The sequence below is a fragment of the Mytilus trossulus genome, chromosome 7, assembly GCF_036588685.1.
Source record: "Mytilus trossulus isolate FHL-02 chromosome 7, PNRI_Mtr1.1.1.hap1, whole genome shotgun sequence".
NCBI lineage: Eukaryota > Metazoa > Mollusca > Bivalvia > Mytilida > Mytilidae > Mytilus > Mytilus trossulus.
This window is the reverse complement of record NC_086379.1, coordinates 9,841,475-9,967,563: the sequence shown is the minus strand read 5'-3', so window position 1 is coordinate 9,967,563 and position 126,089 is coordinate 9,841,475. Positions and strand designations below refer to the sequence as shown.

The window sequence follows — 126,089 nt, the reverse complement described above, 5'->3', positions numbered from 1 at the left end:
ATAAAATATTGTTTGCTTTACGATTGATGGGCCATTGGCATTGGCAAATCTTATATTCATTTTTTTGTTCTCGTGCTTTGAGACACGATCGGCCACAGCAGAATCAGCAAATGCGTTGTTTTTTTGGTTTTTTTTTTGTTAGTTTCTTTTGCATTGTTTTAATTCTTATATGTTCATATACATATTTACATAATTTATCATAGCATGTCTTTTTCAGTTTAAAATGCTCAAGGTATCTGGTAGGGAGAGGCGACAATGTGTTCTACATAGGCTAAGAAAACTTTTTGTGTCAAACATTGATGGAGATTCGAGTGTTAACATATATATAGAGGGTCCAGTAGCAACAACTTTACACAGTTCAGAGGTTATGTCTATGACTTACTATGGCTCCGGTATTCACGACCGCTACTTCTAGTTCTGCTGATGATAATCAGGTAATTTTCCAGTTTTTCAAAATTCATATCTTTGTAGTATTAAGGACAATGATGAGCTTGCAAGAAATGTCGATAAGTTAAATCATTTCAGGCGAATATGTTGATCTGGCCTTACCATTAGCTTATTCAGAGGCCTCTTCTGTGGATAATTAGAAAGTCGTTATTTCACAGGACTTGTGATACTCCCCAAAAAAGGGGGGTCTTCCTTTATTTTTATATGTAAGAATGTGACACAGAAACAGGCCCCTTATTTTCATGTCTTGCTGATTAGAACAGGGTTGCTTTTTCTTGCACTGCTGTCGGGAACAGGTTTTATTTTTAGACAATTGAATTAAAAGAACAGATTGGATACTGGATATTGAAACACGTATGTTTTTTGCTTACATTGATAAACTGTTTGGTGACAGGATTTATATTTCTGAACTAGTCTAGAAAATAAAGGTATCTGGCCAGACTAATGTATACATTTTACAAGCATGTCTAGAACAGGGTATACATTTTCGCATTGTAAGCATGTCTAGAAGGTGATTTTTTTTTCTACAATATTTCTGTTTAGAACAGGGTATGTTTTGCAACGTTTTCTGGTTAGAACGGGTATGATTTAGAAAGTGCTGTCGGCACAGTTATACCTGAAAAGATAGTCAGTAACCCCCCTCCCCCGGAATACAACCAAGACAGAAACAACACAGAAATTTACACAATAGGTACATTGGGTAACTGGACAGATGCGTTTTTTAGTCTATATTAGTATATTTTGTACTACTGATCACTCGACTGTTTTTCAAGATTTACTCAAGTACATACATAGTATATGGCTAGGCGCTAAGTGGTGCGCACTAGGATGGAAGTCGTACGATGAAAAATTTCGTCTCAGAATGTCACAGGATCCAGCTGGTTCTTGGGCTGTTGTTGACCTTGACTTATGGCTACTCAATATGTATTCTCCGTCTAGTATTAGTAATGGCAATAAGAATGGGGTCCTTAAAATGTTTCGCATAAAATTACCAAGGTTTATGCGGGGTTCTTCATGTGCTTATACTCATTCTTGTTTAAGTTGCTTTGAGGAACACCCACTTATGATTCAGTGTCCCATACAAGACTGTTTTCCAGAAGGCAGGCAAAAATGTAAGATTTAAGCAAACTAGGCCTCTGTTTAGACCGAGATTTAAGGCACGTGTAAGCAACTCGTTGCAGTATCTCGTCAATACGAACTCGTATACTGGACAAAATATGAAGTGAAATTTTAGCAAATGCTATTACAATTGATCTTAAAGAGATATCAAATTGAGAATTTTTGTTATGTTAATCTTATGTTTAATTTTGTATAGAAGTTGGATTGCATTGATTTCGAATCCAAACTGATGTATCATCTACACAAATGTATTGGATAAAGGGTGGACTCCAATAAACACAACTGAATTTAACGTAAATTCGTATTACTATCATGTAAAATCAATCAAGAGCTATACTGGGATCAGATACTTTTAATCTTATTAAAATTTTTGTTAAAAGATAATTCTAACCTCTCAATTTAGCAACATTTTTTTTTTATCATTATTTATTAAGATTATATTAAAACAAAGCACTATATTTGATGATTAACAAGCAAATATCAAAGTTAGTAAGGATGTTGATTCGTACTCTAGTATTGTTATTAATGGTAATTAATTTCAGATTTGAGCGTTGTATATTCCAGGCTCAAGTAATACAGCTGCAGATTGTCTGTCTCGTTTTCGGGTGATCCGATCCCGTACATTGGGACCGGAAGCATTTATCATACCACACATAACTTTCATATGGTCATTTCGAAACTGGAATAGACTTTCAAATACACAATTCGGTAGTAGATAGTACGAAAAGTTTACACGGGCTTTACATTTGTTAAACAGTTTCGGGAAAGATTTTGGTCTTGCCAATGTATGGCTTATGTCCTTGCAGGACGTTGTGCTTTTACTGCATATATTTTAAATTAGGATTTGCTAATTGAACAATACGTACACATCGATCAGCTTGATCTGGCTTAAGCATTTACAATAAGCTAAATGTTTATGAAGACTTTACTAAAAATTTACAGTAAGCGTTGGTTTGGAGCGTTCAGGGTTGCTTCAGATGGACAGTAGGTTGACTTTTTAAGAGAGATATTGCATCGTAATTTGTCAATATTATCAGGTATATGAAGTTCTGCATACGAAAGCTATGATATTCCAGGCTGTTTTTACTGGGCTTGTCGTGGTCTTTTTATGTATGGTTGGGGAGTTGACAGTTCAAAATATGAGCAATACATGGGCTACAAATCATGCTTTAAACAAGACTGATGTCAAAATTTACAAGAAATATGTAGAAACTCATTTGGTTTCATCTAAGACCGATCAGTTTTGTAGAGGGTTAACTATAGAATAGAGTATCTTAATATTAAAGTGCAACCTGACTTATACCAAACAATTACATTCATATATACAAGTAATACAGCCAGCCAAATAAGCTTATGATGCACTGTACATTGTGTATCATTATTGAAAGTTGAATAATAAATATAGTTCAAATTTACACGCAAATTATAGCAAGGCACGTTATCAGTTGATCACAGATTGTCTGAAGGTAAAACAGTTCAAAATAATAAACAACTATACACATTCTTCCTGAGCAATTAGACAAATGTGTTTGTCCAGTGGCTTTTATTGCTTTGCTATTTGCAAGATAGACTTGTAGTAGGTGGACCGCTATTTTGTCTTTTGATGGTTAGCTAGTTTGACTAAATACCAATTTTCTACAATACTCAAAATATGATCTCTACATGTTTTAGGTATTAAACATTCTCGTTGTTCGTCGAACTCATTCAACATAGGTATGGACCTATAATGGTTTCTTCTATAAATTGTGACTTGGATGGATTTTTGTCTCATTGGCACTCATACCACATCTTCATATATCTATATATGGAGAGAACTTGTGTTGTGATGGATTATCCAATTAAATATTTAGGTCGTTTGAAAGCGGGTGCATATTTGCGTTACATATACGAATTCCCAGTTAATTGTGTGTATGTTGCCGATTCTCCTATAAGGGTTTGGATTGTTAGGTCGTCAATATTAAGAATGTGATTTTGGAAGCAAGACAACGACCGGGAGGAGGTAATTTGGCTTTGAAAGGTCGGAAGTGAAAATTTGATGGTAGATTTGTTTTTACCGATGGCTAACTATCTCTAAGGTGAAGAATATTCTAATGCGAAGATTGAAAGATCCTCACAGCTATATTACAGTGCACATTGGGAAATGATATGTTTAAAATATCAAACTACAAATGTAGGTTACTTTCATCATTAGCTAGTTCAATTTATATCAAGGTTATATATTGATTTGCCTGTTACAACTTGATTTGGTCTCGAGTTTTATTGCCAAGACTGCAATGACGGTCTTCAAACATTACATTATATATATATATATATAGATTAGACCGTTGGTTTTCCCGTTTGAATGGTTTTGCACTAGTAATTTTGGGGCAATTTATAGCTTGTTGTTCGGTGTGGGCCAGGGCCCCGTGTTGGGGGCCTACATTAACCTATAATGGTTTACGTTTTTTTTAAATTGTTGTTAGGATGGATAGTTGTCACATTGGCACTCACACCACATCTTCCTATATCTATTTGACAGTTTTTAGTTGCCTATATATGTGCTTAGTGAACAGTTAAACGAAATATCGACATTATTGGGCTGTTTTATAAATAATACAAATAGTTGCTTGTTAATTTACAATTTATATCATATAATGGCATATTCATTTATCAGAAAATTATTTTAATCAAATTTTGCTTGAAATGGCACAGCTATGCGCAGCTCCCCCCAATTTTATTGGCGGTTGACGGTTCTGTGAAAATTATAACTATAGGCTAAAATTGTCGCAGCACCGCCAATTTGGCAGATTTCGCTGCGCTTAGATAACATATTTGCAGTTTACAGACTTATTGTAATCGTATGATAGCATTAGCCTCTGATTTCCAGGGTTAATAGCTTATCTTGAACTTCCCCTTTTCATATATGGTCTGCCACCTCAAACATATTCGGCGATCATCATATAACATTTTCAAAGACACATATGCATTTTTATCAGTTAATTTTAGTTCATATATCTACATGTATCACAAATTGCATTTCATATAATAGTACATATATCATATCACAAATTGCATTTCATATAACAGTACATATATCATATCTGTTAATAAATGCTGTGGCCATTTCCTGCCAATACCAATCTTGTTATTTTTTATGAGCATCTAAGATAATAGGATTTAAAATCTAAAATTTAAATCAGTTATCGGTAGTGCTCATACCACTGTCCGTCGTTATACTACATCGTCAAGTAATAGTATTTGGTTTCTAGTTGGATTATCGATCTTTGCAAGTGATTGATTTACCCATAATCCTCCTTTTTGACGTCGACATTTAGGAAAAGCAGACGCATTTTTTAGCCATAGATTTATCTTCTAAAACCCGCCCACCCTCCCTTAAATTTATTAGTAGAATGCAATTCCTACGGAAGATACTGCTGTTTGGTTTTGTTTGTTTATTTCAGAATTGTATTGTCTAGACTACATCAATTATATCATCACTCTATGTGGAAAGATGTACAAAAGTTCTAATGACGGACGGTCTTTCAAGAAAAAAGATTAATCCTGGACGAGGAGTGGACGTGCATGCATATAGAAATTGAATGGATAACTTGGAAAGAAATTTATTAGTTTGGTTTTTTTTTTCTGATTTTTATTAAACTTTGCGTTGGTAGCGATAACATCTGATATCCAGGGTTAGTCGCTTGATTTATGGCAGATTTCGCTGCGCTTAGATAACATATTTGCAGTTTACAGACTTATTGTAATCGTATGATAGCATTAGCCTCTGATTTCCAGGGTTAATAGCTTATCTTGAACTTCCCCTTTTCATATATGGTCTGCCACCTCAAACATATTCGGCGATCATCATATAACATTTTCAAAGACACATATGCATTTTTATCAGTTAATTTTAGTTCATATATCTACATGTATCACAAATTGCATTTCATATAATAGTACATATATCATATCACAAATTGCATTTCATATAACAGTACATATATCATATCTGTTAATAAATGCTGTGGCCATTTCCTGCCAATACCAATCTTGTTATTTTTTATGAGCATCTAAGATAATTTTCATTATCACATGTACATACATTGCAAATGAAAGCTTTTTAAAATAGTGTATCTCATGTTGTTTTATTGATAAATTTTATTTCAAAGTCGTGTATCGTTTCTTTTGTTGACTAGTATACAATGTATATGAATCTGTCACACTGTGATTTTAATAGTTTGATTTTAATAGTTTGGAAGACTTTTTAAAAAAATAATACAAATGGAAAAAGCCCACTTGTAAGGGTGTATGAAACAAATTCATACGAAGCTGGCTTAACCTCTTTCCCATTACAGTCAGTTTACTGTTTATTGATTTTTTTATCAATGTTATTGCCTCCTGAATATGCTTGAAATATTTGTCACTGAACGTAAATCAAACAGGAAAATATCAATCTCATCATAATGTATAATATGTGAGGGTCTGTTGAATTTGAAAACTTTTTTGTTATCATGATACTTTGATATTGTATATCTGATGTAGAATGTTTGGTTAAACTAAATATAGTTAGCTGTATAATTTATGATGAGTTTAAAATTTTCTCGCTAATTACATTCTTTATCCATAATTTATACTTTTAATTTTTCAAAAAACTAAGGATTTTCTTATCCCAGGCATAGATTACCTTAGCCGCATTTGGCACAACTTTTTGGAATTTTGGATCTTCAATGAGTCAACTTTGTACTTGTTTGGCTTTATAAATATTTTGATATGAGCGTCACTGATGAGTCTTATGTAGACAAAACGCGCGTCTGGCGTACTAAATTACAATCCTGGTACCTTTAACTATTTACACCACTGGGTCGATGCCACTGCTGGTGGACGTTTCGTCCCCGAGGGTATCACAAGCCTGGTAGTCAACACTTCGGTGTTTACATGAATATCAATAATGTGGTCATTTTTATAAATTTCCTGTTAACAGTACTTTGATTTTTTTTAAATTTGAAGGTACCTTTGATAACTATTATAAGTAAAAAAACGTTGACCAGCACTGGGTTTTTTTCAGTAACAAATTGACATATGTACATGTGGGTTGAATTGGCAATGAGACAATTGTCCACCAGAGTCCAAATAATGCAGATTTATGCAACTTAAGGTTCCTTACTTTACGGCTATCAACAATGGGCCCAACCCTTACCATATAGTCTGCTTTACATCTACCTTGAAACTGTTTGTTTACTTTACTGTTGCAAATCTTTATAAACAATAGTTTGTATTTTGCAATTATTTAAAAATCAGTTGGCATTTGTTAAAGTTTAGTTCATTTACCAATTTCAAAAATTTCAAACTGAAATTTCATATCAATGATTAAACGCAGCATAATTTGGGATTATGTTGTTTTTACTTTCAGTATGTTTAAAACAGTTCTGTTTGAAGAGGAATGACAGTGTTGACTTGAGACTCCTCCTTGAAAAACGTTAATGGTATTGGAAACTTTAGCCTTTAAAGTCACAACATTTTAAAGACAATTGTTCTTTCAAAGGATGTAATTTGTAGTTTTATTGCCAAAGATGTATATGGTATGACTTGAATTTTCATATGAAGACGTATATGTAGCAAGGATGGATGAGACAAAAAATTGTATGCATTTAAAGACAGATGACTACTGTAGATTTCAGGAGTGAAGAAAGAGTGTAATATAAAAAAAATATTTTCTATCGTGAATTTATGAATACAATATTAAAGATAGACACATTTCTTTCTTTCGTTTTCACTCTTATTACAGAATTAATTCTTATAAACAAATGTACTACTTCTGGGTATAGCTGTGCTTGTAGACATTCCACAAAAGATGTCTTTTGCAAGTCTAGTCTGGCAGTGTAACTCAGTCAGTGGTTGTCAACACAGAAACTGCAGTTTATTGTCAGACATTTCAAGATAAGGAGATGTGGTAGGATTGTCAATGAGATGTGGTAGGATTGTCAATGAGATGTGGTAGGATTGTCAATGAGAAGACTACCCATAAAACCCCCAAAAAATGATTTTTTTTATAGTATTCTGCGTACTGAAGTTGTTTATCATCTTCATAACGCGTTATAGTATTCTTTTATTTGTCTTTATGAATATAACTGATCATTACTGTTTAGTCTGTTGTTTGTGATATCTATTTGGCGTGACTCTTATCTGTACTTCTGCATCCCCGCGTCATTGTGTTATTGTTCTGAATTGAATTGAATTGAATTGATTGTTCTATAATTTTTGTAATCTTATCTTTCATTTTTGCTAGTGTGCAATGCTTATATGACTTTGTGTTTCTTTTAATATGTATATGGCTTGGCTTTGTGATTGTGTTTCCCGCCGTTGTGTTATTGTTCTTTGATAAATTTGGTATTTTTGTCCTTCATATTTGTTAATGCTTTGTCTACTAGTATATGCCTTTTTATGTTTCTTCCATATGACGTGGCTCTTTTTTATGTGATTTTCACAAGAAGCATAAAGACGAGCGGCAAGTAGGACAAGGACATTTCTAATTTAGATTCTGTAGAGGATGTGCCTTAAAGAACTTTAGACTATATTCTGTTCGTATTTTGAATGACAAAATTATTAGCTCACCTGGCCCAAAGGGCCAAGTGAGCTTTTCTCATCACTTGGCGTCCGTCGTCCGTCGTCCGGCGTTAGCTTTTACAAAAATCTTCTCCTCTGATACTACTGGGCCAAATCAAACCAAACTTGGCCACAATCATCATTGGGGTATCTAGTTTAAAAAATGTGTGGCGTGACCCGGTCATCCAACCAAGATGGCCGCCACGGCTAAAAATAGAACATAGGGGTAAAATGCAGTTTTTGGCTTATAACTCAAAAACCAAAGCATTTAGAGGAAATCTGACATGGGGTAAAAATGTTTATCAGGTCAAGATCTATCTGCCCTGAAATTTTCAGATGAATCGGTTAACCTGTTGTTGGGTTGCTGCCCCTGAATTGGTAATTTTGAGGAAATTTTGCTGTTTTTGGTTATTATCTTGAATATTATTATAGATAGAGATAAACTGTAAACAGTAATAATGTTCAGCAAAGTTAGATTTACAAATAAGTCAACATGACCGAAATGGTCAGTTGACCCCTTTAGGAGTTATTGCCCTTTATAGTCAATTTTTAACCATTTTTCATAAATCTAAGTAATCTTTTACAAAAATCTTCTCCTCTGAAATTACTGAGCCAAATTAATCCAAACTTGGCCACAATCATCTTTGGGGTATCTAGTTTAAAAAATGTGTGGCGTGACCCGGTCAACCAACCAAGATGGCCGCCACGGCTAAAAATAGAACATAGGGGTAAAATGCAGTTTTTGGCTTATAACTCAAACACCAAAGCATTTTGAGGAAATTTGACATGGGATAAAAATGTTTATCAGGTCAATATCTATCTGCCCTGAAATTTTCAGATGAATTGGACAATCGGTTGTTGGCTTGCTGCCCTTCAATTGGTAATTTTTAAAGAAATTTTGCCGTTTTTGGTTATTATCTTGAATACTATTATAGATAGAGAGAAACTGTAAACAGCAATAATGTTCAGCAAAGTAAGTAAGTAAGTAAGTAATTTTTATTGGTTTAAAATCCAAAATTACAGGATTGATACCAAGACAATACAAATTTGTTATACACAAACATACAAACATATATATATATCATACCAAATTTATAAACATTTAAGAAAGTAAGATCTACAAATAAGTCAATATGACCTAAATGGTCAATTGACCCCTTAAGGAGTTATTGCCCTTTATAGTCAATTTTTAACAATTTTCATTAATTCGGTAAATTTATGTAAATTTTTACCAAATATTTTTCTCTGTTACTAATGGGCAAGGTTCATTATAGATATAATTGTAAGAAGCAAGAACGTTCAGTAAAGTAAGAACTTCAAACACATCACCATCACCAAAATACAATTTTGTCATGAATCCATTTGTGTCCTTTGTTTAATATGCACATAGACCAAGGTGAGCGACACAGGCTCTTTAGAGCCTCTAGTTTTATATCTAACTTACCTGTGTAACGTCAAACACGCGCGTGAATTCTACGTCAGAGCTAATGTTAATCTAACCGTGTGTCTGTCAGGGTAATGATTCGGTTCCAGTACTTTATCAATCCTTTATGGATGGATTTTACTTAGATAAATACAATCGTATAATAAAAAAACAATGAATGAGGTTGTTAAATTTTATAAATGCATTGTTGTGCTTCTTTCAGTGTTACATGTGTTTGTTTTTATAAGATGATAACACAATGTTGACTGTTGTACCCCTATTTTTGACATTTTTACCTATTGTGCATTTTTGTTTTGTTTTCAATATAATGGAATTTTATGCGACTGAGAGGTCAAGCTAGATATAAAACCATTTCTACATAAAAAATGCCTTTACCAAGTCAGGAATATGACAGTTGTTATCCATTTGTTTGATGTGTTAGAGCTTTTGATTTTGTCATTTGATAAGTAACTTTCCTTTTTAGCTCACCTGACCCGAAGGGCCAAGTGAGCTTTTCCAATCACTTTGCGTCCTTCGTCCGTCGTCCGTCGTCGTTAACTTTTACAAAAATCTTCTCCTCTGAAACTACTGGACCAAAGTAAACCAAACTTGGCCACAATCATCATTTTGGTATCTAGTTTAAAAAATGTGTCCGATGACGCGGCCAACCAACCAGGATGGCCACCGTGGCTAAAAATAAAACAATTGGGTAAAATACAGTTTTTTGCTTATACCTCAAAAACCAAAGCATTTAGAGCAATCTGACATGGGGTAAAATTGTTTATCAGGTCAAGTTCTATCTGCCTTTAAATTTTCAGATGAATCGGACAACCTTTTTAGGGTCGCTGCCCCTGAATTGGCAATTTTAAGAAAATTTTAGGTTATTATCTTGAATATCATTATAGATAGAGAGAAACTGTAAACAGCATTTATGTTCAGCAAAGTATGATGTACAAATAAGTCAACATGACCGCATGGTCAATTGACTCCTGAAGGAGTTATTGTCCTTTATAGTAAATTTTTAACAATTTTCTTAAAATTTGTAAATTTTTACTAACATTTCCCACTGAAACTACTGGGCCAAGTTCATTATAGATAGAGATAATTGTAAGCAGCAAGAATGTTCAGTTAAGTAGGATGTACAAACACATCACCATCACCAAAACACAATTTTGTCATGAATCCATCTGCTTCCTTTGTTTAATATTCACATAGACCCAGGTGAGCAACACAGGCTCTTTAGAGCCTCTAGCTGAATTTCCTCGGAGTTCAGTATTTTTGTGATTTTACTTTTAATAGCTCATCATGGATTGTTATACAAAAGAAAGATTTAAATATAACATTCATATACCGATTTACTAAGTAAATATAAACAAGAAGATGTGGTATGATTTGCAATGAGACCAACTCTCCACAAGAAACCAAATGACACAGAAATTATAACAACTATATGTCACCGAACAGCCTTCAAAAATGAGCAGCTATTAGCTATTAAAGTCCCCGAAATGACAAAGGCAAAACTTTTCAAGGGTAAGCTGATCCTTCTCCACATATGCATGGCACCCGTCATATTGCTCATGTTATTACAAACCCGGTAAATAGTTATATTTTATAAATTATTTCCAGTAACTGACAGTCACATTAAAAAACATAACATAACTTAGCATTGGATACTTGTATAAACGTATGGGAAATTATAAGTCGTTCTCTCAGTTTAGGGTTGATCTCCCTTATAGTTCAAACAGTTAAAGGTGTATGCAGAATTATATAAAAATATGTGAAATAGCCCATTTACTGTCACTTCAGTAGTGAAGGAGGTTCTTGGTATATTTAGATCTCAGCAGTCAAACTAGACTTTGAAATGGTTATCTGCTGCTTTTTTGCTAAGCGTACTACTCAGGAAGAACAAAAAGCAAAGGCTTTAAGCGGCATGGGAGTCGGAAATATGTGTGTGGGTAGGGTGACACATTTACCTTCGGACTGTGAACTAGCATCAAGCTCAGAGTGTTGGTCTAAAACAAAGCAGAGTATTAAGATAAACATAGAGAATTGTCAACAGTTCAAGAATACATGCAAAATGATCAGCAGTTCAAGAATACAAAATGATCAGCAGTTCAAGAATACAAAATGATCAGCAGTTCAAGAATACAAAATGATCAGCAGTTCAAGAATACAAAATGATCAGCAGTTCAAGAATACAAAATGATCAGAAAATACAAATAAATCAACAAAGACAAAATTGGAATTTCTCTTCTTATAGACGTAACTGAATGACAATTTGTAACAATTCAGGAGCGCCTGAGTTCAAATGTCCCTTTGGTATCTTTCACTCTCATTCACAAATAACTTCATATCATGTTTTTTGGTGCGAAAAACTACATTAGACAGAAAGAGACTTTAAGGCAATCATGAATGGATATTTTGTCTGCGCCGGCAAAATAATATAAATAAAATATACTTTTGTTTTGCGAGTTCTAGGTAAGCAGAAGTCGGTTTTTGTCAGTAATAACTATTTTGTTTAGATATCTATAGATCTATATATGCACTTGTAAGAAATTTCATTTCAAAAGCAAATTTAATTCAAAATGTTTTGATTTTGAAGCTATGCGATTGAATTTGGTAGAGTTGTGTAATGTTTTATTAAATGTATTCTCTATACTACATGCAGAAACCACCTAGGAACATATATATGTCATATATTGTCATATATTATTGTTAGAAGTACTGTTCCCAGAGATGACATACTAACAAATGATCTCTATTTATTGTCATTGACAGCACACCAACAACACCTACTTCGTACATGTACGGTACGTGATAGAAATTCAAAGAAAGGGACAAGTTTTCAGATGTGTAACTTAAAAATCTTAAAACCTTTCTCAGTGGAATTTAATAAGACTTAGTACACAGTTTTTACTAACATACGCAACACGACTGGTGCAACTGGTGTGTGGCCGACGGTAGGATCTGCTTACCCTTCCGAAGCACCTGCGATCGTCTCCAGTTTTTTTTTTTGTGTGCATGGGGTTCGTCAAGGTTACTTAGTCTTTATTTTTCTGTGTTTTGTTTTGTGTACTATTATTTGACTGTTTATCATTTTCTTTTTCAGCCATGGCGTTGTCACTTTATTTTCGATTATTGAGTTTGAATGTCCCTCTGTGATATCTTTCGCCCCTCTTTTTGGGTATCTGTTTCAGACTGAGACTATTACAGATCATTACAGTGGCCTCAGTTTAAGATAATCAATCACAGATAACATCCCAATTGCCGCAACGGCCACAAACATGTCCGGCTAGTCCTCAATATTGATATCACTTAAATGAGACTCATCATTGAATAAGTAATTTCGGAGCAACACTGACAAGGGGAGCTCTTGATGAGCTGAACCGCCCCGGCTTAAAGTAACCGGCCCCTTCGGAGCTACTTAGATCACCGTCCAGTTTTGTGTTGCCGGGATTGTCGCTTAATCTTTATTTTTCTCATGTTTTTTTTTTAACGAAACCCAAGTTCAAGACATAACATAAAAATCTGATACGACCGTTTAAAAACATGAGCATCGCGGGCCTTGCTGATCATAATGCTAAGAAAAAGACAGAAAAAAATTGTTTGCCTTAGTCGGTCTTTAAAATGGCCAAATAGCCTCGGCCTTTAAAAAAATATTTAATGGAGGAATATAGAAGAAACTGAACTGGATGAAGATAAAGCTTAATTTTATTTCAAGCTTAACAACAATTTGCTATTTTGTATACAACCAACTTGGTCATATGATTGATATTATTTAAGTATACTTAGGAAAATCTGTCTATTCTTAAAAAAAAAATATTCCGGAAAATCACGAAAAACCGTTTACGGTTCGGAGCCTCGAAGTGGCAATGACAACAGCAGAGATGCAATGGCAGATCACTTATCGTTGTGCTCGGATAACATGAAAGATTCCAGAAGTATTAACGAGTCTCCTACGGATATATGTGATGAAAACAATCAGGATATTAAAGATGAACTTGAACCTGGATTTATCGAGGAGAGATTTCGTGTTGACAGAAAGAAATTGGAGCAAATGCTCCAAGGTAGGTCGATCATTTGTCAATATTGAAAGTAAAAGTGCGAGGACTTCCGAATTGTAGCATATTTGTAAACAATTGAAAGTAGAGTAAACCCCCTACACACCGATCTGACTACTGTATTTACACAATTAGGAATATTTCTTTATAACAAATTTCTAACTAAAGGACTACAAATTAACCTGAAGTATGTTTTTTTATTTAACTTGTCAGATGCAAATTTATAAATGTACATGTGAACGTGTATAGCATAGTCAGATCATATGTTTTGGTACCTCATATGAACTCTACTTTGCATGGTTTTTTATGAACATTGTGATTTCACAATGCTTTCTTGACAGTACGAAACCCCATGAGAAGAGGATACAAATTAAACTCTTTAAGTCATTTAAGACTGCAGTATCAGCACCAACGTTAACTCATACCAAAATTATTGAAATCCATCAAATGGTATGAAGCTGTGTTAAATACATTGAAAATAATTTTTTTTTAAATAAAACAAATATAAAAAGAAATCTCGGGTGCACATGAATAAACATGCTGTTGAAATTAACTACACCAGTTGAAAATTTAATAATTGACTTGAAGGCCGTACGGTGTGGATACATTTGTGTAGTTGTCTCATTGGCAATCATACCACATCTTCTTTTTTTATATTTAGAAGGTTCATGATCATCGAATTAAAGCCATATAGTTTTCCTTGCATTACAAATGTAACAACATTTTTACATTTACATGTATAATAGGCCATCAACAAATCCTTCAGAGGGTTTTCCAAAGGTTCTTGAATGAACTGAGACTTTAGCACTTTCATTACATTGTACATGTACCATGTTCATGAGGCATTGTATTTAAGTCCTGCTTGGCTCCAACAGAAACTAATCTAAATGTAGCTGCATACAATGTACATGTATAATAACAGACAACCAAGGGGAAATATACATTGTATGTCTTCTGCATAGGTCTTATTACCAGATTCTAAAAGCCCATGAGGCCAGGAGGAATGAATAATAAATATAAATTTCTATATATTTGTTTACTTTAGTGAACCTACATGTACATGTAAAAAATGTACATTGTACATGTATACAGGGTTCTCAATGGGATATATTTAGGGTAACTCCAGAGACTCATCAATTTTGAAAAATTTTGATTTCAGCTTCTGATGAGTCATATACCATTTATCATAATACATACATGTGTAATCCCAGTTACTCAAATAGTTCACAACTGAATTAAAACAAAAATGTTTTATCAAAATGTACATGTATGATGTATGTACAATGTACACAAGGTATGATACAATGTAACTAAGTTGAGAAAAAATAAAGCTACACTGTACACTTATTATGTAAGTCAATTCTAATATTATCATGCTACTTTTTTTTAAATAAAAAAAATGAACTGGTTCTGAAGGCTTTCATAATATTAATTACAATGCAGTCAATTTGTTTTTGAGTCATCAAGATCTGTTCAATGAAAATTTGTTTACCATAAATATACTACATGTATGGTACATATTTGTACATATACATGATATATATACATGTATGTACATGTCAGGGGCGTAGTTAGGTATTCAGCCAACTGTAGGCACCAATCGGCAGGGGGTCTGGTGCCGCCCAAGGCCCCCAGTAGGTCCAGGGCAGAGCCCTGGTAGGGGGTTCAGGGGGGCGAAGCCCCCGACGGAAAACAGGTTTTCAGCATTTTAGCTGCATAATTTTATGTACAAAAATATTTAATTTAATGGTTAATTATTCATGATAATTATAATATACATGATGAAAAGTTCGAAGAATTATGAATGATTCACCATATGATAACATCTGACTAGTGAATTAGATAACGCAGTACAATCGGAAATATGAAAAAAAATTACAATATGCACTGCCCAGCGTAGATCAGCGTATCCCTTTAATTAAGCAGTACACCCTGTTTGGTATTTTCATATCTATTCCGTTCTGATTGATATACACATATAACTTAAATAATAGTCAATATTGTGACGATCCTCCATTAAAAAAAATATGTAAACACTGATATTACTATATAATAAAACTACCCTTTTGGCTAGACAAAAACCATCAATCTTTTTTTATTCTTTAACCTTCACCCTAGCCACACAAACACATACAAACAGTTCTGTTCTGTTCATACTATTGTAACAAAATTCAAGAAATTCGTATAACTTTATATCCTCTACTGTAAAATCCCTATACCTGCTTAGGAATTTGGACAAAAAAATAAATTTACAACAAATACAACAGGGAGCTACATGTAGGTCCTGTAATAGGTGTCGTGCAGGATGAAGGTCTGGAAATTTGAAAATGCCATGCATTGGAAAATGAGGGATTATTGGATAGGAGCAGACATTTTGCCTTTCAGTAGACCAACTACGAACTCCCCAAAGAGTGGCATTATCTCTACAACTAGGCATCAGATTTAATGTCCCCATTCTGACCTGACGTGACTGCGTATTTATACATCCTGCACAGCAAAACGGACAACCAACATTGGCAAGTCGGGTGAAGGCAAAGTGGAAAGCTAGTTGAAAACTAACAACAACTAATTAAAGTAAAACACTCATGTGTCTAAGTTGAGGTTCATTCAAGTTTTTGTTGATAGAAGTGAAATGATCTGAACCCACTAAAGCTCTAGTTTATAGATTCTATATAAGGTAAAATCATAATAACATTCATTTCTATCCAATATTCCATTCGCTAAGAATGAGAGACTAGTGTGCACATGACATTCGATAATAAAAGAGTTTTGACAACTTCACTGGCGTTCATCTACATATAACGTTGTTTATCATCTTTTTTTAATAAAAAAATATATTTGTGAAAAAATATGTGTAGGCACGTGCCTATAGTCATGATAGTGCCTAACGGCAGCTACGCCCCTGCATGTATAGTGCATTCTTAACTTCAAATGTGTAAACAATATGTATGTGTATATTTGCATTTGTCAATCTGTGGTCCTTTATACAAATGTAGGTGACTACATGTACAATGTACATGTATGATATGGGTTTTAATTTACTCATCACTGAAGGCTGTGCAGTGACTTATAGTTATACACGTAGTTGTTAATTTCTGTGTCATTTGGTCTCTTGAGGAGAGTTGTAGTGTTTCCCCTATAACACAAAATGACATCTAGAGTGTGCTAAAATCTTTTAAAATGGCACCTACAGATATAATGTATGGACAATTTCAAAAAAGAGCACCTACATGTATTTGTATGCTGCAGAAAAAAGAACAAAAATCATGTATTACACATGTTTTACAAGTTCAATAATCACTTTATCATGTTTACAATGGTTTATGGAACAGAAGTTGTATTTTATTCATATTTAGAAATTAGTGTGCATGTTCTTGATGTTGGTTGGAAGTTATTTATTGGTAATCATACAACATCTTTTTATTTTAAAATGTTTATCCTTGCACTGACACTTTTTCACTTAGCTAATTGGCTGTACATGTACATGTATGTGTACTTCATTGTACTTGTATCTCATGTATCTGTTCTCAAAAACAACTTGCCCATTGATCGATCTGCTAATTATTTTTGCAGGCAAAGCAAACACATAATACATAAAGTCGTTTTTTACAGAAGAGTTTTGTTAAAAAGTATGTTCACATAAATTGAGTATTTTATAAGTGTGTAAAATGTTTCTGATGTCAGACATAGATAGTGAGATATTATCACACCTGCTGATTCATATTATATTATAGTACGTAGAAAATCCAACTTTAATGTAGAAATCACATGTATTGTACAACACTTGCCTTGGTACTGCTAATACATGATAAATAATAATAAACAAGCATGTCATGGGATACATGTGTACAATGTAACAGTATATACATGTACATCAATAAGATACACATGTAGCAATCTCATGAAACCAAACAGTTGAAACACCATTTGACAGCTAGCTCTGGTAATACATTGTATGTTCTAGTATTTTCTATAGGTTTCTATATATTTACCTATATATATATCAACATATTAATCAGTACCAATTTTCATTAATTGATAATATAAATGTCAGAGGTGTTAAATAAAAACTTAAATTCCTCATTGCACATTTTATGATGATTTATGAGTGCATTTTCCTGTCAATGTTGTTCAAGCATATATATATATGACAGGTTTTTCTTTAAAAAATGTTCAATTTCTAAAACGCTTTTTTTTTTAAATTGTAGTGTATATATGTTATCCTTCAGATGAAGAAAATTATGTTAACGTTGATTCAAATTTTGGCATTATAGGATTAACTTGACATGCATGCCAGCATTTGAAAGTCCAATTTTACTAGTTGGTGATATAAATAACTGAACATTTGAATGTTTAGGATCGATAGTGTAAAATGCTACATTTTAAAGAATGAAAGAGCACTTTCAACCATGACACATTGTTTTTGACTATTTGTATGAAGGAAAGTATTGAATTATTAGTGTTTAAATATAAATGTATGTCACTTTGATATTTAAGGGTGGAATCAAATTTCATACGTACAGTATCTTATATCAAAGCAAAAATAATTGTACTTGTAAAGATCAGGTGAATGAGTGCATTTTCTTTCTTTCAGTCTGTCTGTTTTATTATTCTATATTGTAGTACTGATATATATGATATATATTGACATTGTACACTACAAAATATATATATATGTGGCACAACATCCTGTCCACAAGTTAACAATTATTTTTTTTTCTGTGACGTATTAAATTTATATAAGGATCCATTTTGTTACATCTTGTGATCAATTTTATTTGGCAATCGTCAATGGCAGTCAGCAGGGTTAAAGAACATCAGTTGTTCGACCTGTTAGTCAAATGCGTTTTGTTTAAATATACTTTTTCACTCTTTTGGTCTTTTGGAAAATGTTGTTTGTGCTGTTTTTAGACCCTTCTACAACGAAATTTGTTTGACATGCACACGTATAAAAACTGCGGTTTTTATCCAACGCAGTCATAGGTTTGAACGTAGTTTTCAATTTAGACTCGTTTATATATATATATATATGGAAAAGTTTGGAATGTATGAGTGAATCAAACAAGCTTAAGAGAAAAAGAAATAACAGGATTTCAGTAAATGAGTTATTGATAAAGCTGTTTTTCTTTCAAAAAAAAATAAATATGGAAGATTAAACAATTTAGACATTGCTCATACATGTACAAATGTATATAAATTGTACAAAAATTAAGATCACTCAACATATGCAAACAAATTTAGATTAGAATTCTTTGAACATGTTGAATGAATAAGAAGTAAACCAAAAACTAAAGTAGATTTATATAGCTTTTTTTTTTAATTCATATTAAAAAAGTCCAGATCCAATGACTGTACATGTTGATAGACAAATTCAGGGTAAAAATGTCAGTTGACTCCATTTAATATTAAGAGGTTTCATACACTTAGATTTAATTTTTACTTTTTATACATGAAGATATGAGTTTATACCTTTATGAATGAAAGAAATAAACTAAACAGGAAAAACTAAAGTTTACTTGCACAAAGAAAATAAGCTTAATTGAAATAGCTCCACATGAATAAGAACATGTATTCTATCTTTAAATGTTTACTTTAAAAACTCGATTATTATAATTGTTTTGTTTAGTTTAAAGTTCTAGGTTAGTACATCTAATAAGACTGACCTAATATTAACTGAATTTACTTAAAGATTTCAAAATATTTTTATTTTAGAAATTTAACTATTAATTTTAAGCACAACTTAAAATTAATGATAAATATACAATTTAAATGAACAGTTTATGGTGTATTTGTATGCCTGCTGCAGAATATACATTTGTACATATACATTTGTAATAATAAGAATATATGTGGTATGATTGCCCTTGAGACAAGTCTTCACAAGAGACCAAATGACACAGAAATTAACAACTATAGATATAGGTCACATAGGCCTTCAACAATAAGTAAAAGCCATACTGCAGAAGTCAGGTATGAAAGGCCTAGGGCCGGACATGTTATTAAAATGTGAAACAATTCAGTGGAGAAACTAAGGGTCTGATTGATGTACAAAATAATTGATATACACATGTATAATTTATGTATGCTGCATGTGTAAGTTTGTACAAATTATGATTTGTACAGGGATTTTGTACAAGTTTAATTTAGTTAAAAGTTTTTTGACACCTACATAATGTAACTTCTTGCAACCAGTTATAAAAGTGTATCTCCTAAAATGTATCTGTTTAATGTCTTAAATTCAAATTCATATACCTCAAAGTAACATTTAGTGCTATGCTCATTGTCCTAAAACCTAAAACTGGAAATGAGGATAACTGAATGGTTTAAATTTAAATTTTATTTTTCTCTGTATACCAAAATTATATCCATAAAAAGTCTTTTTGTGTTCTTGTAATGTTTTTGTCGAGCCTTCGACTTTAGTCGAAAAAGCAAGACATAGCGATCCTACATTAGGTGTCGGCGTTGTCAGCGGCGGCATCCACAAATATTCACTCTCTGGTTAAAGAAATTTTAATAACTTTCTTGAAATATCCATTTTTTCCATATTTTACTTATAAATGGACTTAGTTTTTCTGCCAGGACCCATTACATTCACTCTGTGGTTAAAGTTTATAAAATTTTAATAACTTTCTTAAGCTGTCCTGGAATAGTACGAAACTTGGACAGAAGTTTGTTTATGATCAGAAGATCTGCAGTTTAAGTTTTAAAACAGTTTAAAGATTCTTAAACTAGCCTGGATTTTAACTTGGACAGAAGCTTCTGACAATCAAAAGGTAAGTATCAAGAGGAATAATTTTATGATTTTTTTCATCATTTTTGTTGAGTGTGTTCATGTGATTAACAGCAAAAGTAGGCGAGAAACTGGGTTCCTCGGAACCCTTACAATTTTTTGTATCAATGTTCAGTTTTAGAGTGTATCATGTAGTTGTGGAAATAAGACAGAAATATGTGAAATAAAATTAAAGACTGTGTGCTTGCATCATCCATTTATGTTAAGCGGTTTATAAAATACTAATGACTTGTACAAAAAAATTCATTTGTACAACATTACAACTTGTACACAACATATATAATTAAAGGAACGACATTACATGTACAAAGTTCACCTTATACTTTAATTAATTGATAAATGTACCACAAATTTTTCATGGTTTACCAGCTTGGTACACCTAACTTATTACAAAATGTACAGTCATTTTTACTAGTCTACATTTTGTACATGTACATTTTATACATGTATCTTCGTGCAAAAAATTAGCAGCGACATCCAAATACATGTACATGTACAAACATTACAATGGAAAAGAAAAGATGTGGTGCATAATATACTGGTAACTCATGATTCATAAATATCTCTGCAAAACTACATGGACATGTAAAAAATAAGTTTTTGAGCAATTACTTTTAGATTTTGGATTGCTTGATTTTATGAACAGATTACTTATTTGAAAGACTAAGAGCAAAAAACATCAGTTGGGTGATACAGTCGTTACATGTATATTCCAAATATATCTCATGCAGAAAAAAGTTTGCTCACATCAACTTCAGCATGTCATAAAATGTTTTTATGGATTTGATTCCCATTCAAACTAAATATAAAGTACTATGCCAGGAGGCAGAATATTTGAACTGGAGTTGTCTTGGTATCTACAAGAGGAAGTGTAATTTTTTATATTTATTCAAGATTTAAGGTTCATCCTTTAGGATTTACTGATTTAATTTATCTGAGATACTATACAGATCCAATATAGACCTATCCCGATCAGGTAACATATAAGGTCACCTGCTTGAAATGTTTACGTCACAGACAATGTCTTTCTTATAATTTACACAATCCTGATTGATCTTCTGAGTTCCTTGGTATCAAGCGCTGAAGTGCTGTTCAAACAATTCAATAGCTTAACATAAAGACGCAAGTGTATGCCACAATTATATTTCAAAAGGATATCATCAGTGCACTTTTTGTAATAAAATAAATCATTAAATGTTTTTTTCTGATATTTGAAAAGATATGTTTCATTTTAAGATTTAATATGACAAATTTTCATACCCTTATAAAAATTCAGAATTATTTGAATGGACATAAAGATTGAAGATTCCTATCAACGTAACAGGATTGAAAGATGATATATGATCTGCATACTATCATGTCAAGATATCTTAAACATTAAATATATTGCTTTATGTACATTTATCTAATAATCTTATATTTGGAAAATATTAAAGTTGAATTCGTCCAATAAAGTTATATAGGTTATGTTTTTATAACCATTGAACAGACATGACAGATGTTATAAAAATAGTTCATTCTAGAATATTAATATACTGTACTTAAGCTTAAGTATAGTTAACATGTTTAAAGCCATTTTAATTTCAACAATTGCATTATACTATCAAAATTACATAAAGGCAAGACATATCTCATTCTTTGCGTCAACACTTTTAAGGGTAAAAATTATACTAGATTATTTATTTTATAAACAGAAACACAAAATAATTAGATTGTCCAATTGTAAAAATCGCACTCATATTTTTTTCTTGCATTGCAACAAAATAGAAAAAAAGAACCTTTGAAGTACAAAAAAATGTATTACGTTTAAAACAAGATACATGTATATCTTTTATAACCTACATATATAACTGACCTACAATGTGAATTGTTATGCTGAAATTTTGTCAACCCTTCACTTTCTTTTGACCTTGACCTTATTTACCCGTACATGCATATAAACATTTGTATAAGTACATATATAATGATGAGACAACGTTTATTGGTACTACTTAACATGCTTTGTCAAACAACAATTGATAAGAAGAAGTGGTTCTGCTTATATTTTTACCATACATGTATATATATACAATGTATGTATTCCTACATTTGTATGTATTTGACTGGCACAATTTTTGTTTTTGTAAAATTGGTTTTTAAATATCTTGCTGATTTTCTTGTTTTGTGTGGTTTCAAGTACATGTAAGTTATAATCGACTGACATATTGTGCATGCTAGCTATAGGGCCTCTGTAGCCTGAATCAACACTGAGGTTGTGAGTTGAACCCCGCTGGTGCAGGTGCACTAAGTAATGGACTCCAATCTTAATTGACTAGGATTGTTAATTTTCCTATGTAGATGGTTTTCTCCAGGCACTTCGGCTTCTTCAGGGAGTCTTCAATAAAAAAATGGTCGCCACAAATTGGCCAAAAGTAGTGTTTAAACACCCACTTTCAATATTGTACATGCTACATGTAGTAGTTTAGGGGCCAGCTGAAGGACGCCTCCGGGTGTGGTAATTTCTCGCTGCATTGAGGACCTATTGGTGACCTTCCGCTGTTGTTTGTTCTATGGTCGGGTTGTTGTCTCTTTGACACATTTCCCATTTTCATTCTCAATTTTATAGACCAATGACAAAGTATTTACCATGTATACTTGAGCGTTTGAGGAATTCATGTCTTTCTAAAACACTTTTTATTAAACTGTCCTGCAGAACTATATTTTCAGTGTTTAACACCTCAACTATGTTTTTGATTTGACTTTCAAACTTATTGCAGTCTGATGTTCATGTGACAAATCATACATCTATATAGCTTAGTATACCATATGACAAGCTGAGTTTTTTATGGTCAGGTTTCTTTTATTATGTTAGGTTTGTTACAATACAGTATAAAACTGTGTTTATTGTATTCCAAGTACTTTTCTTAGTGAGAAGTATCATTTTGTTTTATGGTGAACATCATTTATATCCATTGGTTTTGTTTTTTGAGGATTTCTTTAAGCAGTCCAGATTATCTTTACACATGTTAGCACTTCCTCCTCTTATAGAATGTTTTTTTAAAGTTCACTTTTTTGTAGGTTTTATAAAATAGAAACATGGGTCAATTCAAATATGCAGGAGAAGAATAAATTTTGCAGTCACCAATTTTCAAGTGAATCATTCTATAATTAGTTTATCAGACCATGGAATTAATATTGAATATAAATATTACTTCCATGATCAGACTGATCAGACATGTCAGAGGTACATTCTCAAAGATGTAAAGAGGTAAAATCAATTTCATTGGCACCTACAAATATATACAACTGATATAGTCAAGGTCTATAGAAATCTTGGTTTTTAGCAAGTATATATCTATATGGGTGTACATGTATATAAATACAAAGTATATTCAAGATTGATTTGAATTTAAGTAGAATCACAGTAGGAAATTAGTTTATGACGTCATTTACTAGCTGTATATTATCTTACAGTATTGTTGTTAGGTTTTACAACATATTGATGAAGTGTTATTAGATTTGGTAATTTTTTTTCTATAAATTTTAAGAAGAATTATTTATCAATGTTTACAAATTGTTTTTTTTTTTATAATTCAAATATATATGCTAATAGAGTACCTGTATTACACTTATTTGAGTAAAGTTGGCATTGATAATGTGGATGCATGTTTATATATTCCAAGTACATGTACATGTATAATATTATATACTTCATGATTTGTAAGTCAAATTAAAATTAAGAGATAAAATTGAGAATGGAAATGGGGAATATGTCAGAGAATTACAACAACCCCATCAAAGAGCAGAAAACAGCCGAAGGCCACCAATGGGTCTTCAATGCAGTGAGCAAATCCCACACCAGGAGGTGGGCCTCAGCTGGCCCCTAAATAAAAATGTACATGTATACTAGTTCAGTGAAAATGGACATCATTATAATATACCAAAAAATATATATATAATACTTTAAATACAATGTTATATTGTCAATTGATTATTGGTGCTTCACACAGTATTTTACTGTAGTAGAGCAAAAGGCCGTATTGTCAACCTTATTATTGTGACCATTATCATAATAATAACCTACTAAAACCTTTATTTTGGCATTGTCAGCAATCATGAGGATAAAAATATTAATGCCATTATCAGAATAAGCCTGACATCACATTAAGTCAATAAAAGGTATTGTTGCATGATTTTAATTATTTTGCTGATCTCCATGACTCGTGTACATGTAAACTAACTTTTTTGCAAAAACCAAAAATCACTGTCACATGTAGAAAACATAACTTTTATGACCTAATAATCTAACTTGGTCAAAAGGGCAATTAGTTTGGCTTCTGGGGTCAGTTAATTACATGTATCAAGGGCCTTATAAGCAATTGGTGGCTGAGTGTTCAAAGTTACTGAAGCTCATCCACTATTATACATTGTACTTGCTTGTAAACATTTAGGTCCGATATTGTCAATCGTGCTAAAAGTGATGTCAAAGACCAACAAATTAATCAATCAGTTAATCATCATCTGTCACTTTAATATTGTAGATTTTTTGCCTGAACTTTAAAAAAAAATTGTTTGAAATTATTGGAACAATTCAGTACAGGTACTTAATTTTATGGCCATAACATTTATTATACTACATTTTGTAATTGACCTACTATCATATACAATGTAACTTGGTGCAAAAAAAGAGATAGAAGATTCAAAATCATAAGTCGGATTAAAACGTTACCTTGCTCTACAGCTGAAGAAATGAAAAGACAAACAAATCCTCAAAACACTATTGCTGCAAAAATAAAAACTAAGGTGCTCTGGGAGGGTAGGTTGTTCCTGCTTTACATTTGCCACATATGCAATGGTTGCATAAGGTGCTCTGGGAGGGTAGGTTGGTCCTGCTTTACATTTGCCACATGTGCAATGGTTGCATAAGGTGCTCTGGGAGGGTAGGTTGTTCCTGCTTTACATTTGCCACATGTGCAATTGTTGCATAAGGTGCTCTGGGAGGGTAGGTTGTTCCTGCTTTACATTTGCCACATATGCAATGGTTGCATAAGGTGCTCTGGGAGGGTAGGTTGTTCCTCACTCAGCTTTACATTTGCCTCAGTTGCAATGGTTGCATAAGGCAGCAACATTTTCATTTTCTTGGGGGGGCTATGGTTTTTTTTGGAAAAAAAAGTTTGTTTCCAGGTTTTGGAGAAATAAATAATTTGTTTTTGATTCTGAGAAAAAAAAAATGTTTTGTTTCACCCTCAGCTGCCACTATATGTAATGCTAAAATTGAAAAACAAAAATTGTTTTCGACTTGTCGCGAAAAAAATAAGATTGTTTTTCGCTGCAGGCAAAAAAAAAAAGTTTGTACAGAAAAAAAACCATAGCCCCCCCCCCCCCAGAAAATCAAAAGGTTGCTGCCTAAGGTGCTCTGGGAGGGTAGGTTGTTCCTGCTTCACATTTGTCACATGTGCAATGGATGCATAAGGGAGTTACCAGGTGCTCTGGGAGGGTAGGTGGTTTCTGCTTCACATTTGTCACATGTGCAATGGTTGCATAATTAAGGGAGTTATCAGGTGCTCTGGGAGGGTAGGTTGTTCCTGCTTCACATTTGTCACATGTGCAATGGTTGCATAAGGGAGTTACCAGGTGCTCTGGGAGGGTAGGTTGTTCCTGCTTCACATTTGTCACATGTGCAATGGTTGCATAAGGGAATTACCAGGTGCTCTGGGAGGGTAGGTTGTTCCTGCTTCACATTTGTCACATGTGCAATGGTTGCATAAGGGAGTTACCAGGTGCTCTGGGAGGGTAGGTTGTTCCTGCTTCACATTTGTCACATGTGCAATGGTTGCATAAGGGAATTACCAGGTGCTCTGCGAGGGTAGGTTGTTCCTGCTTCACATTTGTCACATGTGCAATGGTTGCATAAGGGAGTTACCAGGTGCTCTGGGAGGGTAGGTTGTTCCTGCTTCACATTTGTTACATGTGCAATGGTTGCATAAGGGAGTTACCAACAAACCATGGTACGGTTATTCTTTAGCAGATATTCATGTTACTTATTGAACTGATTTGACCGTTTAACTGCTTAGTAGATCTAGATCTGTGTATCATTTTATTGGCAATAAGCGTATTTTCAGTCTGATTTAAACACCTATTATCGTGGTTAAGTTATCTATGAAGAAACCACAACTGTATGATGACTAATTCAAAAACAAGAAAAAAACCTTCCTTTATTTGAATAATGGGATATTTTTTGCAGTTGGCATGTGCATTGTGTGATGCAAAAAATTACTGTTCCTTAATTACCGCTGATGAAGTGTGCAATTTCTCAAGAAAATTTAATATGCAGGTGTTCAGGTTTAGGTACTTGAAACAACTTTTATTTTCCTCTTATCATTTATATGGCAGAAGCTTTTCATTGTATGTAAACTAGTGTATCTCTGTTGATTTTTTTATGGGTTAGAAAAAAATTAAAGAGTAGATTTGGTCTAGTTTTACATGTGCTGTGTATTTGTTTGCTCTTTGATGACTATTTCAGTCACATGAAGACTTTAGCAACTTAAACGCGACAACTATTGGGAAAACATAGTACTACTTCAGACACGTGTCTGTAGATTTTTTTTGTAATGTTGGTCATTAAGGAATATCAAGAAAATGCAGGAGGATGGGGCTAAAATTGTCAGTTAAAAAATATAGTTATATGATACATGTAAGTGTTAAGACATTTTGTGCTCTTTTCATTACTAGAGCTCTCTCAACTCCAGCTCAATGTGAACTAGATTCTGTGGAAACATAATTAACAGAATAAATATTATACTGCAATTGTTGTTTTGAGGAATGTAAAAAAAAATGGAAATGAATAATGATCACAAGCATGTAGCATGAAGACATGGTTCTTATTTCAGCTGACAGAAAGATATGGCATTTATTACTTGCAAGCTTCCTAATTTGCAAGTTATCTACATGGCCATTAAGTTTAAAGTACTTGAGACAATTTAAGAGATGCACTTTAGATGAGGGTTTATTACCTCAGTTCATGGTATCTGTTTGACCTCTAGATTTAAGATGTTTATCAATCTATATGAAAATGGGTATGATGCATGTATTGTATTTTTATTTAAACTTGTGTGCATGAGCATTAAGAATTCAATTATGATTTGGTATATATATTTTACCTACGTTTTGCAATAGTTGTGGAAGTGATAACTTTTGGGAGCTCTCTTCTTTTTTATATATTCGAATGTATTTTGAAAATTGGCATGCAGAAAGGTGACACCTGTAAGATTCAGTTTATACCTAGTTTCTATGAAGTTAAAATTAAGGTAAAATATTTAGAAAGCTGTGAAAATTCCAAAATTTGGTTGAACAGATAGGGACTTTTTGTGTGACACCAATACATAACTTGTTGCCATAGATAAATTTGTAATCTTGACAAAAAATATACATGATGTAGCTTACTTTCATGGCTTATTTGAGCAATTGCATACTGAAAATCCTTTCAAACTATTATATAGACATTGACTCTTTATACCTTGTCAAATAATCTTGCTGAAAATTGTTATGTTTCAGTGGAATTATTTATTGCTAGAATTTTGTTTTGTCTAAAACTAAAAGACTGCAATTGAACTCATTAATTCTCAAGATTGGGAAAAATAGTGCTTTCTGAAGTTATGAACATAAACTACATTGGACATGTTGGATTAAGTTTTTAAGACTGAATAAAAAGGAGAACTATTAATATTTATTGAATGTCACAGTTACTGGCACAGAGTGACACAGTAATCGTTTAAGCTTACATTTATTTATTGTTTTAGTGTAATGGTATTTCAATCAATCAATTGATTGTACTAACATTTTCTATGTTGTCAGGACTTTTTATCATTTTATCAATATACCATCATAATTCAGATATACATGTATATGTAATACTATATTATGGCTGATAAAGCTATGCTTGAAAAGAAGTCAAGAACTTTATATCCCAGTTTGGTACCTGTGAGACATGCATTAAACTTAAAATCTGTATTCTAAATAGAATATCATTGAAATTGGTCTCTACTCTGCATGACACTAAACATTATCATACTTTCAATTTTGCAAGCTATCCTCTAGATCTATCAACTAGGTTTTTGAGGAGAAACCACTTGACTTCTTGTCAGTATCAAATTACACTGCTCCTATGTGTGAAGGACTTCTTATACATGCATGTATCATCAGTCTGGAGAAAAGAAACTGCTGTTGAAAAACTTATATCATCAGTCTGAAGAAAAGAAACTGCTGTTGAAAAAGTACATGTAGCTAGCAAGTCATCTTGTAACTATGTGTTTTTGTGTTTTTATGCCAGAGTTGGTTATAAAATATGTACATTTGATATAATTACTGAAGACTTTTAGTATAAACCATCTACTTCACAATAAGTTTGTGTAAAATTCATATTTTGCAATGCTAAGGCTTTGAATAGCCTACTTTACTGCTTGAGTTTTGTTGAAGGTCATACATGAGGGGCGAATCCAACCATTTTCAGAAGGAGGGGTTCCAACCTTATGTCACCATTCAAATGTATTGATCATCTGGAACCCTCCCTAGATCGGCCACTGTACACTGACCTTTAGTTTCTTTCATCTATATATATATATATAATATATGTATCAATTGGACTCCAGCAGATAGATTGCTTATCATGGCGAAACATACCATATTTCATTGTATTTTGTAACTTCTACTTATATCCTGCAGGTAAACATGAATTATGTAGGCTTATGTGTTCGTCAGCTGGTAATACTTGTTTCTGAATATTTGTTTTAAAATTGTTAGAAATAAGCTGTTTATACTTTTCTTCTTTTCTTTTTTTTTCATGTCTGGGCCCTTCATAGCTACATACATCATAACATGTATGCAGTACAGGTTTTTTTTCTCATTGTTAAAGTAGGTACATTGTATGATGAACTCTAATTGCTTAAATCCACTTGTTTGACCTGTGGTGTACAATTTTCTCATTGGTAGTCATACCACATCTCCTTACTTTATATACCTGTATAAATACTACTACAGGATCATTTAACCTGTTGTGGATTATTCTTTCATCAGGCTTCTGTTATCAACTTTTTGATTCTAGATAGAAACTAAACTGACTTCAAATCTATTCTTTGAAGATTGTGCATAGCAGTTAAAGTACATTGAAGAGATAAATGAGAAATGAAAGTCGTTTGTTTATGTTTGGTAACAGGTGGCAAACAGACAATTTATGTAATTTTACACCTGTAGATTTCATTAATATCAATCGATTCATTGAATATGTGATGTACAAAAACAGGCTTACTAGTCTTACTCAGACACTAGAAATACCTCTCATGTCAGACTCTTACTTGGTAACAGACATCAAAAAAGATATCTTCTCTCTTATGGATTGACACAATTGTTTTGGATTGGGGTCTACAGTAAAACATGGAATAGATATTTATGAGAATAATAAATAAAGCTTAATGATCCAGAATTTTTATTACACAATTTCAGTCATTTTGTAATGACATGAAAAATGGACCCCTCTTTTCAAATTCTTGAAAATGTTTTGACTGCTTTCATCTGACAATGAGTCCTAAGAAAATTGAATATGTAAAACATATGCATACTGTATACAGAAGAATAATTAGATGTGTGCCTTTGTGTGGCCAGATGCATAAGGTTTATTCCTTGAATGCCAACATCCTTTGATCTACCTACAATTTACCTGTAAAATTATGTTGGCATTCGAGGAATAGGTGCAAGAAGTTATCACAACAAAAGTGCATACTTTTCAAAACAATCATTCTAATTAAACAGAAAGGTATATTCCAGGTAGCTAAATCACATTCGTGTTTGTGAAGTTTTTTTTTTGGCGTAACTGCTTGAACCAATATGTTCTTCTTTAAAAATAAAACTTTGAAATTGTTGCGTCACTAAGTCTTTGGACTTGAATGCTTTTCAATATTTCCATAGGTTTGTGTGCTGTAATATCCTCCAATTTAACTTGATGGAATTTCTCGAAACTTTGTATATTCTCATACCTTTTTCATGCATTAAAAGTAGAAAATTTTGAATAATATCTTATTTGTTTGCAGACAGAGAACATAGAAAAACAATACATATATTTTGTGGATAGTCAACATATATGGTTTGTTGAGAAATAAAGATATATAACATATAAGCAGATTGACAAAAAGCACTATGAATCTTCATATGTCTCGAAATATTGTTGAATATTTTATACAAGAAATTTTCATTTACAAGTGTAAAATTTAATAAATTGTTCAATTAAAAAGTTAATATAGTAGTATATTTACTAATAAAATATTCAATATGATATGGATTTAAATAAATCTCTATAAATATCCTTTTTTTTTGTTTGAAATAATTGTTTTTGACTAGAATTTCTTTATTTTTTTTTTAAGGTATGTCATATAAACATTTCCATTCCCAAAATATTTATTTTTAACAAAAAGTAAAAAAAATATTTTTATTTTCTTTATTTCTTTTGAATTCGTGATAATTTTTACCCCAAAATCTACTATATATTTATTATAAAAAGTGATAAAATGTTGCAATTTTATCAAGTTCTCTAATTAATTTTTACATTTAAATACTCATAAAATCATTTCAATAGTTATAAAAACACCTATTGTTCTTATAAACACATCTATTGAAATATTTTTGTTGGCATTCAAGGAATAGGTAACATATAAAATGTTGGCATTCGAGGAAGACACCATGCATAGATGTCTGGAAAAAATGTTGTCCACAAGTTCAAATTCAATACTAGTCTCAAAATACTTCCCTGTTATACTATATCTCAGTGATTTTATATACATGTATAATATGCTGAAAAAAGATAAATCATTTTAATAGTAGACAATTGCAATTTTTAATTATTTTCCAAAATAGTTTTGTACTTGAGATAATAAACATGTAAAATATCAGGATAAGAAACCTTATTTATATTCCAGTCCATTCATAACCATATTTTGGGTATGACATATAATTAGGATTGACAAATCTTACATTGTACAGCTGAAATCAATGATTTTGGTATGAGTGCTGTGCTACAGAAGTATTTTCATATTAACATAAGAAAGGCAATAATTGATTGTTGACAGATTGCAATGAAGAAAGATTTGTTGTGAAGTGGTAATATATGTCAAGAAGTAACCTTTTTCAACACCGATTTGGCTTAATTCTTTTTAAAGATTTCCAAAAGTTTGGAAACATCTTAGAGCTTAAAAGGCGGATCCAGAAATTTTCATAAGTAGAGGGCCCACTGACTAACCTAAGCTTCAGTGATTCCCTATATAAGCAACCAAATTTTTTCCCAAAAAGGGGGGGGGCTCCCTGCACCCCTCCCCACCCCCTTAATCTGCCTCTGAGAAATAGGGTTCAAATTTAAAGCTATAATTCTTTATTTTGTCGTTTGGATTGCAAGATTTGCATGATTTCAATAATATCAACGCATTGGGCACTATTAAGAAAAAGTATTAACATTTGCTGAAAATCTGAAGACTTTTTAACAGGCATGTTCTGTCACATATATTTTAATTCTAATCTAAGGTTATACTGACTGTCAGACATAACTTAATGCATTATTTGAGTTATACCGTCAGTTGTTCTCTGAATGTATCCATAAGTTAAAGCAGTTTTGATTGGCATAATTTACCACTAGATCCAGAAATGTTTGTCTATAGGGATTCAATATAATCATTGGAGCCCAAATTAATTTGGTAACAAAACATTTGGATCATAGTTTGTGGCCAGGGATTTCCTGTAATGTCCAAAAATGCACTGAATGATCGTTTTAGGAATATCTATCCAAAATATACAATGTATTATATTTATATAGATTATTGTTGATCATCTCAACAAGATTGATTTTCTCACTTGAGCCGGGACTGCGAAAGTGAGTAAAGCAATTGAATTGAGATGACCAATGCACTATTTTACCTATGAAGAAGTTGTCAATTTCATTAGCAACGCCACATGCACTTGCCTCCTATGTTTCTAGTGATAATGTTCCATCTCAAGCGAGTAGCATAATATAAAAAATTATCACAAAAAAACATCAAAGGAAAAATGCACAAAATAGCGATAATATATAATGTACTGTATGAAGAAATTTGTTTAACTTAGCTTAAATTCAATTTTGAAAGTAACCCATTCAAGAATTCAATTATGGCCTGTCTGATATTTAATGATAAAGATGAAATTAAGGACCATATTTGACCTAAACTAAACTGTGTGTCCTTTCACAACAAATTAAAAAATAATTATATATTTTTTTAATTTATTATTATTCCTTTATTAACAGATAATAAATAAACATTTTTCTTTTTCAGGTTTTTAAAAGTTTTTTTTGGAAATATCTTTAAGCAAATTAATATTTTAATAAGTAAACATGTCACTTGTATTTTCAAGGATATAGGTGTAGTATTAGAAAGACAAGTTTGGGCATGCAATCTTAAGAAAGACCAGAGATGTTTATTTAGTTATAGAAAATTATATTAAAGTCTTTTTGATATTTACATCAAGAGAATGGAGAAGCCAATTTTTTATTTGTATTGGTTATTTAAAAGGTATTTTTATTTCTCTGGAACGGAAATACTCTAGATTTTTGCCATATTTAATTGATGACACATTTATAAAGAACAGACTTTTCAAATGCATTTTGTAGCAAAACTATACCTTTTTATATCTTTAATCACATTTATTGATTAGCAAATTGTTTGTACAATAAAGTAGCTGACTTGTAAATTATAAGTAAACATTAGACTTACAGATCTACAAGTTTTTGATAACAATTTAAAAAGGTTTGATTATTAAGCAATTTTATTATGGCCCACTTGGTGGAATGTTTGTTGTAGAATTGATCCTATTGTATAGCTTGCATGTCTACCAGTCACTTCAAAAAGTAAAAGTATATAAATAAAACCTCATTGAACCAAGTGGAAAAGACCAATAAATCAGCAAGATAGAAAACAAACAATAGGAAAGTCATTGATTTGTGTGGCAATTGTTTGTATTTTAGTATTAAAACTAATACTACTTTGGAGAAGTGTAAATCTTTGACATTTGCTGTGCCTTATTAAAAATACTTTTATAAAATTATTCATAATTCATAATGATTATCATTTAATTTATATGAATTAATTACTCTTTTTAAATATATAAACTCCAGTCTCAACTCCACAGGTATATGGTTTAAACAGCAACATTGTGAAAACCTAATATATAGTCATAAGTTTTCTATAAATCTGGTTTTTATGTCAGCTTTGCACACTGAGAAACGGATGCATTATTCAGAGCTGTTGCTGTTTACATAAAATAAATCAGAATTTTATAGATAAATCCTTTGAATTCTGTACAATAAATCACAGTTGAACCATGATAATACATGATCTTATAAAAAAAACTACAATGTATTTTTTGCACTTGCTAAAGATGTTAGATACTGCTAAAACAATAGGCAGGTCAATGTACTGAACAAAAAGGATGGAACTTTTAAGGGATACTGTGATAACTTATCTTTTGAATTACCCTCTTTTTATTCCAGGTAACGACCATGAAGAAGAAAATGCAGAAGATTTCTTCCAACGGGTAAGGTTTAAAATTGTGCTCTTATATATTCATGATAGAACTACTTGCAGTTTAAACCAGTTTATGATATTCTATTAACAGATGCATATCTGCTGAACTAATCCAGTATCTTGATTGCTGTACAGAAATTAAAGTATTGGATACATAAATTCACATATTAAACTTATCAAAAATCATTGAAGCATGAAAAATAGGTCAGATTTAAAATTTTATTTGAAGGTTGATAATCAACTATAGATGTAACAGTCTATTATTTGAACTTGGAATTATTTATAATTATGGAATTTGCATAATTTCTTGTGTTTGAAATTTTTAATAAATTCCATGTTTATGTGGTATTATGATCATTTGAGCGGTTCATAACATTTTCCATACAATGTATTTTGGTTAGATAGTGTTGTGCACGGCACAGTACATTCTATTGAAAATATAATATTTTCTTTGTAATAGAAAGTGTTGTGCGCAGCACAGAACATTTCATTACAGAATAAACATGTAACTTATAAAAAATTTCAAAAACAAGAAATCAGGAAAATTCCATAATTTAAAATAATTCCAAGTTTAAATAATAGCCTGTTATGTACACTTATATTATATTGAATTATGTTATTGAGCCAGAGGATCTTTGAAATCAACCTTTGATACTTAAGGAATGCATGACTGTAATATTTTTTCTTTCAATAAGAAATAACATAAAAAATGTGGTGTACACTATAAGTATAACATGTGTACATGTAGCTGGTTTACATATTTAAAAGGGTTATTTCAAATTGACAGAAAAATATTACAGCCATTCCTGATAATTTAATTCTAAATTCTATTTTAAGAAGGAAATCATTTATTTGTTCAGCAATTGTACAAGTAGTTATTATTTGGTAAGATCTTTGTTATGAAGTTGCATATTTGATTTAAAAAATCTTCATAGATCTAGATCTATGCTACATCAATTCGTTGCTCTACTATAGCTACTAGTTAGATTTGTAAGTACATGATTTGTGACAAAGCTTTAACAAGAGATAATTGAGGTTTATTTTCACTTCTCAGTCCATTGTTTGGCAGCATTCCTACTACTAGTTGTAAACTGTATATTGTTTCTGTTGAACCTGTAATTAGATAGCCATTGAGTATATATATCTTTATTGTCGTAAACCAAAGTACAATGATATAGAGAGAGGGCTTAAATGAACATTTCATTGATTAGACCTTTTGTTGACATTCTTCAATAATAAATCAGATTTGAAAAACCAAATCTTTTAAAAGTATGGGGTAAGCTCTGCTATCAGTTGGTACGTTTAAGTGCCATTCAGTACTTGTATCGGAAGTCTTTAAATAGACTAATACCCCCATGTACGTTGTGACAGGCTTCTGTTTAGTCATGTATTTTGATTGTTTGTATACATATTAGTAGTAAAAGTACTATATGATTGGTAAATTTATTGCTGTGTATTGTACAGTCAAACATGTAACAGAAAATAGAATACACTTCACAGTAACAGTAAATAAAATACACTTCACAGTAACAGTAAATAGAATACACTTCACAGTAACAGTAAATGGAATACACTTCACAGTAACAGAAAATAGAATACACTCCACAATAACAGTAAATAGAATACACTTCACAGTAACAGTAAATAGAATACACTTCACAGTAACAGTAAATAGAATACACTTCACAGTAACAGAAAATAGAATACACTTCACAGTAACAGAAAATAGATTCACAGTAACAGAAAATAGAATACACTTCACAGTAACAGTAAATCAAATTACATGATTAAGAAACAAAAAACGAAATTATGATATTTTATTAGTTAACTTTACATACATTTGCTCATATATATTACAACTACAAATTTTCTGTCGTATATAACTTTAATTGTTAACAATGATAAAAAAAGAAATGATGGCAATCTAGCTTTTATTTCAATTACTTGTTCAGGAAGGTATTTTCTCTACCAATAAAAGTGTTATTCAGTAATCAAACTTTTGGCAAAATCTTTGAATTTTTTTATCTGATAAACATTTAAAATCTCTGATAAAAAGTGATTGTGTATTTTCAGATCATGGAAGAATCGAATACTAGAATTACATGGCCTTCAAAGTTAAAAATAGGTGCAAAGTCCAAAAAGGGTAAGTTACTGTGACGATTTGCAACAAAAGATACAGACATATTTTCATTCCAGATAGCTCATTTTCCATGTCCATTTCATTTAAACACAAAACATACATTAGAAATCTATGCAGTGTTGGTACCAATGCAACAAAGTTTTTATGAAAATATCAATTAATACATAGGTGATGCTCCTTTGAGGTATGTTTTCATTGGGGTGACTTGGGATCAAATACAGAGATGCTGGAATTTTAGATAAGCCTGTATGAAAAAATAGGGTTATCTTCCCTAGCCAAGGGTTACGATCAAGTCCCCTCCTCTCCACCCAAGCCAACATTTATAAATACAATGCCGTGTCATCTTATGATCCAACGGTAGATAAAAGTCACACTATTCAGACTACATAATTTTTACCAATAGCAGCACTTTAACTTTCTTTAATGGGGAGGTGTTTACAAATTTGGTGAAACAGAAACCATAAAATATATGTTAACATACCCAGGAACTTTAATTAGTTGATTAAGAACTTTAGAATTGTCACTGAATATTGTTCTATGATTTGTGGGTGAAGACCTGTTATTAAATCAGAATGTTGAGATTGTTTATTTACATTTTCTACATAAATTTACATATGATCATCACAAAGTTGCCAAATTCTATATTTATCAGCCATGGGTGCACAAATTAAGTAAACAGAATCCACTAATATGTATGTCACAATATTTGAAAGACGAAAGAGGAAGACAATAGAATGACCAAAATATCATTCACATTTAAATAACTGCAGGCATCTTTTTTAATTAAGAAATTGCTTTGAAGACATGTGTGGTGGGTTTGAAATTATTATAAGTTATATATTGCTTTATAACAGCTGCAGGTCACTGCAGGAAAACTTGTTGTTTGGACTTGGTACTGTGTGGAAAGATAGTTCAGGGACGCCATGTAGCTCAGTCTAAAGATATAACTGTCTTTTTGTACCATTGTTGTGAGGGCTGTTTAATAGTTCTATGTAGAGAGATAGTTCATGGACGCCATGTAGCTAACTTTAAAGATATAACTGTCTTTTTGTACCATTGTTGTGAGGGCTGTTTAATAGTTCTATGTAGAGAGATAGTTCATGGACGCCATGTAGCTAACTTTAAAGATATAACTGTCTTTTTGTACCATTGTTAATTATGAGGGCTGTTTAATAGTTCTGTGTGGAAAGATAGTTCAGGGACGCCATGTAGCTAACTTAAAAGATATAACTGTCTTTTTGTACCGTTGTTGTGAGGGCTGTTTAATAGTTCTATGTAGAGAGATAGTTCAGGGACGCCATGTAGCTAACTTTAAAGATATAACTGTCTTTTTGTACCATTGTTGTGAGGGCTGTTTAATAGTTCTGTGTAGAGAGAGTTCATGGACGCCATGTTTCTCAGTCTAAAGATACAACAGTCTATTTGTACCATTGTTGTGAGGGCTGTTTAATAGTTCTGTGTAGAGAGAGTTCATGGACGCCATGTTTCTCAGTCTAAAGATACAACAGTCTATTTGTACCATTGTTGTGAGGGCTGTTTAATAGTTCTGTGTAGAGAGAGTTCATGGACGCCATGTAGCTCAGTCTAAAGATACAACAGTCTATTTGTACCATTGTTGTGAGGGCTGTTTAATAGTTCTGTGTAGAGAGAGTTCATGGACGAAGGAGGAAGACAATAGAATAACCAAAATATCATTCACATTTAAATAACTGCAGGCATCTTTTTTAATTAAGAAATTGCTTTGAAGACATGTGTGGTGGGTTTGAAATTATTATAAGTTATATATTGCTTTATAACAGCTGCAGGTCACTGCAGGAAAACTTGTTGTTTGGACTTGGTACTGTGTGGAAAGATAGTTCATGGACGCCATGTAGCTCAGTCTAAAGATACAACAGTCTATTTGTACCATTGTTGTGAGGGCTGTTTAATAGTTCTGTGTAGAGAGAGTTCATGGACGCCATGTAGCTCAGTCTAAAGATACAACAGTCTATTTGTACCATTGTTGTGAGGGCTGTTTAATAGTTCTGTGTAGAGAGAGTTCATGGACGAAGGAGGAAGACAATAGAATGACCAAAATATCATTCACATTTAAATAACTGCAGGCATCTTTTTTAATTAAGAAATTGCTTTGAAGACATGTGTGGTGGGTTTGAAATTATTATAAGTTATATATTGCTTTATAACAGCTGCAGGTCACTGCAGGAAAACTTGTTGTTTGGACTTGGTACTGTGTGGAAAGATAGTTCAGGGACGCCATGTAGCTCAGTCTAAAGATATAACAGTCTATTTGTACCATTGTTAATCTATCATATGTTAAACTTACAACAAAATTGATAAAACAAAGGCAATTTATAGCAATTACATATGTAATGATAACACAAATTAATAGATCAAGAACATTTTATTTAGAGGCATTGAATTCATTTGATCTTACAGCTTCTACCTGGTTTTCAAGCATGGTCAATGAGGATTCAAATGAAGACTTTATGGTTGTTCTTTTACATTTTTCTTTTATACAGTCCAACATCCATGCACAAGAAAGTGAAAATTTCATATCTTCTCTCAATTATAAAATGGTTAAGTAGGACTATAAATCTGTCATTTCATTCTGATAAGGCGACTGATATTATTACAACAAACAGATGTTTAAAACACAAAATTGTTAAACTTTAAAAGCTTTAGGAAAATGCACAGACCCATGTGGGGTTGACCCTCCCCTTCAAAGAGGATACAAACTTTTAAAAAGAAATAGCTAACAACACTTAGTCAAGACCTGTTTTGGATAACTACAATATGAACCAAGTCTTCTTTAAAATAGTAGCTTAGTATGGGTGCTTTAATTTTAGTAACACTGTTCAGCTTTGTACAAAAAGCCATGTTATTACCATTGTCCTATCTGCAAGGTCAATTTCTGTGCAGGTCATATTTGTGTACTGAAACATCTTATATCAATGTCATACTTCATACAGTTATTATCCATTACCAGGAGATATGAAATCTGTTAACCAAATGGCATTCACAAATCTAAAAGTATAATTATTAATTTCTTTACTTTTCTTTTAAAAGTTTAGACTTTGAAGTTTTCTTCTTGAATAATTGGGAAGAAAGTGAAATGTTTTGTTGCGAAAATAATATCTATAAAACAGGATATTTTCTTCCTTTTGTCAGGAGATTTTAAGACGACATCTATCAATCAATGGTTGTACATGTTTTCATCAGAACCAGAAAGTAAAATTACAAAAAAATGACATAAAATAACATAGCTCCCTGACACTGGTATTTAAACAAGTGCATGTTATAATGAACCACTTCATGATAAGTCGGCTGTTTGTCTTCATCATTGTAGAAGGTTATCTTATCCCTGACATAACCAATACACATCACTATCATATCATATATATTTTAGGGGCATACTGTAAAATGTGAACTTCGTAGCTAGATTTGTTACCACTGTTTTTTTCTGTCAATTGTTTTCTGTTCAACAGAAGTTGAGTCTGCATAGAAATGAAAATGTCTCTTTTAAGTCATTAGCATTAGATTAAGAAGGATAGCTTGTTCAAACTGTATCAGTGATGAGTTTATAAATAATTTATTGTAAAGTTTTAAAAAAGCTGACATTACTGTAATCACATGCACCTTCAATCATAGAAATCATGATACACTTCACTCTGTTGGATGTTTTAAATTATTTCTTTAAATTTTTAAGTGTTTTTAAAAGTAACACTATGAAATAAATACACCTCCTTACATCATCAGCTTCAATAAATGTTATTTTTTGTGATATATTATTGGGTATGTCATGTGGTGTGGAGTCTTGGTAGCTAGGATATAGTCTTTGAAGTTAGGTAACATTGTTATTTAATATTTACCTTATTTATCATCAATACATTTATACGTTTCAGAATGAATTTTGTTTAAGCATTACAGCTATTAAAAATAACTGAAAATACTATCTGTTTCTCCATTTTCTATTTGAATATCATGTACTACATATGAGTGAGTTATTTCTTGTCTAGATCTCAAGAAAAAAGAAAAAAAATGCTATGGTTGTGAACAATTTGCTAACCCCATCCGGATTTTGGAGTATACCCTTTATAACTAAGCTAATAAAGAATCAATTGTTACTGATAAGTTTTGATAGCTTTTACTTGCTTACATTAAACATTCAGTTATCTTGACATCTTTACACTTCAAGATTGCAGCATAATTAGCCTTGAGAATTTTGGCTTCTGTTTGGAATGAGAAATCAAGATATATATTTAGGCAACATGCAGTTCAATGCGTAAGAGGATGTTTCTAAGCTATTTTTTTTAAGTTGAATACTTTAACCCCCTCCCATCTTCTGAAATACATTTTTGATTTGTTTATCATATGTATGTCACTTTTGGGCCTTTTATAGCTGGCTATAAGATACAAACATGTATATGGTTTTGCTCATTGTTGACGGCCATATAGTGACCAATAGCAGCAACATTTGGTCTCTGGTGGAGAAATGTCTCATTAGCAATTGTATGTCATCTGCTTATTTTAGTTCCCCATTTATGAGCCTTATGTTTTCTGATGTGTGCGTCCCTTTGACTTTGAAGTTTCATCAACTTGAAACTTAGTACTCATGTTCCCTCTCTAACTTATCTGTTATACTGGTATCTCATTGTCAAACTTAGTACTCATGTTCCTTCTCTAACTTATCTGTTATACTGGTATCTCACTGTCAAACTTAGTACTCATGTTCCCTCTCTAACATTATCTGTTATACTGGTATCTCACTGTCAAACTTAGTACTCATGTTCCCTTTCTAACTTATCTGTTATACTGGTATCTCATTGTCAAACTTAGTACTCATGTTCCCTCTCTAACATTATCTGTTATACTGGTATCTCACTGTCAAACTTAGTACTCATGTTCCCTTTCTAACATTATCTGTTATACTGGTATCTCATTGTCAAACTTAGTACTCATGTTCCCACTCTAACTTATCTGTTATACTGGTATCTCATTGTCAAACTTAGTACTCATGTTCCCTCTCTAACTTATCTGTTATACTGGTATCTCATTGTCAAACTTAGTACTCATGTTCCCTCTCTAACTTATCTGTTATACTGGTATCTCACTGTCAAACTTAGTACTCATGTTCCCTCTCTAACATTATCTGTTATACTGGTATCTCACTGTCAAACTTAGTACTCATGTTCCCTCTCTAACTTATCTGTTATACTGGTATCTCACTGTCAAACTTAGTACTCATGTTCCCTCTCTAACATTATCTGTTATACTGGTATCTCACTGTCAAACTTAGTACTCATGTTCCCTCTCTAACTTATCTGTTATACTGGTATCTCATTGTCAAACTTAGTACTCATGTTCCCTCTCTAACTTATCTGTTATACTGGTATCTCATTGTCAAACTTAGTACTCATGTTCCCTCTCTAACTTATCTGTTATACTGGTATCTCATTGTCAAACTTAGTACTCATGTTCCCTCTCTAACTTATCTGTTATACTGGTATCTCACTGTCATTTCATACTAAATGTTACCATTTCCATTTGTCTATTTTCCCATTACACTTTTCCATTACATTTTCACAAAAATTACTTCTGACAAAACATGTCTTTTTCATTGGATGAGAACAATGCCAACGCATAAGAAGGAAATTTTGTATTACATTATACTGAACATCTCTATATCCCCAAATCTTACTTATATTTGGTAAGGTGATTTAGCTTCACATAAGCATAACCATAGTACATTTTCTATGGGATGAATTCTGAAATATTTTTTGCATTTAATTTGAGTGTGATGAATTAACTGTTTGGTAAGGTGGAGTATTGTTCAAGCAGAACATAACTGTTTTTTATAACATTGTTTGAAAGTATTGATTGCTTGGTCTTTTAGTTGGTTATTTAAGATTTATTTATTCAGAGTAGATATTTAATGTGGTTGACAATACAATTGTTCAGAGCTGTATGAATATAGATCACATGAGAATATTGTAATCACAGTTGTAAGAAAATCAAATGGACAAAGAAGAAAGCATCAACAACTTGTTTGACATTCCAATTTTAGAAATATTAAATTCTTCTTTGTAGATTTAACCTCAGTGACCTGAAATGTCAACTTGACCTGAAAATATATGTATTGTTGAATATTTAAGATTTAAAACTTGAAGAGGAATTTATATACATAATGCCAAGTATATCTGATTGAAAATTTGAAAAAGAAACCTTGCAGTATTTATTCAGAAGGGACATTATTATTGTTCAGTATATATATATCAGGTTTTTAGATTAGTAATTCACATCTTTTACTGGGGATCCCCTTGGGTATAAGAAGTCAAAATTTAGGAATTATTTGAATGTAAACAAATCTAAAAATTCAAGTTATTTTGTACCAGTGTATATACATTATATTTGCTTGAGGATGTTGAGAAATTTTCTGATAATCACATGTTGGTTCTACCAAAATTTATATTTTCTTATATATACAGATAATATTTGGGGAGAAAGACACCATATATAAGGTTATTATGTAACTTATTACAGAAATGAAATTAGGAAATAAGTAATAAGTTTTACGCTGTGGCTGTTATAAAGTGGTTTGTAAAGACTAATGATCCTCGTGACATAATGGAAAGATAAAACCTATATTTAAGGACTTAACCCAGTAGAACACTCCATTTAATTGTATTGAATGTTGAATGTTTGTAAACAGTTTGTATAATACTTGTTGTGACTTATTCAGACCATAGTATGATCATACTTACATGGGATGTATTTACTGTTCATACTTTTGTAACAGTGTTCTGAATCAATATAGTAAACAACTTAAAAAAGGCATATATAAGTTATGACTAAAATCTGTAAATGTTAGAAACCATTCCTTGCTGGATATAATTCCACCTATTAAATGTTACCGTAAAGAAGAAACAGTTATTATGCATCATGCAATTTATGATAGGGTTTTATATTGCTCTTATAAAAAATCTGAAAAAAACCCAATTACACCCGATTGCTGTGAGTGTGTAGGCAAAGGTATTATCTTTGATTAGCTTGCTTGCTAGCTGAACCGTGAAGTCATTATTAGGTTAGGTAAGTAAGGCCATTAGTTTTCTCATTTGAATTGAATTACATTGTCATATCAGGGCCAGAGGGCCTTTTAAAGCTAACTATGGGGTATGGTCTTTGCTCATTGTTGAAGGCTGTATGGTGACTTATAGTTTTAATTATGTGTCATTTTAGTCTCTTGTGGAAAGTTGACGCATTTGCAATCATACCACATCTTTTTTTATACCCTCCTTTAAGGGTAGACTAGTCCGACAGATACCCAATATATCTGTCTGTAGGACTAGGCTACTTCAAAAAGAGGGTAGTATATCTTACCTAATAATAGCTTCACGGTTTAGCTAGGAAGCAAGCTTACCAAAGATATTACCTTATCTTCGTTGAGGACTCTTAATATTACATGTATCTTTTCAACTTCTTTTAACATTCACCTGAATCATGAAAAATGGCAGTTGTAGGTTTAGTGTTAATCATATACTGATATTTAGGAGCATTTCCATGTCAGATCAGCTGATTAGTCTTCTGAAGAGTGTTAAGATAACTTGCAGTTATTTATGAAACCCAAAACATGTTTTTGCAGTTTATCTGAATTAGAAAATTCAATTATTGTCTTTTCTTTGAGAATTAAAAGCTGGAAAATTTCGTTAACTCCCAACTTAAGATGTTTATCATTCAATAAAACAATTTATCAATAAGTTTAATAAAGAAAGCTCAATTTAGGAAATAAGCAGATAAAAAAGAATGAATCAGTTTATAATAATTTAATTCTAAGCTTTTGTATAAAATTCAAATTAATGTCACAACCAGTTAACAATGGTTAAGGTTATCAACAAGGGTGTACCATTTCACTAACATCAATCTTTGTGAAATTTGAGTAATTCTATTATTGTATATATATATATATATAAGGTTCCCAAGTTGTGCTCAAATGTTTTTTAATTGTATATAAGTTGAGACACTTTAATAACAGAGATATATTGATGTATTGTTACAATGAATTATTGATATCCATTTTCATAGGATAGAGAATAGTAAATATTGATATATTCATTCAACAGAAGAATAATGTTTACTGAAGAAGTATATGTTATATTTATATGCACATAAAGAAGAGGAACTACTGGGATGAAAAAGAACACAACACTTGAACTGAAAATTACTAGGGATTCACTTATTTTCCATCTTCACTATTCACTTCCCTAAGAGAAGTGGATCATAACCCTTGGCTAGCAAAGATGCTTATTTTCATAGAAAATTTGTATTTTCATGGATTTATTATTACATTGTTTTGTATGAGTGCATACAAGTACAAGCCTTTGTACTTATTGAACATTTGTGAATTCATCAAACTTTCGAGTCAGTTTTTTTTACTCATCATTGCTCATACTCCAAAATCAAGCAATCAAAATGTTGGATGTATGTGCTCCAAGCACTGATATGAGCACATTTTTATGACTTCACCGTAATCCAAGAAAACTGTTAGCAAACAATTAATAATGAATCCACTAAGTACCATTACTTTAACATCATTTTGTAAAAAAACCCTGCTGTGCAATCTATATTTATTCAACTATGCATACTATTTATTGTGTTGAAAAATTCATTTTAACCTGAAATAGGGTGAGAAATTGGGACGAAATTCAACAATTTCAATGTTGGAATTTTGTAAACATATGACACTTTAATATGTTTGTGAAGTGTACAACATCTCAGCTGACTCAGTCAGTATGTTCAATCTGGATTCCATATTTTTACAGACATGCACCACTTGCTAATCTTACACAATCTAACTTCACACTCCTCATAATGACAGAGATTTACTTGACAGTTCTTAATGACTACAACACTAGAAATACTGTTTATTTCCAAACTTCCATGTAATATGACCTGTTCTGTTGTTGATATTAATGTGGTACCTATCACTTTCACTAAAATTAATGTGGCTCGTTTAATTTTCATAAAATTTTGACAAAGTATTTACTTTGTTCATTTAACAAAAATGTAAAAAAAAATCGAAAATTTTGAACTAACCTTTATGTCAGAAAAATTACACTGGTTATATAGCAGTTTGACAAACACCAATTTTGATCATTGAGAAGCTTAATGTTCCCTTTCCAACACAACATAATTAAAACGTCTTGCTGACTTTACAGAGTTACCTCCCTGTAGTGTTAGGTACCACCTTAAAATGTAAAACAAATTAAGAATAGGCTTTATAGTTAAGATTAATGATTGAAAAACTCAGATTTTTTGAAGGTTTTTTTTTAAGTCCCTTTTTAGCTCACCTGGCCCGAAGGGCCAAGTGAGCTTTTCCCATCACTTGGCGTCCGGCGTCCGTCGTCGTCGTCCGTCGTCGTCGTCCGTCGTCCGTCGTCGTCGTCCGTCGTCGTTAGCTTTTAGAAAAATCTTCTCCTCTGAAACTACTGGGCCAAATCAAACCAAACTTGGCCACAATCATCATTGGGGTATCTAGTTTAAAAAATGTGTGGCGTGACCCGGTCAACCAACCAAGATGGCCGCCACGGCTAAAAATAGAACATAGGGGTAAAATGCAGTTTTTGGCTTATAACTCAAAAACCAAAGCATTTAGAGCAAATCTGACATGGGGTATAAATGTTTATCAGGTCAAGATCTATCTGCCCTGAAATTTTCAGATGAATCGGTCTATCGGTTGTTGGGTTGCTGCCCCTGAATTGGTAATTTTGAAGAAATTTTGCTGTTTTTGGTTATTATCTTGAATATTATTAAAGTTAGAGATAAACTGTAAACAGCAATAATGTTCAGCAAAGTAAGATCTACAAATAAGTCAACATGACCAAAATGGTCAGTTGACCCGTTTAGGAGTTATTGCCCTTTAAAGTCAATTTTTAACCATTTTTCGTTAATTAAAGTAATCTTTTACAAAAATCTTCTCCTCTGAAACTACTTGGCCAAATTAATCCAAACTTGGCCACAATCATCTTTGGGGTATCTAGTTTAAAAAATGTGTGGCGTGACCTGGTCAACCAACTAAGATGGCCGCCACGGCTAAAAATAGAACAGAGTGGTAAAATGCAGTTTTTGGCTTATAACTCAAAAACCAAAGCATTTTGAGGAAATCTGACATGATATAAAAATGTTTATCAGGTCAAGATTTATCTGCCCTGAAATTTTCAGATGAATCGGTCAATCGGTTGTTGGGTTGCTGCCCCTGAATTGGTAATTTTGAGGAAATTTTGCTGTTTTTGGTTATTATCTTGAATATTATTATAGATAAAGATAAATTATAAACAGCAATAATGTTCAGCAAAGAAAGATCTACAAATAAGTCAATATGACCAAAATGGTCAGTTGACCCCTTTAGGAGTTATTGCCCTTTATAGTCAATCTTTAACCATTTTTCATAAATCTAAGTAATCTTTTACAAAATCTCCACTGAAACTACTAGGCCACAATCATCTTTGGGGTATCTAGTTTGAAAAATGTGTCCGATGACCTGGCCATTCAACCAAGATGGCCGCCACGGCTAAAAATAGAACATAGGGGTAAAATGCAGTTTTTTGCTTATAACTATGAAACCAAAGCATCTAGAGCAAATCTGACATGAAGTTAAATTGTTAATCAAGTCAATATCTATCTGCCCTGAATTTTTCAGATGAATTGGACAACTGGTTGTTGGGTTGCTGCCCTCCAATTGGTAATTTTTAAAGAAATTTTGCCGTTTTTGGTTATCTTGAATACTATTATAGATAGCGATAGACTGTAAACAGCAATAATGTTCAGCAAAGTAAGATCTACAAATAAGTCAACATGACCTAAATGGTCAATTGACCCCTTAAGGAGTTATTGCCCTTTATAGTCAATTTTTAACAATTTTCATTAATTTGGTAAATTTATGTAAATTTTTACCAAATATAGTTCTCTGTTACTAATGGTCAAAGTTCATGATAGATATAATTGTAAGAAGCAAAATCGTTCAGTAAAGTAAGAACTTCAAACACATCACCATCACCAAAATACAATTTTGTCATGAATCCATTTGTGTCCTTTGTTTAATATGCACATAGACCAAGGTGAGCGACACAGGCTCTTAAGAGCCTCTAGTTTGAAGTCTCCAAAACTATTCTGATGTTTTGTTTGCTTTTGAAAATAAACCAGTACTTCACCATACATATTTTTGTATACTAATTGATGAGCATACACAAATTTCATAAAATTGCCAGTGTTGAAGTTTTGATGTATAGAAATTGGTTTAGATATATCAGACTTTTGGTAGTATTTGTAACAATAAACAATTAAATACTTGGAATCTTTTATTGTATTGGTGAGATTAGATTTCTTTTGTTTCCTTTAAATTTGTAAGGTTTGGTTAAGAATTTTGCATATAGCTGTAAGCATAAACTGACAAGATCTAGAAAATTCTTATATATTCATGATAATAGACCAACCTCAAGTAGCAGCTTTTTATCAAACCAGACAATCTCGAAGCATATTGTATGATGTTAGAGACAGGGCCTGGGTGAAATGTTGCTTCTAAGGAGAGTTCACAATTTATATTGCCTCAGTTCACTGTTTCAGAATCTAATGCATTCTGGGTAGTATTTTCAAAGGATACATTGTACACCAACACATTGTGATTGCTTAAATGTTATGTCTCAACTATAGACATCCAACAAATGGGTTGGAGTTATGGGGTACAATCATTATTATGCGATTATCAGTATTCAAAATAAATGTACTTAGAAGACTTCAAATTTTAACAGGTTTTTTTTTTGACACAGAAAAATACTGAACTCTGGTCAATCAGAAAGGGGGAGTCCATAAAAACTGACAGAGGTCATACATCACAAATACTACTGATGTCAAATAGAGGTTATAGATCACAAATACTACTGATGTCAAATAGAGGTTATAGATCACAAATACTACTGATGTCAAATAGAGGTTATAGATCACAAATACTACTGATGTCAAATAGAGGTTATAGATCACAAATACTACTGATGTCAAATAGAAGTATTGGTTTTCGGTTAATCCTTATCTAGTATGCTGAGATTCTATGCTAAGTGATATTTCTCAACAATAATGTATGAAAGTTGAACAGACATCAGAAGTATTTTAATGTATTATTTAATTTTCTGCCAAGAAATACAGTTTATTTGATATTTTGATTCAGCCAATTATTTCTATGTTCTAATTAACTTTATTCTATATACAACTCAACTGTCAGTAAGATATGATACAGACCGACTCAGAATGATTACACTGCTAAAAACTCTAAATATTTTGACATGGATAAACTGAACTATTTTTAATGTGCATGTATTTTTGAATTGGTGTTAAAGGGGGTTCTATAAAGTTTATAAACCTGGAGTATGTTGGGTACAATGATGCAGCTACTGCAGTACTGATAGACATTTCCATCTCGAAAAAGTTCTAGAAATCATAACATATTGATAGGTATTGTCCTCAGTTTGCTGCTTTCTTGTGTCTTGGCTCATGTGCTATAAGTGTGGACTAATGTTCCACTTCTATACACTGTAAATTCAGAAATTATTGCGTGCATTTATTATTGCGATTTTAGACATTTAGGAACAGATTTAAAAATTGAAATTATATGGTTCCTCTTAAATGTTGTGACAGTATTTTTTTCTTGAAATGAACATTGCTTTTATAGTCACTTTAAATGTCTTGATATGTGTATTGTTCTTGATTTTGTAACTTGTATACAGTTTAGTATCTTCTTTATTTATACATTGAACTAAATATTTATATATAGAAAATCCAATACATTGAAAAAGAACAAACAGATTAAGTTCTGGTATGATACTAAACACAAATATATATTAGTAAGAGACATTTAAGGCTATCTTACCAGGAGAGAAAATCTTTGCAAATTTAGATATACACTAAACTCAAAAATATTAAAATATTCTCCTGTACTTTACAAATTTTGTTTTCTGATAAAAAGTATAGTAATTAATTTAACTGCACAAATAATGAAAAGGAATGACTTTTTGTCTAGATGGTAAAATGTATTTGATGTGGTAATATAACTGTAGTGTTTATTTCTTCGTAAGATACATGTATTAAGTTTTCCTTAGATATAGGGATGTTAATTTCACATAAAAATATGTTTTATGGCCTTTAATCTGAGGAAATCTCAACTCTGTAAATCACTTATCTTGGAATTAAGATACAGAGGCTGAACCTTTGAAATTTGGCATTAAAAAACTTATCTGGCAGCAGACAGGTAAATGTTTCTCAGTTAGAGTGGTTAGGATTGAAACCTTTAATGAATAAAGCAGCTTAACAAAGTCTGCATTATTTTGTCTGATTGCTAAAATTGTTGTCCTTTTCATATATGCTGACATCACTTGATATGCTTGCATCTGACTTTGTAAATAGGATTTGATTAAGAGCCAGTGAAATTTTTACCAACTCATTCTTTCAATTTAAAAAAGATTGTGAAATTGAGAAAATTGGAACTCAGGTATAACATTGACATCTCTTTATATATTTCATTGTTTTATTTTGGGTGGTGCAGTTTTATACATTTTCTATTGCTCAGTATCTTCTTAATTTATAAGTTCCACAGTGTAAGAGTAGCAAAATTATAAATAACTAAAAGGTTTAAACTATTTTAAAAACTTGCTGTTTGAATGAACACTATGTATCCCAGGTAGTTATTTGCTAAGGTTGTTATTTGCCTCAAGTTCTATATTACTTTCCTATTAAATAAAATATGTCATTTTGAATGTTTTGAATTTGTATCAGTATGGAATGATTTAAAATTTTTTTCAATAAGTAATGATACGCTGTCATCAAAAAGTAATCATTCATTCAACAAATTGACAGTTAGTATTATTTGCTAGTTATGATTAGGAGAAGTAGGTACTTATTCCTTATCTCAGTCAAAATTTGTCAATTATACCACACACAAAGGCATCTATAACTAGCTCTAGTGGAGTTCTCTATGGGTATCTCCCTGGGACTTCCTATCTTACAGGCATTTTTATACAACATGTATAATTTTATTAAATAAATGAAAATTTTGCTGTTTGTTTGAAGCTCAGTGAGATAAGTTATAATGACATCCTATGATTTCTGTGTTGGTGAAATTTTTCAGCTTGATATTTTATCTCACAAGTAACATTTAAAAGATAGAGTATAATTTGAATGCTGATGTACATGACATAATTGGTGTTCTGTCCAGATTGAAAATTTCACAAAAACTGCAGTTGGTGATAACAGTTACAAAACTTTTGTTTCAAGAAGTGATGAAGTTTTAAAGGTGCACACACATATGTCATGTAGGATGAAACAAAAGTTAACTTTGTGATGAGATGGTAGTCACGATGCAGATGTTGAAAACTTTAATGCACTCACCTCTGCAAATTTTCATTTTCTCAGCTTTTCCAAATCTCTCTAAATTGCTATATACTTTATCAGAAATTCCAGTGATGTAGACTTTTTTAATGGTCCTATTAGAATCGAATGTGCATGAACACAGCTATTTAGATTAGATCTGAGAAATTTAGTTGAAAGTACACATTTGCCCAGTACATAAGATTTTAGATTCTTTTTCTTTTTTTTTAAAAATGCATCCAAAGGACATGAGAGTACAGTAATAAGCAAAAGGGTAGTGTATCCCTGAGTTGACATTGCTTAGAAGTTAATATAAAGATGACTTTATTGTATATGTTTTTCTCTTGTAGATCCTCACATTAAAGTGGTTGGTTATCCTGAGGATGTCAAATCTGCCAAAGAACATATTATGTCCATATTGGACACGAAAGTAAGTTTGATGCTCAGATGTCTTAAGCTTCCATAACAAAGGTTCTCTTGGAGTGGTGTATTCCTTAATTAAACCAACTTCATTTTACATTTGAGCAGTAATTTCATTTTGGAATTTAAATCATTCATATGTGTCTATCTCTTTTTTTAAGTCTCATTTTTCGGCTCCTAGTTTCCATGAGCAAGACCCTCATTGGTAGTTAAGGATGTTATTAGTCCCCTTAGTTGTAGCTTATGGGAACTGTATACGTAGGGAACAGTAAATCACAACTTATGCTTAAATGTGCTATTTTTTTCTTAACTTATGTTAACTATCCAAAAGCATAGAGAGGAATATACATGATTGTTAAAGAGATGTCGTTCAAATTTTATGCTTTAACCACACAGATTTTTAAAGGGTTATGAAATATATCTTTACTTCTCTTTTATGTAATATGTGTATTAACAGAAAAAAAAAGAATTCTGTCAAAAGAAAGAGAAATGCCTACATTCTTGGCCTAAAGTACCATATATCTGTATTTTGTAAATCTAATTTTAAAACAGTTGCTAAAAGGACATCTGATTAAACTCTACATTTTGAGAGTGTTTACACTTTTATAAATTAAACATGCATGTAAAATGTTATAATCGTGTAACAAATCTCTCTTGTGATGACAGGTTAAGATATTTAGGTCAATTTAGAGTTAAATTTGTCTTACAACTAACCTTGTAAATATATGTGTTCTTATTATGTCAAGATCTTCCAAAAGATGAGTAAATCTTATAGTGCTATTGAACTCAAGAGATTTTTATAGTAACAAATCATTTAAATAAATGGAAAATCTCAGAAATAAACTTAAAGTAGTAGGGATGATATGATTATAGACATTGAGAGAATTGATAGTTAAGCAATTAAACAACCTAATTTCCTTACATTTACATGCAGTATAAGCAATAGGTCAACTATATTTGTTGTAAGGAAAAAATTGTAAGGTGTATATGTCTATCTTGCAGATAACATCTGACCTTTGCCTCGTTTTTTTATGGTTCATTGGTCAATGTTCAGTTTTCATGGTTAATATAAAAAAGAAGATGTGGTATGATTGCCAATGAGACAACTCTTCACAAGAGACCAAAATGACACAGAAATTAACAATTATAGGTCACTGTATGGCCTTCAACAATGAGCAAAGCCCAAATTGCATATTCGGCTATTAAAGGCCCCAAAATGGTAAGTTTGTTTTTTAGATACTATAAGCAATTGATCACCTATATGTAATGCACAGATTGATTGTAAAGTGTACATGTCTGTTTGCATAGTTATTTGACTTGGACTTCAATTTCATGGTTCATTGGGTAATGTTTTTTTTTTTGTTAATGTCTGTTTCTTAGAAATTATAAGCAATAGGTCAATTAAATTTGCTGTATTGAATGATTGTAAGGTGTATGATGTATTTCTCATTTGGTTTATCTGACCTTGACCTCATTTTCTTAGATCATAAATGTTAAGGTGATACTTGCAGTAAGTTAAAAGTTGTATATTAAGGACTATCAACATGAAATCAATGGTTAGTAAAGAAGGCTTGACATTTAAGTGTGTGCACTGTCGTTTTTATCTAGCAATGGCTAATAGGATTGTATAAATATTAGTTTTTCTGTGCAGGACCACATGGGAAATAAATAGGAAAAAAATCTCCTTTGAAACTTTTCTCAAATCAAAAAATAATTGACCTGAATGATCCTAGGTTATTTTGAGAATCGTTGTACTTAAAGCACACGAACAGTTCAAACTCGATCCTTTGAACTTCAAAGTTAAGTTTTCAACCTTTATAAATTACTTTTGTCATGGGCAAAACATCTTCAAAAATTAATTACAACCTATGCTAATGCTAGAATTTAAAAAAATACTTAACATTTGACATGGAAAACAGACTGCAATGATGGATCATAGTTACATGTCCTTTTACAGAAGATATGTATTTGTATTAGTTTTCATAAATAATATCTGTTTCTGATTCACCGAAAAAAAATTGTTTCTGATTGACCGAAAAATGTTTTGATGACATTATTAACAAAAGAGCACAAACATTAGTTTTATGGGAAATATTGTCACTGATAATTAAATGACAAGAATCTTTTGAAAGCTGTTTATGCAATTCAAATACCATTTCATATTGAGAAAAAACGTAATTGAGTTGTAATGCATGATTATAACCTTCAAACATGAAGACATTTTGTGAGAATTTTTCATTTACATTTTAAGTGTTAAAAAATTATGTAATTTATTTTTCATTTGAAGTTTTAAGTTTATACAGTTCAGTATTTAAATTGATTAAACATGTGGAAGGCAGTTCAATTATTGATTCATAGTTAATTGTAGATTAACTGAGAAGACCTTGTGTTTTGAATTTTATGACCGCATGAAAATACTGTGGCGACAAAATTTAAAGTTTATCACTGAAATCTTCCTGAACAGCATTGATATATATAAGTATAGTTCCAATCAAGGTCATTTGTAAGCAATCAAGGTCATTTGTAAGCTGTAGATCAAGGTCATTTGTAAGCTGTAGATCAAGATTGTATCTTCTCTCCTATTAAACTAAATATTATTATGAACAGTATCGAAATTTACCAATTATAATTGGATAAGATGAATCTAAAAGATTTTAGAATTCTTCCCAATTGTGGTTGCTGTTTAGTCTTTGATTTGTAAATATATTTTCCCTATTTTATCCAATATGTATTTTTTTTTCATAAATTTTCTTAGCCTCCATCTAGAACATTATGAATATTTTGCTTTCTGAAAAGCATCTGTTTGTTTTAAATGTCAAACAATTGCTGTTAGCCTGTACTTAGAGTACTGTAACATGATTCAGAACTTTTAACCCACATTCTCAATATTAAATGAGCAATGATTATTCTAGTGAATGAAAATTTTAAAATTCTGTGCATGCCATGCATTCATTATGATCATTATATTAAATTTTGTTTGCATTCTAAACCAGTCATTAAACAATTCTCTCTGGAGAAATAAAGTTAAAATGTATTTATCATTATTCATATTTGTATCCAATTAAAACTTGAATATTGGCCAGATAGATCAATATCATAGATATGTTATTTTTTTTCAGAGTAATAGAGTTACTTTGAAAATGGATGTCTCCCATACAGACCACTCCCATGTGATTGGAAAGGGAGGTAACAACATAAAACGGGTAATGCAGGAAACAGGATGTCATATCCACTTCCCAGACTCCAATCGGGGCAATCATGTTCAAGAAAAAAGTAATCAGGTACATTGTGATTGTAGATTGGAAGTTCCCTTTGTTTTAATTATAATGCCTGGTTTACGTCAGGTACAGTGTGATAGGAAGTACCCTTTGTTTTAATTATAATGCCTGGTTTACGTCAGGTACAGTGTGATAGGAAGTACCCTTTGTTTTAATTATAATGACTGGTTTACGTCAGGTACAGTGTGATAGGAAGTACCCTTTGTTTTAATTATAATGCCTGGTTTACGTCAGGTACAGTGTGATAGGAAGTACCCTTTGTTTTAATTATAATGACTGGTTTACGTCAGGTACAGTGTGATAGGAAGTACCCTTTGTTTTAATTATAATGCCTGGTTTACGTCAGGTACAGTGTGATAGGAAGTACCCTTTGTTTTAATTATAATGACTGGTTTACGTCAGGTACAGTGTGATAGGAAGTACCCTTTGTTTTAATTATAATGCCTGGTTTACGTCAGGTACAGTGTGATAGGAAGTACCCTTTGTTTTAATTATAATGCCTGGTTTACGTCAGGTACAGTGTGATAGGAAGTACCCTTTGTTTTAATTATAATGACTGGTTTACGTTCCTTTGTGACTATAATCAGGTACAGTGTGATAGGAAGTACCCTTTGTTTTAATTATAATGACTGGTTTACGTTCCTTTGTGACTATAATCAGGTACAGTGTGATAGGAAGTACCCTTTGTTTTAATTATAATGACTGGTTTACGTTCCTTTGTGACTATAATCAGGTACAGTGTGATAGGAAGTACCCTTTGTTTTAATTATAATGCCTGGTTTACGTTCCTTTGTGACTATAATCAGGTACATTGTGATAGGAAGTACCCTTTGTTTTGATTATAATGACTGGTTTCCTTTCCTTTGTGACTATAACACAATTGGGAATAGAACATTGGTACAAACATGTTAAAGTACTTAGAATCTGTCTGGAAACAATGTTCCAAAAGTTCACACTAATCTGACTAATTTTCATACTTGAATATTGTTTTGTTGTTATAATAAGGTAATAAAAGATAGAATCTGAGTTTATTTTTGCGCTCATTACTTGTATATTGTGGACTCAATCCTTACAATTTTGTGTTAGGTCTGTCAACCATATAATGCTTTATATAGTTCACATGTGTGTATTTGTATAATGCTTTTTTTATACATAATAAGTAGTAAACTTGTGAATCTTACGATATATGTGTAGTAACTGATGATGAGCATAAACCAAACAATACATCTAAAGATTACCTAGTACATGTATGTGTACATATTTTTGTTAATTTATGATTTCAAGAAATGAATAAAATGTCCTTGATAATGATATGAAACCTGATAAGAATAAAAAAAAAGATGAGAAAGTACCAAAACATTAAAATCAAAAAGACACAATGAGATAAACATAAGATGCTGTCTTTATCAAACATTGTTTCCTTTTCTAATTATTTGTATGTGTAAATAGAAGCCTATCTGCAGCTTTGAGTCATATGAATTGGTAACATTTCTCCTTTTAGGTATCAATTGCTGGACAACCTGCAGGAGTAGAAACTGCTAGGGCTCAAATTAGAGTAAGTACTACTAAAACTACAGTATCATTACATTTGTTCAAGTTCAATAACTATAGAAACAGTGCTGAACCATCAAAGCAAAATTAGGGGGGAATTTCCCAGTGTCTAACCAGAACCATACATGACTTGGTCCAAGATGATAAACAAACTTACTGGTCAAAGCTAACCAGAACAAGACATGTCTTGGTCCAAGATGATAAACAAACTTACTGGTCAAAGCTTACCAGAACCAGACATGTCTTGGTCCAAGATGACAAACAAAGTTACTGGTCAAAGCTAACCAGAACCAGACATGTCTTGGTCCAAGATGACAAACAAACTTACTGGTCAAATCTTACCAGAACCAGACATGTCTTGGTCCAAGATGACAAACAAACTTACTGGTCAAAGCTAACCATAACCAGACATGTTTTGGTCCAAGATGATAAACAAACTTACTGGTCAAATCTTACCAGAACCAGACATGTCTTGGTCCAAGATGACAAACAAACTTACTGGTCAAATCTTACCAGAACCAGACATGTCTTGGTCCAAGATGACAAACAAACTTACTGGTCAAAGCTAACCAGAACCAGACATGTCTTGGTCCAAGATGACAAACAAACTTACTGGTCAAATCTTACCAGAACCAGACATGTCTTGGTCCAAGATGAAAAACAAACTTACTGGTCAAATCTTACCAGAACCAGACATGTCTTGGTCCAAGATGACAAACAAACTTACTGGTCAAATCTTACCAGAACCAGACATGTCTTGGTCCAAGATGACAAACAAACTTACTGGTAAAATCTTATCAGAACCAGACATGTCTTTGTCCAAGATGACAAACAAACTTACTGGTCAAAGCTAACCAGAACCAGACATGACTTGGTCCAAGATGATAAACAAACTTACTGGTCAAATCTTACCAGAACCAGACATGTCTTGGTCCAAGATGACAAACAAACTTACTGGTCAAAGCTAACCAGAACCAGACATGTCTTGGTCCAAGATGACAAACAAACTTACTGGTCAAAGCTAACCAGAACCAGACATGTCTTGGTCCAAGATGACAAACAAACTTACTGGTCAAATCTTACCAGAACCAGACATGTCTTGGTCCAAGATGACAAACAAACTTACTAGTCAAAGCTAACCAGAACCAGACATGTCTTGGTCCAAGATGACAAACAAACTTACTGGTCAAAGCTAACCAGAACCAGACATGTCTTGGTCCAAGATGACAAACAAACTTACAAGTCAAAGCAAACCAGAACCAGACATGTCTTGGTCCAAGATGACAAACAAACTTACTGGTCAAAGCTAACCAGAACCAGACATGTCTTGGTCCAAGATGACAAACAAACTTACAAGTCAAAGCAAACCAGAACCAGACATGTCTTGGTCCAAGATGACAAACAAACTTACTGGTCAAAGCTAACCAGAACCAGACATGTCTTGGTCCAAGATGACAAACAAACTTACTGGTCAAAGCTAACAAGAACCAGACATGTCTTGGTCCAAGATGACAAACAAACTTACTGGTCAAAGCTAACAAGAACCAGACATGTCTTGGTCCAAGATGACAAACAAACTTACTGGTCAAATCTTACCAGAACCAGACATGTCTTGGTCCAAGATGACAAACAAACTTACTGGTCAAAGCTAACCAGAACCAGACATGTCTTGGTCCAAGATGACAAACAAACTTACTGGTCAAATCTTACCAGAACCAGACATGTCTTGGTCCAAGATGACAAACAAACTTACTGGTCAAAGCTAACCAGAACCAGACATGTCTTGGTCCAAGATGACAAACACACTTACTGTTCAAAGCTTGTTTGAGTTTGAGGATCATCAGTATAATGTAAGGAATGCACATGAGATCACACTTACTGGTCAAAGCTTGTTTGAGTTTGAGGATCATCAGTATAATGTAAGGAATGCACATGAGATCACACTTGCTGGTCAAAGCTTGTTTGAGTTTGAGGATCATCAGTATAATGTAAGGAATGCACATGAGATCACACTTACTGGTCAAAGCTTGTTTGAGTTTCAGGATCATCAGTATAATGTAAGGAATGCACATGAGATCACACTTACTGGTCAAAGCTTGTTTGAGTTTGAGGATCATCAGTATAATGTAAGGAATGCACATGAGATCACACTTACTGGTCAAAGCTTGTTTGAGTTTGAGGATCATCAGTATAATGTAAGGAATGCACATGAGATCACACTTACTGGTCAAAGCTTGTTTGAGTTTGAGGATCATCAGTATAATGTAAGGAATGCACATGAGATCACACTTACTGGTGAAAGCTTGTTTGAGTTTTAGGATGATCAGTATAATGAAAGGAATGTACATGAGATCACACTTACTGGTCAAAGCTTGTTTGAGTTTTAGGATCATCAGTATAATGTTAGGAATGCACATGAGTTTAACAGGGGTAAAAGTATTTAAAAATAAAATCAGTGAAGGTATGTGATATTGAGTTTATCATATATAAAGATACAGTTAACACTATACTAAATGTTTTAAAATTGATGAAAAAGTGTTGCAAAGGCTGCTTCACCTTATAAGGTATATCTCAATCCATAGCATCTTTGCCATAGTTTACTATGTAAGTAAAAAAGTTAATATCAAAAACAAGCATAGATGTACTTCTCCATCACTTCACAGATGGCAAACCTCATCAATTTGTTAAGTAAAAAAAAAATATTGAAGGAAAAGGATATTTTGTTCAAGAATCTAATCTGAGCATAATGTTATGGTAGTAAGAAAGCCCATCTACTCAGGACAGTCATGGGACTAAAATGAGTTCTTACTAAAAAAATGTCCTATCATTTCAACTAAAATCGATTGTGTTCAAAAAAACATTACCGAGTAACTGTATGAGTGATTTTTATAAAACAGATACCAAAAGATGTAAAAATCTCTGGAGTTTTATTGGTTATCTAGTCATAATATTCTGGAGTTTCGTTTTCATTATCTGATCAGTTAAACACAAATTATGCAAATTTTTATGATTTTAATTTGGTTAGAATAAAAGCAAACTTTTCAAGAAAAATTTTTCTTTGTGTTCATCTTGTCAGAAAATTAAAATGAGAATGAATAATACTATAACCAAATAAACAATAAAACTTCAGACATTTTACATCTTTTGGTATCTATATTATGAAAATTGCTCATACAGTTACTTCGTAATAATTTTTTGAAAAACATTGATTTTAGTTTAAATGATAAGACATTTTTTGACTGGGAACTCACTTTTGTCCAATGGCTGTATATCATAATTAAGTAAAGTTAAGTGTCTGTGTTTTATATAGACGAGGAAAAAGCATCTTTTAAATCTTTGTCGAAGTTCAGATGAACCATAAAATGTACCTATGAAAACAAAGAAAATTGGTGTCTCAGGACTTAATATTTATACACTTTCCCCTAAAAACATGTTCAACTATGTTTCAAATAAGAAATGTCATTCTGAAAACTGTTTTGAATAATCATTTTCAGATTTGAAATAATTTTGCTATGAAAAGTGGCAACATGTTGTTTTAAAATTAAAGGTTTGAAGTGTTGAATTCTAAAGATGGTATCAATGTGACAAGGAGTCTATTTAGATTATAAAAGCTATTGTATTTCTGCATTTTGTGCATTTCAACTATTTCATGTTGATATCCCCACAACATATTGAGGGTACAATTGTCAATTTCATGGCTGTGAAAATGTGGTAATAAACAGTAAGTCATCTGTTTTACTAGAGATAACTCTCATTCTTTCCCATCAAGTTGTAACTGAAAAGTCGTAAAATAATTATAAACAGCTTCTTATTACTCATGTTGTGTAACATTGAACAGATGATTATTTACTTAGTAAATAGAAGGTGGTTTTGTTTTGTAAAAATCAGCTATAAATCAGTGATGGTTGGCAGTAGGATTGTGGATCTATACTTAGAATAAAAAATGTGTTGATTTTAATCACTTAGATGTACCTCATTAATACTAGTCCAGTGAGCTCAAAAATCAATTTAAACACCTAAAAAAAAACACTGTAATACAGAAATAGCATTCAGTGTTGGTTCAAGTACACATAATTGTTTTTGTCTCTGATTAGGTGCATTTACACCTCTTCTTTAACAATTCATTAGTACTAATATAGCACATATGTCTTTGGTGAAAGTGTTAACAAAAGTTAAAGTGTTGAAGCTAGATTTAAAATCTGTCATGGTTTGATACATTGTAAAATATTTTGTTTCTGTCATGGTTAAAATAATTCTAAAAAACTATTTTGGTTGTCATGGTTGAATTCATTCTAAACTATTTTGGTTGTTATGGTTGAATTCATTCTGTAAACTATTTTAGTTGTCATGGTTGAAATCATTCTAAATAATTTTGGTTGTCATAGTTGAATTCATTCTAAACTATTTTGGTTGTCATGGTTGGATTCATTCTAAACTGTTTTGGTTGTCATGGTTGGATTCATTCTAAACTGTTTTGGTTGTCATGGTTGGATTCATTGTAAACTGTTTTGGTTGTCATGGATGGATTAATTCTAAACTGTTTTGGTTGTCATGGTTGGATTAATTCTAAACTGTTTTGGTTGTCATGGTTGGATTCATTGTAAACTGTTTTGGTTGTCATGGATGGATTAATTCTAAACTGTTTTGGTTGTCATGGTTGGATTAATTCTAAACTGTTTTGGTTGTCATGGTTGGATTCATTGTAAACTGTTTTGGTTGTCATAGTTGAAATTGAATGCATTATAAACTTACAATTAGAGTAATTCTTTAGTGGGTTGAATGACCTTCATGGATCAACCATGAACTTGTATTTTTTATATGGATATAAGGAGATTATTTAGTAGACAAGGTTAATAGGAGATGTTCTGTATACCTCAAAAAGTTGGAACTAAACTACAGAATAGTATTCAATTTTATTGACATTTTGTTCTAATAATTATTTCATATTCCTATTTCAGGAACTACTGCCATTAGTGTTCATGTTTGAACTTCCTGTGACAGGTCTAACACCTGATTCCTCTTCACCATTGGTACAACAACTTCAGCAACAATATACAATATCTGTCACGTTCCGTCAGAGACCCAGAGCATACACAACAACGGTGGTTGTACGAGGCACAGTCTGTAATGCTAAGTCTGTAAAGGAAGGAACATTAAGACTGATGGAACAACTAACAGCAACCTCTGGGGTAGCTACAGATAGTATATTTATACATTTGAGAGTCATATTTAACTAAACTTTCTTTTTAACTCTAATATATATATATAGAGCTGAAGCTCAGGATAAAATTTGAATATCATGGCCCGGGTCATGTCCAAGCTATTTGGCTTCCAGGAATTATTTCTTAAACATTTTTCATTCCACCATACTAGAAATCTGTTCCTTTATTGATTTTACAATGACACTAATACATGTACCGGTAAGATGAACACTGTTTTCTTCTTATCTGCCTAGATGTATATTCTGTGTTTGTTCATGTTGTTTTCAGATTTTAATCTAAAATAATTTATAACAGGTAACTTTTTTTATGTAAGGAAACAGAAAAAGTATACAAACAGACCAAGGATCCGGAAATTTTTTCACCTAATTTCGGTCATTTTCATACAACTTAAAAATTGATGCCCCTTTTCAAAAAATGATTGTCAAAATCACATTACTGCATGAGACTCATTATGAGTATGCTCATACTCGATCGTCATGTTCGTAGCATCAACAACTTGTTTCACTGTTGCATCGCATTTACTTCATGATTTGTCCTACCATGTTCCAAAAATCATTTAAGAGCAATCAAGGGAAGGCAACAATTTAAAAATAAAATGATTTTAATGACTCAAAACGATAATATTCTCAGTTATCGCTTACGTTTCCTTTGATTCTGAAGTCAAAATTCAAACCTGGATGTACTGCGACAATAGTAAAACGAACAATTCCGGACTCATTTCCGGGATTAGTTTTGTTTATCCAAATTACAGGAAATCATCGGCTTTTTAATATTTTACCTTTAATAGTGTAAGAATATTAATTAAAATAGTTGTACTAGCTTTATTTAGGATGAAATTTTTTTAAATTTACAATTAATTGTCTAAATCTGTGGAAGAGAATTTCAAGCATGCATATTACATAGTAAACAAAGCACGTGTGTTAGAAGTAAAAAAATATTTTTTTCTACGTAAATTAAACCAAGTTTTAATTTAATTTTAAATCATAATTCACAATTGTCTGACCTGTTGAATAATTAAATAATGAAGCCAGTTGGTATGGACTTTTTATTTCTTTATAATAATAGTTTGGAGCTTGTGATTAATTGCCAGGTGTGAATTAAAAACACAGGTAAAGAGATTAATAGCAATCATTAGCCAATAGCTCCCTGAGGCATTAATATAGTTACATGTATTAGGAGGGCCCTCAGGTTTATAACACTTTATTGAAGTGGCAGTTTAATTACAGGAAATAGATAACAAAACAAAAATATGTTCAAAATGGCGATTTTGAAAGTAGATCTCAACGAAATGACCGAAATTATTTCGGTTGAAAAATAAAATTTGACCTAAATCCAAATTAAAAGTTTAGGACATCATAGTTTCAGTTTAGGACATGACTGGCAAATATGACCGTTTCCGGACCCTTGAAACAGACACTTGTACCTACTCACACAAACAACTAAAAGAGAAACCAATCATCTGTTGTTTAAAGCATACTCATATGCCTGTACTTAAGATTATATTACCATTCAATAATCTTAAACAATTCATATGTTATTTTGTCTACCTTAAGGTGTTATGTAAATAGTCTGCAAGAAATTGTTGCAGGAAGAAGAAAGTGGTTAAAAGAAAGATATGCTTACAGATAATTGACATGCTTATTTCAGATGCATTAAATACATATTGAAGCAATTTCCACCTATCTTTAATATTCAATCAATAGGCTAGACATCTGGAGAAACTTTTCTTAATGAAATCAATTAGTACATGTGTGTGTTTGAGGATAAGATACTTTATAAGTAATGAGCTTAATGGTTTCAAAATTTCGAAGATTTGGTCAATTTAAATTTTTAGACTTCCTGCTATAATTAATAGGTATCAGCCAAAAAAGGGACTTTGAGAATATTATGCTTAGTTTTATGTTTTGCCATTTTGATCAGACAGATTAAAAAAAAATGCTGTTTTTAATTTCAAAATTTATGCATAAAACTTTGAATCTGAACTAAAAGTTTCTTTAACTATAACAATTTGAAGGCGACTAAGTCCATCCATGTGTTATTATGTAAAACTTAGTAGTTTCCCTGAATCCTTCTTTGCTTTTTTAAAAATTTTGATAACAGAAAAACATGTTTCTCATTTCCCATTGAAAATTATAATGCCTACGGTACATTCCAATGTAAGAATTTGTTTCTGTTATATTTTTAGGTATCTTTACCAGTAAGCATGCAGCTTGAGATAGCCCCACAACACCATCTGTTTATTATAGGTAGAGGGGGTATGAATATCAAACAGATTATGCAACAAACTGGAGCCAGTATACATTTCCCTGACCCTAACACAGTGACACCACCCAGAAAGGGTACAGTTTATGTTACAGGCAGCATTGAAAGTGTATTCATGGCAAGACAACATTTAATTGTAAGTCAAAGTGTATTCATGGCAAGACAACATTTAATTGTAAGTCAAAGTGTATTCATGGCAAGACAACATTTAATTGTAAGTCAAAGTGTATTCATGGCAAGACAACATTTAATTGTAAGTCAAAGTGTATTCATGGCAAGACAACATTTAATTGTAAGTCAAAGTGTATTCATGGCAAGACAACATTTAATTGTAAGTCAAAGTGTATTCATGGCAAGACAACATTTAATTGTAAGTCAAAGTGTATTCATGGCAAGACAACATTTAATTGTAAGTCAAAGTGTATTCATGGCAAGACAACATTTAATTGTAAGTCAAAGTGTATTCATGGCAAGACAACATTTAATTGTAAGTCAAAGTGTATTCATGGCAAGACAGCATTTAATTGTAAGTCACAAAAATTAATAAATAGTTTATCAAGTAAAAGTGTATTCATGGCAAGACAACATTTAATTGTAAGTCACAAAAATTAATAAATAGTTTATCAAGTAAAAACTGACAATCACAGAGTCATTCAAAAATAAGATAAACTCCTAATTGGAACCTTAGTGAAATGGAAAATAGGAACCTATAAGACAGACATATGGACACACAATTAATGATAAACAAACAGACTCCTATTCATCTCATAGTACTTAAAGCTTGTTTTCTAAAATTTAAAGAGGAAAATTTCATTCCAATTGGCCAATGGATTTTTTTTTTGCTGTGCTTTTGATCATTTTATTACTTTGTCGGCTGACATTATGTTTTATGTTGATAAATTGGAGACTGGTATGTTTATGCAGTAAAATAGCTTCTTGTAGGATTAAACTTAAAATTAATTGGACAAATCATAAATTAATTAAAAAGGGTTCTGTTTAGCAGAAATATCATTTCACAAATCTGATAGCTGATAATCATGATAATTGAAATTAAAGATTTGATTTTATTTTGAAATTTTATATGAAATGAAAAAGACAAAATTCATTATGAAATACTAATTTTTCTTTACAAAGAAATATTATTAACTACATTGTACATAGATTAATGTTTGTTTAAGCATCACTGAAGAGGGGGCATTAAGTTTTACCCATGTCTGTCAAGTCCCAAACTGGGTTTCTGTTCTCTAACTTAAGTTTGCCTCAACCAAATGTTATGAAACTTATACAAAATGCTTATTACCACAAAACACAGATCAAGTTTGAATTTTGGTGGCACCACTTTTATTGTTGTTGAGTTATTCACCTTTACAAATGGAGAAATTGCTGAATTTTTATTTGGGTGCCTCAACCAAATGTTATGAAACTTAGAATACATTATTTCTTACCACAAAACGTGGATCAAGTAAAAGTTTGGGTAGCATCCCTTTTACCGTTCTTCAGTTATGTACCTTTGTAACTTTAAATGATATGCAAGCATCTTATGTGTCTCATTGAGTCATTCCCCTTTTATATGTACCTATTTTACAATCAAAATGGACATAAAGTTTTGTTGAACACCTATATTTCAATAGTTCCTAGTAAAACAACTTCTTTTACCTAGTAATTTTACTTAGTTAAGAATCGTACTTGATAAAGGAAATCTATGTGGTATGTACCACTGATCCTCATAATATCTTTGGAACTCAGTTTGATTAATACAACTGTTTAAAAGTTATTCTTTTACAAAAAGAATTCTTTTAAGTGGAATGAAATAAGGTTGATACATGTAATGTTAAATTGAAATGGTTAACTTATACTGTTCAATTAAAAAGCTTTAAACCTTCAGCTTCAACACAATTGTAAGGGTTAAAGTAATGTATGCCCACCATTCCTTTGTAATACCTTTTTTAAAAATTTAAGATTGTTTCATAATTTGACATATTACATCAAATCTTGATGTTAGGAATTGGTATAACATTTCTATTCAGTGTCCAAGCAATTTTAAAAGAAGAAAAGAATTTTGATTGCTCTTTTAAGTGAAAAGTTTATTTGGAAAAAACACTAATATGGGATTCATCAGGAATTATGTATCTACTAATTATATTACAGGGTTGCCTCCCTTTGGTTCTGATGTTTGATGTTAAAGATGAAATTGAGATTGACCAAGGTATGTTGGCTTAAATCTTGAAACAAAAGAAATGAAAAATGAAAGCAAAGTTGTCCTGAATGAATTCCATGACTACTGGTATATATGATTCGAAAACCACATCACATTCTGATCAAAACTTGTGGATTTTAAAAACACAATAACTTTTGATCCTTTAGGTTTCAGTCATTGTTATTGGATATACCAGTAGTGGAATTAATCTAAAGCAACAGGCTTGTCATATTGAACAAAAGCGTACATCTCTCATACAGAAGTTCCCTTAGCACCTGAGTTAAATTTAAGCACACATATGTGGAATCAACAAATCAGGCCAATAGATATAAAAAAAATGTCATTTTCCTGACAAAGTAGTCGTAGGATATAGAAACAATGGAATATTGAAATAAACGCTGAGCATTTTAAATGCTTTATGCCCCACCTACGATAGGAGAGGGGCATTATGTTTTCTGGTCTGTTCGTTCGTCCGTCGGTTCGTTCGTCCGTCTATTCTTTGGTCTGTCCCGCTTCATGTTAAAGTTTTTGGTTGAGGTAGTTTTTGATGAAGTTGAAGTCCAATCAACTTGAAACGTAGTACACATGTTCCTTATGATATCATCTTTCTAATTTTAATGCCTAATTATATTTTTTATCCAATTTCATGGTCCATTGAACATGGAAAATAATAGTGCGAGTGGGGCATCCGTGTACTTTGGACATATTCTTGTTGTTAGGAAATTTGCAAGGAAATAATGTGGGAATTTGGTTTATTATTCAGATTGACGGCATAACAACTTGGCTATAAACAATGACCAAACTATATCATAGACTGAAAGGAAAAAGTTTAGTAGTACACTATAAAGAGAAGTCACCTGATGAATGAATATGTTAACTGTTTAAAAAAACAAAAAGGATTGTGCTTGAACATGTATTGAATGCTGTCTCATTGATTGTTGAGACAGAATCTCATTATTTCATAATTATAAATTGACTTATTTAGATGTATTGTAATTTCAGGAAAGATAACCCAGTTGATGGAACATTTAGATGTATTTATTAGTGTTAAACCTAAACCAAAACAACCAAGCAAGGTATAAATGTTAAGTCAATTTTCATATTAATTAGAATTTTAAAATCATTTAAAGTAGCACATCATAATAAACATACTGCACTCTGAGATCAGTAAAAATGAAAGAATTGGGTTACAAAAAGACTGGAGATAGAAGAAGATCTAGAGGTATCTTCTATAAATAGCTAGTCTACATATGAAACAAAATTGTTAGGAAATATTCAATATGTCTAACACAACATTTTTCATGTTATATCTTTACATATGTTGGAACATCTTCAATAATGAATAAAAAAAAAAGCTCTTATTGCATTGTTCCTTATTTTACAAGAGTCTCTCTCTGACATCCACTTCACGTTTTAGTGAAGGAAAACATACTGCTTACCTCAGCTTATCATCAATGATGTAATAGCCATTTACAGATTTAAACTAACTGATAATGATATGGATTTTGAGTTGAATTTTGTTCACTGAATTGTTTTTTGTTTTTTTCTAACAATAGATCATTGTTTATCAATATAATTTATGATGGAATCACTATTGAAATCGATAACTTTTCTTATTATTATATCATTGCACAATAATTGTTTTGTGTTATGTTTCTGACTTAAGTTAGTTGTTATATTTTTCAGTCTGTGATTGTTAATGTTTCTTACTTAAGTTAGTTGTTATATTTTTCAGTCCGTGATTGTTAAAAGTATTGAGAGAAATGCACCAAATATGTACTTAGCAAGACTGACTCTTCTGGGTCTAAAGAAAGATGAGAAAAATTATCCTCCGTCCTGTTCTACAAATAGTCCTTTCCCAAACCTGTCTCCAAACAATGGCCTGGGCCTGTCGGCATTAGGTATGTTTACTGTCCAATAGGTACACACCTACTGATATTGAATCATACTTATTTACAAAATACTTTGTGTCTTATTTTATTGCTTCTTAAAAAAATTTCCGACATATAACATGTATAACAGTTTGTCTTATCAGAAAGGGTGATCAATAATTCAAATAGTTGTAAGCTTTTATAGGAAAAGATCTCTAAGAAATGTTCAACATATCATCAAATGTTAAACAAAATGTTTGTTTTACTTAAGGTTTGTTTGGTCCAGGGTTGATATCTGTAAATACAACGAATTCACTGCTGATGTTAAATGGACATAGTCCAAACACCTTAGGAAGTCAACAAAGTAGTCCCAATGGACAAAGTCCACAAGTCAACTGGGTTACTGCAGCTCCATGTAAGTACAATAACTGTTGTTGAGAGCTTCTAATTTGTTTTAAGAGCTAATTGTTGTTCTTTTCTGGTTAATCTGTATTTTGTGTTACTCTTCCTTATATTAACTAACAACTACCATGATCAGTAATTTTTGGTTGGAAATGTTTCTTATTTTTTATATGACAGTATATAAAAGAGTGCGTACAGGCTTATTTTTAACCTGTTATTCTGAAGTTCAGTTAAACAAACAAATTCTTTTTTCTATTACATCTTAATTGCAGAATAAAACAATACACAAAACAATTATTATTTCATAAAATAAAGAGGTGTTAAAATTAGCTGTTTACACTATTTTAGTTATGGAATCAGTTTTACAGACATTGTATTAATATTATTGGTGTATTTTATATATAATTAAAAACTGATACTTTCAGGTTTATATCCCCCAATGATGGTGTTAAACACCCCGGTAGTACCTACATCCGTCCAGTCACAGTTAGAACTCCTGTCTCAGTGTAATGCTGAATTACAGAAAGAATTAAGTCAAAATGGAGGCATTAAACAGGCCTCTGTCTCAGTTAATCAAGGTAAGTGGTAATTGTTTCTTTTCAGTTATTTGAACATAGTCTTTCATTTTCATCAAGAGCAGTTATTAAAAAACAAGTTTTTATATAGATAAAGGAAGATGTGGTTTGAGTGCTAATGAGACAACTCTCCATCCAAATAACAATTTAAAAAAAAGTAAACCATTATAGGTCAATGTACGGCCTTCAACATGGAGCCTTGGCTCACACCGAACAACAAGCTATAAAGGGCCCCAAAATTACTAGTGTAAAACCATTGAAACGGGAAAACCAACAGTCTAATTTAAACCATTATTGCTATAACAGGCTTTTTCAACTGACCAAAATTAATTTCAGTAACTAACAACAGATTTAATTGCTTCACAGTTCAAATTGTAATGAAAAACTGAAAAACAAATGTAGGATTTGATATATTTGTACAAGTTGTGTGTCCAGAATTTTGAAAAAGGGGATCTCACCAAGGCAATGTTAAAAGTGGTAAAAATTCTATACATTAACCACCTACTTGCCAACCTCTGACAATAGGAAATTATGTCATGACATGACATGACATGTCAAAAAGCGTTTGAAGATGCGGACTATTTAATATGAATGTGGTAATGTACATAATTTCAAAATTTCACATACAAATTTGTTAATATAAAAAAAAGAAAATTTATTCTACTGTAAACTTTTATTGTATTAAAAAGTGGTCTGTTATGTTGCTTTTAAAGGCACATATTTAAAACAACTGCCAGGGTCAAGTTTAGTTACATTAATTTACAGCACAGCATATAAATGTAACATAGTCAAGTTCTCATCAGAATTCAGTGTCAATTTCTTTATAATTGAAAATGCTGTCCCACATAAGAATTAATATTAGACTGAATTATCTTTATCAAGATTTGAAAGAATGTCATAGTGTTTTTGGTTTTTTTTGGCAATGTAAAATGTCGTCTATTACTGCCATTGTTCCCATTGCCTGGTCAAAACTGGGTAGTTCATCAGAAGATAGCTGGTACTGTGAGAGCTGATCCAACAGTTCTGTGGTATTTTCATCCCCATGGCCTGTTGAAATCTGTTGGCTAGATTTGAAACTGAAATTGAAATAGAAAAATGTTTTATAAATTTGATTTCCATTTTATAAACATGTTTACTGCTTATTCAAATAGCTACATTGTATTTCTCCTCTCACATATATTGTTTTTTATCATTGCAATATAGAATGCACAATGCATTTCTTGTCACTCAATCATTTAAACTCGAACTCCAAAATATAATTTATAAATCTGTAATCTTGTTACGTAAGTTACACATCATTTTGGCCTAACAATTGGTGCTTTAGACAACGGTACAGGCCCTGAAAAAGACCTCTTTCTGTGCACATTTCCCCTATAAAGTGAATTTGTCACAAAATCATTAAAACTATTCACAAACTACTTACCTTTTACTGTTTGTCGATATAGAAATAAAATAATATGGCAGCCAAAGAATAACTTTCGAATTTTTCGGTATTTATTTGCCAAATAAGGAAAAAAACAGAACAGCGATATCACTAACAACCAAAAAATGGAAAGAACGAAAAAGCGTGCAATTGTGTGTAAAGTTTTTAAAAGTGTGTACACGCCATGTGACAAATCCTTGCGTGTAATCCATTGAAAAAGCGTGTTTAACATGCAAATATCATGTCACTTGGCATGTATGATTAACCATATATATATATAGTTTTATAAGAGGACCCCAGCCCTAGATCCACGTCTGCTATAAATATGTTGTAGCAGAAATGGATGATCTATTGAGCCAGAAGGCTATCATTACCCAGTTTTTTTTATTATTTGTTTCTTACTTCTTGTTATTTAATTTATGTTGTCTTCCCTTCATTATGGCAGTCTTCAAACATAATTTTACAGTCATATTTAAAATTTATATTAAACATAAAACTTGAAAGATTTACCAGTTTACTTTTTCTCTGTGAAGTCTTTAGGTTTAATTAGTTTTAAATAGTATTGATGTTTTTTTTTTATTACAGTGCCAAGTAACAATCAAAGTGAATCAAATAGTCCCTCCAGTAGTCCCCATGAGAAAGCCAGTCAGATGGGCAGAAGTCAGTCTGCTGGTCAGTAGTCAAGTCTGTAGAAGTTATTTAAGTTTCTACTCAGGGCTCCTTCAAATTATACTGAACTTACTGGTTTTAGAATAGCTATGTGTAATCGTGTAGCCAAATGTTTACTGGACTCACCCAAAAGAAACTGTAGTTAGTTATATATAAAATACATGTAGTTGGTCAGTAGAGTATTTGTCAAAAGTGAAAAAAGATATATGGTATTTGCCAATAAGATAGCAACCTTAATACAAACCTAATTCAATGGATGTCTTATTCAAAAAGTGCTTGATTGCTTTCAGTCAAAAACAATATAAGGAGAAGGCCTTATTTTGCTCTTATTACTGTGGATTCATTTATTTTCGTGGATACCAATGTTCGTGGATTGAGGAAAACTTTTTTGTTCGTGGATATTTAATTTCGTGGTTTTGAAGAAATCTGCATACAAGCCTATATAAATTTGGTATTCGTTGAACATTTAATTTCGTGGTTCGTCTGTTCCCACGAAATCCACGAAAATTGATATCCAACGAATAATAAAGAACCCACAGTAATTACTCAAAAATGTTAAAGGGCTGTATTGAAGACCCATTGGTGGCCTTTGGCTGTTGTTTGCTCTTTGGTCAGATTGTTGTCTTTTTGAAACATTTCCATTCCCAATTTTATCCCGTTTTGCCTCAAACAGTTTTCTCAACAGATTAAACGCAAGCAATTAAAAAATGAAATCAAAGATTTTACAACAGAAGAAAAAACTGTTAAACAAAATTGCATGAAAAAAAATACACATATAAGATTAGGATGTTGATTTCAATATTATATGAAAAATAAATATCCATTTGTTTATTTCAGTGGATTTATCCAACTTTCAGAAGAGTCCGAATTCATTTAGTGGTATGATAACACGTGAAAATTATGAAACTGATCCTAACAGTAGTGCTCATACACATGATCTGTTAGGTTTAAGTAAAACTGTAGATAATCAGAAATCCTTACAACAGGAGAGTAGTCAAGGGAGACGATCCTTAGAAAGTAGTCTCTCTCATGAACAATTAAGGACCAGTCTCTCGTGTGGACATTTAGAAAATAGCATGAACAGAGCACGTCATGAAAGTAACATTACACAGCATAACTTGGAAAGTAGTTTAAACAGAGCGCGTCATGAAAGTAATATTACTCAGCATAACTTGGAAAGTAGTTTGAATAGGAACAATCTTGCAAACAGTTTGAATCAAAGAACTCTTGACAGCAGTCAAAACCATTCTGGGTTTGAAAGCAGTATTAGTCGACAGACACTTGAAGATAATTTAACTCAAACTGCGCTGGCAAACAGTTTGGGAAGACAAGCTCTGCAGGACAGTATTAGTGCATCATTGTTAGCAAACACTTTGAATAAACAAATGTTAGATGGAAGTTTGAATCGTAATAGATTAGATACCAGTCGTAATAGACAGTTATTAGAAGGCAATTTGAACAGGGCTGTTTTAGAAAACAGTCTTGGAAGACAACCTCTTGAAGGAAGTTTGAATCGAAATATTCTAGAAAATAGTTTGGGAAGACCAAATTTAGATGGACCTTTTCACCGAGCTGGTCTCATGTAAGTAAGATTAGCTAATATAAAGATCATGTAATGGAGTTCTATACAGGGCTTCCAAAATTTTTCTGAGCCAGCCGGACATTTTATATCTGATCCAAAATTTTAATTCCTAAGACAAGATCACAAGAGGCAATTATGGTAATCAGATGGCCATCCCAATGATTGACATTAAATTAAAATCGATATTAAACTTTACTTTGATATGAATTTGATGTTCTGACATAAACTGTTAAAATTGGCGTTGCATCATTCAAAGTGTGCACATCAGCGTGCTCATATCTGCATTAGACTCTTTATTTGTGCAAAATGAAGTTGTCTAGAACTTTATTTTCGTGTTGAAAGTCACATTTTTCAAAACCGGATATTGACTTGACAATGGTAAAACATGGACCATAAACGGATACGTAAAATCCGTGTACGTTAACATAGAACTACTGAGCGAAGAAGCTCTTTCCACGTTATTTCTTCAACAAAATACTTGAAATGAACGATCAATGATACTTTTAGCATTTTTGAAGAAATGTAGGATGCATAATTGAATTTCCTACCTGTGCACATGCGCACACATGTTCTTGTTCATACAACGTAGTGCTGACGATTTTTCATTTAAAACGTTTTTAAATGATTTATCAAATCATGTTTATAAATGTATTTATTATATATTTTAAATCAGTTAGATACAAATGCAAGCTGCTGAAATGTACGAAAATAATTGGGAATGGACCGATTAATTTATTCGATGTCCGGTACTAACTGAAAATAGTTTACCTGTCACCTGAACAGGTAGTTTTCAGCTGTCCAACAACAATGAACAACTAATTAGCCTTGATTATAATTAGAAAGTATTGAAGTAGGGGTTGTTTTGATAGTAATTAATCATCATGTCACTTTTATGACCGGAAATGTATGGCTGTTAAAGGCAAAATGTTGGGTCAAAAAGATCGTGAATTTATATTTTAAAATGACAGAAAAAGCCTTTGAAACTAAAAAGTATATGACCGTTTCATGCTTTGCCCAGCCGGTCTTTTACCGGACATTATAAAAATGACCGGCATATATGACCGTTTTGGAAGCCTTGGTTCTATAGTAATAATATTTTCACCATTAAATATCAGATTTTTTTCTTTGTGCACTTTGACAAAGCCTTGCATTCTATCTACTTGTAAGCCTTGTACAAATAAATTTCATATTTTTATATAATTGCTAAGACAATTCTCCACCATAAACAAATGAACAAGCATGTTTTTCTATGTTGTAATGTTATACTATTGTCTCAGTAAAAGGAAGAAGGTTTGGTACCATTAAAACGTCCTAAGTCAGGAATCTGATGTACAGTAGTTGTCGTTTGTTTATGTAATTTATACATGTTTGTCGTTTGTTGTTTTTTATATAGAGTGGGGGCCCATATTCGCCAGGGACACAATTTCGCCGTTTTATGATTTTGAGGTGTAAACACTTTAAAGGATGGCTGAAATGGAAGAACTATGCCGATAAAATATAATTTTATAACAAATATGATTATTTTTTAAACTAAACAAAATAACGACACTTACTGCAAAAGATCGAAAAACAGACAAGGATTTTCGGTCAATTTCCTGAATAAAAAACAGGCTTTTCAAAGATTTTTTTCTTAGTAATTTTTTGACTGATTGGCCAAAATTTCTGTTTTTTACACCTTTGAAATGTCTGCTGTTCATCTATAATGAAATTTATTTGATTTATATTATATAAAGCTGCATTTATTTGGTTTTGAATAGATGTGTAAAAACGGCGAATATGTGTCCCCCATTGACAAAACTTCAGGAAATTTCAAACACCCTTTATTCTAACTTTACAGATGATTATTTTCAAACAAACATGTTTTCAAGCTTAGGAATGTTTTGCATTTGAAGTTATCTTCATATAGAAATATCAGTAAACATATAGACCTGAACATAAACTGTAGAAAACATGGAAAGATATGGTGAAAATGAGCACCCCACTCTACATTAGGCCGTTTTGAATAGTTTTACACTTGTAATTTTGGGGCCCTTTATAGCTTGTTGTTCCATGTGAGCCAATGCTCTGTATTGAAGGCTGTACCTTGACCTATAATTGTTTACTTTTATAAATTGTTATTTGGATGGAGAGTTGTCTCATTGGCACCCATATCATATCTGCCTATACCTAAGTATGCATAATCATTGTATTTTGTTTAATTACAGGAATCGCGATCATGTACCTGATGCTGAAGCATTGGGACTTCTAGAGAATCATCTCCATAGTTTGGATCACAAAGATTCCACATTGTTTATTGTATTTTGTTTAATTACAGGAATCCCGATCATGTACCTGATGCTGAAGCATTGGGACTTCTAGAGAATCATCTCCATAGTTTGGATCACAAAGATTCCACATTGTTTATTGTATTTTGTTTAATTACAGGAATCCCGATCATGTACCTGATGCTGAAGCATTGGGACTTCTAGAGAATCATCTCCAATGTTTGGATCACAAAGATTCCACATTGTTTATTGTATTTTGTTTAATTACAGGAATCCCGATCATGTACCTGATGCTGAAGCATTGGGACTTCTAGAGAATCATCTCCAATGTTTGGATCACAAAGATTCCACATTGTTTATTGTATTTTGTTTAATTCTAGGAATCCAGATCATGTACCTGATGCTGAAGCATTGGGACTTCTAGAGAATCATCTCCATAGTTTGGATCACAAAGATTCCACATTGTTTATTGTATTTTGTTTAATTCTAGGAATCCAGATCATGTACCTGATGCTGAAGCATTGGGACTTCTAGAGAATCATCTCCATAGTTTGGATCACAAAGATTCCACATTGTTTATTGTATTTTGTTTAATTACAGGAATACAGATCATGTACCTGATGCTGAAGCATTGGGACTTCTAGAGAATCTCCTCCACTGTTAGGATCACAAAGATTCCACATTGTTTATTGTATTTTGTTTAATTACAGGAATCCAGATCATGTACCTGATGCTGAAGCATTGGGACTTCTAGAGAATCTCCTCCACTGTTAGGATCACAAAGATTCCACATTGTTTATTGTATTTTGTTTAATTACAGGAATCCCGATCATGTACCTGATGCTGAAGCATTGGGACTTCTAGAGAATCATCTCCATAGTTTGGATCACAAAGATTCCACATTGTTTATTGTATTTTGCTTAATTGCAGGAATCACGATCATGTACCTGATGCTGAAGCATTGGGACTTCTAGAGAATCATCTCCACTGTTAGGATCACAAAGATTCCACATTGTTTATTGTATTTTGTTTAATTACAGGAATCCAGATCATGTACCTGATGCTGAAGCATTGGGACTTCTAGAGAATCATCTCCATAGTTTGGATCACAAAGATTCCACATTGTTTATTGTATTTTGTTTAATTACAGGAATCCAGATCATGTACCTGATGCTGAAGCATTGGGACTTCTAGAGAATCTCCTCCACTGTTAGGATCACAAAGATTCCACATTGTTTATTGTATTTTGTTTAATTACAGGAATCCCGATCATGTACCTGATGCTGAAGCATTGGGACTTCTAGAGAATCATCTCCAATGTTTGGATCACAAAGATTCCACATTGTTTATTGTATTTTGTTTAATTACAGGAATCCCGATCATGTACCTGATGCTGAAGCATTGGGACTTCTAGAGAATCATCTCCATAGTTTGGATCACAAAGATTCCACATTGTTTATTGTATTTTGTTTAATTACAGGAATCCAGATCATGTACCTGATGCTGAAGCATTGGGACTTCTAGAGAATCTCCTCCACTGTTAGGATCACAAAGATTCCACATTGTTTATTGTATTTTGTTTAATTACAGGAATCCCGATCATGTACCTGATGCTGAAGCATTGGGACTTCTAGAGAATCATCTCCAATGTTTGGATCACAAAGATTCCACATTGTTTATTGTATTTTGTTTAATTACAGGAATCCCGATCATGTACCTGATGCTGAAGCATTGGGACTTCTAGAGAATCTCCTCCATAGTTTGGATCACAAAGATTCCACATTGTTTATTGTATTTTGTTTAATTACAGGAATCCAGATCATGTACCTGATGCTGAAGCATTGGGACTTCTAGAGAATCATCTCCATAGTTTGGATCACAAAGATTCCACATTGTTTATTGTATTTTGTTTAATTACAGGAATCCCGATCATGTACCTCATGCTGAAGCATTGGGACTTCTAGAGAATCATCTCCAATGTTTGGATCACAAAGATTCCACATTGTTTATTGTATTTTGTTTAATTCTAGGAATCCAGATCATGTACCTGATGCTGAAGCATTGGGACTTCTAGAGAATCATCTCCATAGTTTGGATCACAAAGATTCCACATTGTTTATTGTATTTTGTTTAATTACAGGAATCCAGATCATGTACCTGATGCTGAAGCATTGGGACTTCTAGAGAATCTCCTCCACTGTTAGGATCACAAAGATTCCACATTGTTTATTGTATTTTGTTTAATTACAGGAATCCCGATCATGTACCTGATGCTGAAGCATTGGGACTTCTAGAGAATCATCTCCATAGTTTGGATCACAAAGATTCCACATTGTTTATTGTATTTTGTTTAATTACAGGAATCCAGATCATGTACCTGATGCTGAAGCATTGGGACTTCTAGAGAATCATCTCCATAGTTTGGATCACAAAGATTCCACATTGTTTATTGTATTTTGTTTAATTACAGGAATCCCGATCATGTACCTGATGCTGAAGCATTGGGACTTCTAGAGAATCATCTTCATAGTTTGGATCACAAAGATTCCACATTGTTTATTGTATTTTGTTTAATTACAGGAATACAGATCATGTACCTGATGCTGAAGCATTGGGACTTCTAGAGAATCATCTCCATAGTTTGGATCACAAAGATTCCACATTGTTTATTGTATTTTGTTTAATTACAGGAATCCCGATCATGTACCTGATGCTGAAGCATTGGGACTTCTAGAGAATCATCTCCATAGTTTGGATCACAAAGATTCCACATTGTTTATTGTATTTTGTTTAATTCTAGGAATCCAGATCATGTACCTGATGCTGAAGCATTGGGACTTCTAGAGAATCTCCTCCACTATTAGGATCACAAAGATTCCACATTGTTTATTGTATTTTGTTTAATTACAGGAATCCCGATCATGTACCTGATGCTGAAGCATTGGGACTTCTAGAGAATCATCTCCATAGTTTGGATCACAAAGATTCCACATTGTTTATTGTATTTTGTTTAATTACAGGAATCCAGATCATGTACCTGATGCTGAAGCATTGGGACTTCTAGAGAATCTCCTCCACTGTTAGGATCACAAAGATTCCACATTGTTTATTGTATTTTGTTTAATTACAGGAATCCCGATCATGTACCTGATGCTGAAGCATTGGGACTTCTAGAGAATCATCTCCATAGTTTGGATCACAAAGATTCCACATTGTTTATTGTATTTTGTTTAATTACAGGAATCCAGATCATGTACCTGATGCTGAAGCATTGGGACTTCTAGAGAATCATCTCCATAGTTTGGATCACAAAGATTCCACATTGTTTATTGTATTTTGTTTAATTACAGGAATCCCGATCATGTACCTCATGCTGAAGCATTGGGACTTCTAGAGAATCATCTCCAATGTTTGGATCACAAAGATTCCACATTGTTTATTGTATTTTGTTTAATTCTAGGAATCCAGATCATGTACCTGATGCTGAAGCATTGGGACTTCTAGAGAATCATCTCCATAGTTTGGATCACAAAGATTCCACATTGTTTATTGTATTTTGTTTAATTACAGGAATCCAGATCATGTACCTGATGCTGAAGCATTGGGACTTCTAGAGAATCATCTTCATAGTTTGGATCACAAAGATTCCACATTGTTTATTGTATTTTGTTTAATTACAGGAATCCAGATCATGTACCTGATGCTGAAGCATTGGGACTTCTAGAGAATCTCCTCCACTGTTAGGATCACAAAGATTCCACATTGTTTATTGTATTTTGTTTAATTACAGGAATCCCGATCATGTACCTGATGCTGAAGCATTGGGACTTCTAGAGAATCATCTCCATAGTTTGGATCACAAAGATTCCACATTGTTTATTGTATTTTGTTTAATTACAGGAATCCCGATCATGTACCTGATGCTGAAGCATTGGGACTTCTAGAGAATCATCTTCATAGTTTGGATCACAAAGATTCCACATTGTTTATTGTATTTTGTTTAATTACAGGAATACAGATCATGTACCTGATGCTGAAGCATTGGGACTTCTAGAGAATCATCTCCATAGTTTGGATCACAAAGATTCCACATTGTTTATTGTATTTTGTTTAATTACAGGAATCCAGATCATGTACCTGATGCTGAAGCATTGGGACTTCTAGAGAATCATCTCCATAGTTTGGATCACAAAGATTCCACATTGTTTATTGTATTTTGTTTAATTCTAGGAATCCAGATCATGTACCTGATGCTGAAGCATTGGGACTTCTAGAGAATCATCTCCATAGTTTGGATCACAAAGATTCCACATTGTTTATTGTATTTTGTTTAATTACAGGAATCCCGATCATGTACCTCATGCTGAAGCATTGGGACTTCTAGAGAATCATCTCCAATGTTTGGATCACAAAGATTCCACATTGTTTATTGTATTTTGTTTAATTCTAGGAATCCAGATCATGTACCTGATGCTGAAGCATTGGGACTTCTAGAGAATCATCTCCATAGTTTGGATCACAAAGATTCCACATTGTTTATTGTATTTTGTTTAATTACAGGAATCCAGATCATGTACCTGATGCTGAAGCATTGGGACTTCTAGAGAATCTCCTCCACTGTTAGGATCACAAAGATTCCACATTGTTTATTGTATTTTGTTTAATTACAGGAATCCAGATCATGTACCTGATGCTGAAGCATTGGGACTTCTAGAGAATCTCCTCCACTGTTAGGATCACAAAGATTCCACATTGTTTATTGTATTTTGTTTAATTACAGGAATCCCGATCATGTACCTGATGCTGAAGCATTGGGACTTCTAGAGAATCATCTCCATAGTTTGGATCACAAAGATTCCACATTGTTTATTGTATTTTGTTTAATTCTAGGAATCCAGATCATGTACCTGATGCTGAAGCATTGGGACTTCTAGAGAATCTCCTCCACTGTTAGGATCACAAAGATTCCACATTGTTTATTGTATTTTGTTTAATTACAGGAATCCCGATCATGTACCTGATGCTGAAGCATTGGGACTTCTAGAGAATCATCTCCATAGTTTGGATCACAAAGATTCCACATTGTTTATTGTATTTTGTTTAATTACAGGAATCCCGATCATGTACCTGATGCTGAAGCATTGGGACTTCTAGAGAATCATCTCCATAGTTTGGATCACAAAGATTCCACATTGTTTATTGTATTTTGTTTAATTACAGGAATCCCGATCATGTACCTGATGCTGAAGCATTGGGACTTCTAGAGAATCATCTCCATAGTTTGGATCACAAAGATTCCACATTGTTTATTGTATTTTGTTTAATTACAGGAATCCCGATCATGTACCTGATGCTGAAGCATTGGGACTTCTAGAGAATCATCTCCATAGTTTGGATCACAAAGATTCCACATTGTTTATTGTATTTTGTTTAATTACAGGAATCCAGATCATGTACCTGATGCTGAAGCATTGGGACTTCTAGAGAATCTCCTCCACTGTTAGGATCACAAAGATTCCACATTGTTTATTGTATTTTGTTTAATTACAGGAATCCCGATCATGTACCTGATGCTGAAGCATTGGGACTTCTAGAGAATCATCTCCATAGTTTGGATCACAAAGATTCCACATTGTTTATTGTATTTTGTTTAATTACAGGAATCCAGATCATGTACCTGATGCTGAAGCATTGGGACTTCTAGAGAATCATCTCCATAGTTTGGATCACAAAGATTCCACATTGTTTCCTTTCCCATTTGCTGTTGATTATGAAGAAAGAAAACTGATGGCTAATAAAGGTATAGAAATTTAGTTAAGGAATACTGTAAACTCAGTAATTATTGCATGCAATTATGATTGCGATTTTGTCATTTGAGACATTTTAATTTATGCAATATTCGTAAAAAATCCTGTTTGATTGATATAAAAATTTCTACATGCGAGTTTTAATTTGTTTCGATTATAACACTGTCACATATTTCCCAATAAAAAAAACATTGCAATAATTTCTGAATTTTAGTAATAAGACCCTAAAAAAGATTTTTGTTTGGTTGGTTTTTTTTTTGGTTGTAAAAATGGCATAAAATGCAATTGAAACTGCCCACTCACTGTACAGTTTTATTCACAAATGATAACTATATTGAAGATATCTCCAATTCAAATTATTGCCTAATGTGTTCCATTGCTTTATAGAATGCAGGGTTTAACTGAAACTTTAATTTACAAAATGAAACAGTCTTAGCCTTCAGTACACTTATATTTTGTTTGTCATATTTGTTTCCCTTAAAGAGTCAAGCAAGCTAGGTTTGTTTATTGCAAAATATATAATAGATTCTTGTTTTTATGCCCCACCTACAATACACCTAGGATTGAAGAGGGGCATTATGTTTTCTGGTCTGTGGGTCTGTTCGTTAGTTTTTCTGTTTGTTTGTCTGTTCATTTGTCTGTCTGTTTGTCCGTTCGTCTGTCTGTTAGTCCCTGCGTTAGTCCTACTTCAGGTTAAAGTTTTTGGTCAAGGTAGTTTTTGTCGAGCCTGCAACTTTAGCAGAAAGCTCAACATAGGGATAGTAATCCTGCGGTGGTGTTAGCTTACTTCTTAAAAGGTTTATATTTTAGAAGGTGGAAGACCTGGATGCTTTATACTTTGTATATGGATGCCTCATGTTACGAAGTTTCTGTCAGTCGCATGTCCAATGTCCTTAACCTCATTTTCATGGTTCAGTGACTACTTGAAAAAAAAAGTAAAGGTTTTTTGTAATGTTAAATTCTCTCTTCTTATAAGTAATAGGATAACTATATTTGTTATGTGCGTACCTTGCAAGGTCCTCATGCCCGTCAGACAGTTTTCATTTGACCTCGACCTCATTTCATGGATCAGTGAACAAGGTTGAGTTTTGGTGGCAAGTCCATATCTCAGATACTATAAGCAATAGGTCTAGTATATTCAGTGTATGGAAGGACTTTAAGGTAAACATGTCCAACTGGCAGGTGTCATCTGACCTTGACCTCATTTTCATGCTTTAATGGTTATAGTTATGTTTTTGTGTTTTGGTCCGTTTTTCTTATACTGTATGCAATTGGTCTACTATATTTGGTGTATTGAATAATTGTAAGGTCTAAATGTCTGGCTGGCAGGTGTCATCTGACCTTGACCTCATTTTCATGGTTCAGTGGTCAATGTTTACCGTAATTTTCTTAGTTCATGTTAAGTTTATGTGATATTTGTGATAAAGCTTTATACATTTGGACTATCAACATAATATCAATGATAAGTAAAGAAGGCGAGACATTTCAGCGTGTGCACTCTTAAAGTTTAAGTCCAATCAACTTGAAACTTAGTTCACATGTTCCCTATGAATATGATATGATATTTCTAATTTTAATGCCAAATTAGAGTTTTTACCCCAATTTCACGGTTGACTGAACATAGAAAGGGATAGTGCGAGTGGGGCATCAGTGTATTTTGGACACATTCTTGTTTCACAATGATTTATATGTATATATAGATTCAGTGCTTTTCTTTTTAAATGAAACATAAACATATAGATTAATCAATGTTGATAATCTTATTTTATTTAACAGCTATGCAAAAGAAACCTGAGGGTGAATCTCGTACACCAACTGATTTATGGTCAGGGATGGGATTTTCTAAATCAATGCCTGCAGAAGCTATCAGAGAGAGGCTTGCTAGACAGTTACAGAGCATGCAGCTGTGTGACCCAAATATGACTACAACTTATGAGGTATTATTAGAATCATATCTTGTATTTATAAATGGTTATATTTTCATATTTTTTCCCCTGTATATATTGTAATAACCCAAACACAGACTGTGTAAATTTGAATATAAGCTTGTGGACAGTTATCTCATTAGAAACCATACCACATCGTCTTTCTCATATTTACTGCAGGGTTTGTTACTTGTGCTGTGTGGATTCAGTAGAATGTGTCCCTGTGCCTGTAGTGTATAGATAATGGAAGATGTGGTGTGAGTGCCAATGAGACAACTCTCCATCCAAACAACAATTCAAAAATTAAACCATTATAGGTTAAAGTACGGCCTTCAACACGGAGCCTTGGCTCACACCGAACAACAAGCTATAAAGGGCCTTATATTTTGACATTCTTTTTGCTTGTGAGAGAGCTGTCTACTTGAAGGCCATGCGGTGACCTATAGTTGTTAATTTCTGTGTCATTTTTTTCTCATGTGGACAGTTCATTGGCAATCATACAACATGTTGTTTTTTTTCAAAGATTTTCCGAAGGTGATCACTTTGGTGACATTGATTGCATTCTGATGTAATGTTGACAAAAAAAAACCCACTTTGAGACACAACATTGAACTGTTGTCTGTTTGTCTGTTCACATATATGATATATATTTTTGAATCTATATTTGATGGTCAGAATGTTGATTATATGTCTGTAAATAAATGGCATTTAATACAATGTTCTCAAAATATCAAAATACAAAAATATCAAGACCCTTTTCCATATAAGCTTTTGCATTTATATAATCCACATACATCCTAAGGTTATTAATGTAAACATCTTTGGTCTGGATTTCAACATTTCTTTTTAAATTAAAAATCTAAGGCTTTTTGAACTTTGATATAAAAATATTTGACCTGGTACAAATACATGGGAGAATTTTTAAGGGCCTTACTTGTGTTTTGCTGTTGAATTTGCAGTATAAAGAGGGCCAAAAGATAACAGGGAGACATTCAAACTCATAAGTCGAAAGTAAACTGACAACGCCATGGCTAAAAAGAAAAAGACCAACAAGCTAACAATAGAACACAAAACAAAACATGGCTAAAAAGAAAAAGATCAACAGATAAACAATAGAACACAAAACAAACCATGGCTAAAAAGAAAAAGATCAACAGATAAACAATAGAACACAAAACAAACCATGGCTAAAAAGAAAAAAAAACAACAGACAAACAATAGAACACAAAACAAACCATGGCTAAAAAGAAAAAGATAAACAGATAAACAATAGTACACAAAACAAACCATGGCTTAAAAGAAAAGATCAACAGATAAACAATTGTACACAAAACAAACCATGGCTAAAAAGAAAAAGATAAACAGATAAACAATAGAACACAAAACAAACCATGGCTAAAAAGAAAAAGATAAACAGATAAACAATAGTACACAAAACAAACCATGGCTTAAAAGAAAAGATCAACAGATAAACAATAGTACACAAAACAAACCATGGCTAAAAAGAAAAAGATAAACAGATAAACAATAGAACACAAAACAAACCATGGCTAAAAAGAAAAAGATAAACAGATAAACAATAGTACACAAAACAAACCATGGCTTAAAAGAAAAGATCAACAGATAAACAATAGTACACAAAACAAACCATGGCTAAAAAGAAAAAGATAAACAGATAAACAATAGAACACAAAACAAACCATGGCTAAAAAGAAAAAGATAAACAGATAAACAATAGTACACAAAACAAACCATGGCTAAAAAGAAAAAGACCAACAGATAAACAATAGTACACAAAACAAAACATGGCTAAAAAGAAAAAGACAAAAACAGACAAACAATAATACACAAAACAAACCATGGCTAAAAAGAAAAAGACAAAAACAGACAAACAATAGAACACAAAACAAACCATGGCTAAAAGAAAAAGGCAAACAGACAAACAATAGAACACAAAACAAAACATGGCTAAAAAGAAAAAAAACAACAGACAAACAAAAGAACACAAAACAAAACATAAAATACTAATGACTAAGCAACACAAACCTGATATCAAAAACTGATTCAGTGGTGGAGAATATAAATTACCTCCCTTTTATAACTAGCTATACATATATAAATTACCTCCCTTTTATAACTAGCTATACATATATTAATTACCTACCTTTTATAACTAGCTATACATATATGCATTCATTTTCTGTTCATTTTTTTTCAGTCAGCTAATGAACAGCTCGCAGAGGAAATTGAACATGATCCATGGAATGGTCAACAAACAGTCCCTCATAAAAAACCTCTTAACCCTGCCCCAGGGGAATACCCAAGTCCAAGGAAAAAATGTAAGTAGTTTTAATAACAAACAAACCCTCATAAGAGATTTATTGACTGTGTTGCAGAAAATCCATGGCTCCTTTGAAAATATTTCTTTTTGACAGTAAACATCTATCCAAACAATGTATTACAATATGTAATTCGGAGTTTAGTATGAGGTCCATTATCACTACACTATTATGCATATTTTTAGGGGCCAGCTGAAGGACACCTACGGGTGCGGGAATTCTCGCTACATTGAAGACCCATTGGTTGCCTTCAGCTGTTGTCTGCTCTATGTCCGGGTGGTTGTCGCTTTGACATATTCACCATTTTCTTTCTCAATTTTATTACAACCAGTGTTATCCAGTCATCAGTGGCGGATTCAGAGGGGGGCGTAGAGGGCGTACGCCCCCCCTTTGCGCGGACTTTTTTTTTTTTTTTTTTTGGAAAATTATTAATCAGACTAGACTTAGTGAACTTTGCCATTTCCCGAGTATTTAATTTTTATACGACAATTCTTTACTTATCAATATATTTTTCGCTGGTATTTACTGATTGTCAAAGTCATGTGATTTGCTATGGTGGAGTTGACCAGTGCGTTGAAAAAACGGCACACGGTCATTTTGAAATTCAAATTACAGTAATACACATTGCTTAGGCTGAGGATGTCATGACAATCAGGAAATCTTCAAAGCGACACAGGATTGAGCAAGAACGTATTGACTTCTATTTCACTATTCTACCAAACAGAAAGTAATATTAAATACTCTATAGACTATTACACTTTCATGAAAAAAAAGTTCCACAAAATTATTTACCTACGAAAACATGTTTAACCCCAAATGCCCCAGCTTATTTTATAAATAAAAAAGTTGAATAATGATCCCCAGTCACCCCGCCGCATTTTTGCGCCTGTTCCAAGTCAGGAGCCTCTGGCCTCTGTTACTCTTGTATTATTTTATTTTTAGTTTCTTGTGTACAATTTGGAAATTAGCATGGCGTTCATTATCACTGAACTAGTATATATTTGTTTAAGGGCCACGGAAGGACGCCTCCGGGTGCGGGAATTTCTCGCTACATTGAAGACCTGTTTGTGACCTTCTGCTGTTGTTTTTTCTATGGTCGGGTTGTTGTCTCCATTTGTGGACCGTCATTCTAACTTCGTTGTCATTTCAGACACTTTCGTTATCTTTTGTGGATTTGGAACCCCTCACTTCGGTTCTCTATGTTATGTTGGGTGAAACATATCAATCAAACATTTGGATAAAAACTGCTTGTTTGTCTTTTTTAACTCGTGTCGGTCGTATTGTAAATTGAGTCGAATTTTTTACTGACAAGTCCTACATCAAATATATCAGTACATAGCTTTGGATTTATACTATCATTTTATGATAGACAATTAATAGGGAGAATACAGCATAAAAAATGTCAAATCCTTACACTTTACAGCAACTATAAAATATACATGCCCCAAGCACTTATTTTATGTTTTTTTAGCCCAAAAAGAGTCCCAAAAATTTTTCGCCTCGCTCCGCTCGCCGATATTTTAAATCTTAGCCCCCCCTTTCCAAAATCCTGGATCCGCCCCTGGTCATGGTATTAATTCAATGTGCTTTTAGGACAACCCTTACACTGAGGGTGCTTGGAAAACTTAAACTACCTCATACATTTTTTTTCTTATAAATTTTATGTGTGCCACTATCATAAAAGTTGAATAATCAGATGGTACCATGACAAAATACACTGAACTTGCAGCAGAAACAATGAAATGAGAGTCCCACTGGCAGAAACAGCTTCAGAAATTAAAGGGTTTATGAACATAGAAAGGAACATTTGTATTCGCAACCATGAAAAAACTTTTAAAATGAGGTTTCAAAATTGTTTTTATTGACTAGCATTTGATAAAACAAAAATGTTTTTGAAAGAAAGCTTTGAATTGCACAAGAAAGATGGTGGAATGATTGTATATTTAAGAATCTAATTCAACATGACATGTGCTTAAAAAATAACCAAATAAGTGTTAAGTGCTGCGAGACACTTGTACTGCTATGCAAATGTTAATTTGGGGAATTTTGTGAATGTGAAGTTTTAGTATTTGATGTGATAGATAAGTAATAAAAAGGGGTAAATAATTTCAAGGAAGCAAAAAAAATCATGCAATAGGAGAAAATCCCCAAAGAACTAGAAATCCTAGTTTGTTTTGTATTATTTTTCAGATGATATGTGTTTGAGTAGTAGTAACCATGTTGATAGTGGTGCCCTGCCACAAGTCAAACCATGGTGGACAACTAGTATTGAACTGGCTGAACTCTTCAGTAAACTGGGCTTAGGCAAATACACAGATTTGTTTCAGCAACAAGAGGTAAACAAATAATAGGAACACACTCAGCTGCACATTTATGTGGAAGATTTTCTCAGTGCACAAACATGAAATATCTGCTTAGCTGCAAAACATAAATTATTTGTGCAAAACATTAGAAAAAGGAAATAAATCTTGAACTTCTTCATTCTGCAAATATAATTCTCCCTATTTATTTTTGTTCTATCATAATTGCTACATGTTATTTTAAGAATTCAAAATAGGTAATACCATACAGCAAAGAGAACACCGGAAGTGACTGTTATTTGCTTATAAAATAATAGCAGGGAACTGGATATATGTAAAGTGTATTTTAAATATCACAGAACAAAACATGTAGTACAATGGACAATGTGATGTTGAGTAAACTGATCATTGTGTTGACAAATTGATGTTCCTACAAAAGTGATAATGTTGAATTTTGATCCAATGCAGAAATAGTATAAATACTGTCAATAACACATAAATGAATCTACTCTGCTTTCAATCCAAGACAATTAATGGAATTAAAATATTTAAAAATTTTATTTCCAGATTGATTTGTCAACATTCCTTACTTTAACTGACCAGGATCTGAGGGAACTTGGAGTTTCCACTTTCGGAGCAAGAAGGAAAATGTTACTTGCAATAACAGGTACTTGACGTGTGACCTGTGATATGGAAATAACTTGGAGAAAATATAAAACACTCTTTAAACCATATACTATTAGTTTTACATGTGTAATTTGCCTTTCAATGAATTTTAATTGAAAAACAGCTACACATTCCTAAATAAAATGCACTTGTGTGCATTCAAATTGAAATAGGAATTCACACACATTTTTTTTTAATTTATAAAAAAAGTCACAACAAGATTCTTCACATTGGCACCAATTTATATACAGATTTAAGCATGAATTTGATGATTTTAAATCTTTTGTTTGGATAGCTTAAAATTGATCGAGGAAAAAAAGACAAGATAAAGACTTTGTGAGATTCCCCCAAAAAAAATATATCTGTTCATTACTGGAATAAAACTGGTATTTTCCACTGCTCCCAATCCAGATTTTTAGGTTTTTCCCACAAAGGGAGATAATTGTGAACATCAATAATTATACAGTCCAATTTAGTTTTCTAGTTCTCCTGATTATTAGCAGAATTATAAATAAATCTGATATTTCATAACATGTTTGAGATTTGATTTGATATCCTCTGCCTAATCGTGCAGTTACATTAATTGTAATCATAGTGGCTGAATTATCATTAGAAAAATCTTTTCTTTTAGATCTAAACAAAAGGAAATCCATGATGAACAACGATAACAGTAACTTTGAGGGGAATACAACCCAACAACAGACACTGAGCACAATGCCTCAAGCATCTTTAATGAGCCAAGCCCCGTCAACATACACACGTGTCAGAGCACCACCTGGTTTTGGACCACAGCCCCAACGTTTGCCGGTTACATTGAACAATGCTCCATTTTCAGCAAGTGAAATTCAAGGACTTACATCACATAGTCTGAGTAGTAGTGCTGGGAGCAATCTCTTCGGTAATCATGGTCCAATTGGTCTGGGATCACGACACATGTCATCAAGTTCATTGTCAGCAAGTGCTAGTAGTATGAACTTTCGGGATGCAGATAATTTAAGATCAACAAACAGTTCTAGATCTGATCTTGCTAGTCTCAGTGGGAGATGGTGAAATATTCTTCATTTTTAAGTGTAAATTTTGAAGGAGAATGAGCACATTTAAATTGTGTTATTATTTTTTTTATTTAATACAAATCTCTTAAAATAATTGTGGATAAAGTTATTTTACAGAAATAAATTAATGAATTCAGTATTGATCATTCTTAAGTTCAGGTTAAAACTTCTCTCTCAATTTCTCAAAATTTGAAAAGATTAATTTGATTAGGTTTTTGTAAGGTTGTATAAATCTTTAGTATATACAGTTTAGTTTTCTCAAATCAGATGTTTTCATAACAGTACAGTTTTGTGTTAAAAAATGTGTTTGATGTTGCATGGAATAGCACATATAATGTTAAAAGTAACCATGTATACATACCTGTAGCCCAAATAAGCACTGTTAAAGTCAACGTTCTGTTCAAATTGTGACTGTTAAAGTTGAGTTCATGAGTCCAAATACCCCCACTGGAAATTCCTGACTACGGGCCTGGTATATTATTATAAACTTTTAATCATTTATATATGATTGCAGGCAATAAAGTTTTTAATTTTGTCATTTTTGCCATAATTATCTTTAGATAATGGTTTTATTTACTCTTGCATATTTCTAATCTAAAGCGCTCAAATTCTTTTCACCAAGAGTTTTTTAATGTATTTATATCGTTAAATATCTGAAAATCTAAAAATTGTTTTACTCTATCAGGTGTTATTGTATGTTAGAATAAGTTATAATGTAAATAGCATTAATAGCAAACTAAAAAGGTTACCCAAACGATGTTGCAAGTATAAAACATTTCTGCTGTACACTGTTGGTAAATTCCTTATGTGACTTACCCCCAAAAACCACTAAAGAGTACATGTTTACTGTTATGTTCATTTCAGTGCTGAATTCTGTTGAAATTTATGTATTTATTTACATCTGTTGTCAGATGAACCAGAATTATATTGATCTGTATTGCCCAAAAAATTATAAAAATATTTACAAAGAATACATAAATTGAATTTAATTGATTGTTTTAAAATTTGCTACAAAATTAATGCTTATCTCATCTTGTTTGCGAATTCCAGCTGTTTTTATCTTCATAATTTTCATATTTTTACTAAAGTGAAAAAAGTCCCATAAGCATTCAAACTTTTCAAATGTGATTATTGATGTGACCCAAAGTAGGTAAAAGTAGAAAACTGTTATTAGAATAGGAGTATTACTATATTTTTTCTCTAAAATTCACTCTGTTAAGTTATTTTTCGAACAACACACACTAAAGAAATTTGTGTTATGAAAGAAATCGAATTAACTTGAATTATAAAACTTTAATGTACAATATGAAACCCAATGCTTACTCACCATTCATCAAGTAAATGTTTTTTGGGAGACACCCTCAGTTTAAAAATCTATGAAGAGGTTTATTTGTCAATCAGTGGAGCAATATTCAGTTTTATATGTAGATATTTGATTGTGTTGCAATTATATATGCAAATAAATGTAATTGCATGACTTTAATAACAAAAAATATTATTAAGTGTTTTTTCCAAATATTCTTGATTTTTCATTGTGAAATTTCTTGCTGAAATAGCATGTTACTTATTTTATTAAATAAAAGTTATTGGTCCAATATAATTGTTGAGGAATCCTACATCATCTGCGTATAATGTTACTATTACTATGACTAATAATGTTACTATTGTATATATAGAGTTTTATATCATGATGTGATACTATATGCTGTGATGTATTTTTTGTAAATATTATATTACATGAGTAATGCTTTTATTTGCTTGGTTATTTTTTATAATGACAAAAATCTTGAAGCTTTATCCCCAACAGTGGACCTTGGAAATTTTTATGTAATCATTCTCATAGTTGAATATTGATAGATTTCATTCATATTATTTGCCAAGCAAAAAGAATTTATCTCAAGAAGATAATAAAACAGATAGGAATCAAACGACTTGTCATACAAAATACATTCATTGTGCATGTCTGTGCTAAAACATTCTTTATATGTTATATATTTATGCATTCACGAGTTGTTTCACTATCATTTTAAATATTGTACAGTGTACATACTTATACACACCTTTTACATAAAGACTTTTTATATTTATCATTTTCTTAAAATATTCATAAAAGTCGTATGATAATTAAAAAAGTGAAAAGTTAGCCTCTTTTTTTCGATATAGTTGTATGATTAATTAATACGTAAATCATACTGCCTTCATATAGTACAATCTTATATTAATTTTCTTTTTTGTATTTTCCAATATAAAACCTGTACAGCCATATAAGATGTGTTTGGTGTATGGTATTACATGTGCTGGCAAAGATTGAATAGAAAATTGCATTGCAAATCATAAGTTTGTTAAATAAACCCTTTTTGAGCATTCAGTAAAGTTTTTAAGCCATGTATATACAAAGAATGTATTAGATATATTTTTATTTGAATATTAGATTTGTTTTTCTCTAGTAACGATTTTATTTAAAGTAGTCATGACATAATGTAATTGATAATTTAGTTTTACATTAACATCTCATTGTTAGCTTTACGTAATATTTATTTGTTATTGTTTTATTGTTTGTTTTCTAGTCTGAATCATTTTGTCTCTTGATAGTCTAATTCATTTTGTCTCTTGATAGTCTAATTCATTTTATCTCTTGACAGTCAAAGACTTTCTTTACAGATTTATTAACTGATGAGTTCAGGATTTTTTCATGCACATATCATATATATCACATAACAGTTGACTGTACTTTAAGCTATCATAAGACTGCTAATTTATAGGGAATTGTTTTCTAGAGTTTATAAAATTATAAGTTAGATAAAAATAGCTCAATTTATCAATGCCATTATCATGACATGTGTAGCCATGTATATATCATTGTACCGCATGACTTAAATCATTTTGACAATCGAAAATTAATAAAGTTATCTTTTACTGAGAGTAAAAACACACTAATTGATAGTCCATTTTACTTAAATACTTATTTTTCATTTGAAGAAAAAGCCATTTGACAGATTGTTCCATTTAAAAAATTCAAAATGCGTAAACAAATAATCACATACAAGTAGTTACAGGATTCTGCTGTATAATTATCAAAATTCTCTCTAAGAGTAAGCATTCATGCAAACATGCGTATGTGAAATACTATGAAGAAAGAGGATTGGATTGATGATGAAAAAACAAGAGTTATGGATAACCTCAAAGAAGACTTAGTTAAACATAGATCTATATACTAACATACTTCTCAAAGAAGTAGTCAATAAAAGTACATTTGACCTATAATGGTTTACTTTTATAAATTGTTGCATGGATGGAGAGTTGTCTCATTGGCACTCATACCACATCTTCCTATATTTATTTGTGAAAATGTAGGATCAATCACTGCTTTCTAATGCAACAATTATTCAGTCTTAAACAGAAATACTTTACTGTTATTGTTTTACATTAATTAATATTAAGTAATTAAGCGTAGGTTGTAAATTTTGTACAGATATATCATTTATCAGAATGATTGTGTAATTGAAATTTATTTTAATATAACATAGATATATAGGTCATGCCTTCAATAAGTATTGAAGATAATAGTGATGATATGAAATTGACTCAAATTCCGTCCAGTGCTCACTAATCTTGAGCAAAACAATGTCTGTGATTATTTTTTCTGATTGCCATTTTTTTGCCAATATATGCAACATTAAAATCTTAAGAACTCAACTTCATTTGGGTATAGAGAAATTGAAATATAGTTTACAATGTATTATGCTAAAAAAGCTTTCAGTGCTGTTTTAAATCAACTTTGTTACTGTTTTATGCTACATTTGTAAGCACATCTTGAAATGTCAGACAATGTTTTAGTTTTCTTTTTGTATTTTTACCAATAGTACAATTTTGCTAAGATTTTTTTGGAACTAGATTATTTTTGGTACATTTGCATATTTTGTAGCACCAGAAAAACATATTCAAATTGCACCTATTTTCTTTAAATTTGAAGCATTTAATTATAGTGCAGATATAAATAATCCTTGCATATCTTATTTCGCCAAAAATTACAAAACAGAGTCAATTACAAAATGACTGTTTTAAACTTTCTGAACAAACTTTACAAAATGTCATACCTGCCAACTTTTCAAAATGCCCATTCAGGTTTTGCGTGCAAGATGGCTGTCATAGTCCTAAAAAAACGTCAAGGGGGCCTGCAAATACATTTTAATGTTGTGTTTTGGCTTCTTCAGACTTTTACAAGCCGAAAGTCATTGTAAAATTAATTGTTTTGTTAAAATTGTGGACAAAAGTGCTTTTTTCAAAATTTCAGTTTGGGAGTCTCCATGGGGGAAATCCCCCGCAAATAGTGCCAGTTGGCAGGTATGAAATGTCTGCATTTAGAGTCTTGCACACACAGGTAGCAAATAACTTGTTAATGAATGAATAGGATAAGTGCTTATTGTTTTTTGTTTTTTATTGTTTTTGTCTATATTTTATCATGTCGTTTCAAGTGTATACTTATATCAATTATTTATACATATCTTTATGATTTAACAAATCACAAACTCCATTCAAAATTGAAATCAATGGTTTCTTTTACAATATCTTTGTCTTTCATATCTAGATGTATCAGTTTAAAGAAGTACACATTGAAAGTTATTTATTGGTTCCACATTTGAAGAATATTTGGTAGTTTAGAATTCAAATTTTGAAGTAAGTTACTGTAATGATTCAAATTGTCATCAACTATACATAATAATTATGCCACATTACATTTATTTGAACAGTAGCATTGTCTTTTACATTTTTCTCTAAGTATTATAAAATTTGTCTGGAATAATTAAACACCTTTGTTCATATTTTTGTTTTTGGTATTTCTGTCACAGGACATTACTTTGTGTGCTTTATCTAAATTATTTCTTTGTTAACAGAACTCTTACTATGATATTTGTGTAAGATGAAGGAGATTTATAATGTGTAATCACATTTCCACCAAGTGTTTTAATAATTTGATATTTAATAATTCCTGTACATCCAAAACATAGAAATCATTCACAAAACTACCAAAGAAGATCAAAATACTTTCATAAAAAAATCATCAATAATTTTTGCCATGTTTTTTATTTTTTTAATAATTTTAATAGTGCACAAAATACAATTATAAATTCCTGTTGATTTGAAGAACCAAAAACAAGAAAAATTCTCTTCTGCTCATATTACTGCTCAACAGAACTTTCAAATTGTTTGACATTTTCTGTATAAACCAGTGACATTTTATAATATTGATCGATTTGAATTCATAATATTTATTCCTTGTGTTATTATACATATTTTGTAATTTTTGATATGAAGGTCCACTGGGATAGGTCCATTGTGATTAAACCTTTGGCCATGAAGAGGTTGACAAGATTCTAATAAGTAATCAAGTAAATTGTACAAACTTAAAACTTGGAAAATATTACTTAGTCCTTATTTATTTAAGTAAACACTTCTACAGTTATTCATGAAAACTTTTAACATTGATATTAATACCATAAACAATAGATTTTGGAAAAAAGGGATGGTGTTTTAATTTTTCAAGTACATAGATTTTTAAAAATGTATGATTTCCCAATTTTCATGATAATGGACTTCTGAAGTGATTGAAAATCACTTTATGGATATGCCTAAGACCATAGTTATAGTATATATATTTTCTTCTGAAATTTGTCTACAAAAATAGTAATGAAGTTCTTTCATTTACTCTTTCTAATAATACAAATGTTAGTGGGCTATTTAAAGTTTAAGGAAAATTTATTTAAGTTTAAGTTCTTATTCACTAGAGTTCTTATTTTAAGGACATTGTTAAAATGAGATTTGTAATCTTTCTTCTTCTTTATTTGCTTCCAGAGGTTTTCTCTGTTTACTTCCAGAAGTGTTACTAAGTCATAGCCAAGGATGTATCAAAAGCAACATAAGTGGTCTGTGGGTTATCCTTGTTTTAAGAATTCCATAATTTTTTTTTTGCTGAATAAGTCAAAACTTTTAATATGATAAATCGTCATATGTAATAAAATCATGATATTTTTTTCACACTGATATAATTGTTTATCAACCTCTTCATAGGTTAAAATGAAAGGTAAATGGCTGAAACAGATTGGCTTAAGAAGCGTATCAGCACGAAGGTTGTGTACAGAGGCTTGTTTCTCTAAGGTTAACTATAGTCATGTTGTGAAATAAATAATTGAAAAGATGTGGCTGCTGCAAACCATCTAATTTCAAGATCGATTTTTTGGCATAGTTTGTGATTATAGAAAAGTAACATCCATATGCAAATATGTACAACTTGTATCTTTCATTTTTTCACTACATCACATTAATATGAAAATAGCGAAATTAAATCTCTGTGAAATGGGGAGGTAAGAGCTAAATGCAAAATAAATTATCTGAAAAAATAAGTTGGTTTACAGTATTACCTGAATTATTTACAGTAATATGGTACTGGTCAAGTTCTACCTTTTATCCATGTACTATGGGTTTATTTGTTACCAATTCTCACGGTTTTTCTGAAGTCAGCAAACATGCCAAGATGAAATATTTACTTTGTTGAAGATTTGTATTTGTGTTTTACTCATGAAATCCATGAAAATCTAAACTCCATGTGTGATGAATCTGGGGGATATATTGAAGCTAAACTCCATGTATGATGAATCTGGGGGATATATTGAAGCTAAACTCCATGTATGATGAATCTGGGGGATATATTGAAGCTAAACTCCATGTATGATGAATATGGGGGATATATTGAAAATGAAGTAAAACCAGTGAATGTGCATTGAACTATATTATCAAAGATAATTTAGAAATAAACATTGTGTTTTTTTCTTCTTTTAAATGGAAGTAAACTAAGTTTTACTGCTCAAGTCCTAACAGTAGTGGTGATTCATTGGTCATTTCTAAATACATGCATGGCTTGTATGTGATGGATAATAAAAACACAAGTATTGTCAAATTTCCATTTTGAAAGATGTTAACCTATGAGAAGCAAGCTTAAGGCAGCCAAGGAAAGTACATTAGGATACCACTTTATTCAACTGCTGTCAATCAAATGGGGCACCATAAGGTCAAATTATGCATGGTTGTATTATTATAGCTGCTGGCATAGTTAAAACCATATTTATAGTATATATATTTTTTCTGATAATCATGTTATTGAGTATTCTTGCTTTTGAAAAAATATGAAATAATAAAAAAAGTTTTATTGTAAGTTGATTTTTGCTTGTTCACTTTTGTATGCCCTACCATCCTTGACCAGATGAAGCTTCAAAGTTGACAATTTTAAGTGTGAAAACAAGTTCTGAATTGTGTCTATGTTTATCTATGTGCTGTAACTCCCAACTCGGGCAATTGTTTCTCCATAGAAAGTAATGGTAACGATTTCATCTGTAGCTCAGTCCATATTGTAAACTTGCATATGCATGAGGGCTGGTTTCGTAGCTGATTTATTTTCTCACCCCCCTTTAGGGATTTTTTTTGCTTATATGGGGAATCACTGGAGTGGGGCCCCTCTTAGGCAGTCAGTGGGCCCCCACTTATGAAAATTTCTAGATCCGCCAGTGCTTATAGAATTGATCACCAAAATTTCACTGATGTATGAAATGAGGTCGAGGTCAGATGAACTATCTGACGGGCATCAGACCTTGCAAGATACCAAATACTAATTTTATATACTAATGCTATTACTCATAATAAGAGAAAAAATTGCGAGTAGTTACTGAACCATGAAAATGAGTATGACAGACAGAAACGTCATAATATACTTGTTTGTATAGAAAGCCCCTGCATAAGGCATCAATCTATATTCAAAGTATGAAGCATTCATGTCTTTTAGCTACTAAAATATAAAGCTTTGAGGTAGTTCGTTAACTTCTGTTGCTAGGGGGGAGGGGGGCACTTCAATACTTTATTGACAAGAGGGTAGCGCTGGGTTTCTGTTACCCACCCTTTTCATGTAATTTAAATTACAAAAATATATACTTTTTGTCGAGCCAGCTCGACATAGGGATAGTGATCGGGCAGCAGCGGCGTTAGCTAACTTTTAAAAGCTTTATAGTTTAGAAGGTATAAGACCTGAACGCTTCATACTTTGTATATAGATGCCTCATGATACGAAGTTTCTGTTAGTAACATGTCCAATGTCCTTGACCTCATTTTCATGGTTAAGTGACTACTTGAGAAAAAAAGTTCAGATTTTTCGTAATGATAAATTCTCTCTTATTATAAGTAATAGACAGTTTTTACTTGACCTCGACCTCATTTCATGGATCACTGAACAAGGTTAAGTTTTGGTGGTCAAGTCCATATCTCAGATACTATCAGCAATATGTCTAGTATATTTGGTGTATGGAAGGACTGTAAGGTGTACATGTCATACTAGCATGTGTCATCTGACCTTGACCTCATTTTCATGGTTTAATGGTTATAGTTAAGTTTTTGTGTTTTGGTCTGTTTTTCTTACACTGTATGCAACAGGTCTACTATATTTGGTGTATGAAATGATTGTAAGGTGCACATGTCTAGCTGGCAGGTGTCATCTGACCTTGACCTCATTTTCATGGTTCAGTGGTTAAAGTTAAGTTTTTGAGTTTTGCTCTTTTTTCTAATACTGTATGCAATAAATCAACTATATTAGGTGTAAGGAAATATTTTATGATCTATATATCAGTCGCTCAGGTTTTATTTGACCTTCATCTCATTTTCACGGTTCATTGCTCAGTGTTCAGTGTTGTATTTTGGTCTGTTTTTCTTAAACTATAACCAATAGGTCAACTATATTTGTTGTATGGAATAATTGTTAGCTGTACATGTCTGCCTGGCATGGTTCATCTGACATTGACCTCATTTTCCTGGGTCATTGGTCAATGTTTAGTTTTCTTAGTTAATGTTATGTTTATGTGACACTTGTAATTTATTACTATCAACATAATATCAATGATTAACAAAGAAGGCGAAACATTTCAGTGTGTGCACTCTTGTCATATATTGCGTAGGTAAAAACCTTTTCCCATATTGTTTGGGTCTCGTTTGGTATGTAATGTAACAGTGGTATACCAAAGTGCCAAAAGAGAGAACATTGGTTGATAAAACAGCCGGAAACACCCCCAGGTTTATCATTTCTATTACCCAGCATACAAATACAAAAAATAGTACAAAGAGAGATCACTCTGTTTGTTTTAAATGAAAAAAATACAGTACTCAATTTTTTCCATCTTTTGGGCGTATACAATTTGTATATAAAATGTAAACCATGAGAAATTTTTGACTCATCGTATATAATACATTTAAATCAATACTAAGCACAACATGCATTATATAAAGAGCCTCTATCCCAACTTATATTTTATTTTTTGGCACCTTCTGGAGGAATGCATGCAAAAGTTTAAACTACAGGTTCTACTAGAAGAGCCAGTTTCACTCACCTGCATCTGCAACAATTGTCAGTGACTGTGTTTAATAGATTAAAAATCATCCCAATAGCAGTCGATCTTGTCCCGATTATTTTTGCTTTTCAAAGTATATATATTATTATAGAGTTTAAGATATTTATTTTAAAAGCACATACGAAAAAAATTTGGTAAAAAATCATTATCAAAGGGCAATAACTCTAATAAGGTGTCTACTGTAGTTTAACTATTTGTATGTCCTGTCATGACGATCATGTTTGCCTTTTGAAGATTCTGTCTATAAAAATCGAAATCAAACTGCAACAAATCTATTTAAAAAGTTGTCCGACGATTGTGGTAATGTTGACTCACTGTTTTGTAAATGTGGTCTGGTTGATCTTTTTTTTCCCTTTTTAAATGGGTACTGGCATGAAAATTCGGATTTTTTGTGTCATTAAAATTTGTTGTTATAAAATATTAGAAATTATTATAAATTAAGGAATGTATCTCCCTCATGCAAAGCTCTGATTCCTTTCATGGATTTGACTTTACTTTTTGGACCTTTTGGATTATAGCTCTTCATCTTTTACATAAGCTTTGGATTTCTAATATTTTCGCCACGAGCATCACTGAAGAGACATGTATTGTCGAAATGCGCATCTGGTGCAAGAAAATTGGTATCGTTAGTTTTATTATAGCTATGAGATACAAGGAACATTTATAATTGATTTTGTTTTGTTCAGTCATAAATGAAAGTGATATAATGAAATAATACTTCGCTTTGGCAACCAATTTGGTTCAATTTTGTCAAAATAAGTTGACAAATAGCTTTGATGATTGCAAGTGAATAATTCGACCTTATTGATTCCATATTCATGTGACCTTTAATTTAATCGCGTAGCTGGGTGAGAGTTATGTATGGGTTTAGCTCATAAAAGGAACACATTGAAGGTGAAACAAGAATGAACCATTTGGTTGACTGAATCTTTCCACAAAACAATCACAGATTAAAACGACGATAAACACACTTTCTTAATTACAATATGAAATCAAACAGACATAGGCGCAACCATGCTCGAAAATCGTCAAGGGACACGGGTTTGTATGTACATAGAGTCAAATTTGTAAATACGGCCATATTTTCTAAAATGTTATGGTGAAACTTTACCTTGACCTTTAATTTTTGAACTTACAGTATTTAAACCTCAGATATAAAAATACTAAGATGTGGTTTCATTGATAAGAAACAACTTTTCACAAGAGTCCAAATAACACAGAAATTGCCAATGGTACAACTCTCTACAAGAGTCCTAGTAACCCTGCTATAGATCACCATACGGCATTCAACAATGATTAAAAGCCATCCCATACCGCATAGTCAGCTTAATAGGCCCCAAAACAACAAATGTAAAACAATGCAAACGAGAAAACTAACGTCCTGATTAATGTACAAATAACTAACGGAAATCAAATATGATATACTAGTACGGCAATAAACGACAATCATATTGTTTCGTGTTGTTTTCTGACAACTAAATCATTCAAAGAATATCCAAATTGAGTAAACAGGCTTCCGATATTAACAAATATGTTTGATAGATCATTTTAATTTAAAAAAACTTACTAATCTGGTTTTATCATAACTAAAGCATGTAATAAAATTTTGCAAATTTAAGAAAAATAAATTTTGCCCCAAGGGATAATTTGCCTCCTGTTACCACTGGGGTTTTTCACCTGTGGGAACGTTTGAAAGACCAAGATTTTATGTCTTATAATGCAATGAGAAGGGCATCATTTCCTGAATGTATGACCCCACATGTATAATTTGAATGGCAGCCAGTTTGAAAAATCCGAGCTCACCCAAAATAAGAGTTTAGTGAAAAATAATTGTGTTGTTCTCTCCTGTTACAACCATTACCTTCTGAGAATATTTGATTGTCAGCACTATACAGCGTAAACCTTGCCCTGCCAGTACAAAGCCTCTATGCTACCAAGACTCTTGCAATGCCTCCTCGGGGTAATACACGGATACTGGGGTCCAGTATTCCAGGCTAATTTGCAAGGGATCTCGGAGCAGCAAGGGCCCTAGAGATGCAGAGTGCAGGCCCACCGGCGAGTGGATACGCCCTGGCTCTCATCAACCTTGCCCCAGCTATGGGATATTAGCCCCACTGCCTTGTGGGTGACTTTGGAAAGTCAAAGGCTATGGAAGTAAATCCAGAAAGAAAATCCGGGTAGATGGAACTCGTAAGCTCATGCAGTCGTCTAAGGGATGGAAAACCCCTACAGAATAACCCGACCCTTCACGTAGAAGGTTTTGCTTAGGGTTAACGACCCTAACAAGTAAAAAAAATCATGTTACAGAAACAGCAACGAAGAATAAAACTACAGCTGTGGAAGAGAGTCTCCAACGCACCAACAGTGGAGCAAGGATGAATGTAGGTAGTGAAAGCCGAAAGGAAACTACAAACAGGATAACGGAGACCCTTAACATGGCAAAAACTAAAACCAGAATTGGTTTTTGGAACGTCAGAACAATGTATGCAGCAGGAAAATTGGCTCAAATAACCTCAGAAATGCAGCGGTACAAATTACATATCTTAGGCGTTAGTGAGAGTAGATGGACAGGATCTGGCAGGATGACAACAACTTCAGGATCTACTGTAATATACTCTGGGCGAGATGATAAACAACATCATGAAGGAGTGGCAATAATCATTAAAAAGGGTATAGAAAGAACACTTTTAGAATGGAAACCTATAAGCAGTCGAATTATTATGGCAAGATTCAAAGGAAAACAGATTAACATCACTTTATTTCAATGTTATGCTCCTACGAATGAAGCTGACGATGAGAACAAAGATGTATTTTACGAACAATTACAACATGAAATTGATAAAACACCAAACCATGACATAAAGATCATCATGGGAGACATGAATGCAAAAGTGGGTTTTGACAACACTGGCTACGAAAGAGTTATGGGAACGCATGGTTGTGGTAAGATAAATGAAAATGGAGAACGACTTGTCGATTTCTGCTCAACAAACAATTTAGTAGTAGGAGGTTCCATTTTTCCACACAAAGACATCCACAAACTAACATGGTATTCCCCAAACCTCAGGGATAAAAACCAGATTGATCATCTAATGATAAATAGCACATGGAGAAGATCATTATTAGATGTGAAAGTTAAGAGAGGAGCAGATGTAGGATCTGACCACCAACTGATAACAGCTCTCATCCAACTGAAACTCAGGGCAACTGGAAAGAAAGTTCCATCAAGGAAGCGTTTTGATATTGATAAACTGGAGGATATCAAGGTTAAAAAAGATTTTGCCATAAAGTTACAAAACAGATACCAGGTATTGGAAAACTCAGTAAGAGATGAAAATGAAACATTAGATGAGAAGTGGAATGAGATATCAGATATATACACTAAATGTAGCGAAGAATGTATAGGCTATAAGCAAAAGACAAAGAAGAAAGATTGGATCACACCGGAAACATGGAACAAGATTAACATCAGAAGGCAGGCAAAAAAGAAAGTCAATGATACCAAATCACCAAGATTGAAAGACAAATACCAACAAGAATATAGTGACATACATCGTAATGTCAAAACCCTGGTTAGAGCTGATAAGAGGAAATTTATGGATAATTTAGCAGACCAAGCAGAAGAAGCGGCTAACAAAAGAGAGCAAGGCAACCTCTACAAAATTACCAAAATTATCTGTGGAAAATCCAAGTCTTCACCTAACATCCCAGTGAAAGACAAACAGGGAAATTTACTAACATCAGAAAAGGAACAAGAAAAAAGATGGGCAGAACACTTCAGTGAAATTTTGAACAGACCATCTCCAGAAGCACTACCTACTATCCCAGAGCCTAGCTTTGAACTGGAAATAAGTATTGAACCACCCACCATATCTGAAATTGTAGCAGTAATCAAAACTCTAAAGAATGGAAAAGCTCCTGGTTCAGATAATCTGAATGCAGAACTATTTAAAACTGATCCCATCTTAGCAGCCAATACCCTCCAACCAATTTTCCATAAGATCTGGAAAGAACTTATAGTACCAACAGAATGGGATAAAGGTATTATCATCCGAATACCTAAAAAGGGTGCATTAAATGATTGCAATAACTGGCGTGGAATCACACTTATATCTATTCCTAGCAAGATCATGGCCAAAATTATTATAAAAAGAATATCTGAAGCAATCGACAGTTTACTCAGAAAGGAGCAGGCAGGATTTCGCAAAGGAAAAGGCTGCGTTGACCAGATTTTCATCCTGAGAAATATCATTGAGCAATGCACAGAATGGCAGAGGCAACTCTACATCAATTTCATCGACTTCGAAAAAGCATTTGATAGCATTCATAGGGAAACCCTTTGGAAAATCATACATCTTTACGGCATCCCACAACACCTGATCAATCTAATCAAGGCTTTTTATGAAAACTTCAAATGTACAGTCGGAAGTGAACAACTTTATTTCCCAATTAAAACTGGAGTAAGACAAGGATGTGTAATGTCATCTACACTATTTATAATAGCCATTGACTGGGTGATGCGACAAACAACTTCAGATATCCCAAGAGGCATAAGATGGGGAACTTTCACCATTCTTGAAGATTTGGACTTTGCTGACGACATTGCCATGCTATCGCACACTCACCAACATATCCAGGAAAAGTCCAGTCGAATAGAAAAGTATGCAGGACAGATAGGTCTCAAAATAAACCATAAGAAAACTGAAGTAATGAGTTTAAACACTAACAACCCAGCACCAATTATAATAAACGGGAAACCATTACAACAGACTGATACCTTCACTTACCTAGGAAGTACTGTAAGATCAGATGGTGGAGCCAACACTGACATCAAACAAAGACTGTCAAAAGCTAGAGCTGCTTTTAATAACCTGCAGGCTGTATGGAAATCCGGTCAATACACCATCCGGACCAAGCTAAAACTATACAACAGTTGTATACTACCTATCCTGTTGTATGGTTCTGAATGTTGGCGAATGACAGAGGCAGACCAACAAAAGCTCTCTACATTCCATACCAAGAGTCTGAGGAGAATCCTAAGGATATTTTGGCCACAAAAAATCACAAACCAGGACCTCCTCATTAAATGCAAACAGGAAGAGATCAGCATACTCATTAGCAGGAGAAGATGGAGATGGATTGGCCATGTTTTACGTAAGAGCCCTGAAGAACTTACAAACACAGCAATGTTCTGGACCCCAGAGGGAAAGAGACGCAGAGGACGACCTAAAATAACATGGCGGCGCACAGTTGAGTCTGAGATGGCAAATTTCCAACATACTTGGGGGAGCTTGAAGAAGATGGCACAAAACAGACAGATGTGGAGAAACTTCGTTGCTGCCCCACACGCCAATGGGCGTAATGGGCAGTAAGTAAGTAAGTACTATACAACATAAAAAAAAACCTAAAAATCAGCTGAAATGGGTTAACTCATTAGATCGGCACAAAGCAGTAATACATCTAACAAAAACACAGAGTGGACGTGGCTGGGTACTTATACATCCCCACAACAAAAATATACTAAATACAGATCTGAGAGTACTTGCAGTTACTGACAGCTAGTTTAAAGTCAATAGCAACTAATAAAAAATCATGCATCTAAGAAGTTGTTTCTGGGTCGGTATAATTTTTTCAGATTGCCCGATGAGTAACCATATGTCAATCTAGCATAGAAGCAATGATTATATAAATGAAAAGCTGAAACCATTAATCTTAATACTTTAGAAAATATTCACCTCCATTTTACAGGATTTCACAGATAAATATACTATTGGAAAGACCATCCTATGAAATAAGACTTACATTTTAGTATGGATAACACACAAGTACAGGAACCGGCAAAGATTACGTTATGGTCGAGGAACGATATAGATGAATATGGAGAGGTAGCAGCTATTCTTTGCTTACCGAATTTTGGTAAACGTAGGTAATAAAAAAAACTCAAATAAGGTAAAAAAAAACACAATTATTTAACGAAAACAATCCCTAATACTTTCTCAAATGCTTTCAACTTTAGAATGTTAAGGTAATTTCATGATTATGATTAGGATACATAGAAATATTTAAAACTGTTACTTTGAAAGCATGGACATTTTTTGTTCATAGTTTTCAAAAGCATGATTCCGGGGGTCATGTCCTCTATTTTTGATATCTTTTACCCCTTTACAGTTATCATTGATCACATTTTAGTCCTTCAGTTCTTGTTGTTGCATCATAGCCAATCAAACACGATGACACTTATTGTACGTGATTGAAATACAATGGTATCAGAAACTATGCACTTAGAATACGGAAAACTATGCACTTAGAATACGGAAAACTATGCACTTAGAATACGGAAAACTATGCACTTAGAATACGGAAAACTATGTATTTCAAATGTTAGAAGAGAAATTAAATCAATGTGATTGAACGCCGTTCGGAATTGCTAACATGAATTAATGAATCATGCATTTAAATCATGAAATGATATCAAATCATAAACGTATGCACTATTAATATACTGTACTTAATTTTCGCTTGAATGATTGTGAATCAGAAATTTGTTCTTAATTTGCCATATAACATATTCGAGCTAAGTTTTTTAGTATAAATACTAGAACAGACTGTAACTGAATTTTAGGACGAAAGATCGTTCAAGCAACATGTATATATAATTACTTATGTTGTATTTTGGTATTTTTGACATGGCTTTGTCAGTTTGTTACAGACTTATGAATATGAACATCCCTCTGGCATCTTTCGCCTCTCGTTTACACTCGCGGTAAAAGGAGTAGGGACAACTTTATTTCACACGTAGGCCATTTTCAAAAAAAAGTTTGAATCTTTTTACGGTTTGACTGTATTTAAGTATTAATCCCCAAAAAATGTACAAAAAGGACAACGTTAACCAAAACAAATATTGTGTAGGAGGTAAAGCTTCGATTGTCCTTTTTTTTTAATACAAATTATATCATTTCGATGATCAATTTTATTCGATTCGACAAAAAAAACGTGTAAATATTGCAAACGTAAAAACAAAAAAACGTTGACAGTTTGTATGAACTCTGAAACTACTATAAGTTAACACTGTGTTATAGTAGTCTATTTTGCCCCATGCATTAAAAGAATGGAATCTTTAGAAGGTACATTATTGTCATAGTGATAATAATAAAATAGACATTTTTTATTTCAATCGAAATATTTTGACATATTAAATACTGTAACTCTTCAAGTTTGTACTTTTTATTTGGCCTTTTTAACCTTTTTTTTATTCGAGCGTCACTGACGAGTCTTTTGAAGACGAAACACACGCCTTGCGCAAATACAACATTCAAATCCTGGTATCTATGACGAGTTTATTGACACATTTCAGCCTTCAATAAACGATTTTGATTGCCGTTAAGGAAAATAAAAATTGCAAACATTATAAGTACATTTATTAAGTATTTGAATTAATATCATATGTGATAGTAATTAATTGAAAATAATTTAGTTTATTCCAACTTTGCGAAAATGTATAAACAATAATACCGAACTCCAATGTGAACTCAGAAGGGAGGAAGTATATGCAAACTAACCAAATAAAACGCCAGACTTTATCAACCAACGAACAGGAATGCAGGACAACTGTCATATTCCTTGACTTGATACTGGCAGTTTCCGATGAAACTGGTTGGTTAAAAATGGTTTTACAGATAGCTCAACATCCAACTTGTATGACAGTTGTTGATAGTGCAGCTATAAATTGGATGAAGAACGAAAACAGACACAATAGGTTATACCTTTAAATTTTTCGTAAAACTAAGGATTTTCTTATCCCAGGCATAGATGACCTTAGCCGTATTTGGCACAACTTTTTGGAATTTTGGATCCTCAATGCTCTTCAACTTTTTACTTGTTTGGTTTTATAACTATTTTGACGTAAGTGTCACTTATGTTAGTGTTATGTTATAGACGAAACGCGCGTCTGGCATTCTAATTTTGACAAAAGACACCAACAAAATTGATATATAACAAAGTGTCCAACTATTTACTATATAAGAGATAAAAGGTTTTTTTTATAAATTGACGAAATGTTGTTAATTACCTTATACCTTTTTTTTTAGCTAACTTGTGGAGTTATGTTTGATTAAAATAGGCCACAATTATACTAAACTGTTATAATAAGGTTTCATACATTTGATATTGAACTGAATTAGGTTTAGTGTACACTGAATTAACATTGTCCGTATCAATGGATAATACAAAAACATAACTCCCTCTCAAATGAACACAGCTTCATTGGTCTTTCAGTTCCCTCAAAAAATTATTGCATGTAAGTTTCCATGACTTTTGCTATTCACTTTCTGATTTAGCTGAAGTCATTCATTGCTCCTCGTTTTATAGATTGCACCATCTATTTTAATTCTGTCGGGAGAGTTTGGGAGAAACTCTACAAGACTAAGGTTCCGATTGAACGTGTTGTTTTCCGCACTTGAAGCTGTCAATTGTCTTTTGCGGTCCCCTCTGTAGCCGATTGGAGAACCCGGAATATGATCGATTTGATCATTGTTCCTATCCAAGGCGTAGTTCTCCTTATTTGACATTGCCGATTCTTTATTAACATTTCTCGTTCTATCTTTAGTATGGCTGTTTGGGGAACTTGGGGGAAAATCGGTTGGGCTATTACCCTGGTCAGAAATGTTGTTCCTTTCATTCAAAGTTGTCAATTGCTTAATCAGAGGTTTGTGCATGTCCTTCGTGATGCCGTTTGGAGAATCTGGTATGTATTCTTCCAAACAATGGGTTTGATTCAAGAAATTGTCAGATTGCTTTTTCATCACGGGTTCCTTATTGTCAAACGTAAAGCGATTTTGAGTGAACAGGACATCTTTTGGACTGTATTTTCGATCTAAAGTATTATTCTCTCTTTTTGCATGTGACAGTTCTTTCTCGAAATACTTTATTCGGTCAATTGTTCGCCAATTTGGAGAGTCTAAAACCTTGTCTGTTTTTCTTTTGCGCTGATTCAGAGTATTGCTTTCCCATTTAAGAACAGCTTCTATGTCTATTTTACCGTCAGAGTCATATGTTTCGTCGAATGAATGATATTTGCTGTCACTTTCAATGTTTTCCAATTTCTGAGAAAGGAATGTACAATCTTTTACCGAATCACTGTTATTCTGTTTCTTTAACGAAGAATCTCTCTCCACTCTCACACAAGAATATTCATATTTCTTCTTCTCACACGCTGCATTGTTCTTTTTGTCGTATGCATTTTTCGCTTCCTCAATCTCAAAATGATTTGTATTACTACCGCTGTTCTGATATGAATTTTCTTTTTTACACCTCCTACCTTTCACTTGTTGACCGCAGGTATAAGCATTGTCTTTCTTTTGTTTCCTTATTGCTCCAGATTTGTCTCCTCTCCTTACCGATACGTTGACCTCTGTTACGTTTTCTGAGCTTTCTCTTCCAACTGACGTCGTGATGCACGTAATACTATCAGTGGTGACGTCCAACTTGACAGGTATTTCTTGTTGAGATGCTTGGTTAACACCACCAGACGGAAAAAGTAGTCCTTCGTCTTCAGAAGATGGGAATGGGGGAAGTTTGTTTATGTTTGCACCTTTATTCCAATCGCTTGAATGTGTCATGTAAAACTCAAAATCATTGCCGCTGTTTGTTAAGTCGTTTATCGAGAGTCGTCTAGACAACAGAAGCTGAACTTGCTGTCTTCCCTTATTTCTTCTCCATGGAGATACACCAATCAAATTCTTCTCCCCATGAAACTTTCTTCTGTAATTGTAAATCATTTATTATGCGTTATTATGGATAAATTGGATGAATGCACACAGAATGTATATTGAATATTTCAAAAAACTTGTCGTTAACCTTTTGGAATCTTTTAATTATCCCTTTTACATTAATGTTTTCAATATATTTAACTGCTAGTTGTAGGCACCAACATTCAATTTCATGAATTATAAATTACTAAATACCAATTAAATTTCGATGAGGTATTTCTTTTCTATTTGACATTATTTTTCTTTCCACTTGATGAATTTCTCGCTTGAGATTGATAGATCGGTGTTTGCCTAACACCATATATCGGTAATATAAGAGCCATCTCGATTGGTCATAAGTTAAAAAAAATATGTATAATACGTTTAATAAAACAACAAAAAGTATGAGAAAAATACTGAACTCCAAATGAAAAATTCAAATTCAAATTGCAAAATAAAAAAAAATAAAAAAAATATATGTTCTAGTAAATAAAGGCAACAGTAGAATACCACTGTTCAATAGTCAAAAATCGGTTAAGCGAAAACAAATCCTGGTCAAAAACCAAAAAACGAGGTAAGCATATCAACTATAAGGGGGAAACAATGGAACAACAAAAACACTGAACTGTTACAAAAACAAACCGTTTTCACTGTTTAGATCGATAGAGATGTTCCGGATAGCCTGACTGTGTACAGGCCTACAATATGCTATTAAAGTGAGTACTACTTCACTCAGAGTATGCTTAAATCGTAATTATACAAGTTGAAAATTCCAACCACCTTAACCAAGATTTTAAGAGACAAATTGTTATAATACATGTATTATTATGTTTTTGTTAAAAAGTTATGATAGGCTAGCTATTCAATGTAGCAATAATTATCACAATCTATATAAATTCTTTATAAGCTTGTCAATCGTTTCAATCAGTTTTGTAAAGTTTGACGACCGTTTTATTAAGAATCGTTTCGGAAACCGATTTGTCTATGTGTAGTTACATACAGTTATTCAAATGAAACGCGCAGTCTTTCGTATGTCCGACACAGTTTTTAAAAAGTGAAGATGGCACTTTTAGATTTGTACTTCATTTTGTAATCACATAAGCAACACGACGGGTGCCGCATGTGGAGCAGGATCTGCTTACCCTTCCGGAGCACCTGAGATCACCCCTAGTTTTTGGTGGGGTTCGTGTTGTTTATTCTTTAGTTTTCTATGTTGTGTCATGTGTACTATTGTTTTTCTGTTTGTCTTTTTCATTTTTAGCCATGGCGTTGTCAGTTTGTTTTAGATTTATGAGTTTGACTGTCCCTTTGGTATCTTTCGTCCCTCTTTTATGACTTTGACGACGGCATATAATGCTCAACACTGTGATGTATACATACCTTCGATAACAGATCATAGCAATGGTCAAAGACAGTAAAATTCCGACAGCCAGAACCGCAGCATAAACTGAAACGAAAATTTTTTTTAATGTTAAATGAACATTTGGATAATAAATAAACTGATCATGTGATGATCGAGGCCAACATTTATGAAAAAACCAAACTTTTACAACCGTTATAATCGAACGACTGGATCTACTACCGTATGCCTTGTCATTTTAAATCTTAATATATAGTTACCCAACGTAGGTTCAAATAATTTGGAGTAAAACTTATCACATTTAATTGAACCAGTTGGCAACATCATTTCAGAAATTATATTCTAATGTATTTCTTATGTGCAAATAATTGAAATAATATAATTAAAATAGAATAGCTCATTCGAAATGTATTTCCGAATTCACTTAAAAGGCGTACTTACATATACTTAAGACTCTATAACACTTTGTGTGAAGAATTTCTACGTCAAGTGTGACTTCTGTTGTGTTGTTGACATCGATAGGGTCACACCCACCAAACATTGTTGCAAAACTCAATTGAAGTCACCTAATAGAAAGAAAGAAAATATTAGTTTTTTCCGCTTTGTATACATTTACCCAAAACAATAACCTTTTGAGCATTGTTAAAAATATAAATTAAAAATTATATTTGAAACATATGAAACAAACAAAAACAACATCTGTCTAATATTCACATAATATCATTTCAGAATAAAATCTCGTTCCAAAATATAAAAAAATATTGAATTTCTATGATACTAATACAAAATTGTACTTACTCCAAAGTTTAAATCATTATCACTAGAATCCCTTGCCCCATCCACCCAATTTTGTAGATTAAAAGATATATAACCAGTTATGCTTATAAGCTCGCATCGTGCATTACTAACTCCGATATATTCATTGGAAACATGTTTATTGCGATAAATAGATGTCTTATCTAGATTTAAGTACAAATTAATGTTTTAAGGCAATAGCAATTATATTTTTTTTAACAGAATAAGGAAGTTTTTTTTGTTTATGCAACAGAGCGTTATCCAAACAAAACTTTCTTTATTGTGCAACAAAGCGTTATATGAGCAAGATTTTTATTTATCAAGCAGAGCGGCATACCAGCAAGATTCTTTGTTTATGCAACAGAGCGTTTTACGAGCAAATCTTTTTTGTTTATGCAACAGAGCGCCATACACGCAAGACTTTCTTTGTTTATGGAACAGAGCTTCATACTCGTAAGACTTTCTTTGTTTATGCAGCAGAGCGTCATTGAAGCAACACCTATTTGTTTATGTAACAGCTTCATACGAGTCAGTCTTTATTTAATAATGCAAAAGATTGGCATACGACCAGCAATGTCTTTACTCATGTAGCAGATTGGCATACGAACAAGACTTTCTATTTACTTACAGATATATGTATCAGAACGTCTTACGAGCAGGATTTTATTTACGTATGCAGCAACAGAGCAACATAAAAGCAAGACTCTTGGTGCTTACGTATCAGAATTCTTGTGAAAAAGATTGTATTTATGAATGCCGCAACTGGGCGACATGAAAGCAATAGTTTCTGATAGTCCTCAATCAGAGCGTCTTACTAGCAAATCTTTTCTTTCATATGCAGCAGCAGAGCGATATAAGAACAAGAAATATGTTGCTTATGTACCGGAACATCTTTCAAGCAAGATTTTATTTACATATGCAGCAGCAAAACGATATATGTTGTAAAAAGCAGCACCAAATGTTGTTTATATCAGTCTATCAATGAAATATTGACTATTTCCGACAGATTTATACAGTTTGTTTATACACTGTGCAGTTGCTCAATTGTCCTATTTATAGGTGTGTGCAATCACATTCATGTTAGCCCGTTTAAAGTCGGGTTGTTATTAATATATATTCTCTCGTTTTAATTGATTCACACTGATTCAAAGTTGGAGCATTTTATAGCTGATTATATTTAAATAAAATTGGTTTAAAATCGTTCGTGTTTAGACAGTTCAACCAAATTAGAAAAAAAAATACACAACTAATTAGGTTTTTTTTTAGCATGTTTTTCTTATTTTTATTTCTGCCTGTTAAACTGATAAATTTGATATTTGGCCTTTTGTCTCCCAAAAATTGATTTTTTCATACAATTGGTACCATGTACGGAAATAATATGCTCGTTTAAATCTACATATATCCGGATGATATAAATCAACACGGAAATGTTCTAAAAAATAGTTTATTGGCAATTGTAATTTAAAATATCTATAAATACTATCATATGATCAAAAGGGGAAAAAACTTTGCACTCGACCTTTTTTTCTGAAACTAAAATAAAGGAAATGCATTCGACGGTCTTGTCTAAAAACGATTCCACCTTTCCTACAGATTTTTTTTATCTTTGATTATTGTAATTTATCAGAGACAGAGACAGAAGTGCTCCCTGAATGCATAATAGTAAAAACAAACCACACATTTTCCAATGTTTCTTCAGAAAGCCAGCAATAACACAATGTGATAGATTCATAAAAAGAACACTAAGTTTAGCTATCAAATACAGAATCTAGAAAGTTCTGTTGAAAGTTTAGCAATAATTATCCTAACATGAAAAAAGCACACACACACATATGAAATCTGCATACAAAAACTATAATATCCTTTGAATGTAGAATAAATGTTTTACCATGTATAGAAACAACTAACACTTTTAAATCGTTGTTGTGAAAAGACAAACCCATTGCGTTGAAAAAAAACATTATTCGGATGTGTTTCTGTACGTAATGATGATTTCTGTTTTGATATTGAAACTCGAAAATCCCCAGATTACTTTATCATGATATAAAGGATATATATCAAAGCGTTAACGGAAATCTTCAGCACAAGGCTATGTTATCTAAATATATTAAAAGACATGATTCAGAGTTCACCTTAAGTTCACAGAGATTTACAACATCAAGAGAATTGAATGGTAGAAAAATGTATTTTCTACTAAAATCATAACATCAAATCACATCTCGGATAATGTGATAAAATTATTACTAGTCTCTTAAGGCTTAAATGAGGGAGAACACGTAGAAGATAACTAACTGAAGCATATGCTATCCTCATAAAACAAAAACCGATTTTGAAATAATAATCCTCAGTTTGTTTAAAACAAAATAACTTTTGAGTACACTCATTTAAAACATTGATAAAATAAATAAACAATTGCAAGCAATCAAAGACGACCAAAATACAAGATATTACTAGTAATTAACTGGCGTGTGTTACTTGGAGGTAGCAGCTACAAACTAAACACAAAACGTCGATGTACATATATCTACTATCAGGCAATGTGTTAAAAAAATATATATCATCTGTCAAACCCTTAAAAATACTCGAAGCTGAATCGTCTATGCCATTACTTCTAGTTTCCTTAATATAAAAAAAAACGGTTCAGGCATGTGTAAAAAAAAAATAATAGTCGAAATTAAAAGTTGTGCTAGTCATATTAAAAAACGTATCATATTACAATTCATTGATTTTTGTATTTGATTTTTTTCTATTGCATATATAAATAAAAAAACTTGCCTTTGAATACATATGCCTCAAAAGATTTATGAACCATAAATAAGAAAATCAGCCATGGAATAAATCATATTAATACCTTTACTACTTTGTCGATATTGTCATTGTATGATATATAGAAGTTACTTGTAAATAATAATGACCACTAGTAAGATACATAGGGCTGTTATAATGCATCTTTATTTGCTCATTTGTAGAGTGGTTCATGCGTGAGTTTATCTTACTAATTGTATGACCAGTAACTTTTATGGACAATAGGATATGGTAGAAGAGCTAATTGACCATTTGGAAAAAAGTTAATACCAACAATGTAGCTGATACGTTGAACTTTCTGTCACAATGTATGTAAAAAAAGCCTCTGGCAATATTAATGAATTCATCTTATAAATACAGTTTTCCTGCTAGTTGATGAGCTCCTTGAGGTTTTGAAGTGAAGAATAGCAACATAAGTGTCGTTGCGGTTCGTCAAGATAATGTGGGGACTTCGTGTCATACATAATTCATACAATCTTTTTCAGATAAATTAATTTCTTCTTTTTTTAAATTTACAGATATAGTTGATAATGTCAAATTTGTTTGGAAAATAATAACAAGATATGTTGCATCGCCAATTCGTCGTTCTTTGCATAACCTTCATCAAATATCAAAGAGCCACTAAGTTACATTAATTTGTGTATTCTATGAATGTTATGCATCCAATGCATATGGGTTTATAATTTACTATCAAAGAGAAAGGCAAGTCCGGCCGATTGGAGCAGATAAAGAGCAGAATTGCTCACTTGATGAGGAAAGCATGATACTTTGCATAGTAGTTCTTGGTTATATAACCTTTGATTTCAGCTATGGACCCACTCTGAAAAATCCAATATGGCTGCCATTTTCAAGATGGCGGAAAAACGGTATAAATATCAAGATTGTTCCTAAGGTTTTCTATATTATTTCGGAAATTATAGTAATGATTCTTTAAAAATGGACTTTGTTATCAATTAGTTTTAAAATATAAAAAAACATAATTGGGTAATTTCTATAACAAATACATTTGCAAATATGACTGCATATCATATATAAAAACAAATAGTGAAATTCAAATTGTTGATCAATATGTTACATGTTATTGTAATTGTTCTTTAAAAGCTTTCAGTTTTAATGATTGGAATGAAGTAGGTTGAAACGAGTCGATTGAACGTTGATATAGGTCGGTTAAATGTGGTGGAATAGTAGGTAGTTCATCCGAACTTTGAGGCAGTGCAGAGGGCACCTTGTCCCGGGTCTCTTCAATGCCATGTCTAACGTCACTTATCGCGTTTTTTATCTTCCGTACCCACTACATCGTCCAGTTATTCTATGTTATCAATAGGTGTACCTTTCGTGGATTAGACGATTGCCATCATTTAAAATGGTTAAGGAGCAACTATTTCATTTCCCAACTACGTGCGAAACCAACTCGCAACTATTCAGCGAGTATGGTCCTAAAATGCAATCCTGGTCAGTATTTTTATTAGTTTTAATGGTAACAGTTACTTCTGAGTTTGGCGGAACTGTGATGGTTTGTTTTATGCAAACTTGATGAGTTGAAATCTGGTTTCCACTGTTAACAAATGCCGCATTTATCACTTTATTATTAATGGTAAGTGTGGAAGTTCTCAGGTTTGTCACTGCGCTAGGTGTGTCTAAATATCTAGCCTAAGTATAACATAGTCTGTTAATGTTTTTGACACACATCCCATTGTATGTTTACTCTATTAATGTCGAGAGTCGTTCTTTATAATCTTCCTTATAACAAGTTGTAAACCCAAACCACGTAGCGTAACGGTCCCAAAATCTCCATTTCTGCCGATATTAATTTCTCAGTTATCATTGCAGCAGTGTCCACAATCATGCTTACATTCTGGTCATGTATAGTACCTCGTAATGCTAAGCTCTTTCAAATGGTTCGTCTGATGACAATATCGGACAAGGCCGTGTGCCTCTCAGACTGTTCGATTTTGTTATGAGGTGATGTTTCATGGCCAATAGACTTTGGACTCGTGTGTTGGCCTGCTGGCCTGACCCTTTGCTGTGTAAAGATTCAATTGTCGGGTTGCACTTTAATTTGCTTCGTATCCTGGTGAAGGTGACCGTTGTCTGAAATAACCAGGATTTCTTGAGTTTGTCGATGGTGATGCTAACTGTTGTCTTTAGTGGCTATATGAACTCTAGCTTAGTGAGGTGTTGTGTTGCTGATCGATACTCTTTAAGCTTGGGTGTATATCTATCTGGCGATCTACTGCGATTGTATTGCTCAGGAAATCTTTCGCGTGCATATTGATCTGGTGATCTATCATTGAACTGGTGATCTTCCATGATTATCAGAACCGACTTTATCTTGATCGTCCAATCCACGGTCGTGCTGATTGGTTAAAAGCATAACATCAGCTAGTTTTATGACAATTTGTGTGAGGTTATGCATGTCGTTATCCAAAGGACTGCTCATATTTCCTTTATCGGTTGTTGATACTGCGCCATCAGCAAAGTAGACTTGTCGATGGTCATAATTGGCACTTTTTGATTCATTTATCGCTATCTGGTTTGCTAATGAGGTTTTCAATTGTTTTAACTTTCTTATGATTACTGCTGTACCCATATGTTGACAATTTTATCTTTCATGTCTGTTTAGTTCAACGCATCATTGTAAATATAACGGAATTTGATTAGACTGTCGTACGAAGTGAGAGGTATAACGCTATGAAATCAGGATCAATCCACCATTTTCTACATTTGAAAATGCCTGTACCAAGTCAGGTATATGACAGTTGTTGTCCATTCTTTTTTCAATGTGTTTTGTTACTGGGTTCCTCTCTATTATGATTACTGCTGTACCCATATGTTGACAATTTTATTTTTTATGTCTGTTTAGTTTAACGCATCATTGTAAATACTAGTATAACGGAATTTGATTAGACTGTCGTACAAAGTGAGAGGTATAGCGCTTTGACACCAGGATTAATCCACCATTTTCTACATTTAAAAATGCCTGTACCAAGTCAGGTATATGACAGTTGTTGTCCATTCTTTTTTAATGTGTTTTGTCATTTTTTTTTGCCAAGATAAGGGACTTTCCGATTTGATTTTCCAATGAGTTCAGTAGTTTTGTGATCTTACTTTTAACATGCCATGAAAAATATGTGTCTTTACATCCTTGGTGAAATGCTTCGGTTCCTATCTGGTTTGGTCGTCTTTTTTGCTGAAGCGCTGCTCCAATGTTTTTTATGGCTATGGAATCATCATCTGTGTTTACTTTGCGAGCGTACTCAAAGCCGACATCTGCCTGGTAATCTAGGGCCTACACACATTTTTCATGTTTCCCATTGTCATCTACAGGCAGTTCGTGCAAATTGTTAAATGAACGCCTCCCAATTTAAGGATCCTCTTCAATTGAATTTTTGCATTTCTTTGAGCTGTGGGCTTCGACTCCGGTCCCTTGCCCCAAAATTTTCTTGCGATCGTGTATATTCTCTCTCCAATTAGGAGTCTGATGAACAGCTGCTGCCACACTCATTTGGTTTCCTCTGCCCTTTCCTGGATCGGTCAGTTGAGTCAGCTTGTTGTTATTTGAAGCCTGTTAGAACTCAAGGAGCTGACGAGATTGTCATAGTTGGAGTGATAAATGTGGGATTTGTCATTGATTCGACGGAGATGATACTGTAAATAGGCACTGCATTCAGCATTTGAGAAACTTGATAGGATCCACTTGCATGCAGTCAATTGTTTCTGTTAGAGTGTGCTGCTCTGGACCAAATATTATTGACTCATAGTACTTGGTAAATGTGCATAAGAAGACTCACACGCCTATTGTTGGTATCCTTGATTAGAATTAGAGATTTACAGAATATTCTTAAATGGAGATTGTCGTTGAATAGTTTGAATTGTCTCGTGCAGGGATAAGGGCCCTGACATAGGAATTTTGACTTAAGGTGACGACACCTTTAACCGAGTTGGCGCGGTTGATGATTCATGCGAAATACAATTGGAGAAAGACCCAAGGCATGAATTTTGTTGTGTACTTTGGCAAACTTGCAGTGTACTGGATAAGGTTTAGATGATTTGTCCATTGCAGGAATCTAAACTTCTTTATTTCGATTGTCCACTAATTCATTTACAACTGATGCCAGTTGTTGGAAGGTACCCTGCTGTTCAAATACTAGTACACTTTAAATTGACCCGTGTCTTCTTCTTCAGTTGTTATCAGCTTGTCAGTTCGTCTCACCACAACTTTGAATATCTTATAGGGCTGACCATCAATTCCGCTAAGCAATTACCACTAGCCTTGTGGTCTATACTGTCTTCAGACTGCTGATGTTGCTGAGATATTATGCATCTGTTCGTTATTAATATTCATTGCCTCTTTTTGTTCAGCTTGAATCGTAATGAGACCAACACATATTTTATCAATTCGGGCTTCGCTCTGTTTTATATTGCGGTAAATCTTAGAAGAGGGACGAAAGATACCAAAGGGACAGTCAAACTCATAAATCTAAAACAAACCGACAATGCCATGGCTAAAAATGAAAAAAAGACAAAAATGAAAAAGACAAACAATATTACACATGACACAACATAGAAAACTAAAAATAAACAACGTGAACGCTATTCTTTGAGAATTAGATTTTCTATCTGCTAAAAATTCTAGGTACATTTCTGAGCTGTTCTCTGTTAAAGTGTCTTCAGCTGTGGGTTTCTCCATTTCCCAAAGTGATTCAGTTTCTACCATTTCAAAAGTCTTGTCCTTGTTGTCCTCCATTCCTGCCATTTCACTGATATATGTTTAAATGATTTTCAATTCACAGTATAATATCTCAAATTGCAAAATATTGCGACCCAAGAAATAAGATAGGTACTGAATAATGTCGTAAGGCAGATAAATCCCTAATCACAGCTTGTATGTGTGACCCAAGACAACACATAGTGAAGCTTTTAATGAAAGCTACTACTGCAGCTTTTTATGAAAGCTACTACTTTGTGTATTAAATGACAAGCCAAGCAAAATCAAAAAGGGCATAACTGGGACAGATGCTTTATGACACTATACATCAATAAAATGCTTATATTCAGGTCGATTCTCAATAAAGAATAATTGCATATTTTTCAAGGCGGCCATTTTGAAAATGCCGCCATTTTGTAGATCAAAACAAAATCTTGCTATTAGGTACACCAAGTCATTAAAATATGTTGATTTTTGGGCTTTCAACATCAAATCCACTGTGGTTTTTATATTACTGGAAAATATTTTAGAACGTATGGCAGCCATCTTGAAATAAGCCGCCATATTGAATTTTGAGGGTGGGTCCATAGCTAATATTGTTCAATACACAAAAATGTACCATCATGCAAAAATTGGTGCTTCCTCATTATTTGAGCAATTTTTTCACCGATCGGCCGGACTATTACACTGCAAATCAACAAGTCCTGTCAATTCAAGTTACGTTTTTTTTTTCATTGTAGTTTGAACAAATAGCTAAATTACAAATGCCTAGTTGATGTACTCGAGAGTACAGCTAGCTCAGTGAACTATTCTGGTGGACTGTTAACCCAAAGTGATTACAACTTAATGTGTATATTTGTTCAAACATAATGAAAGTACTAGTACACCGTCCTTTCAATGCTCTTCAACTTTGAATCTGTTTGGTTTTCTAACTATTTTGATCTGAGTGTCACTGGTGAATCTTATAAGACGAAATGCGCGTCTGGCGTATTAAAATTATAATGCTAGTAATTTTGATAACCAATTAATATTCATATCATATAGCTTGTCGATTATGAGTCGCCGGGTTAAACACAGACATCCAAAATTGATACATCCGTTGTTTCATTTCCATTTCAACCATAGACAAAATATTAAAATCATGATGGTATATTTTCATTTATGAATAGATCTTCTCATATGAATGTGGCCTGTTATCTTTTTTCCCGCACGAAGAGATATTACTCGTATCACAATTAAGGGAGTGAAGTATAAAAAAAATTGGAAACTTTGTTGGTCTTTCCAGCAATGTATTACGAAATCGCGAAATTTCGTTGGCTATTCATTAGGTCAATGATGTCTTTCATTTTTTTCTTAACAATAGACATTTGTAATTTCTTTGGTAGTATACAAAACACTCGAATGATTTATGTCAAGTCTATTTCTATTCTGATGATTACAACATTTTTAAAAACATTTAATCTAAACAAATATATGAGTTCTCATTATTCTAATAGCTACTTCAAGTGAAGTCGTGAAATAAAAACGCCGCATCAAACAAATTATTTTTAATAGAAGAGAAATAGTTTTTACAACTCTTGATAATTGGATATCACTAGGTCGAAAGTAAAAATCCCCTTCAAGCAGTCTCAATCTTTAAAAGTCCATTTTCAACGAATCAACTTATTAATATATGTAAAAAAACTCATCATAGATACCAGGAATGAAATTTTGTATTTGCGTCAGACTCTCGTGTCGTCTATAACACAGATGCGCGTTTCGTCTACAAAAGACTCATCAGGGATGTTCTATTAAAAAAAGTTAAAAAGACAAATTAAGTACGAAGTTAAAGACCATTAAAATACAAATGTTTAGACTTAAAATACACGTATGTATTTAGTGTTTGACATAGCGCTTTTTAGACAGAAAATACAAAGACAGAAAACCTTTAAACTGATGCAATGGGACAGTAAGAAAAAGTTATTAAAGATACCAGGATTATAATTTAGTACGCCAGACGCGCGTTTCGTCTACATAAGACTCATCAGTGACGCTCATATCAAAATATGTATAAAGCTAAACAATTCCAAAGTTGAACAGCAATAGTCTTATTTGATTAAGTGATCACAAATAAAGTTAAAGAAACATGATAAAAAAATCAAAAACGATTTGTGTAAGGAAAACTTACACGTTAAGATTGTATAAAATGTATTAACATTAAAAAAGAAGTTTAAAGAAAATACGACGAAAGTTTATCATCAGGAGTACCATCAGTAGGCATTGCTTCATACTGAAATAATGTATCTAAATATAGCATAGTTTTTTTTCAAATTCATCGTTTATAACTTTACGATGGTTCAAATTCCCTCAGACAATGTGGATTGTAGATGAATATGATAGGTTTGTAGGTCCGTTTTTTTTTATATAGCTCCTCACATGTTAATTTATTATGACAACTTTGGCTACACATGATTCTATCTTATCGTACTAGTAGGGGCAATTCAAGGAAAGAGTTCAGAAGCATCTTTTTATACAGTGTTATTTCATTTTCATTGCATGCATATATGTACTTTGCTTTGTGTTTATATTGTAGTGTATCGTCTATATTATGTGTCATAACAAGAATATGATTTGTCGTGCTGTAAATAGAAGAAAACGAACAAATCATGCAACACAAATCTTGATTTAATAATTCATGTTATGGGAGAACGTAAAAATAAAGACAATCAATCAATCTATGAATATGACATTTTATGCAATGTAATTTATGCGACTATAGCGTTAGTTTTCAAAAATAAATGATGGCTTTTTCATATAAAAAAAAGCTAAATGATTAAAAAGAATCTACGATTACATAAGCTATACCTCATGATGATAAATGGCGCGTTTCATGTAACGTTCTAAAACAGAAACATTAACGTCTGTATTTGGTCATAAACAGTCATCGTGGGAGTTTAACGATCCTTAAGGACATAACATTCAAACATTTATGTGTTTTAACTCTACATTGAATAGTTCAGCATTACCATTTGACAGATGTTTGTAGAACTTAAGACTATACTCCATATAAAGGGTTAGATATTTATCAGTCTTTGCTCTTAATAAATGGTTTGAAGATCTATAGGTGGCCTTCTGCTGTTGTCTGTTCTGTGGTCGGGTTGTTGTCTCTTTGACACATTCCCCATTTCCATTCTCAAATAAATTTACTATTGACTAGAATGAAGCACCTATAAATGTTTAGAAATTGACCAGACTATAAATTCTATTAATAGTTAAGATATCTACAAAACCGAAAAAAATCACTAGAATCCTTAGACTTTAGAGTTGTCTTATTAAAAGTTTTCTTTCTTTAATACTAGTCAGTTTCGATTTGACATTAGCCATGGTACCTTTGATTAGAGTTTCAATTGATGCCTGACCATAAATATTATCCACCCATAGAGTATTGTTATGGTGTTGTTTGACGAAAGGTACTAAACAGTTGAAAACTAAACGAAGGGAAAAATTGGAACGTCATTGTACCTATTACCTGAATAATAACGTCGAAAGACATAAAATATGAAAAGTTTCATTGCAAATGGTCCTTTACTAATTAAAATAATAGAACTAAGTAATGACTAGTGAGAAAAAAGTACATTTTTTATATATATATACCAGGCTTTAAATTTGATACGACACGTGCATTGTGCAAGTTGTAGCGGTGAAGTTAAGATCAAAACGGTTACAACCAAATCAAGTACAGATTTGATGAGCATTGAGGACCTGAAGTTCCAAAACGTTGTGCCAAATACGGCTAAGGTAATCTATGAATGTGATAAGGAATCCTAAGTATTTCGAATAATTCATACTTTTGCAAACAGTAAATTTATAAATATGACCATATATTGATATTCATGCTATCACCGGAATGCTGACTACTGATCTGGTGATACTATTGGCGACTAAACATGCACCAGCAGTGGCATCGACACAGTGGTATTAATAATTATCAATGATACGGGGCTTATCATTTGATACGACAGACGATCGTTTCGTCTACATAAGACACATTAGTGACACTCAGATTAAAACAGTTAGAAATCCAAAACAAGAACAAAGTTGAAGAGCATTGAGGACCACAATTCCAATTAGTTGTGCCAATTACGACTAATCTATGAATAGAATAAGAAAGTCCATAGTATTTCGAATAATTCATACTTTTGAAATATTAGTAATGTTTCTGACTTTCACAGTTTCACCATGTTTCCAAAAAATAAAATGAACTATTTATGATCGCTGGTAAACTTCGTTCGTCAGGAGTATTTTTCGTTGTGGAATTTATACATCTCTAATATTGAAGTGGCATAAATGAGTAATTGTCATATAAACTTTTAAAATATTTTAAGCCTGCTTCAGTAACTGCGAGCATTCTTTGTTACTGTATGCTAAGGTGAAGTGAAGATACCAAAGAGACAAGTAGTCTCAAAATAAACTGACAAGGCCATGGCGTAATATAAAAAGGACCAAACGACGAACAACAGTATTGAAAACACAACATAGCAAACTAAAAGCTGAGCATCATTAACCCCATCAAAAAAAGATGGTGAACCCAAGTGATTCGGAAGGGTAAGTAGATTATGCACAACATGTGGCTACCCTCGTGTAACTCATGTAAGGAAATGTCTGTCAATAAGTATAAATCGGTAAGGGATATATGATAATGTTTATCGTTATTTTGAAACACCCGTTTCTAAAGTGTATTTTATTGTTCTGTTTTATATTGTATTTATGTTCTTTTGTGTGCAAATTTTGTTAATCTTCTGATCGAAACTTTAAATGAGCTTGCATCCAGTAACTGAAATATTCCGACACCTAATAAAATCATACAGCTACGTCACCGTCATTTTAACGAAGTGCATATTTTAGACAATACTTCATATCAAAAATATATGTGGTTGAGAGTAATATGGTGTAGATAATGAAACTAGTTTTCTATTAAAACGGATATTTACAAATTACTGTCAACGGTCTACAATATTCAGTTGTTTATTTTATTATGCCTATATAAATATGTATATTTTGTCTAGATAATAGCCCAACAATGTAAGATGTGTAAATCCGTGGAAGCAAATTTTACCTCGTCACTGAGGATATCACCAGCCCAGCAGTCAACACTTCGGTGTTGACATGAATATCAATAATGTTGTCATTTTTACAAATTTCCTGTTTACCAAACTTTGAATTTATCGAAATACAACTTTTTGGAATTTTGTATCCAAAATGCTCTTCAACTTTTTACTTGTTTGGCTTTATAAATATTTTGATATGAGCGTCACTGATGAGTCTTATGTAGACGAAACGCGCGTCTGGCGTACTAAATTATAATCCTGGCACCTTCGATAACTGTTTGTTCTTTCTTGGCCGGAATTCGAACTCGTGATACTGAGATATTGTTGCACCAAATCGCTTTGCATCTATGCCCCGCACGCAAGACCACTCGACCGCGTAGGCTTGTTACCATTCCTCGTCAGTTTATATCTAGCTTTGCAACACACAGCACATGATATATAGACATAAAAATTGAATTTTACAGATCTGCTAAATTATCTATGATAGAGAATCTTACAAATCAATGTAGGATACAGTCAAAGAAATAATTATATTAGAAGAACGTATAAACCAGTGACAAATCTACGACAAATATTATCTATTGGATCACCAGCTATGGTGATTCAAGATTAAAAACACGTTCTGTATATATCACTCGTCTAAATGACAGTCCAACGATGTTAAATCTAATAAGTTGCTGCCGCACATTATTTTCTTCCTTGGCTGAAATGTTATTGAGATATGGTGGAACCAAATTGTCTTGCACTATGGCCAGCACGTCAGACCACTCGACCACAAAGGCTTTATACATTCTTATGTAGTATACATCTACATATTCAGAGCTTGGTGTGTTTCCCGTACCTATAATTGTTCGATGTGAGCCAAGGCTCCGTGTTGAAGGCCATACATTGACCTTTAATGGTTTACTTTTATAAATTCTTATTTGGATGGATGATTGTCTCACTGGCTCTCATACCAAATCTTTCTACATCTACTATAAGTGTATAATCTTTTATATACTATTTGACTAGTTAACCAAGCCACGCGTGTATGTGCCTGTTTAAAGTCATTTTGGAAATTTTATTGATGGAGAGAATTCTACCTGTTGAATTAATATTCGAATTTTCTAGACCTTGCGTGTTGGTGAAAGATATGAACTCATAAATCAAAAACAAAATGACAATGCCATGTCGAATGTATAGTAAGTAGTTAGTTATTAAAGGTACCGGGATTCTAATTTAAAACGCCAGTACACATAACAATACAAGAAACACAGAAAACTAAAGACTGAGCAACACGAACATCCCGGGGGTTTTCTCAGGTGCTCTGGAAAGGTAAGTAGATGATGCTTAAAATTTTGCACCTATCGTTTTGCTCGTGTACAATATTGATTGACATATTGTATTATTAGACATTTGTCTTTTGTCGGAGATTTAATGTTGACCCCTATATGGTTTTCATGTTGGCGGGTTGATGTCTCCTATACATCATATCACTACCGCTCCATTTATTTACCAGTACAATTATAAAGATATAATGTTAACAAAAAAGGCAACAGTTTTATAAAACCGACAAGAAAGCATTGAGATTATTGTTATAGTACATTGAGACAACGTATTTTGAATGACTGAAACAAAGAACCAAATATTTGCCAATTTCGGTTTTTTTTTATGATAGATTGCAATATTTCTTTTATTGGATGTTAATTTAATTGTTTTTTCTTCTTTGATGTGTTGATAAGCAATTATAGGTGACTCTTAATGACGTAGTTATAATAATGACTGGAAAAACTTACGTTATTTAAAAAAAAGGAAATTCAGCATTTACATAATATTACCCTCACCCACATGCATTTTAAGTATTGTCTAAAGTGAGTATCTCGTTGATATTGACGGTGACGTAAACTGTTTTGATGTCTGTTACATATACCATTTACTGATCTTTAAAATTTACAGTATTCGTCATCAGATATACAATTAACTACATTTTGTGGTATAGATTTCAATCAGAAAGACAATCAACACAGACGATTTTGACGCCGTATCTTATCATAATTGGCTCTAACAATTTCTTTCAGCACGTTTTCAAACCATTATGGTAATTTGGGTCAGACTTGTGCTGACCGATTCATAAATGTAAATCTGTAACTTTGTTCCCTATTGTATTGATGAAAAATATTTGTTCAAAAAGACAGACACTATAGCTGCCAACACTAATTTAGGGTTTTAAAGCGACTGGTGACACCAAGTCGTCTATCCTTATTTTAAAGGATATAAAGTCAGATAGTTGATTAAAGATATGCTATTTTCCCAAGGTAAAGTAAAATATATATTGGGCTTTGCTCATTATTGAAGTCCGTACGGTGACCTATAGTTGTTAATGTCTGTGTCATTTTGGTCTCTTGTGTACAGTTGTCTCAATGGCTATCATACCACATCTTCTTTTTTTATATCTATATACATTTAAGCAAGGGATAAGAACTATATCTGTCATATATTATACATGTCCACAATTTCTGACGTTTGAGGATTTTAAAATATCTAAAGTAAGTATGAAATAACAATTCTTTGTAAAAAAACAGTATAATTCGATGTATATAAATAAATTACTTGCCAACCGTATATAGTGTGTGGACTTTTTTTAATGATCAATAGAATTTGATGTGATACAATTGTTATCTTGTTTGTAAACATTTTTCTGCAACAAAAATGAAATCTCTGTCATTGGACATACAGGTTGTTTTGCCTATTAAAAGTCGTCCATTATATCCCTTGATTTTATCGAATTTTCTGGTATGAAATTAAAATATTAAGTACCAGTTTCCCGAAACAAAGTGTATTCTAATCGTCGAACATCATTAATGAAATGATTTGTTATCACAACCTTCTTCCGCTTCCCTTTACGTGTTTGCTTCAATTATTGTTACATTATGCGATGACTTTGCATTTCAGTAATCATTTATTTTTTTCTTTACCGATAACAAATTAATAATAAACTAATCAGTAGGTTCTGTAACGTGGATCGACCAGGATACAGGGTCATAAGGTTACGCTGTCACTGGAAAAGAAAATCTGTTAACAGTAGTTCCTGCATCAGTCACAATTGGGACTCATTTAAGAGCTGGTGCAAAGGGTTGGTTAACTGGCAAAATGTTAACGCTCTCCTTACTAATTGAACATCAAAATTCCGATCAAACGTTGATGTGTATTTAAAAAGTCCGTATACCATATCACCGACCTTCTATAACTGTAATATATAAGGTTAAACTGCCAAACAGTTTTAACATGTTTGTTTAAATTATGCATGAAATGACTATATTGGGCATATATTGCATCTCTATCAATATTGTAAAAAAGAGTTATAGAACTCTCAATCAAATCAAGTTGTTCTCATTTTTCTATTTCCGATGTTTAATATTAATATTAGACAATAATTGATAATTTTTTTCAGTTAAACGTAAATAATTTGCTTCCAAATTATGCGTCTTCTGTGATAAAGTATAAATCGTTTGTCATTAAAAGTCTTCAATTTTTATACCTCATTTTATCAAATTCGTTGGTATGAAATAAACAAGTGAGAATCAAGTACCAAAACCACGTTTATTAAGATTGTCGAAAATAATTGATATATAATATTTGTTATTGCAGATTTCTTCCGCTTTCTTTTTTTACGTTTTTTTCCACAATCATTTTACATTACAACTCAGTCATCCTTTTTGTTTTAACCTGTTATAACAATGTATAATTGAATGATATCAATTTAGTTTAATATTAAACATATTGAATAAAGGGATTGATATTTCATTATTATAAAAAAAAAAA

The 126,089-nt window shown here is 32.5% G+C and overlaps 2 protein-coding genes across 3 annotated transcripts; one reads left to right on the top strand and one right to left on the bottom strand.

The window, feature by feature from the left end:
* The first annotated feature begins 13,437 nt into the window (after nt 1-13,437).
* Nucleotides 13,438-88,531, top strand: LOC134724609 (protein bicaudal C homolog 1-A-like). Its single transcript, XM_063587732.1, has 22 exons — nt 13,438-13,638; nt 33,960-34,003; nt 36,067-36,136; nt 50,890-50,969; nt 54,079-54,240; nt 55,739-55,792; nt 60,747-60,977; nt 63,196-63,408; nt 65,421-65,478; nt 66,472-66,545; nt 67,205-67,370; nt 67,612-67,755; nt 68,168-68,320; nt 70,326-70,412; nt 71,247-71,498; nt 71,982-71,991; nt 79,976-80,055; nt 81,839-81,999; nt 84,206-84,326; nt 86,517-86,662; nt 87,194-87,293; nt 87,924-88,531. Exons 1-22 carry the CDS (start codon nt 13,464-13,466, stop codon nt 88,340-88,342), a joined length of 3,000 nt encoding a protein of 999 aa, XP_063443802.1. The 5' UTR covers nt 13,438-13,463; the 3' UTR covers nt 88,343-88,531.
* A 16,659-nt stretch (nt 88,532-105,190) lies between these two features.
* Nucleotides 105,191-109,811, bottom strand: LOC134724607 (uncharacterized). Of its 2 annotated transcripts, XM_063587730.1 has the most exons (4): nt 109,692-109,811; nt 109,335-109,459; nt 108,914-108,980; nt 105,191-107,546 (listed from the first exon to the last, which is right to left on the bottom strand). In XM_063587730.1, exons 2-4 carry the CDS (start codon nt 109,432-109,434, stop codon nt 106,130-106,132), a joined length of 1,584 nt encoding a protein of 527 aa, XP_063443800.1. In that variant the 5' UTR covers nt 109,435-109,459; nt 109,692-109,811; the 3' UTR covers nt 105,191-106,129. The 2 variants fall into 2 exon arrangements, with proteins under 2 accessions (XP_063443800.1, XP_063443801.1); XM_063587731.1 differs by lacking the exons at nt 108,914-108,980; nt 109,692-109,811 and having other exon boundaries at nt 109,335-109,441.
* Nucleotides 109,812-126,089: the final 16,278 nt, after the last annotated feature.

Excerpts from the sequence above, each read along its gene's own strand:
- LOC134724609 (XM_063587732.1), top strand. The coding sequence starts at position 13,464 with ATGGCAGATCACTTATCGTTGTGCTCGGATAACATGAAAGATTCCAGA. Across the intron at positions 65,479-66,471 it reads TGAAATTGAGATTGACCAAG|GAAAGATAACCCAGTTGATG; the intron begins GTATGTTGGCTT and ends TTGTAATTTCAG. Across the intron at positions 87,294-87,923 it reads AATGTTACTTGCAATAACAG|ATCTAAACAAAAGGAAATCC; the intron begins GTACTTGACGTG and ends CTTTTCTTTTAG.
- LOC134724607 (XM_063587730.1), bottom strand. The coding sequence starts at position 109,434 with ATGTTTGGTGGGTGTGACCCTATCGATGTCAACAACACAACAGAAGTC. Across the intron at positions 108,981-109,334 it reads TTATAGAGTCTTAAGTATAT|TTTATGCTGCGGTTCTGGCT; the intron begins GTAAGTACGCCT and ends TTTTCGTTTCAG. Across the intron at positions 107,547-108,913 it reads GCTATGATCTGTTATCGAAG|AAGAAAGTTTCATGGGGAGA; the intron begins GTATGTATACAT and ends TTACAATTACAG.